Below are 121,896 nucleotides of genomic sequence, written 5' to 3'. Positions count from 1 at the left end.
TCGCCAGTTCCTTAGTGTCTTGCAGGACAATTTTATGGGTCAGATGGTAGACGCACCAACTAGAAATAAAACATTACTAGATCTACTGATTACCAACAATACAGACCTGATAACAGATGTGGAAATACGGGGCAATTTAGGTAACAGCGATCACAGGTCAATTAGTTTCAGTATAAATCACACAAATAGGAAACATGAAGGGAACACAAAGACACTGAATTTCAAAAGAGCCAACTTCCCTAAACTACAAACCTTGCTAAAAGGCATAAATTGGGATAAAAAATTAGGAACAAAGAATACGGAGGAGAGATGGGTTTGCCTTAAGAGAATATTAAATAAGGGCATTAGCCAATGTATCCCATTGGGTAATAAATTTAAAAGAGCGAACAAACACCCTGGATGGCTTAACTCCAATGTAAAAATGCATATAAAAGCAAAGGAGAAGGCCTTCAAAAAATACAAGGTTGAGGGATCATTCTCAGCATTCAGAATTTATAAAGAATGCAATAAGAAATGTAAGGGTGCAATTAGGATGGCTAAGATAGAACATGAAAGACACATAGCGGAGGAGAGCAAAAAAAATCCCAAGAAATTCTTTAAGTATGTAAACAGTAAAAAAGGGAGGACAGACCATATTGGCCCCATAAAGAATGAGGAAGGACATCTGGTTACAAAGGATGGGGAGATGGCAAAGGTATTGAATTTATTCTTCTCCTCAGTCTTCACGAGTGAATCGGGGGGCTTCAGTAACCAAAACTGCAGTGTTTATCCTCATGACACAACACAGGAAGCACCTACATGGTTAACAGAGGGCGGAATTAAAATTAGACTTGAGAAACTTAACATTAATAAATCACCGGGACCAGATGGCTTGCATCCGAGGGTACTTACAGAACTCAGTCAGGTGATTGCCAGACCGTTGTTCCTAATTTTTACAGACAGTCTATTGACTGGAATGGTACCAGCTGATTGGAGAAAAGCCAATGTAGCACCAATATTTAAAAAGGGCCCAAAAAACATCCCTGGGAATTACAGACCAGTTAGCCTAACATCAATAGTATGTAAACTCTGGGAGGGGATGATAAGGGACTATATACAAGATTTTAGTAATAAGAATGATATCATTAGCAGTAATCAGCATGGATTCATGAAGAATCGTTCTTGCCAAACCAATCTATTAACCTTCTATGAGGAGGTGAGTTGCCATCTAGATAAAGGAAGGCCCGTTGACGTGGTGTATCTGGATTTTGCAAAAGCATTTGACACAGTTCCCCATAAACGTTTACTGTACAAAATAAGGTGCGTTGGCATGGACCATAGGGTGAGTACATGGATTGAAAACTGGCTACAAGGGCGTGTTCAGAGGGTGGTGATAAATGGGGAGTACTCAGAATGGTCAGGGGTGGGTAGTGGGGTTCCCCAGGGTTCTGTGCTGGGACCATCCTATTTAATTTGTTCATAAACGACCTGGAGGATGGGATAAACAGTTCAATCTCTGTATTTGCAGACGATACTAAGCTAAGCAGGGCAATAACTTCTCCGCAGGATGTGGAAATCTTGCAAAAAGACCTAAACAAATTAATGGGGTGGGCGACTACATGGCAAATGAGGTTCAATGTAGAAAAATGTAAAATAATGCATTTGGGTGGCAAAAATATGAATGCAATCTATACACTGGGGGGATAACCTCTGGGGGAATCTAGGATGGAAAAGGACCTGGGGGTCCTAGTAGATGATAGGCTCAGCAATGGCATGCAATGCCAAGCTGCTGCTAATAAAGCAAACAGAATATTGGCATGCATTAAAAGGGGAATCAATTGCAGAGATAAAACGATAATTCTCCCGCTCTACAAGACTCTGGTCCGGCCGCACCTGGAGTATGCTGTCCAGTTCTGGGCACCAGTCCTTAGGAGGGACGTACTGGAAATGGAGCGAGTACAAAGAAGAGCAACAAAGCTAATAAAGGGTCTGGAGGATCTTAGTTATGAGGAAAGGTTGCGAGCACTGAACTTATTCTCTCTGGAGAAGAGACGCTTGAGAGGGGATATGATTTCAATTTACAAATACTGTACTGGTGACCCCACAATAGGGATAAAACTTTTTCGCAGAAGAGAGTTTAATAAGACTCGTGGCCACTCATTACAATTAGAAGAAAAGAGGTTTAACCTTAAACTACGTAGAGGGTTCTTTACTGTAAGAGCGGCAAGGATGTGGAATTCCCTTCCACAGGCGGTGGTCTCAGCGGGGAGCATTGATAGCTTCAAGAAACTATTAGATAATCACCTGAATGACTGCAATATACAGGGATATGTAATGTAATACTGACACATAATCACACACATAGGTTGGACTTGATGGACTTGTGTCTTTTTTCAACCTCACCTACTATGTAACTATGTAACTATGTAACTATGTAAGTCTACCGAGATCATCCAGTCTCCCCGTTGGACCATCTGGATGATCGTGTGTAAGGATTCCATTTTGAAAGAGTCCAACTGAATAAAACGGTTTAATCTTTTCAGATCCACTACTGGTCTCCACTCTCCACTCTTTTTGGGAATAAGAAAGAGAGGAGAATAGAATCTTGTGAATCTCTCGGATGGAGGGACAGGAATTACTGCTTGTTGAACTAGGAGCAGGTGAAGGTACTTCTGCAGAGCCTCCGCTTTTTGAGGAGAAGTTGGTTGTTTTGTTAGGATGAACGAGTCTTGTGGAGGATGATCTAGGAATGTCCAAAAATGACCAAAACGGACTGTAGATACCACCCAAGGATCTTTGCACCGGCTGGACCAGACTTCTGCAAACCTTTTCAACCTGACACCTACTGGAGGGGGTTGGAGTGGCCTCCTGTCAAAAAGATTTCGTCCCCTCCTGGGGATTGGCGAGACTCCTTTGTTTGTTTGATTTTAGAAAAGTGGCCTGAGTACTTCTCCAATTTTTTTTGTTATCTCTATTTTGCCGAAAGTGAGAGAAGTTCTTGTTCCTGGAGGATTGAAACTTAGAAGACACAACTCGAGAGCGTCTCACTCTTCTGTCTTGGGGGAGCAATCCGGATTTTCCCCCAGTCACTCTAGAGATTGCCTTTTCCAATTTATCCCCAAAGAGAGCCTTCCCGTCAAAGGGGATTTTGCACCAGTTTTGTTTTGATGCTGCGTCGGCTGCCCACGGCTTTAGCCACAGTGCTCTCTTGGCCATAATTGTGTGCAACATCGATCTGGCTGAGTACCTCACCGAATCAATGGCTGCTTCCCCTACAAAGTCCGCCGATAATTTGAGTTCCTCCAATGCTTTAATGATGTCATCTTTTGGTACATCCTCACGAATGGCTGTCTCAATATTCTCAGTCCAGACCCTGATAGCATTAGAGACTGAAGCCAATGCTACAGCCGGTCTGCAGGCTCCTCTGGCCAACTGATAGGCCTTTTTTAAGTCTGCGTCTATACGCCTATCCAAAGGGTCTTTAAAAGAGGCTGAGTCCTCCATAGGTAGGGTGATATTTTTTGCTAGGCGTACCACTGCAGCATCGACCACCGGAGGAGTGTCCAAGAGGGCAGAATCAGACTCTGTCAAAGGGTATAACTTTTGAAGCCGGTTTAAGGAGAAGAATTTGTCGGTCTTCTTCCATTCCCCCTCTATCAGATCCTTTAACTCCTCCATAAAGGGAAAAAAGGTAAGCTTCTTCTTTAAAAAAGGAAAAAATTACTTAGCCTTTTTAGGTGGTTCCTCCACCTCTTCCCAGCCGATAGCCTGCTTAACTGCAGAGACAAATGGTTGCACTAAAGACAAATTAAAGCCCGAGGGTTCCGACTCATCCGTAGAGTCCTCTGAATCACCTCTATCCCCTGTTGCCGGGAGAAGTGGCCCTGCGGTGACCCCTGCAGGGTCCGCGGCCGATGTGCCAGGAGGAGTTGTTTCTGAAGGCTGGTCTTGGACACTAGGTGTGCCCTGTTGTGAGGGAGACGAGTGTATTAACTCAGCTAAAGAGTCTTTAACCACTCTTTTTATCAAATCTGTCACTTGCTGAACCTCCGCTTTTTCTTGATCAACATAACCCTGCAAACAATCTTTGCAGATCAATTTATCTGCCAACGGGATTGCTCCACATGCCCGGCATTTTTTGGTACTTTCCCACCTAGGTGGGCTGGATGACCGATGTCTTTTAGAGGCTGACCTTCCATCGGAATGGTGGCGGGAACTAGTTGATCGGCTGTGCCCAGAACCTGGGTGGGAGTGTCCACTGTGATGACCAGAAGTCTGATTAGACATGCTTTGGCGTATAGGGCTGAAACGAGATTAACAGCATAAAGGCACTCTTTTGTTCAAAAAATAAAAGTTTTTTTTTTTTTTCATTAGGTACGTGCCCTTACCTAGGAAAGCGAGGGTCTTGGTCTGACGGCGACTGACTCATAACTGCAGGGGGCAGGCAAGGGCAGAAAACACAGCAAGATAGGATACTAGAGATAAAGAAAGCAACCAGATAAAATACATAAAAAAAAAAAAATATATACAAAAGGACCCCAGCAGGCAACCATAAAATACTTTAAAACCAGCAATAAAAGTTTAATAATTAGCAATAGAAGGACTCTCCATTTAAGCTGCACAAAAACACTACTTACAATTAAGATTATTCTGCTGCCCACAAGAGCACTCCAAAGGCAGGACCTGCTCCCTTCAGAGCCTGCTGCTAACTACACTCTGAATACCTAAATAAGGGAAGGGGGAGGCGAGTTCGCTTATTCCCCCTCCCTAATTCCGCCCCCTAGCAATAGAGAGGGAGCCAGGAGTTTAGCCCATAAACAAGATGGCGCCAATGGCTTCATCCATCAGCACCTGAGCCAAGCGGTCACGTGACCCACTCAGCCAATCAGACGCCGACCGAGGTTAGAACACCGCTCCCCCCTCGGTGCTCGCTGCCTTAAGGGAAGCATGGACAGGGGAGACAACACGCTGGATAAAGAAAACAAACAGTAAATGAGATATATAAAGAAAAAAAGGCTCAGAAGAAGAGCCCCTATCTGCCACCTGCAGAAAACTAGCTAAGCCTACAAGCAGAACTGTTGCTCCTGGTTAGGAAGCTGCTGCTGCCCCAAAAGACCTTCAGAAGGGGCTCCCTGCTTATCAGTGCTGTTAGCAACCCAAGACAGGGGACTGCATCTGGGAGAGGCCTGAACCCAGACGGAAGCTGCACAAGGCAGAGGCAAGGCACGTACTGACACTATCCATCAGGTATGAGGAAAAAAAGGAGAATGCTTTTGGGGGGTATGATTGTCACTTTTATAATGTATTAACTATCCTGAGGGGAGGACTCCGGGGCGGAGCTTATCACAGGTATGCTGCCATGGAGGCACCAGGAAAAAAGTTTTTCCTTTAGTTACACTTTAATTAAATACTTGTAGCCTTGTGTCTGGCTTTTATAACCCTGGCAGCTCTTCTGAGCAGCATAACTGGCCACATTGGGTACACTATAACAGACACTTCTTTCCACCAGCATTTTCTTTGTTGTTGTGCTATTTTATCCATTGGAAACATTGGGGTCGATTTACTAAAGGCAAATCCACTTTGCACTACAGGTGCACTCCCTTTAGATCTGAGTGGAATATCTGAAATGAGGGGAAGCTCTGCTGATTTTATCATCCAATCATGTACAAGCAAAAATGCTGTTTTTTATTTTCCTTGCATGTCCCCCTTGGATCTACAGCGACTTTACTTCCAAGTGCACTTGTAGTGCAAAGTGGATTTGCCTTTAGTAAATAGCCCCCTTAGTTTGTATACTTTGTGCCAGCTATTCTTAAAGCAGAGTTCCACCCAAAAATGGAACTTCTGCTTTAAGTGCTGGTAAACCCCCGACATGCCACATTTGGCATGTCATTTTTTGGGGGGGAGGAGCGGGTACCCTGTTTTTACAGGCACACAGCTCCCACTTCCTCCCCTGGCTCTGCGGCGGTGGAAGGAAGATCACCTCTCCCCCCTCCCTCCCTGCAATCTTCTGGGACACGTCACAGGTCCCAGAAAATTGCCCGGCCATTCACATCGCGGCCCCACGCATGCACAGTGTGCGCCCTGCTGTGAAGCCCCAGCCGGGCACCCACAGTTAGAATGCCGGCACCACAGAGAGGAGGGGGAGAAGAGCGAAGCTACCTGCACCCGCATCGCTGGGCTGTAGAACAGGTGAGTGTCTGATTATTAAAAGTCAGCAGCTACACTTTTTGTAAAATTCAAAAATTCAATTTAAAGTCTTTAAAAATGGGTGGAACTCTGCTTTAACCAAAGTTCTTTCACAGATTGTAAGTGGTTCCTTGAGCTATAACTGGTTGACCTCCCATCTGATGGGGCCTGTATAATTACAGGTCCAGCACCACTTGGCAGAGCCAATAGAATGACACCTATTATCCTTTTTAAATATCCATAAGGGTGGCATTCTGACCATCACTGTAAGGAGAATTCTTCCCTGCTCACCAATGTAAGGAGCATTGCTCCCACTGACCCACATGAATAAAGTAATGCAGGGATTCCTTGACAGTTGAATATTATTTTAAGGGTTGCTCTGGGGTAGAAATCTGGAGAAAAACTGTTCTATACAGATTGAGTTCCTGCAAAGTGGTTATGCACCATTTGTTTGCACTGTATTAATGTTTGCATTTCAGTTTCTATACTATGCTCCATGTTGTTTAAAGTAGGCAAAACATTTTTCTCATTTTCAATAGTGTAAGGAAGAATTATAATTTCCATTAGTGAGAGTTAATTTTGCTTTACTAGCCAAAACAGGAAGTACAGTCACGGCCAAAAATATCACCACCCCTCATTTCTGTCAGATAATGCACGACTTTTCCCAGAAAATTGTTGCAGTTACAAATGTTTAGCCATTCTCATGTTTATTTATTTTGTTTGTATTGGTATGACACTAAAAAAGTGGAGAAACAAAAAGCCAAATCTGACACATTCCACCCAAAACTCCAAAAATGGATTGGACAAAATTATTGGCACCTTCTGAAAATTGTAAGAAATAGTTGCATTCCAAGTTTGTGATGCTCCTGTAATTTGGAATTAAACTTACCTGTAGCGATTAACAGGTGCTGACAATATAGAAATCACACCGGCAACCAGATAAAATGGTGAAAAATGAACTCAACCTTTCTGTTGTGTGTCTCTGTGTGCCACACGGAGCATGGAGAAGAGAAAGAGCAGCAACAAATTGTCTGGGGATTTGAGAAAAAAAAAGTTGTGGATAGGAATGGACAATCTCAAGGTTACAAGTTCATCTCCAGAGATCTTAATGTTCCTGTGTCCACCGTGTGCAACATTGTCAAGAAGTTTACAGCCCATGGCACTGTATCTAATTTTTCTGGACAAGAGAGGAAAATTGATCAAAGAGTTTGCCAAAACTTGCCTGAGGAAGCCAAAATCCTTTTTTGGAGAATGTGCTGTGGACAGATGAAACAAAATTACAGCTTTTTGGTAAAGGCCATCATTCTACAATTTTCAGAAAAAGAAATAAGGCCTTTAACCACATCAATACAGGGCATTTTCACACCCTTCCTGCCCAAGCCATTTTTCTGCTTTCAGTGCTGTCACACTTTGAATGACAATTGCGCGGTCATACAACACTGTACCCAGATGAAATTGTTTTTTTCCCCCACAAATAGAGATTTCTTTTGGTGGTATTTGATCGCCTCTGCAGTTTTTATTTTTTGCGCTATAAACAAAAAAAGAGTAACAAGTTTGAAAAAAAACACAGTATTTTTTACATTTTGCTATAATAAATATTAAATTTTTTTTCCTTAAAACAAATTTTTTCCCCAGTTTAGGCCAATACGTATTTTTCTACATATTTTTGGTAAAAAAAAATCGCAATAAGCGTATAATGATTGGTTTGCGCAAAAGTTATAGCTTCTACAAAATAGGGGATGGATTTATAGCATTTTTATTATTTTTTATTTTTTTACTAGTAATAGCGGCGATCTGCGATTTTTATCATGACTGCGATATTGCGGCGGACATATCGGACACTTTTGACACATTTTTGGGACCATTCACATTTATACAGCGATCCGTGCTATAAAAATGCATTGATTACTATATAAATGTGACTGGCGGGGAAGGGGTTAACATTAGGTGGTGATCGAGAGGTTAACTGTGTTTGCTAGGGAATGTTTCTAACTGAAGGGGGTGGGGACTCACAAGGGGAGGAGACCGTTCGGTGTTCCTCTGTACTGGGAACACACCATCGGTCTCCTCTCCTCTGACAGGACTGTGGATCTGTGTGTTTACAGACACACAGATCCACAGTCCTGCTGTGTTACCGGCAATAGCGGGTGCCCGCCGAACATAGTGGCCGGGTAACCAGTGACACAGCGGGCACGCGCGATTGACGTCGGTGGCGGCGCGCGCGCGCCCCCTGGTGGGCCGGGAAAGAGAGTGCGTCATATGACGTCCTCCCGCAATGAGGGCTGCGCCGCCTGGCCATCAGTTGACAGCCAGCGGTCGGCAAGCAGTTAAAGGAAAGAATACAGTCCCTAGAGTCAAACATGGTGGAGGTTCACTGATGTTTTGGGGTTTGCTTTGCTGCTTCAGGCACTGGATGCCTTGACTGTGTGCATGGCATTATGAAGTCTGAAGAATACCAAAGAATTCTGGGGTCTAATGTAGGGCCCAGTTTCAGAAAGTTGGGTTTTCATGTCCAAAAGCACCCAGAAATGGTTTAAGACAAAACGCTGGAGAGTACTGAACTTGCCAGTGATAAGTCCAGGTCTAAATCCCATAGAGCACCTGTGGAGAGATCTCAAAACAGCAGCTGGGAAAAGAAACCATTCCAATCTGAGAGACCTGGAGCAGTTAGCAGAAGAAGAGTAGTCCAAAATTCCAGTAGCGATTGATTTCAGTTATTTTCTCCAAGGGGTGTGCTACCAATTATTAAAATGAGGGTGCTGATAATTTCGTGCAGTCCATTTTTAGAGTTTTGCGTGAAATGTATCAGATTTGGCTTTTTGTTTCCCCACTTTTTTGTGTCATACCAACACAAGAAAAATAAGTAAACATGAAAATGCCTAAACATTTGTCATTGCAACAATTTTCTGGGTGGATTATCTTACAGAAATGCAGGGGTGACAATATTTTTGGCCATGACTGTAGGAGGTAATCCCTTCAAAGTGAGGGAATGCCTTGTTGGCAACAGAATGAGTATCCCCACTGGACATTTTTCCTTGCATTCTTTTTCTGGTGACAACTCACAATTTGTGATTTTTATTTTACTTTCACTCTTGATAATAAAGGTCTTTAGCACAAATGGATAGGGTAAATCTCCTAACGCTTACCGCACATGTTACAATCTGATTGTGCAATCAAACTATGTAGTGCAAGGACCTGCCTGGTTAGACTGCCTGAATAGATAGATTAAGTAGGTCCTCATATTACATAGTTTTGGTAAATCTAAAGTTGATTGTACCAAGAATGTATGGTCAGATTGTAAAGTGTATGGTGACTCTAATGGGGACACAGACAGCAATAAAACCTGTGTTCTAATAATACTCTACTCTATCTAAAAAAAAAAAAAAAAAAAAACATGCAAAAAAATTGCCTTTAAAGCGGACCTTCAGTCATTTTTTCAACTTTCCATCTATTAAATCTTCTGCCCTTGTTGTTTTGAATTTAAAGAGTAAAACATTTTTTTTTTCTGCCAGTAAATATCTTATACAGCCCACTTCCTGTTTCTTGTCTGGTAAAAAGTATAGCAAGTAATTCTGTGCTGCCCAAAAAGGCAAATAAGCAGCTAACACGGCCAATAGGATATAAGCATATAACAGTAAGACAAAAATATGTGTAGCGCTAAAAAACTTAAAAGTTCAACATAAGGACAATGTAGTCCAACTAGTGGTGAAAAACATCTTAGAGAAACTTAGAATAAAGTCCTCCATGTTTATAAGGCTCATGAATGCTAATGGTCCATATAAATGCAGTGACTTCATGTGAGGAACAAATCAAATGCGTGACATCTGGAGTGAAGACAGAAGAAGCACACCACCACCGACAATAAGAAGGCTTACCGGATCTCGTGGACCCAAGAGGACATAAGCCCAATTGGGTCAAATCAGACTTGGGTGGTGGGTGATGGTAGATGTTCCGGAGGAGTGGTGGAGATGGAAATCCAAGAGTGAACCATGGACTGGTATGTCCCTCAGACAGATCCAATGGACCCCCAAGCAGTACTGCATTGTGGGTCAGGTAGGCTTGATATGGTGAACGGGGTGATGAAAACGCCAACTCCTGGGTGCAATCCTTCCTGGGGTGTTTTCAGGCACAAACATATGGAGAAGGAGCCCGCATAGTAAAGTACGTCTTGTTTAATTAACTAAAATCATTCTTTACAAATTTCCAATCATAAAATCAATCTTTACAAGGTTCCAAGGTGGAGGGCAAACAGATGAACATCAATTACCAGTCCATTAATCAATAGATTAATGAGCCTTATAAACATGGAGGACTTTCTTCTAAGTTTCTCTTAGATGTTTTTCACCACTAGTTGGACTACATTCTCCTTATGTTGAACCTTTAAGTTTTTTAGCGCTACACATATTTTTGTCTGGTAAAAAGCCTAGGCTTATGACATCATGCACAGCTCTCTCTCTCACTTTTGTAAGAGTTTGCCAGGAAGGGAGGGGGATGAGTCATATGAGGGCCAATAAGAGCTGCAGGGGTACAGAGCTGGAGAAGTGCCTCTGTGTGTCTGTGTAAATCCAGAAAATGAACAGCCAGCAGCTTCAGCTGACCACAGTTAAAATGGATGCAGCCAGACTTAGTGGAGGGAGATTTCTGCAGCATAGTTGGCAAGTACAGAATCACAGTATTTAAAGAATAATATGCAAAGTAGTTGGAGGGAAGCTTCAGAATGGCTAAGATGTATTTATTACAAATCATGCAAGCAGACTGTAGTTCCTCTTTAATTATACTTTAGGCTGCAAGAAGGACTGTTTTTTTGAGCACACCCTTAAAAGTGTTTTGAGCATTTTTTATGTTTCTATTGATGTTCATTAATTTTTAGTGCTCTAGAAAAAAATACTTTTGTTTCAAATTAAATAAGGTTTGTTTACCTTGAAATTGAAATGTGCTCTTTTTTATGTACTGTTACTCTTCACCATAAAAGACTAAGCTACTCCCTTCTCTCCTAACACAAATTTTCTTTACACACCCCAGAAATTCTAGTTAACTGCAAATTGAAACTAGACATTGATTAATGTACTAAACACAATTTTGTTTAATCAGCAATATTTATGGAAGCCTTTTCTAGGACATTTATTTGACCAGTGTAAAAATACGAATCTGGAAACGTCTAATAATATTTCTAGCGAGTGCATTGATTTCTTCTACTGTTTCGGGAAGTCTATTGTGTCATGTGGATGAACATATGAATAGTTTAAAAAAGAAGGAGAGAAAATCCATCTTCAAATCGATGTTTAACTTTTGTCTGTGGATATAATTCTGGTGTGCTCAATGATGCATTGCGTGGCAAGAAAGCGACAAGCACATTGCACAAATATTGCAGCTTACATGATTATGTTGTGAGGTAGGTGATGGTAAGAACTTCCACAAGTGGCTGTTCACATTTCCAGTGAAACCAGTTACATCAATAATTTATTTATCTGAACACCCACTGACCTCCAATACAATGGGGCACTTTACCAGTTACCCCCAGTGTAATAACCACAAAATGTTTTGCTAACTAGTTGGAAGAAAGGAGGTTCAGGTCCACACCCCCAGTACAATTTGTGAAAACAGGGTTCCTCAAAAATTGGGACATTAGAGGACCATGAACACTCAGAAAAATAGAAAATGTACAAAAGGAAATACAAAATTATTACATTACATTATTATCGGTAAATGACATAATACAAAAAATAGATAAAACTGAAACAAGTGATATGAGAAAGCAGTCCAAAGACAGACAGCAGGAAGAGGCCCAAATCGACTGTCGGGGAGACAGGGGAAATCCAACGCGTTTCAACAGATGAGGTAAGGGTCTTCTTCAGAGAAAAATGGGCTAAGGACATTCCAGATAAATACAAACAATCTACAATATTAATATAAATATAAACATAATTACACACAAAATATTCAAAATATTACATAATTCATAAGCTAATCATCTTTACAGTTATTTACAAAGAAAAAGCACAAAACATAGATGTAGGTATCAATACTGACCTCATGTGTTGCGTGTTTCAAACAAAAGGAGATCATAACTCAGCAAGCAAGAGGAAACTATGATGCCAAAGCAGCGTCATAAAAGCCAAAGCAAGACGGAGATAAATCATGTCCACATGAAACCCCCCCCGTGTCCGAAGAATGTCTCCCATGGCGGGGGGGGGGCCGAGCAGTCTCGAGGGACCATCCAACACTGATCTGGGTGCATACAAAAGAGGGGAGTAATAAATAAATCATGATGCAAAACATGGTGTACAGAGGTACCCCGCACTGCCTAAACTAATGGTAGCAGCTAACACAACAAACAGATATTTTTGTTTAAAATCACAAAGGTGTATACGTGTAGCACTAAAGTGTTTGGGTTGATTAACACAACCCAGCCATTGACATAGAAAAATGAATCACAAAATCTTAGTAGAACAAATTAGGTAAATCAACAAACCATAGTGACTTAAACAAATATACATGAATTATAGAAATACCACATGTGATATATATCATATAAGTGGCTGAAAGTTAAATAAAAATTGGTGCAAAATAAATATAAATAAATTAATAAGTCTGTAAAATTCTTAGAAATCCACAATGTGCAGTGAGTGATTGAAAGTCCACAGTATATAGTGAATAAATTGGAGGTCTTGATCATCGCATAGGTATCCAATATGGTGGATGAAAACTGAAAACACCAGTGTAATTAAGCCACCACCGAGGTAGATGTAGGCTTACTGGATGGCTTGAACTCAGAAGAACGTACGTTCTGTGAGTCAAACAGGCTTATGTTGTCAGCCGACAACCAGGATGGAATCTTGGGAATCCTCTGTGGTTGGAACGCAGAATATCCTGGAACCTCATGAGAAATCGGTCTCCATACAGGTGGTTGTACATCAGAAGATGGTGGTCAATTGGAGTTTGAAATTTATTGTAGGACCTTGTCCTTAACCACTTGCCGCCCGCCATATAGCAGAATGGCGTCGGCAAAGTGGTTTCAACATCCTGACTGGACGTCATATGACGTCCTCAGGATATTGAGCCGCTGCGCGCCCCCGGGGGCGCGCATCGCGGCGATCGTTGTTGCGGGGTGTCAGTTTGACACCCCGCAACACCGATCTAGGTAAAGAGTCTCTGACGGAGACTCTTTACCACGTGATCAGCCGTGTCCAATCAAATACTGATCTGTGCAAAGGCAGCTGCCAATCAATGCCCAGGCAGCTGCCAATCAGTGCCCACTCCCATGCCTACCACTGCCAGTGCCACCAGGGATGCCCATCAGTGCCGCGTATCAGTGCCATGTATCAGTGCCCATCAGTGCCACGTATCAGTGCCCATCAGTGCCGCCTATCAGTGCCCAGCAGTGCCGCCTATCAGTGCCCATCAGTGCCACCCATAAGAACCCATCTGTGCAGCCTTTCAGTGCCCATAGGTGTTGCCTAACAGTGCCCATCAGTGCCCACCAGTGCCACCCAGTGCCACCCATAAGTGCCCATCAGTGCCGCCTATCAATGCCCATCAGTGCTGCATATCAGTGCCACCCATCAGTGCCGCCTACCAGTGCCCATCAGTGCCGCATATCAGTGCCCATTGTCAGTGCCTGTCAGTGCCCGCTCATTGGTGCCACCTCATCGCTGCCGCCTTATCAGTGCCCATCAGTGAAGGAGAAAACTTACTTATTTACAAAATTTTTAAACAAAAGCAAAACTTTTATTTTTTTCAGAATTTTCGGTCTTTTTTTATCTGTTTCACAAAAAATAAAAACCGCAGAGATGATCAAATACCACCAAAAGAAAGCTCTATTTGTGGGAACAAAATGATACAAATTTAGTTTGGGTACAGTGTTGTATGACTGCGCAATTGACATTCAAACTGCGACAGCACTGAAATTGAAGTGGTTAAAGCAGACCTTCAGTCATTTTTTCAACTTTCCGTCTATTAAATCTTCTGCCCTTGGTGTTTTAACTTTGGATAGTAAAACAGTTTTATTTCTACCAGTAGTTACCTTATACAGCCCACTTCCTCTTCCTTGTCTGGTCATTAACCTAGGCTTATGACATCATGCACAGCTTTCTCTCTCACTCTTGTGAGAGTTTGCCAAGAAGGGAGTGGGGATGAGTCATAAGAGGGCCATTTCACGCTAGAGAGCTGGAGGCAGGAAGTCAACAGGCAGCAGTTTCAGCTACCCACAGTTAAAATAGTTGCATGCAGACTCAGTGGAGGGAGATTTCTGCAGTATATTTGGCAAGAACAGAATCACAGTATATATAAAATAATATGGTATAAGTGGTTGGAGGGAAGCTTCAGAATATCAAAAATGTTTTTTTTATTACAAATTATGTGAGCAGACTGCAGTTCCTCTTTAAAGTGAACCTTGGTTCACTTTTATTTTCTAAATCCCAGCTCCCCTATGAACCAATATAGCATTAAAGCGGAAGTACACTTTGCTATCTTTATTGTGTTTTTCATCTAGCTAGTTATAAGCACTTCTTTGCAATTTTTATATAGTATAATGTATGCAGTAACGATTCTAACTTACTATTTTTGTAAAGTTTGTAACAAAATTGTCTTCTGGTATAAAGCGGCGGCATCTTGGGTACTGTTTGCTGAGTCGGCTGTATACATCATTCCCGCTTTCCCCTGCTGTAATCTTGCGCGTGCAAGATAGGCTTTATAATACACCCTCTATATGAAAAAAAAAAAATCCACTTGAAATCACAAAACATCCACTGAAAATCCAGTTGATTTGTTCCTAATACATGCCATTGAAGATAGACTGAAAGCTCCAGTATAACATTGTACAATTTATACAGAAGATTCACACATTTTCCTAATGGAATTTTATAATATAAATATAGGAATCTTTTGTGAAAATTGTTTGAATTTTTAGTGAAAACTTTGTATTTTTTTTTTAAATAGACCTCTAAATGTTTTTCACTAAAAGGATTATTGCTATATGAAATTGCAAGTGACACTTTTTGAGCACTCAATTAACTTGATATACAGTTACTGGGGAGCCCTCTAGATGGGATAAAGAGAAACCTGAGAGATCTGAGATGTGAGAAAAATATTGAAATATCACACGCACAGCACACAAAGGAGAATCTAGTTTATTCATAATTTGCCAAACTCCTTTAGCTTATTAAACAGTTTTTGCCTTGCACACAATTTATGCACCACAACATCTTGCAATCTGCCAACCTCCAGTTTAAGCTAGCGTATACCCCCTTTGATTTGGAAACTAACTAAGAGATGCCATGAAGAATGCCAAAAAAAAAAAAAAGCAGCTTTACACAAACACAGTTAATAGGGGGAACTGCAAACACCCTCTATGGCTCTAATCAAAGCTTCCAACAACTGGAAACTAATAAGCCTGCTATTATCCTGACGCAAAAATTGCTCGTGGAAATTTTTCAAGAAATGAAGAAAGACACAGTAGCTTTTACAAGCAGGCATAGTGTTACAATTAAAAAAAAAAAAAAAAAAGGAGACAAAGTTGCAACGGAGCTAAAGAAATTCCTTCCAGTGTCAAATCAGTTATTAAAGTAAAACTAAAGGCATTTTGTTTTTAAATTGGATAGAGTAAAGACAGGTTATAACCCTTGTCAGTTTCTTTTTGCCATCTGTGCCCATTTGGAAGGTTTACCACCACTTAAAAAGATTAGGTCCCAACCTGGGTAAAGTAAATGGAAATAAATGCACTGTAATCATTTGGACATATGCTTTTATTGTTCCATGTCCATAGATGTGTGCAGCCTGTTGCATTAGGGTGTGCACCCCAAAGTTTACATATATACTGTAAAGGACTAGCGTCAAATGTAGAGCTTCAAGGATGCCGCCACTCACTGGTTCTTCTTTTTAAGGGCTTTGTTTGCTCATTTTTATTAAAAGCAAGTTCAGCAAACAACATAGGTTTCCCTCATAGGGGCTTTCAGCATTCCTTTTTTCATCAACAAAAAATGACATTCAGCCTAGTTGGCTCTCACTTGCAGCACTGCAGCTCTGGCCTTACACTCCAGGCCCTTGTCTGTCCCGTACAGACTGTTTCACCAACCAACCACCTTGGTGCACACAGCTAGCAGGCTCTTGCTGCACTGGCTCCCACGTGGAGCCCTCCTGACTCCTGGTACTCAGGCTTCCTATCTGCCGGGGTGGAGCCCAGAACCATGGTCAGGTTACTACTAAAAGTCCAGCACACACCTGACCAATCAGTTTGCTGGCTGTTCTCAAAATCAGGACCCAGGATTAGGGATTTCATCCCACCTGGATCTCTCTAAAATCCCGGAGCTCCAGGTCCCAAAGTGGACTTTACAAAACACTGAGGAAACTGAAAGGCCAGTTTCCTCTTCATGTTACAAGCTCCCTGGAGCCCCTCAACCCGTTTGGTTGAGAATTCTGGGTCACATCCTCCTTCTAGACCCTGGTAGGGCAACGCTCTGCCACATAACATACACACATTGACACACACACTCTTATAAATAAATGTAAACAAACATATTAAAATGTATTAAAACATAGACAATGTTAGTAAAGCAGTGGACGGTATCAGTAGGGCAGTGGACGGTGTCAGTTGTTTTTATTTTATTTTTATTTTTTACAATTTTTTCAAATCTTTTTTACAATATTATTTTTTTTTTTTTATAATTTTTTTAGGAGGGGGAACCTTGGTGAAATATCAGGGGTCTAAACAGACCCTGATTTCTCACTTTTGAGACAGAGAAAACGGCTGAGGACAGACATTCCCTAGTCCTTTTCTCTGCAGTCACAGCTGCACTGAATTGTGAATTAATGGGAAGATCTCTGTGCTGAGCAGCTTCCTGTTCCTCCACAAACACAGTTTTCAATGCTTCAGTTATGAATGGACATAGGAGTGTTTAGTGTCGATTACTCACTGTATTCACTCAGAAACTGAAAGGGCAAGTAAATGCCCTTCCTTTTTTCTTTTTCCATGGCCCTATTTTGAACTGCTGTCTTTGGATTTTCCCGGTCCGGAATTGGAGGACGTATGCAGGAGCTGTTCGACTTCCACATGTGATCATCACTTCCTTTCGGTGACCGTGGTCTAGGGGATACCATCCGGCTGGATATCACGGGAGATCATCCCCTTATGCCTATTTGACGCACTGCTATGCGGTATGTGCGTCCTACGGATCCGGTAAGGGTATCCATTTATACTCATTGGAGATCTATGTGCTGTGGTATCTGCTGTCGCCTTCCCATTTGAGTGCACACACGCCTCCCAGCATCTACTGTTACCCTCCGTTTGGAGAAGACACCTTTCTTTACCTCACATGTTATGGACTTTCACCATTTGCTGTCCTGGTTTTTATTTGGACACTCCAATTAAAGCAGGGCATTTGCCTAGCTTTTCACATTTGATGGTGTCATATGTATATGTTCAATAATTATTTTATTTGTTTTTCACATATGTGTCTAGTATATGCTGGATACTCCTAGCGCTGCACTTTGGTTTTTTGTATACTTAGTGGACTTGGTTTGTTTGTGTCTCAGCTGCTTTGGTCACTTCATTGCATTTATTATTTTATTTGGTTTAGCGCATCTCTTTCTTCATTTTTAAGTAAATGACATATGTACCAGCCCCTTCCCCCACACTCCAATCCTGACCCATTTCCCACAGCAGCTGGTTGGAGAGGAGGGAAGCCTGCAGAGCGGCACGGGGAGGGGGAGTGTTGGACATGGGGGCCAGAGCAGCAGGGGCAATCAGTACTGCACAAGGTGATTAGGGTGTGCCCAGGCACATGGCCACAAGCCTTGTGCACCCTTATGGGAACCCAATTAAGACATGATATATAAAAATCTAATGTATGTCACAAAAGTGAATACACCCCTCACATTTTTGTAAATATTTATTATCTTTTCATGTGACAACACTGAAGAAATTACACTTTGCTACAATGTAAAGTAGTGAGTGTACAGCTTGCACAACAGTGTAAATTTGCTGTCTCCTCAAAATTACTCAACACGCAGCCATTAATGTCTAAACCGCTGGTAACAAAAGTGAGTACACCCCTAAGTGAAAATGTCTAAATTGGTCCCAATTAGCCATTTTCCCTCCCCGGTATCATGTGACTTATTTGTGTTACAAGGTCTCGGATGTGAAAGGGGAGCAGGTGTGTTAAATTTGGTGCTATCACTCTCACTCTCTCATACTGGTCACTGGAAGTTCAACATGGCACCTTGTGGCAAAGAGCTCTCTGAGGATCTGAAAAAAAGAATTGTCACTCTACATAAAGATGCCTAGGCTATATGAAGATTGCCAAGACCCTGAGACTGAGCTGCAGCACAGTGGCCAAGATCATACTGCGGTTTAACAGGAGAGGTTCCACTCAGAACAGGCCTCGCCATGGTTGACCAACGAAGTTGAGTGCATGTGCTCAGAGTCATATCCAGAGGTTGTCTTTGGGAAATAGACGTATGAGTGCTGCCGACATTGCTGCAGAGGTTGAAGGGGTGGGGGGGTCAGCCTGTCAGTGCTCAGACCATATGCCACACACTGCATTAAATTGATCTGCATGGCTGTCATCCCAGAAGGAAGCCTCTTCTAAAGATGATGCACAAGAAAGCCCGCAAACAGTTTTCTGAAGACAAGCAGACTAAGGACATGGATTACTGAAACCATGTCTTGTGGTCTGATGAGACCAAGATAAACTTATTTGGTTCAGATGGTGTTAAGTGTGTGTGTGGAGGCAACCAGGTGAGGAGTACAAAGACAAGTTTTTTTTGCCGACGGTCAAGCATGGTGGTGGGAGTGTCATGATCTGGGGCTGCATGAGTGCTGCCGACACTGGGGAGCTACAGTTCATGGAGGGAACCATGAATGCCAACATGTACTGTGACATACTAAAGCAGAGCATGATCCCCTCCTTTCAGAGACTGGCCTGCAGGGCATTATTACAACATGATAACAACCCCAAACACACCTCATCTACCACTGCCTTGCTAAAGAAGCTGAGGGTAAAGGTGATGGACTGGCCAAGCATGTTTCCAGACCTAAACCCTATTAAGCATCTGTGGAGCATCCTCAAATGAAAGGTTGTGGAGCGCAAAGTCTCTAACACCCACCAGCTCCCTGATGTCATCATGGAGGAGTGGAAGAGGACACCAGTGGCAACCTGTGAAGCTCTGGTGAACTCCATGCCCAAGAGGGTTAAGGAAGTGCTGGAAAATTATGGTGGCCACACAAAATATTGACACTTTGGGCCCAATTTGGACATTTTCACTTAGGGGTGTACTCACTTTTGTTGCCTGCAGTTTAGACATTAATGGCTGTGTGTTGAGGTATTTTGAGGGGACAGAAAATTTACACTGTTATACAAGCTGTACACTCACTACTTTACATTGTAGCAAAGTGTCATTTCTTCAGTGTTGTCACATGAAAAGATAATAAAATATTTACAGAAATGTGAGGGGTCTACTCACTTTTGTGAGATACTGTATATAAAAAGTAAATGCACTTACAAATCCGTAGCTTGTATAAAGCAGTGAGAAGATACTCCACCGTGGGATCCAGCCCCCAGCGTGCACAATGATGTCACAAGATCGGCTCCACCCAATCATTTCCCCCAGTAGGGCATCTTCACGAATTTGTAAGTGCATTTACTTTTTAAATACAATTTTATCAGATTGTACTGCACTATGAGGTTCTCCTGTCTCATGTCTTAATCAACTTCCTGAATGTCAATGTGGGAGTAAAGTCTCATTCTCTATATCAGGGTGGAAGTGACAGCCCTCTGAGGCAGTTGGTTAGTGAGTTTGTACCTCTGTTAAGCTGGCCATTCACTGATGTAAATTCAGCAGGGCCCAAAAGAATCCTAGTCAGTGTGTGGCAATCTCTACTCAGCAGAAGTAGATCATCTGGAGAACTTTTCTCAACTGATGTTGGCAAACTTTTCTCGACCAGCCACTGGACAATCTATTTTGACAGGTGAGGATGCCGGAAGGTCAGAATACTATGTCCCAGCAGAGGTGATTCCTCCATCCACCTCATTTGTGTGGATGAAGGAATCTGTGTGTGGCCAGCTTTCCTCTGCTCTCTCTACTGATCAGCATGCTTTTTCCACAGCAGAACAAGGGATTGGTTATTTGTGCTGCTTCTGTCTCCCCCTGTCTGGGATCTGCCATAGAATACACGGCAAGAGCGTGATGCCAAGTCAAATTTAAGACCTTACACTGCTTGCATTAAAAAAAAATTTCTTTAATGATGTATTAAGGATTACAGAGTTGCATTTATTTTTTCTTTTAAAAAATTTATAGAGCTTAGCTTTAGGTTTATCTACAGATTTTAAATTCTCAACGCATGTACAGTACAGTATAGTCCTTGCAATTAAAAGGGAAATATGAAAACAGTTACTGCAATCACTTTTAACTTATGAATCTGAGAATTTTGGAATGTGCTAAACATGAAACTCATTACAGTAAGCTTCAAAGGTAATGCCTAGATGTTAAAATAGAGCAGAACATTTATTCTGGATTTTATTGCAAATGCCAAAGCCCAAGAAAGCAATTATTGAAGGATCTCACCATGCACCTTCTTTTCCCTGCCTTAGTACCCTTCTTGTTTTTAGCAAGGAATACATTATTAGATGGTTAAAGTAAAAGAAAATGGACATATTCAACCACCCCATCCTTTAGATCTTTTTTTTAACATTCCAAAGTAAACAGAGATTAGTGGAAAAAAAATCAAATGGGAAAACTTTTTAAAGCAGGCTTGAACAATTCTGCAAAGCAGCAACAAAAATTTGGCCCAAGGACTGTAAAGTCAAAGAAAGAGACATAATGGTTGCTGTTTTTGGTATGAATACACAGTCCAACAAAGGGGCACAGGAACACTCCGAGGATATGAGACTGTAAAGACTAGATTTTGGTGTTGCAACTATTGTAAACGTTTAACCTTAAGGGTTAACCCAGTCATATTGTAGTAGGCGATATCAGACATGTAGGGGAAGCAGGCACAGTGCCATTAAACATATTACATGCAGATTAACCACAGAACACGGAAGGATTTTTTCCCACTATCTACCCTGCAATCCTCAACAATATACCTCAGAAACATTTTTTGATACTTATATAGTACAAAGATCTTGCTCCTTAGGTAAATCTATCCTCTCCTGCATTACCAAATCCTCAGCTCACTCTGATATTCTCTCCTTCTGAGTGTTATGTAAGGTCATTTCTTCTACCTCCTGTGGCCATTATTGAACTTTGGGATGGTCAGGTGTTATCTTCTAAATTGGGTATTTTTATTGTTTTTAACAACAAAACAATCATACATAGAAAAGACATTTGCAAGGTGGGCTGATATACACAGCATGGTGAAGAATAATGCCGCGTAAACACAAGTGGACTTTACGGTAGACTTTGCTCGGCGGGCTTTTCACCGGACTTTGTCGGCTCCTTGCGCCGGACTTAAAAAGGGACGGACTTGGACACACACGATCACTGCAAAAGTCCGCTGGTTTGGAACGCAGTGACGTACAGCACGTACGACGGGACTATAAAAAGGAAGTTCAAGCCCCACCACGGCACCCTTTGGGCTCCTTCTGCTAATCTCGTGTTTATCTCGTGTTAGTAGAAGTTTGGTTAGAGACGATTCGCGCTTTCCACACTTCAGCTTATTTCGATGGTTTTCTGCGGTTCAGTTTGTGCTTGTGAGGTTTGTATCTGCTTTTCAGTGCGTGTTGGTCAGTTCGTAACCTGCCTTGCAGGCCGTTCTGGTCCGCTCGTTCCTGATATTCAGGTCATTCTTCATAGGCCTTGATGTTCTTCAGTGCGTTTGTTATAAGTTTGTTTGTTTGACCAGCCGACCGTTTTGAAGCCATGTCGCATGGACGTACTCGTTCTTGAGTTCGTGCTGCATGGGGACTTTGTGTTGGGGTTAATACTTTGACCCGAGTCCAGTCCATGAACAGGGCGAGGAGGAGTTCATGGATGAAGAATTGGTTGCGCCAGTGTGACCAATTCTCGAATATGCCTGTGCTCTGTGAGCTCCGTGAGAATAATCCTGAGGATTTCAGGAATTATCTCCGGATGACGGACCCCGTTTTTGAGCGTCTGCTGGCTATGCTGACCCCCTATATCAGCAGGCAGGATACCTGCATGAGGCAAGCCATCAGTGCGGAGCAGAGGCTAGTTGCCATGTTACGTTACTTGGCGACTGGGAGAAGTCTTCAGGACTTAAAGTTCTCGACAGGCATCTCCCCCCAGGCTCTGGGGATACTAATCCCAGAGACTTGTTCTGCCATCATTCAGGTCCTGCAGAAGGACTATATGAAGGTAAGTTTTATCCTTTAACATTACATGATATGTATTAAATGTTTGCTAATGTATAGTCTAAATGTCCTCCTTACCTAATTACAATGATTCCAATATGCTGTGAATGTCCCCTTTATCTTCATGCATGCCTGTTTTTGGACATTAATCATTTATTGCCCTACATGCATATTTACATTCAATAACCTCCCCACCATGCAATCCTGGGTCCATTTATATCTCTAGCCTATAGTCCCTTGAACAATGTATATTGTCAGCTCCATTGTACTGTTTGAACCTCCCCCACCCCTCAAATGTTTTAAAATGTCAGGTGTGTTTTTCACCCTAATTAGAACCCCTCCCCCACCCCTCAAATATTTAAAAATGTCAGGTGTGTTTTTCACCCTAATTAGAACCCCTCCCCCACCCCTTAAATGTTTAAAAATGTCAGGTGTGTTTTTCACCCTAATGAGAACCCCTCCCCCACCTCTCAAATGTTTAAAAGTGTCAGGTGTGTTTTTCACCCTAATTAGAACCCCTCCCCCACCCCTCAAATGTTTTAAAATGTCAGGTGTGTTTTTCACCCTAATTAGAACCCCTCCCCCACCCCTCAAATGTTTAAAAATGTCAGGTGTGTTTTTCACTCTAATTAGAACCCCTCCCCCACCCCTCAAATGTTTTAAAATGTCAGGTGTGTTTTTCACCCTAATTAGAACCCCTCCCCCACCCCTCAAATGTTTAAAAATGTCAGGTGTGTTTCTTAACCTAATTAGAACCCCTCCCCCACCCCTCAAATGTTTAAAAATGTCAGGTGTGTTTCTTAACCTAATTAGAACCCCTCCCCCACCCCTCAAATGTTTTAAAATGTCAGGTCTGTTTCTTAACATAATTAGAACCCCTCCCCCCACATTAAAATTGATCAATGGGCCATCAGAGGGGGTGATTAATCTTATAAGTGGGCCTTATGTTTTTTATAATTTAAATAACAAACACACATATTAATAATGTTTGACTGCTGTTGTTCACTAATGTTTTTGTGTAATCTGATATCCAAGTTATGTTTTAAATTCCTTATATTAATTTTTTTTGTTTTTTCACTCCACAGTTTCCTTCCAGTACACAGGAATGGCAGACTGTGGCCTCCCAGTTCGCTGACCGTTGGGACTTTCCCAACTGTGTCGGGGTGATGTCCGCATTGTGCCACCACCGCATTCGAGGTCTTATTTCTATAACTACAAGGGGTTCCATAGTGTAGTTTTGACGCCGGTGGTCTCAGCACATTTGGACTTTCTGTTTGTGGATGTGGGGAAGAATGGCCGGATGTCTGACGGAGGAGTTTTTGCACAGACCGAGCTGTGCCAGTGTCTCCAGACTGGTGGCCTGGGATTGCCACCTGATGACCAGAATGTGGATGGACTCCCCTCAGTTTTTATCGCTGATGAAGCGTTTGCTCTCGGTGAGCACTTGATGAGGCCGTTCCCCCAAAGAACACTCACCCCTGAGAGGAGGGTATTTAATTACCGGCTGGCCAGAGCAAGAAGAGTTGTGGAGAATGCCTTTGGGATTCTGGCCAGCCGGTTCCGTTTGTTCCTTTCAGCCATAAATCTGGTGGACTATAAAATTAATCACGTCATACTTGCTTGCTGCATACTACATAACTTTTTACGTAGACATTCTGCTACATATCAAACCTCTGTTGGGCCTGAGGCCGGACTTGTACAAGATCCAACAATGACAGGCCTGGAAATTGGCCGTATTGGCCTGGCCCCCCGAACCGCACGTCAAGTGCGTGAGCGATATGTGAATTATTTTAATGGTCAAGAAGAGCTTTAATTTAATTTAAAAAAAAAAAAAATTGAGGAAAAAATATCTTGTTTTTATTCTTGTTTGCATTTAGTTTGGTCTGTCTCCTAGTGCACTTGTGGTAGTGGCAAGTGCATTTACCTTTAGTTAATAAGGCCCTTTGTCACTGTAACCACACACAAATTTACTAAACATATGATTGAGAAATAATCAGCCACACACATTTTAGTAATAAAAACATTTTACTGTGTGCACATTGAAAGGTGCATTTTTGGAAACTTTTTTTTTTTTTGTTTTATTTATTTTATTTTTTTTAACAAAAATAATTTATTTTTTGGAAAACTTTATTAAAGGCATATTTAAACAAAAAAAAATGCAATTCCTGGAAGACCAGACAGAAGCCAGGCAATCACTTTCGACCCTTCCCCCCCCCTTCCCTCCAGGCTTCCCCCCACCCTTCCCCCCACCCTTCCCTCCAGCCTTCCCCCCCAGCCTTCCCCCCACTCTTCCCTCCAGCCTTCCATCCACCTCCACCCCAGCTGAGGAGTCCCAGGAAGAACTGAGCCTTTTCATTCCTGATGAAGTGGATGCGCCCAGCTTCAGCCAAGTATCCTTTTTTGTGGAATTTGTGATTGTGTAAATTTTATTAATGATGTTAACATATTAAATTTTGAAGTGCTTAATAAAAATGACTTCATCACAAATATTAATATGTAGACATATCACTAGACAGTAGTGGCCAAAAATATACTTTTGCAGAGGTGTGCACCCCCAAGCTCAAATACATATGCATGTGTATATGTACTGATGGTGTCAGTAGGGCAGTGGACAGTGTAATTTTGTTTATTTTCTTTGACAAAAAATAATTTTCTTTTGTAACATTTTTTTGGGGGATGAAATATCAGTGGTCTAAACAGGGGGGAATATGCACCACACAAGGCGATTAGGGTGTGCCCAGGCACACCTTTCACACCCTGTGTGCACGCCTATGTACTTCAGATATTGTTGATCACCTGAAATAATGGTGGTGTCAAATAGATAGCCTTTACTATTTGTGGAGAATTATATTTGCAAGTCATGAGCTGAAAATTGTGTGTGATTGCGTAACACAAAATTACAACTATGTACCTTTTTTTGACACAGGATGTCCTCAGCCAGGAGGAGGCCTTGACCAGTGGGAGAGAGGAGGAGGCCTTGCCCAGTGGGAGAGAGGAGGAGGCTGTGGCTGGGCCGAGTAGAAGCCACACAGAGTGTCAGGTGCCTCCCCTCCGCATTCTCACCAAAAGGCCCAGGAGAATGACCCAAACTGAGGAGGAATCCCTAGCCCTCATACGTGAAGCAAGCCAAATCCTGAGTACACCACCCAATGCAGAGGAGGTGTATGGGACATATATGGCCACCAGATTGCTGGAATTGGAAAAGGGGCAACGCCTCCTCTGTGAGGGTTTGATTTTTCAGGCCTATCAGAAGGGCTTGAGAGGGGAGCTTACTGCTACCACGTATCTGGCCGATGAAGCCACTCCTCCTCCTCCTCCTGCCCCAAGTACACCACCAGAGGCCCAGCCTCCGAGGAAGGCTGCAGAGAAGCATGGAGGGAAGGCTGCAGAGAAGCGTGCAGGGAAGGCTCCATGGAAGAGTCGAAAGTGATTGCCTGGCTTCTGTCTGGTCTGACTGTGCTCCCTGTGCTCCCTAGTCGCAAGATATCAATTTTCTTGTCCTAAAACTTGATGTGTGTCCTGGGGGACGAAAGGCTTCACAGATTCTAAAAGTGTCTCCAGTGTTGCCTTCCTAATTTTTTTTTAACAAAAATAAATGGATTTTTTGGTTACCTTACATTATTGACTATGTGTTTTGATTCCAAAACGACATTTTGTTTGGGAGTAAGCAGGTACAGGTCAAAAAGACTATGGGGTTGATTTAATAAAAGCAAATAGACTGTGCACTTTGCAGTGGGCAGTTGCCCTCTGCAAGTGCAATTGCTCCAGAGCTTAGGAAATGAGGTAAGGCTTGACTTTGCAAAGAGTACACAATCCTGTGCAAGGAAAATTCAAAAAACAGCATTTTTGCTTGCACATGATTGGATGATGGAAATCAGCAGAGCTTCTGCTCATTTACTAAGCTCTGGAGCAACTGCTGTTGCAGAGGGCAACTGCACTTTGTAAAGTGCACAGTCTTTTTCCCTTTAGTAAATCAACCCCTATGTGTGTGTTTGCCAAAAGGTTAAATCATTTCTAAAATCAAGTGAAAAGTACTAGTGAAAAGTTCACTTTAGAAATTGCACAGCAAGTGCACTTGTTGGAAGTGCAGTCGCTGTAAATCTGAGGGGAAGAGCTGAAATGAGGGGAAGCACTGCTGATTTTATCATACAATCATGTGCAAGAAAAAGGGCTTTTTTTTGGGGGGGGGGGGGTTCCTTGCATGTGCCCCTTGGATCCACAGCGAAGGCACTTCAAAATGCTCTTTCTGTGCAATTCCAAGTAGAATTTGCACTTGTAGTGAAAAATGAATTTGCCTTTGGAAATAAACCCCCCTATGTCTAATTAACAAGGGACACCAACCTCATTAAGGTTCATTAAAACAACACAAAATATTAAGGTTATTGTGGTAACTTGAAAATACAAAAATAAAATAAACCAAAAAAAATGTTTGTATAATTTAGCACACATTGTAAAATAGATAAGTGTTGAAATCAATAAAAAGTTCAAAATCTAATTTAATACTTTATTTATGGAGATCTGACTTTTTAAAAATATCATATTAGTCATGGCATGAGGATAAATCATGAAGAAAGTAGTTTGTGAGAACTCTGTGTGAATATAAAGCAGAAAAACAACTTCATTCCTCTCGCATTATAAATAAAAAAAAAAGCTCTGTATTAAAAGATCACAGAAGAGGAATGTGCTAGCTTCAATACGAAGGCTAGTTTTACCATACCGATCGCTTCCGTCTTGTAATTGCTTCAGAGCATGCGTCAGTTTGAGTTCGTCGGACTAGCACACAGACGACCGGTTTGTCCGCTAGAAAGAAGAGTCTGTTGGATAGATTTAAAACATGTTTCAAATCTAAGTCCGTCCAACATTTGAGCAAACAAAGTCCGCTGGAGCCCACACACGATCGAATTGTCCGACGAAATCCAGTACGCCGGACCAAGTCTGCTGTAAAGTCCGCTCGTGTGTACACAGCATAACATGAAAACAGTAGTCTCACATAGTTCTGCAAAGAAACAAGAGTCTCATAGTGGTCCACTACAGAGTCCTTGTAGCACAAGTTTCCACTATGAGCTGAAAGAACATCAGAGGATATACAGTGCATTTATAAAGTATTCAGACCCCCTTCACTATTTTTTAATTTTGTTATGCTGAAGCCTGATACTACAGTTGTTTAAATTCATTTTTTTCATTCATTAATCTAAACTCAGTATCCCATAATGACAAAGTGAAAACTGAATTTTAGAAATGTCTGTGAATTTATTAAAAATAAAAAACTGAAATATCAATTGTACTTACAAATTCAGACTCTTTACTCAGTACTTTGTTGAAACACCTTTGGCAGCAATTTGAGCGTTGAGTCTTTTGGGCATGATGCAACAAGCAACGCATACCTGGATTGGAGGATTTTCTACCATTCTTCTTTGCAAATCCTCTTAAGCACACTCAGGTTGGATGGGGACCGTAGGTGGACAGCCATTTGCAGGTCTCTCCAGAGCTGTTCAATAAGGTTCAAGGGTGGGCTCTGGCTGGGCGGCCACTCTAGGACATTCACAGAGTTGTCCCTAAGCCCCTCCTGTGTTGTCTCAGCTATGAGCTTAGAAACGTTGTCATGTTGTAAGGTGAACCTTTGGCCCAGTCTGAGGTCCTGAGCACTGTGGAAAGGTTTATCATTGAGGATATCTCTGTACTTTGCTCCATTCAGCTTTCCCTCAACCCTGTCCAGTCTCCCAGCCCCTGCTGCTAAAAAACACCCCCACAGCATGATGCTGCCACCACCATGTTTTACTGGTGGGATGGTATTGTGCAGGTGACGAGAGGTGCCTGGTTTCCTCCAGACATAACATTTATAATTGAGACCAAACAGTTCAATCTTGGTCCCATCAGACCAGAGAATCTTTGGGTGCTTTTTTGCGCAAAGTGGGCTTTCATGGGCTTTGCACTAAGGAGAGGGTTCCATCTAACCACTCTGTCATAAAGCCCAAATTGGTAGAGGGCTGCAGTAATGGTTGTCCCTCTGGAATTTTGTCCCATCTCAACACAAGATCTCTGGTGTTCACTCAAAGTGACCATCAGGTTCTTGGTCACCTCCCTTTCTATGGCCCTTCTCCCCCGATTGCTCAGTTTGGTCAGGTGACCAGTTCTTGGAAGAGTTCTGGTTGTGACAAACATCTTCCATTTGAGAATTATGGAAGCCACTGTGTTCTTGGGAACCTTCAGTGCAGCAGACATTTTTATAGCCTTCCCCAGATCTGTCTTGCAATAATCCTGTCTCTGAGCTCTACAAGCAATTCCTTTGACCTCATGGCTTTTGTTCTGATACAGTATGCACTGTCAGCTGTGAGGCCTTGTATAGAGAGGCACATGCCTTTCCAAATATCCAATAAATTTACATAATTTGCCACAGGTGGACTCCAATTAAGGTGTGGAAACATCTTAGCAAGGATCAAGAGAAATGGGAAGTACCAGAGCTAACTTTAAGGTGTTGATGCAAAGGTTCTGAATACTGTACTTATACCAATGTGATATTTCAGTTTTTCCTTTTTTTATACATTTGCAAACATTTCTAAAATTATATTTTCACTTTGTCATCATGGAGTACTGAGCATAGATTAATGAGAAAAAAAAATAATTTAACCAACTGTAGTATCAGCATGGTAGACAGCGATACACTATAGATTCATCTGCACACAGATATAAGGATTTGCCTGTTTCTACTACCAAGAAAGAAGAGTCATATTCCTGAGATTTGTTTCCCGATAAAAGGAATGGCTGTCAGCAAACCATTGACAATTGCATAGAGAAAACTATCACTTTAAAATAAATAGAAGATATTACTTCCACAAAAGAGAATACAGGGTCCATCGCTCTCCCTTTATTTGTGTTAAGTCAAAGAGGAGACAGCGCAGGCCGAGCTATTAAAGGGACAGTATGAATGAAGTCGCTGCTAACGGCAGGAGGAGGAGTTGCAAGGATGATCTAATAAGGCACAAGTGAACTCTTTTATAGGGCTATTATTAAGGTGAGGGGGCATTGCACTTATTCGGTGACATGGCAAATTTTGGGCACTGAAGCATGGCCATTTAAATACCTTTTGAAAGTTACTTTTATCAAAGTTACTTTTATTAACATGGAATGAATACGATTGAGCTTGGGCACCTATTTCAAGGAGTTTGTCACAGGTAGAAAGTGATTTTTGGCACCATATTATACAGCCATTTTGCACACGGGATTGTGACTTTATCAAAAGGCTGATTACTAATTGATTCTGTTATTTGTCTTATGATATCACAGTATAAGTTTTAATATCCATATATTGATTTATAAGGAGGTTATCTCATTAGGACCACTGATTTTAAAGGGACAGCGAACTATGTTTCAGTCATGGCAAAACCCAGAAATAAAAAATCTATACACTAAATCCTTTGCGCTCACCCACAATATATGATGTGATATAGACAGCTGCAGTACTCAAGTCAAAATTACTTTCTAATAAATATATAACAAAATGTGCTGCTTTTAATAAAACAAAATTAATTTGAATGAATTCCACATTGCCGAGTAATCAACAGTGATGTTTAGTTAATGTGCAGTGATACTCAAATAATATATGGTGCTATAAAAATGCTATGATTATTAAAAAAATACATACTGTATGTGCATGATGCCATGAATAAGTCTTAAATCAGTCCATAACAAAATTATGAAAGTTCTTCTTCCCAAAATGATTTTTTCTTCTTGTACAAATTTGGGGCGTGAAAAATTTAAAACATTGGCGGGTGGGGGGGGGGGAATTGGAGAAGACGGTTAGCCCAAAAGGAATCATGGTGGATTCAAGAAGCCGTAACTCTAGTACCAAAGGGATTAAATGTTAATATACAGCTCAGCCTCATTAGCGATTTATAATAGCAAACGAGACCTGTGTAGTGATAGTAGTCTGATAGGGGTAATTTCATTCATACACATTTCAAATGACACCATAATCAAATTAAATTTTGGGGTGTCAATCGTATAAAACCCGGGTGGAGAGGTTTGAATATGGTCAGGGAACTCTCCAAGAGTGAAACTCACTGGATTTATTTGATCGACACGCTCACCCCAAAAGGGTTAAATGTTGAGTTAGACATAAATTGTTTTATTAGCGACTTTTGAGGCTTGCACAGTCAGTTCATATTTCATATTTTAGATATCATTTTTATCATTAATTTTTAAACTTGATTTTAATCCTGTATTTATTGTCCTTTAAAGTAATGCACTATGAATAAGGCGACATTATTTTATGATAAATGTACTATGAATTTAATTGGCTTAATGCACTATTATGATGTAAGGATATGTGCTATTTTTGTATATGTTATGAACATTTTTTATGGTGTGGTCGATGTATTATGAATTAGTGCCTTAACTCTGTGGTCATCAACCCTGTCCCCAGGGCCCACTAACAGGCCAGGTTTTATGTATTAACTTGGGGAGATGCAGACTAGAATATTGCAATCACTGAGAAGCAAATGATATCACCTGTGATGTATTTCAGTTCTCTTGCAAACCTGGCCTGTTAGTGGGCCCTGAGGACAGGGTTGATGACCACTGCCTTAACTGATCAATGTATCATTTTAGGCAGAGGTACGTTAGTATTCTGTATTGGATGCAGACTGTCACAGATTGATTGCAGCGCAATGTATTCCAGTTCCTGTGTGGTGTATTGATGGCTGTTTGTGTGCACCTTAAGAGATTGGGACGGCTGCGCGCTGGGATGGTTAATTTGCGTTGCAGCCTGTAGACATAAATACTGGAGTGACGTGCCATAAGGCCACGCCCTCAGATGAAGTCGTGATGACAAAACATGTCAGGGCGTGACCTTATGTTGCGTAATAATGGGGTACCACATCCCTGGACCTATGCATATAAAGACTACAATGAAATGATGGACTTTATTGGTACCCCATAGACTTTCATAGATACAAAAATGCACTGAAAAATATATAGCAAACACAGTTAAAATACATTACCCCAACAACATGCCTCACTAATACAACCTAAAAGGGAATTCCCTTACTAGTTATGAGAATCCACAACACAAGGTATTATTAATGAACGGTGAGGGACTCCAGACTTTTTGTATTCCCTCAACATGTTTCACAGATAATACGATTTTTTCACAAGGATGGAGGGGTCCGTGAGTATTTTGTAGGTAAACAAAATATTTTTTATAATAAAAACATGGCAAAAACAATACTGAAAATCTATCTCATATGATTTTCTATCATAATAATCTAGTGTATGCAGGTTGGTGCCCCTATTGTAAAAGTAAAAAGCAATTATAGGTTGACTAGTCCATGTGTTCCATCATAGTTTTCTGGTTTTTATTTTTTTTTATAGCCTTGGTGCCTACCGGCCTTCTTTATATATATGCTCCCATGCTCGCTTCAGGAATGAATACACAGCGCAAGAAAAAGTAAGCCATTTCACTTCTTGATGTATTTTGTGAGTTTTTCAAATCTTTCTTTCAATCATTTGTCATTAATTAAAGTTGTCATTAAAATAAAGTATAGAAACATAAACAGGAAAGGATTGCAACGTGCAAGAGCAGTTGCTCGCAGTATAAGACCAAGTAGCATATACAGCATATACACAACCTAGAACTGGCTTGGATGAGGTTCCAGATCCATCCTCACCTGTAAATAAACATCATTAAAATAACAAGAATATTAGATAATTAGGAGCAAGGTGTAGCAATGGTGGACGTGGTGGAGCAACAAATGTTAAAGGTAAGAAAATCCCTCCTGATTGATGTCGCACCCAATATAATAAGAGGAAACTAGGCTGTCCCTGAAACAGGGGGTCCCCTGGGGTATTTATGAGATGTCCTATACTCAAGACAAAAGCCTTAAGGCTACAGAAGTGCAGAGGAAATAGTAGAGGGGAAGGAGAAAGGCATAGAGAGGAAAAAGAACAGAGGAGAAAAGTCATAGATGTCTTGTTGGAACGCTTGAACGGGCTTGGAAGCCCTACTGTGGTGTCAAGGGGATGTGTATGTAGTCAGCCCATGGTTCTGTGTCCTGTAGTATACTGATCATCTTCTCCTGGGCCATGATCCACGAGATTTTCTTTTTCGTCATGGCGAAGGAGACAAAAGGTCGCTTCCAGGCTCTAGCGAATGTCAATTTAGCCTCTAAGAATATGAAATGGATCAGTCACTTCTTAATAGTAGATGCCTTTTCTATAGGAAAGTTCAATAAAGCTATGTGAGGGGATTTGGTGACTTGGATTTCTGTAACCTTTCGTACCATGGAGAAAATTTTGTTCCACAACCCTCTTATTTTGGGGCATTCCCACCAAATATGTAGCACTGAGCCTATATGAGAGCAGTCTCTGAAGCAGAGGGGAGAGGCCAAAGGGTAGAATTTTGCAAATATTAAAGGAAACAAATACCACTGTGTCATATCCTTGAGGTTTGCTTCAATCAAAAAGAGACATTTAGGATGCCTTGATATGCCTTTGAAACTGCTCCATACCATTCCTTCAGATCCCACTCTTGGGAAAGGCCCCTTTCCCATCCTGTCATATAGCAAGGTTTAGAGTTATCTCTGGAGAGTGACTCAAAAATTTCACCAAAATCCCTCCTCTCTGCTCCATGGCCTGGCCACACCAATGTTTATAGGGTGAAATGTCAGGTGGGAAGAGTTTAGTCCCCCATAGGAGGTGTAGGAAATGTGAGATCTGGAGAAATCTGAATCTCTCTGTTGTGGGCATTTTCATTTTGCTGATGCAGTCACCAAGGGTGAGTGGACCAATGGAGTTAAAAAAGTGACCAATTCTGTACATCCCTTTGTTCAACCACCACTGAAAACCTTTAATGTTCATTCCTGGGGGGAATTGGGGATTGTGGAATAGAAGGGTAAGTGGATGAATATGAAAGATTAACTCTGTGTGGACTTTAAGGCCCTTCCACAGAGAAAATGAGGGAGAAAGTGTTGGGGCCAAAATCGCAGGGCGTTTTTTTAGCATGACACCACATGAGGTAGTCCAGGGTGAAGTGTGGCACCGCCTGACATTCCATATGCACCCAATCAGGTTTAGCTGTGCGTGAATAAAACACAAAGATCTGGGCTAACTGGGCTGCCTGGTAGTGCCATAGAAGGTTGGGTAAGCCTAAGCCCCCTTTGTTTCGGGTTCTAAAAAGGACCCCTTTACAAAATTCTGTGTCCCTTTGAACCCCAAATAAAGGCAATGATTTTTGCTTGGAATCGCCGTAAATGGTCCCTGTTCATTGGCATGGGAAGAGATTGAAAGAGGTAGAGAATTGGCAGAAGCAGAGTCATCTTGATAGAGTGAATCCGTCCCAGCCAAGAAAAGTTAAGTTCAGACCAAAGACTAAGGTCCGATTCAAATTTTTTATAAAGTGGGGGAGGTTGGATGAATATAATTGATCTACCCTTTTAGTAAGAGCAACCCCTAAGTAGGGTATAGCAGAATCAATGATTAAGGAATCTTGGATATTGATGTAAGGGCTTGGGATTTAGACATATTGACATGTAGACTGGATATATTACCAAACTCAGCTAGAAGGTGAGTTTTTAAAATTTTTGAACATTCTTATACCTTAAAAGTGCTATGTGGATGGGTGCGCTGCTCTTATTATCAGCGCACCCATCCACATAGCACTTTTAATTTTTTCTTTCGAGAATTTTTTGGATGCAGCAGCTACAGATATCACTTTTGTATTGATTGATAGGATAGGTTTTGCGCCAGTGACACCCATTTCAATTCTTATACCTTGCTGTAAAGTTTTCTGGGTACCGATAGTCCATCATTTGGTATTATCTTTATATGCATTTGTCCAGGAATTTTGTACTCTATTATTACCCTGCAGTGATCTATTCACCCACACCTTGATTTTTGAATATATGGGTGGTGGTATTTGCTTTTTAAGTGTTTATTATATTTCTGACCTTTTTTGTCACTGCAATGGTTCTGTTGCCAATACTGGTTACAACAAACATCAGTCATCCACCTAGGGGATGGGGAATGAGTGGAGTCTGGATACATTTATGCAAGGGCCATCATCTTCTTGCAGCTTCTGATTTGTTTCTCCTGTGATTTTATGTGTTTCTTGAAAGTGAAATGCTGTATAGAAATCATTATTTATAGCTTCTGACACTGAAGATATTGAATAAAACAGACATATAGAACAACATAAAATGTCATTTTGATTTTTACCACTAAAGAACACATATCTTTTAATCCCTTTGTGAGTCTTTAACACGAAAGGTATTGTAAAGCATTCTCTGCAGAAACAATATATTGTGTTTTTTCTCCTCCAAACAATGTATTAAAAAAGAAGACATATAATGGTACGCATATTTTAACAGTTTTAGGATGTATATAGAAGTTTAATCTTGAGTTCTGCGTTAGGGTCCTTTCATACCATACCGCACAAAAATGTAACAATGAAAATGTATGTAGCAATAGTTTGCATGTATTTTTACGCATGTTGCTTTGCATTTATATGTGTAGCACCCTCCTAGTTAGGTTGCTAGGATGTTAGGCAAATTTGGTTCTTTTTTGGCTCCTCTGTAGTCAGTGGAGCAGTTGTTGATTGCTTTTGGCTACCCTGGGTCTAACAGACTGTAGGTTTGATTGCTCTTCCATCTTATAGAGGCTTCTGGAAGATAGAAGGTTGGGAAAGGCAAATCTCAGCCTGCTTATTTGTTGTGCTCCAGCCAATCCCTGGGGAGGTGTACCCAGAAGGTGGCTAGGGAGGTATATAAATAGGGTGGGTTCGAGCAGCTTAGAGCAGCAAGATTCTTTCTTCTTTTTCCTGTTGGAGGGAACTCACCCATTAAAAGGGGGTGGCTACTCTCACCTGGCTCCAGCAGCCATTCATTAGGATCCCAGCTGTGGCAGAGCTGGGGTGGGCATCTACCAGCCTGGGGACCCTGTCTGGAGAGCTCACTGAAGAGTGTCTGGTGCATACTAGAAGGATGTAGCTGGTGATCCTGAGACATTGTGAGTACTGACCAAAGCCCAGGGTTGTCAGTGACTATGTACTGCATTCCTCTGGGTGGACAAACCTACAGAATTTCTGCCTGGGTTAGCTTTCAAAGAGAGGATTCCTGTACTTGAATCTGCACTCAGACTATTCACAGAGTCTGAGAAAAGTGAAGTGCCCTCATTCAAGCAAATAGGAAAGTTTGAGTCCTAAACTCCATTAAAAATCCAAAAAAAGACCAACCCTAAACTAATTATTGAACCAGAAAGAGTGAAATGTTGCTGTGTGCCTGGCTGCCTCTGCACTGACTCTAGGGAAAATCCGGTGGCATTACAACGGCTCCTGCAGGGGTAGCACTATATATGTACTGTATTAATGTGTGTTGCAGATGTGCAGAAAAAAAAGCAATGTGGAGTAGTTTCAGGAGCGTCACCCGATGCGTTTTGTCCGATTGGACATCATCATAGACTGGATGATGTCCAATCAGACGAAACACATCAGGTGACGCTCCTGAAATGACTGCACATTGCTTTTTTACAACCGTATGTTACCAGCCTTGTATGAAACTTTTTTGGATTGTCGACTTGATGTTTTTACAATAAACCCACTATATAGTGTTACACTATGTGTGGTTTTTATATTTTTATATCCACCTTCATGGATCACCAAGTTCACCTTTGATGTGGATCACTGCACCTTATGGAGCTCATTTTCTGTCGATCGATATCGGAAGTGGCCCATTCGCAGATCATCAACTGCGCATGCTGAATCCTGCTGAGGGTATTCCTCATGAATGCCTGTTTGACTCCTATGCTGTATAGTATACGAGTCCACCAAGTCTAGTAAGTGTGCCACCTTATCTTTTGTTTATACACAAGATTCAGTTTGACTTCACCAGGAGGAGTGTGGGAGACTTTTCCCTACACAAGATTCACCTTTGAGCTGTGTTATCTTGTTTGTTATCTTGTTTATTCAAGAACAAGTTTTTGATTCTTTCACTTTTGGAACATTCACCTTGAGCTCATTTTGTTCATACACAACATATATTGTTATATTCATTTATATTATATTGTTGCTTCTGATATATTTACTTCTTTTCATGTTTATATTTTTTTTCACTAACAATTTTTGTCACGATTTTGAGCGCCACATTATTTTAATTTTTATCTGTATCTACACTTTATGTCTAATGGAAATGTTGGCAGCTTAATAGAGTTATGTATAATTTTTCGATTCTTATACCATTATTGACACTACAGCCTTTGGGGTTTTTTTCTTTTTTACTGATTATTGAATCACCTCATTCATCACTTGCTGTGCTGGTGCATAGGATGCGAGGGCTTTGAATTTACATTGAGGCCTTTAGATCTGAGATATTGAAAAATATTGGTGAGAGGACACCAGAGGGTATGCTGTTCCTTCAGAGCGTGTGTGACGTTACCAACCAAGCGAATATCTCCTAAACTGTGCACGTTTAGGAGATATTCATCAACAAGTAAGCTTTACATGGCCGTGACATTCTTGCAGCTCAGCCATTAAAGTGGCCGCAGCCTGCGAACCCAGAAGGAAGACTGAGTGAAGATGGAAGCCTCTGCAGCGGTGACAGCGCACCGCTTGGAGGAGTTTGTTTCAAGGTAAGTCTTTCATAATGTGCTAGTATGTTTAAATAATTTTAATTAATGTATTAATTATAAAATTAATTTTACCAAAAATGTTGTATTTTCCCTTTGAAGACATATTTAACTCTTTATATTGGTTATTTTATGAATACATCCAAAAATGTATTAGAAAACTTCCAGTGAAATGCATTTTTGCAACGGTTTTGTCAAAGAACACTTCTTGCTGGTAAGTGTTAAACTTGATTTCTTTCATTTGCAAGGTATGCCCATATACCTTTTGTAATCTGTTCCAGGACATTGTTTTTGTGAACTGGCACCTGAATTTAAACTGCATATTCAAGATAAGGTTATTCTAATACTTTCAGTGAAATTGCTAATCCTTCTCCTCTCAACAGGAAACAAAAATTCATTAATCTTATTGTCAGTGTGAATACCAGTAAGCTATAAAATTATATCACACCTCGATTCGCTTTAGGTACTTAGTGGCGATTGCAGCATTATAGGAAGATTATAAATAAATTTTGTTCTACAATGTCACCAGCCAGATTTTTAGGAGTAAAAGCTAAAATAACATTTTATTTATTAAACATAACACACATTAAAAAACATGGTTGAAACCCCATATCCAGCAACCTAAATGCAGCTCAGTGAACCTTTATAAGTAATGAAACTGCACCAACAGCTGCCTCTCTGTTTGTTTTCAGCTTATTGGGTTATAATATATAATCTCCTTCCAGCAAATGTACTCATGGCCCCTGCTAAGAATGTGATGCTGAGTAAATAAATAGATTGATGAAATCCAGCAAGAGTGTCCCAAGCCTCCATGCGATCCTCTGTTGGGAGGCCGCCAGTGGGGGTCCCCTTTACGCCAATTATGTCTCCTCCTAGTCAGCCTTTAATGCATGCCTCCTGTATTCCATTCCTCCAACTCACAGATTCAGGCAAGCATAGTTTTAAGCTGTTATACAAGGATCAGTCAACACAGCTGACACTGAGTCAAGGCTCATTCTCACTATGTGCGGTGACTGGCATTTTTTTGCACTGGATATATAGCAGTCACTGGAAAGATATATAGGATACTATTGTTTTCACAGAGGTGAAACAAATCCTTCTACATACAATGTACCTGTTTATCTGCAGCCATCTGTCCTCTACAGCCTTCTACAACAGATTAAAAGATTTTTCTCGACAGCAGAAAGCAGAAGGTGGGGATCTGGTGTCACGCAGACTGTAGAGCTAGAGCACAGAGCTGAGTGTAATTTGAGAGTTAGGTGGTGGAAGGTGACACACCCCCTTTTCACAGGCTCAGAAAAACATAGAGCTGATGCTATGAGTCATCTGCCCTGTGCTGAAAGGGGTTAGGGCAGGCCATCTCTCCCAAAGTACTGAGGTGTTGGTATTACCTATTAGCAATGATTCATGCAGATAACAGAGAGAGAGAGAGGAGAAATTACAGAGGAATTAGACTTGGTGCTTTTTATTCAGATTAGCACACACTATAGTGGGATGTGCTGTGTTCACTTTTCACATCTGAGGTTTACAACCACTTCACAAACACCTAAGAACGCAGCTGTTTCCCATCATTACAAAGTTATGCTATCTGAGATCACATCCCTATATATAAAATACAATAATATGTGCTTAAAGTGTTACTAAACCCAGGACCCTGCATTCACTATATCTGGTCTCCCACAGTATACAGAACATGGAAATGCAATTCCATATATATAATTTCCAATTATATTTTTTGCTACCAACCTCAACAATCTGTCTTTTAAGGTTATGAAATCCTTCCCTGTTACTCTTGGCAACCAAGCCATCAGAGTAGCAACACATTAATCTGTTTATCATCAACACCAATATTCCACACTTGATACACACTTCCTCCAATGTCATCAGGATCTCTTCTCCCAGTGTTTGCTAGGACAGTGCCTGTGGCGGGACCATACATAGGCAAGCAGTTGTTCCCTACAGGACCTTTAAAACGTATGTCGCCTGTCTCCACAAACCTATAAAATGTATATGTCTACAAGAAAAGTTTTGTATGTATAGCAATTAAATTAAATTGAAAACTAATTATAAGTGGTTGTTATTGTCACTGATGAATGAACACCTATTGTTGCTTTATACCTGCAATTTTCAATGGGACTGTAGACAGCAAATGGAGCACAGAAAAAAAAACAAGAGCTAAATGATGGTCGCGGCGGCTTTATTATTGGTATACACTTTACAACATAACAAGTCAATAATAAATAACGCTGTTATAATAAAAAATAACAAGCTCACTCATAACAGATCAGAGGAAAAAACAACGCAGCCACTACGGCTCAGGTTGCCATAAATCAAACCATTTTTATTAACTGTCCCCCTTTCTAACAAATGCAAGGTGACCAAACCACATAATACTTTAGGCCACAACAGGGAGGGAGGGGAGCTCACAGGCAGGAGGTCTTGAGACTGGCAGAGTAGGACCCCCAGAGCTGCCTTATATGGGGGGGGGGGGAGAATCCCCTTCTAGAAGACTCTAATAGGTCATGTGACCAGTTCTATCCAAAATGTTCCTTGAGATCAGGTAAGCTGACCCCATTTGACCTTCCTGATAGGATTTCAAATAGAATAAATCACCTAACTCCACCCACCTGCCTAGCTGCCTAGAGGAAAAGGAGAGAGTGGAAACTGCTCAGCTGTCACAGCCCCATGAGTTTGGGGGGCCCAAAAACAAGCACACCTTACTTTCATTCTATTATAAAACAGGTGTAGGGATCTACAAACCTCTACTGTCTGTAAATGGTTCTACTGCTTAATGTTCAGAGTTTATTTATGTACATTACTTCCTGTCTCTGTATTTCTGGGTCAGAAAACCTAGAAGGAAGAAGTGGAGAGAGACACAGAGAACTGAGCCACATGACCTTATATACACAGGGGCTGCTTCTACTACTGTATTTTCATCCAGACCAGAAGCAGAGACTATATGTTCTAATAGTTTTACTGCAGCTGTCCATAGCTTCATAAGTGTGTATCTAAATCCTTGTGACAGACTTATCTCTGTTCTATTGTTATCTCACATGCACGGTGCCAAATAGCTAAGTCTGTGCTATTGTATATGTGTTGCGGTCATCTTCCAGTATATTAGATGAACCTGTTTATTGCAATAGAGTTTTTAGGTAGCTCTTGTTATTCTAGTGTAGCCAAGAGTTTGCTAATATAAGGCATTACAGTTGTTATGGTTTGCAAATGAGTTTGACTCCCTCTAGTGTCCTTTTAATGCTGTTAGGACTTTCTTTTAATTCCTGAGAAGCAGTGCTGCAAAGCATTGTGGGAAATGTAGTTTGAAAGAGGAAGTGACTCTGTTAGCTAGATCAGCCCTGAACTACAATACATACAATGCAAAGCGCGCAGCACTGCATGCTGGGAACAGTAATAAAAGGAACAGCGCGGCCATTTTTCGCTCTCTCTGGACGCCATTCAATACCTGCCAGCAGGAGGTCTGTGTGTGTGACCAGAAGACTGCGGCTTTTACGAAGTGCAGGATCGCCAGCCTCTGAGGGACTTCAGAATACAGTCCTGCCAGCTTAGCAAGCGGATTGATGTGCAGTGCCAGAACATCTAGAATTTTCCTGCATCTCAGCCACCCGGAGGAGCAGTACAGCACGGTGGCGCCATCTTTTCATCAGATTGAGACATCAGGAGGGGAGTCTGGACGGAGCCTCACAGCCTCTGAGTCTATTGTGGTGAGAGAGTACCTGCCCATTTCAGTAAAGTGCACTGTTTGCCGAGTGAGTTATTTACATACTGCTGGTGAGACTTGTAGTTCCACAAAAGTCATTCTACTTATTCACAGGCCACATACAGCTGAACTCTGGGGATTGTTATTCCCTGTGCTTTAAATTCATTACTCTATTGCACTCACACATAAGGAGAAAGTTACAAGTGTCATATGTCTTCAGTCACACAGTTATCAACATACCATTTGTTCTACAGTTTGCTTTCTTTCTTTTGCCCTGTTGGATTATAAATGCTGCAGTTTAAACTACAGGCTAGCTGAAGATATCTGGAGTCAAGGAACTTTTATCATTTTTTGCAAAGCATCACAGTTCTACTTTGTAGTTTGAACATTGAATTACAACCTAGGGGGAGCCCTTGAGTACAGGTTAAATATTGCATTGCAATTTAAGTAATATTATATTGCAATTCGGTGTGTGTATCGAGGCCTCAGTGGGAAGGTGTTTAATATAGGTTTTGGAGCATATTGAACACTTGTCCCATTGTACACCTATCTGCATACGTTTCTTATGGTGATTATTAAGTTTACAGTTTCATATTTAGGCTTGTGGTTATCAACTGTCATATATTGTTTGTGTTCATTCATATTATTCATTTGTGTTTATTAACCACTCTTTGAGTGGTTCAGTGACATTGTGTGAGTTTCTCATTGATAACATCCTATTACAGCATGGAACCCAAGGTGTCAGAGATAAGAGAGGATCTGCAGAGTTGGGGTAGCCAGTGGGGTATAGAGTCAATCAGCAGCCCTCATGGGGGTACTGCTACACTAGTTAACCCTGTCCAGGGGTGTATCATGAAATCAGTGGGCCCGTGTGGAAGATAAAAAGTGGGCCCTAACCATTGATAAAAAATAAGGCGGTGCATGCAGCGTGCTGCGGTGAGTTGTGGGCGTGGCTTAACTTGCGCTTAATATTGGGTGTGGCTTAAAGGGGTGTGGTTTCATAGAGTCTGAGATGTGCGTGCAGAATGTGGTAATGTTAAATTTGGAATGTACAGTGCAGAGTGTACGGCGGTGGGTAGTATGTGCAGGAGAGGAGTGTGGAGTGTATGGAGATGGGCGGTATGTGCAGGAGAGGGGTGTGGAGTGTATGGAGGTGGGTGGTATGTGAAGGAGAGGGGTGTGGAGTGTATGGCAGTGGGTAGTATGTGCAGGAGAATGGTTTGGAGTATATGGAGGTGGGTAGTATGTGCAGGAGAGGAGTGTGGAGTGTATGTAGGTGGGTGGTATGTGCAGGAGAGGGATGTGGATTGTACGGCAGTGGGTAGTATGTGCAGGAGAGGAGTGTGGAGTGTATGGAGGTAGGTAGGATGCTAAGGAGAGGGATGCAGAGTATATGGGGGTGGGTAGTATATGCAGGAGAGGAGTGCAGAGTGTATAGAAGTGGGTAGTATGTGCTGGAGAGAAGTGCTGAATGTATGGTGGTGGGTTTATGTGCAGGAGAGGAGTGTATAGTGTATAGAGGTGGGTAGTATGTGCAGGAGAGGAGTATGATGTGTATAGTGATGGGTATTATGTGTAGGAGAAGAGCACAGAGTGTATGAAGGTGGGTAGTATGTGCAGGAGAGGAGTGCGGAGTGTATGGAGGTGGGTAGAATGTGCAGGTAAGGAGTGCGGAGTGTACGGTTGTGGGTAGTATGTGCAGGATGGTGTCAGCAGGGCAGTGGACGGTGTCAGTAGTTCTTTATTTTTTTTAAATTTCATTTTTTATTTTTATCTCCAAATGCTTTTTGGGGGCCAGTGGATGGTGCCAGTAGGGCAGTGGACGGTGTCAGTAGAGCAATGGACAGTGCCAGAATTTTGTTTTTATTATTTTATAGAATTGAATTTAAAGCAGCCTATGGGGTGGCTCAGACAGGGGCAAGGCACAGACAGCTTGGCTCTTGACTCTGTCACGAGTGATGCGCAGTTTCATGGCCGCATTTATCAATTCTGATAATGTCTTCTCTGCTCTTTTAGATGTCTTCTAAATGTCTAATCTAATCATCAGCAAATGATATCACCTGTGATGTATTTTAGTTATCTTGCAAACCTGGCCTGTTAGTGAGCCCTGAGGACAGGGTTGATGACCACTGCTTTAACATACTCGCTATAACCGAAACCTGGCTTCAAAATTTTGATGCTTCTCCTGCTGCCCTCTCCCATGGTGGTTTCCATTGGACTCACTCCCCCAGACCCAACAGACAGAAAGGAGGTAGAGTTGGATTCCTTCTATCCCCACAAAGCACCTTCCAAGTCCTTCCTGTCCCTCCCTCTCTATCCCTCTCTTCTTTCGAGATGCACTGTATTCGTCTGTTTTCTCCCATTTCTCTGAGCACCGGTATCACGCTTATCGGCCTCCTGGACCGGTATCACGCTTTCTTGATGACTTTGTTGCCTGGCTACCCTATTTTCTCTCCTCTGAATTACCCATTGTCATTCTTGGTGACTTCAACATTCCTGTCAATGTTAACAGCCCAACTACAGCTAAACTTCTCGACTTAACCTCATCTTTTGACCTAACCCAATGGACACATACTTCCACTCACTCCAATAGTAATACCCTTGACCTTGTATTCTCCCATCTTTGCAACCCTGGCAACCTCACCAACACCCCCTTTCCTCTCTCTGATCACAACCTCATTAGTTTCACTGTATCCTTGCCTCCAACCACCCATCCCTCCAAGCAGCAAACAATTACTTGTAGAAACCTTCGCCACTTTAACCCTTCTCTTCTCTATTCTGCTACTGACCGCCTATATGGCATAATCTCTCCCTGTCCTGTCCTGACTTGGCCACCTCTGTCTACAACAGTTCATTTTCATCATCTCCTCCTCCCATGCTCATCTCCAGGATTTCTCCGGAGCCTCTCCCATCCTCTGGAACTCGCTACCTCCATCTATCCGGCTATCCCCTACTCTTGCTACCTTCAGGCAATCCCTGAAAACTCATCTCTTCAGGAAAGCCTATCACGTCTCCAACTAATCTACCACTTCCACCAGCTCATTCCCCACAGTTACAACCTTTTTTACCACCTGCCCCACCCTATTAGATTGTAAGCTCTTCTGAGCAGGGCCCTCTTAATCCTATTGTATTGTATTGTATTATAACTGTATTGTCTCCATTTTATATTGTAAAGCGCTGCGTAAACTGTTGGCACTATATAAATCCTGAATAATAATAATAATAATAATCATCACTAGATGCACTTGCTCCTCTAACCACACGCAGAATCAGGCCCCGACTGTTACAACCCTGGCAAACTGACAACACTAGAAATCTCAAAACACATTGCCGTGCTCTTGAACGACTATGGTGTAAAACCAAATACCTGCAAGACTTCACCCTATATAAATCTGCCCTTCTAAAACACAATTCCTGCCTCCATGCTGCCAAACAAGCCTACTTTGTCTCTCTTATTAATACCTTGTCAGCCAGTCCCCGTCTGCACTTCTCAACCTTTAACTCTCTGCTTCGTCCCCCACACCCTCTACCCACTAACTCACTCACTGCCCAAGAGATTGCCAATCACTTCAAAGACAAGATTGATGCAATTCGTGAGGACACCTCCACTGTGCGTACATCTTCCCCACCCAACATACCTTGCCTAACAGCACATTCAACACTCTCCTCTTTTGAATTGGCTACTACTGAAGAGGTTACAAAACTTTACTCAGATGCTCATCTAATCAATTGTCCCTTAGATCCTGTTCCCTCACAACTGCTACGGTGACCCCCTTTTTCTATCCTATCTCTCCCTCTCTAGTGGCACCTTCCCCTCCCCTCTAAAATATGCGCAGATCACTCTCATACTTAAAAAGTCCTCACTGGACCCCACCAATCTAAACAACTTAAGACCCATCTCATTGCTCAAATTCACCTCTAAACTTCTAGAACGCTTAGTCTACAACTGTCTTAGCTCCTACCTCAGTGAAAATAATCTTCTTGACCCATTACAGTCTGGCTATTGCTTGCAGCACTCCACGGAAACTGCCTTACTAAAACTCACTAACGATTTACTAACTGCTAAAACCAACAGCCAGTACTCCATACTCCTACTACTTGACCTCTCTGCAGGTACTGTTGACCACCCGCTCCTTCTCAATAAACTACATTCCCTCGGCCTCCGAGATTCTGCTCTATTCTGGTTCTCTGCCTATCTATCACAGCGCTCCTTCAGTGTCACTGACAACTCTGTCTCCTCCTCTCCATTGCCCCTTTCTGTTCGGGTCCCCCAAGGCTCTGTTCTTGGACCCGTTCTCTTCTCTATCTACACCTCCTCTCTTGGTCACCTGATAACTGCCCATGGCTTCCAATACCACTTATACGCCGATGACACCCAAATCTATCTGTCTACTCCTCACCTCACTCCTTCAATCTCCTCTCGCATTACTAACTTACTAAATGACATATCAGCATGGATGTCGCACCACTTCCTTAAACTAAATCTCTCTAAATCTGAGAATTAATATTCCAGCCTGCCGGTGCCCCCCTCCATGACTTTTCCATCAAAATCAACAATGCAACTATCAGTCCCTCCCCTCACGTCACTGTACTAGGTGTAATCCTAGACTCTAACTTGTCATTTCAGCCTCAAGTCCAATCGTTGTCAAAAGTTTGTAGAATTCACCTCTGTAACATCTCTAAAATTCGTCCCTTTTTAACTAATGAAACCACCAAGCTCCTCATTCACTCCCTCGTAATCTCTCGCCTTGACTATTGCAACTCCCTTCTCATTGGCCTGCCTCTCCATAGGCTATCCCCTCTTCAGTCTATCATGAATACTGCTGCCAGACTTATCCACCTTACCAACCGCTCAATGTCTGCCACCCCTCTCCTCCAATCCCTACACTGGCTCCCAATCACCCAGAGAATTAAATTCAAAATACTAACCACAACATACAAAGCCATTCACAACTCTGCCCCAAGCTTCATCACCAATCTTGTCTCCAAATAACATCCAAATCGTCCTCTCCGCTCTTCTCAAGACCACCTACTCTCAAGCTCCCTCGTCTCCTCCTCCCATGCTCATCTCCAGAATTTCTCCAGAGCCTCTCCCATCCTCTGGAACTCGCTACCTCCACCTGTCCGGCTATCCCCCACTCTTGCTACCTTCTGGCGATCCCTAAAAACTCATTTCTTCACGGAAGCCTATTGTGTCTCCAACAAATCTTTACCACTTCCATCAGCTCATTCCCCACAGTTACAACCTTTTGTACCACCTGCCCCACCCTATTAGATTGTAAGCTCTTCTGAGCAGGGCCCTCCTAATCCTCTTGTATTTTATTGTAATATAACTGTATTGTCTCCCATTTATATTGTAAAGCACTGCGTAAACTGTTGGCGCTATATAAATCCTGAATAATAATAATAATAATTTTTTATCATTTATTTTTGACCCGATATCACGCAACACGGAATTTTAAAGTTGCATGATATGACAAGGACAAGGAGGAGTGTAAATCCTCCAATTCAAGGGAACTGGGAATGCAAGATGGATAATCATGCCAGTGTGTGTAGCAGAGAAGGACCTGGGAATATAAAGTCTTGCAATATTTAACATCCAGGTCTGTTCCTTTCTATGGACTGTGATGGCATGTAGTGCTATTCCTTAAAAGCTGGGTTACTCACAGCCGCACTGAGAGTGCTAGGTTGGTCACACTGTGCAGTGAATCAGCTGGAGATTAAGGAGTGAAGTTCCGGCATATCATGCAACTTTAAAATTCTGTGTTGCGTGCTGTCGGGTCACTAGATATCTACTCCTTACTTTGTGTAAGATAGGATTACCCTGGACCGTTTCCTTCACAGGCCCTCATCCACGGCCTCGAGTAGCCAGGACGGCACGCAAGACCCTCTGGAAAGCTCTGAGTCCATGACAGATACTCTCTTTGATACGATCCCCGCGCCCGTACAGGGGGGACCCCCCCACTAATGGCAGAGGTTTTGGACACTAAACTACACTCCCTGCTCCAGGCCATCACCCATAACTTTGCACAAGAGGTGGGTAAACTTGCCAAGGAATTGAGATGGGAAATAGGCCAGCTGGGAGACTGCACTGATACACTGGAGTCCAAGTTCGATGAACTAGTGCAATATGTTCAGGTCTCAGAAGAAGATAATGCCACCATGTAGCACTCAGTCACCCAGCTTCAAGCACAACAAGAGGACCTTGAAAACAGGGAACTCAGAAAGAACCTGCGAATCAGAGGTGTCCCTGAAGCAATAAAGGACAGGGACCTCCGTTCATACCTCCTAAGTCTGTTCATTGTGGTAGCCCCTAATATCCCTGACATCAACTGGCGTTCAGACAGCTCTCACAGATCCCTCGCTCCTAAGCCCCCCGGCTGTAGCCAATCCGAGGGATGTGATTGTCAGATTCCACTACTACGACAGCAAAGAAGCACTTACTATTGCCACCCGCAACCAATCCAAATTGGACTTCAAGGGGTCTAGGATCCAGATTTTCAGTGACCTCTCGCCTATCACCTTAGCTAGACGGAGAAATCTACGCCCACTGACACTACACCTCCAAACCCACAAAGTCATGTATCGCTGGGGGTTCCCATTCTGCCTCTCTGCTTCCTGTGAAGGTATACAGTATTCCTGATCTCCAGGAAAGTGACAGCTTTCTACGCAACCTAGGCTTGCCGCCACTCCCAGATGAGGACCCTTTGCCGCTTCCTGCTACTCCTAAGCCACGACAGCTCCGAGTTGCATCTGGACCCCGGTGAGACAGAAGTCATCCAAAGCCAACTTCACACCTCAGAAGCGCCCCACTTTCAGGTTCCCAACCTGAAGACCTGTCATATGGATACAGCTTTAATTTCCACCTTGCGTAACCCTTTCAGATTCCTGTTTGGCCCATCTTCCTTTGATGGACCCATTCACCCCCTTGCCCATGGGGTGTGCTGCCTGTTGTTTTTACGGCACCCTGGCTCACAAGTTTGTGTGTTCTACAGTTCCTATTTTGTGACCCAGGCCTTGATACTTGGAAGGGGAAGGGGGACCGTCCACCCCCATTTTTGGTGGTCCTCATGTGCTCCTTCCCAGCCCTAGGCCTAGACCTAGGCTTCCAGGAGGCTTCCAGCCTTCCAGGCTTCTTTTTTGACACAGACAAATTTTTCTTTTTTTCTTTTTTGCCTTTTTTCAATTTTTATATTTATTTCTATTTTTAATTTTCTTTTTTGTTTTTGTTTTCTTTATTTTACTTTGCCTCAGGCCCCCTTTTTTGTCCTGGGGCTACTACACCTTTTGGACTGTATATATTTTTGTCACGATGCTACCAATGTACTAAATGTTGTTATGCTACCTCTTACCCATTATATGATCCCTACACCATGGTCTCTCCTACCTACTGTATATTATGATGCTTACCTTTTGCCTTTATATCAGATTAGACTAATAAGGCATTAAAATTTGTTACTTACAATGTAAAAGGTTTAAACTCTATTCATAAGAGATGGTTGGCTCTAAAAGAGTTTAAAGCTTCCAAAGCGGAAGTTATCTTGGTCCAGGAGACCCATTTCCGCTCTGGGGGATCCCTCAAATTTGCTAGCAAACATTTCCTGATATCCTTCATGGCCTCTGACCCATCTGGATAAGCAGGTGTTATTATCCTAGACTGTACACTCCTCACCCAATCTCTTACCATAGTGAACATTTATGCTCCTAATTCAGGTCAGGTTCAATTCCTTACCAATATGTTTGACACAATTTTTCACAACCCTTCCTAGTGATCAGCGGGGACTTTAATATGACCATGTTTCCTAGCAATGACAGACACATATTATTCCCACCTACAACATCGACATCATCTGACCGCCTTTCCAAATCCTTCTGTAAACTAATCAGGGCGAAAAACCTCCTAGACATCTGGAGGATTAAACACCCCACACACAAGCAATACACGTTTTATTCTCACCCCCATAAACTTTACTCCAGATTAGACCATTTCTTCATCTCCCCTCCCCTTCTGATTTCTGTAGCCTCCTCGTAAATCAATCCCATAACTTGGTCAGACCACTCCTCTGTGCAACTAGATATTGCCCTCTCTTCCACCTGCCCTAGAACTTGTCATTGGTGCCGTAATGAGTCCTTTCTCCACACCCCTGAAACTAGAGACCTCCTCTCAAAAAGCCTAACTGAATACTTCGAACTTAATGTAGATATGGTCTCGGGGCCCACCACCCTATGGGAGGCCCACAAGGCCGTCTTTGGAGGACATTGCATAGCCACTGGTTCTCGCTTTGAAAAAGATGCAGCATTCCAACGCTCCTCTATCCTGTCTAAACTTCGCAAAGCTGAGAAACTCTTGTTGTCTTCCCCCACGGTGGCTGGGCTCTGAGCTGTTATATTTCTACGTAATCAACTTAGATCATTAGATATGACAAAAATTGACAAGTCTCTCTTATGGTCAAAACAGAAATTCTATGAATATTCAAATAAGCACCATAGAATGCTAGTGAATAAACTAAAACCTCGTCCTTTTCTTTCGTCCCCAGATTTCCTTAGGCAAACCGACGGTACTCCCACTTACTGCCCCCTCACCATGTCCAAAGTTTTTGGAGAATTCTACCACAAATTATATAACTGTCTACAAACTGACCCTAATTACGATTTTACGCAGAAGAGATTTGACTCTTTTTTTGACTCGCTACAGTTAGCCAAACTATCCTCCGATCATCTCCTTTCTCTGAACTCAGAAATCACCCCTGAGGAATTAGCTGAAGTAGTAAAAAACTTTCCTACCCAAAAATCCCCAGCCCAGATGGCCTGCCATATTCATACTATAAAACCTTTTTACCTATTTTAACCCCACATTTGATTTCTCTCTATACATCCTTATTTCAAGGTACGGACCCCACTCCCAATGCCCACATTTCCGTGATCCTGAAACCCGGTAAAGATCCCTCCCTCCCTGACAACTACAGACCCATTGCTTTACTTAACTCTGACTACAAAATATTTACAAAAATCTTAGCTCTCTCACTTAATACCCAGACTCATAAATAAAGACCAAGTACTGTAGACTTTGTTACAGCCAGACACGCTGGAGACAACACAAGACGCACCATAGATCTCAGACTTGTTAAACAAAACACCCCGCCCAGCACTGATTATGAGCCTTGACGCATAGAAAGCCTTTGATGGCCCTTTATGTTTGCTACACTCTCCAAATATGGTTTAACGGCCCCTTTATAGCAGCACTACATACCCTATATTCCCATCCTTCCTCTCAAGTCCAGCTATCATAAATTTACATGCAAAATGTGTGATTTACTTAAGACAATCATATGTGGTGTGCAGGCTCCATTTAGTGTTCCTTTTTGGTATTGCTGCACTTCTGTTTCTTTGTTTATTTGTATGTGTAGTTGAGGAAGTTGTCAGCAAGCAGGGAAATCTGGGTAGAATCTTAACAGGAAGTCAACCATCCACCATTCTTTTCAACACATTGCAAGAAGCAAGTCATGTATTTCTCTATCTATCGCCATCACCCCTTAGAGAACTTAAAAAGTACGTTTTTATTATCTCATCTTGTACTGTATATATGGTTGTTTATGCAATGTATGCAATATTATACTTATTGAGGTCTATTTCTGTTATTTTGTAGTTTCACCTGGCTTGTCCTAATAAAACTGAGATCAAAGAAATATGGTATCTTCAGTTATTGGGATAAGTAGGTTTAGCTATCTGCTCTTTGAGACAAAACAGTGAAATTTTTAAACTGACCTCTGTAGGGAAGATAAGCCGACTTCAGAAGTCTGTACAGCCCGGGGCTACGCAGTATCCATACAGTCAGAAGCCTTAAAGAAACAGGCCTGCGGCAGGCGAAGCAAGCAGCTACGCTACACAGAGGCGCACTCTGTCAAGCAGCATCGACACTAGAATGGTCTCTATACAGCAAGACAGCTTCTTCCCCGCAGCCATGTCTCACAGTGGGACATCTTCTTACAAAACACATTCACGAGCAAGCTCATCTAAGTCATCTGTCACAAATGCAGCAGCTATCGCCTGTTCAAAAGCTGAAGCAGCAAAAGCCAGGGCCGCATTTGCAGACCAGGAGTTGCAGATGAAAAAAGAAAAGGTCCGCCTTGATGCAGAAAAGATGAGACAGGAACAAGAGAGAGAGAAGGAAAGAGTATGTTTAGAGCAAGAGAGAGAAGGAAAGACTACACTTGGAGCAAGATAGAGTACGCATGGAACAAGAGAGAGAGCAAGAAAGAGTACGCATGGAATAAGAGAGAGAGCAAGAAAGAGTACACATGGAACAAGAGAGAGAGAAGAAAAGAATACGCCTGGAAGACGAGCTAGCCCAGCAGGAAGCATCTCTGAAATTGCAGCAAGCTATCTTAGAAGCTAACATGGAGAAGCTGGCAGTAGAAAGAGACGCTGCCGCAGCCATTGCAGAGGCAGAAGCTTTAGAAACAGCCGTCTCCGATGAACCAAGACTAGGCAGCAGCATACCGGGTCTAGAGGAGGACCAGCAAGATTCTTCGCAACGCATGTCAGATTATGTCTACCAGCACTGTGACCCAAGCAGCATCCCACAACAAGAAATTAAACATGACGTCAGTAAGTCACCTCAAATAAAGCAGCAACAAGACGACCTGGGACCCCAGCGCTACAAGCAAGAAAAATCTGACAGAGTTCCAGACTTTTCAGTTCCAACCAAACCTTATACTCCACAAGGTACCCAGCCTTCATACAAGCATCAAACACCAGTCTTCACTCCAAAGGTGTATGCAACAAGCAGGTATGAACTGCCAACCTTAAGCAAGTTTGAACCCAGCGCGCCTAAAGAAGAGACTTTTACCAGGTATGCCTTTACACCGCACCACAATACACCAGCAGCCTACCCCAATGCCAATCAGACTACTGTAGACTTTGCCAAGTTCCTGGCCAAAAGAGAGTTAGTTACCCAAGGACTTGTCAAATTTAGTGATCGCCCTCAACACTACAGGGCATGGCGATCCGCTTTCCAGAGTGTCATTCAAGGTCTAGATCTATCCTGCAGGGAACAGATAGAACTCCTCGTAAAGTGGCTTGGCAATGATTCTGCTGAACATGCCAAAAGGATCAGAGACCCTGAGATAGGCCTTGCAAACATCTGGAACAGACTGGATAGATGTTATGGCTCACCAGAAGCTATAGAATGTACACTGTTTAAAAGGATAGAAGACTTTCCAAAAATACCTAGCAGAGGTTACCAAAGACTCAGAGAATTCAGTGACCTGTGTATGGAGTTACAAGTTACTAAAGCAGAAGGAGACTTACCTAGCCTTTCTTATCTTGACTGTGCTAGAGGTATTAACTCCTTAGCACAAAAACTTCCTTATGAGTTACACGAAAGATGGATTACTCATGGCTGTAACTACAAACGAAAATACAATGTGCCTTTTGCACCTTTTAGTGAGTTTGTGGACTTTGTAGACAGACAAGCAGGAATGAAAGATGACCCCAGCTTCATTTTTCCAGTGTCTTATACCACTTCTTCTGGCCCTAAACAACTCAGAGCTCCAGTAGCAGTGCACAAAACTAACATTTCTTCCCACAGATTTGTAGAGTCTCAGCCAGAGGATCAAGACAGCGACCCTACTAAGTTCTACCCTCTACATAAGATGCCACATTCTCTTCTGGAATGCAGAGCCTTCAGGACAAAGAGAACAACATCGACAGCGACCCTACTAAGTTCTACCCTCTACATAAGATGCCACATTCTCTTCTGGAATGCAGAGCCTTCAGGACAAAGAGAACAACATCTGTTACAAGTGCTGGTCTGTAAGGTCAGTGTCAAATGTACAGAATGTGACAGCACAGAGCACACCACAGCTCTACACCCAAGGCCTACTCCAAGAACTTTTCCACCTGTTCATAGGACAAGGAGCAAGGCGGGAAGACCAAAGACTCTAGCACAGATGCCATAGCAATCACTTTACAGTGTACTGAAGTTTGCAAAGGAAGTACAGGTGGCAGATCCTGCTGTGAGAGTTTATCCAAAAGGACACAGAGACAAAGCAGTCAAGCTCTACGTCATCTTGGATGATCAGAGTAACAAGTCACTAGCTAGATCTATGTTTTTTGACATTCTAAACCTTAAAGGCCCCAGCAGTCCTTACTCCCTTAAGACTTGTGCAGGTACAGTGGAAACGGTGGGGAGAAGAGCTGACGGCCTACAAATTGAATCTATGGATGGTAAGACATGCCTACCCTTACCGACCATAATAGAGTGCACCCAGATGCCAGACAACAGATCTGAGATTCCAACACCAGACGCAGCAGCTCACCAGACTCACTTGAATCACATAACACATCTCATACCAGAACTAGATGATCAGGCTCAGATAGTCTTACTCCTAAGAAGGGATATCTTGCAAGTCCACAAAGTAAGAAAACTGATCAACGGTCCTAAAAACGCCCCATATGCCCAAAAACTGGATCTTGGGTGGGTCATTATAGGTGATGTTTGCCTGGGAGGTGCACACAAACCTGCATCTGTTAATAACCTGCTCACTAGTACCCTCGAGAGTGGTCGTCCTACTCTTTTCCAACCCTGTCAAAATCACATCCTTATAAAGAAACTACCACACAACAACCCTGTACCTCTTCCCTTCCTAAGTCCCCTCTGTGACAGCAATACCTATGACGAAGACCAAAGCAACTTAGGAAGCACAGTGTTCAGGAGAACAAAGGAAGACAACCAGGTAGCAATGTCCATTGAGGATAGGCTCTTCTTAGAGGTTATGGAAAGGAGTATGGAGAAAGACGGGACTAATAGCTGAGTTGCACCTCTTCCCTTTAGACCACAAAGACAACGTTTGCCTCACAATAGAGAACTAGCATATAAATGTCTCACTTCCCTAAGACACAATCTTTAAAGCAAACCAGAGATGAAAGAACATTTCTTTTCCTTCATGGAGAAAATATTCCAGAATGGTCATGCTGAGATAGCCCCAAACCTCAAAGACTCAGAGGAATGCTGGTACTTACCTATATTTGGGGTCTATCACCCTAAGAAGCCAGGACAGATAAGAGTGGTGTTCAATTCCAGCGCCAAAAATGAGGGTGTCTCTCTAAATGATGTCCTTCTCTCTGGCCCTGATCTTAACAACAGACTATTAGGAGTACTTCTTCGCTTTCGCAAAGATTCAAATGTTCTATTGCTTTCTTGTTAAAGAAGAACACCAACACTTTCTGAGGTTTCTCTGGTTCAGGGACAACAACCCCTCTGGAGACGTTACAGAATACCGCATGAGGGTGCACGTATTTGGCAACAGTCCTTCCCCTGCAGTTGCTATATATGGCCTCAGACATTCTGCTAGAGTGGGAGAGTCGGAGTATGGGTCAGATGTCAGACAGTTTGTGGACAAGGATTTCTATGTAGATGATTGCTTGAAATCACTACCCACCAATGAAGCCGCAATCAGTCTCCTCAAAAGAACTCAGGCAAGGCTTGCGTGTTCCAACTTAAGACTCCACAGAATTGCTTCCAACAGTAGAGAAGTTTTAGAAGCCTTTCCTGTCCAAGATCATTCTAACGAGTTAAAGGGCTTAGATCTAGGCACAGACTCACTTCCCATGCAACGCAGTCTTGGTTTGCTTTGGGACTTAAGATCTGACACGTTTACCTTCCAAGTAAACACAGAAGAAAAACCCTTTACCTGTAGAGGTGTCCTGTCTACTAGGGATGAACTTCGAGTTCGAGTCGAACTCATGTTTGACTCGAACATCGGCTGTTCGCCAGTTCGCTGAACAGCGAACAATTTAAAAGTCTATGGGAGAAATCAAAAGTGCTCATTTTAAAGGCTTATATCCAAGTTATTCTCATAAAAAGTGTTTGGGGACCCGGGTCCTGCGTCAGAGGGGGCGGGGTCACCGGGTTCTTAAATCACCTCCGTTATTTAAGAACTGTCAGAAGAGGAGAAGCGTCACACAGATGGAGCCTCCCATTTCATCATGCTGGATGCTGAGCGGCCCAGAAGACGAAGGGAAGAAGACGCCGGCGCCGCGGAAGATGCCAGACGAGAACACCGGAGGAAGAACCAGAAGAACCAGAAGAAGAAGAAGATGGAGGAAGAAACCGAAGGAAGATAGAAGAAAGAAGAAGTATTTAAATAAAGGAATTGTCAAAAACTGTCTCTTGTCATTTTTAACATTTTTGACACTTTTTTTGTGAAATGGTAGGTGTACTTTTGTACCCCCTTACCATTTCACACAGGGGGAGGGCCGGGATCTGGGGGTCCCCTTGTTAAAGGGGGCTTCCAGATTCTGATAAGCCCCCCGCCCGCAGACCCCCACAACCACCGGGCAAGGGCTGTGGGGATGAGGCCCTTGTCCCCATCAACATGGGGACAAGGTGTTTTGGGGGGCTACCCCAAAGCACCCTCCCAATGTTGAGGGCATGTGGCCTGGTACGATTCAGGAGGGGGGGCGCTCTCTCATCCCCCCTCTTTTTCTGCGGCCTGCCAGGTTGCGTGCTCGGATAAGGGTCTGGTATGGATTTTTGGGGAGACCCCACGCCATTTTTTGTTAAAATTTTGGCACGGGGTTCCCCTTAAAATCCATACCAGACCTGAAGGGTCTGGTATAGATTTTAAGGGGGACCCCACGCCATTTTTTTTAAATGTTGGCCGGGGTTCCCCTTCATATCCATACCAGACCTGAAGGGCCTGGTATGGAATTTAGGGGGACCCCCACGTCATTTTTAAAAAAAATTTGGTTCGAGGTTGCCCTGTGGGGAATTCCCATGCCGTTTTTATCAATGAACTTTTATGTGTATTGTCGGACCGGCAATTCATTAATAGCCGCGAGTAGTTTTAAATGACTTTTTTTCCTTTGAAATGTTTTGCTGTCAGACTGTTCTAAACACGGGAAACATGCGCCTCTTTACAGGCATACTATAGACACCCCCCAGGTACGAAATTTAAAGGAATATTACACTTTTATTGTTTCACTTTAAGCATTATTAAAATCACTGCTCCTGAAAAAACGGCTGTTTTTAAAACTTTTTTTTGCATTGATCCATGTCCTCTGGGGCAGGACACAGGTCCCCAAACACTTTTTATGACAATAACTTGCATATAAGCCTTTAAAATTAGCACTTTTAATTATTCATGTTCGTGTCCCATAGACTTTAACAGTGTTTGCATGTTCAAACTAATTTTTTGCCTGTTCGCATGTTCTGGTGCGAACCAAACAGGGGGGTGTTCGGCTCATCCCTACTGTCTACCATAAACAGCCTGTATGATCCCTTAGGCTTTGCAGCACCTGTCACCATCCAGGGTAAGGTACTACTTAGAGACTTAACCTGTGAGTCGCTAGATTGGGACCACCCTCTCCCACCGACAAGAAGAACTTATGGCTAGAGTGGAAGGACTCACTAACAGCTCTATCCAACCTTAAAATTCCACGACCATATGCTCCTCTGTCATCTGCTGACGTTCAGATGCAAAGACTTGTGTGTTTTCAGATGCCTCTGTTAAAGCAATTGCTGCTGTAGCTTACCTGAAAACCATAGACACTAAAGGACAATGCCACATAGGGTTCATAATGGGGAAAGCAAAACTTGCACCACTTCTCGAACACACCATACCCAGGCTGGAAAAGCAAAACTGCACATGGATCTTCAACCCACCTCACTCTTCTCACATGGGAGGTGTTTGGGAGAGGATGATAGGCATAGCACGCAAAATTCTTGATTCTATCTTCCTACAAGTAGGAACTGCAAGGCTTACTCATGAATGTTTAGTGACATTTATGGCAGAGGTTACAGCTGTCATTAACACCAGACCTTTGACATCCATTTCAAGTGACTCTGAGGATCCAGTGGTCCTCACACCTGCCATGTTACTCACGTAAAAGACTAGTCTTGTCGGTGCTCCAGCTGGAAAATTTTTTGTGAGAAGGACCTTTACAAACGTCAATGGAGACAAGTACAAACCCTTGCCAATAACTTCTGGAACCGGTGGAGGGAACAATATATATCTACTCTACAAGTAAGGAGAAAGTGGCACACTGAAAAGCCTAATCTTAAACCTGGTGATGTTGTGCTCATGAAAGATTGCCAGACACTAAGGAATATGTGGCCTTTAGGTCTGATCACCAAAGTACTACCAAGCAAGGATAATCGTGTCCGTAAGGTCGAGGTTAAGATTTACTTAAGACAATCATATGTGGTGTGCAGGCTCCATCTAGTGTTCCTTTTTGGTATTGCTGCAGTTCTGTTTCTTTGTTTATTTGTATGTGTAGTTGAGGAAGTTGTCAGCAAGAAGGGAATTCTGGGTAGAATCTTAACAGGAAGTCAACCATCCACCATTCTTTTCAACACATTGCAAAAAGCAAGTCATGTATTTCTCTATCTATCACCATCACCCCTTAGAGAACTTAAAAAGTACGTTTTTATTATCTCATCTTGTACTGTATGTCGTTGTTTATGCAATGTATGCTGTATTGTATGCAATATTATACTTTTTGAGGTCTATTTCTGTTATTTTGTAGTTTCACCTGGCTTGTTCTAATAAAACTGAGATCAAAGAAATATGGTATCTACAGTTATTGGGATAAGAGGTTTAGCTATCTGCTCCTTGAGACAGAACAATCATCCTACCTATCACCTTCTTTCTCCTTGTGTAATGGAACCAGGCAGGGATGTCCGCTTTCCCCCCTACTTTTTATCCTCTGTCTAGAACCCCTAGCCACAGTCATCCGCATTCACCCTGACATTCCTGGAGTCTCATTGCGTCATAACGAGTATAAACTGGCATTGTTTGCAGACGTCATTCTACTGATCCTGACCAGACCCTACACCTCTCTCCCGAACTTACACGCCCTACTCAAAGAATTTAGCTTCCTCTCAGTATATAAAATCAACACAAGCAAAACAGAAGCTCTACCACTACATATTCCACACACAGATCTTGCCAGTCTTCAACAAAATCATTCCTATCATTGGTGTCCAAACTGTCTTAAATATTTAGGGATACATCTCACTCCATCATACCCTTCCCTCTACCAGGCCAATTTCCCACCACTCTTCCGTGACATTGACCGCCTCTTGCTACAGTGGAATACTTTTCCCATTTCTCTCTTGGGTCGCATCAATGTCCTGAAGATGTCTATTCTACTGTGACTCCTCTAGCTATTTGAAACCCTACCGATCCCTGTCCCCATGTTACAACTCAAAGCCACTCAGAGGTCATTCCTCAACTTTATCTGGCACTATAAGGCCCAACGAATAGCTAGCTCAGTAGTGTTCGATCCTAGGTCTAGAGGTGGGTTGGGAGCCCCAGACCTTATTAAATATTATTTTGCTACTCATCTCAAATCGATTATTACCTGGTCCTCCAGAATGGCATCCAGCATTTGGGCGGAGATTGAAATAAGTCTCACCAGTCCAGTTCACCCCTGCTCCATGATTTGGACAGATCTAGAGGCCTCTATAACACAACTTCGAGGCCTTTGCTTAAACCCGGTGTTATGCACCCTCTCCATATGGAAAAAATGTTCCCGCCAATTTACCCTTTCTTCGCCATGTCCACCCCTATTGAATGTATTGTTTAACCCTGACATTCCAGATAGCCTCTCTTATACCCGAATGCTCCCATGGACACAGGCTGGAATTTTTCAGCTTCAAAACCTGGTACATCCACTCACCCAACACTTTTGCCTTTCAATGAACTGCAGTGTAAATACCAGATCCCAAAACAATCATTGTATTCCTACCTCCAATTTAAACACTACTTTCTCTCCAAATCCTCTACTTTGACCTTAGATAAGTCCACCCCATTTGAACTCTTATGTTCCCAAGGTCCATACCAAACCCATCTTATCTCTGATATTTATAGATACCTACATGAAGCTCTCCCACTCACTAACATATATCATTCCTACATGCAGAAATGATCCCAGAACATTAAACAGCCTATTAAACTTCGTCAATGGCGGAAGATATGGGAGGCAGCTTCCAAGTCTTCAAGATGTGTGGAACAGAGGGAGACGACATATAATATATACTTCTCTTTTGGTATAGAACCCCAGATATTCTACACAGATATGACCTCAAAACTTCCCGGGTGTGCTGGAGGTGCTGGGAGGACATTGGTTCCCACTTTCACATTTTTTTGGGAGTGCCCATTATTCAACCTTTTTGGACTTCTATACATACCCATCTACAGAAACTCCTGGAAACCACTCTACCTCTGGACCCAATTCAGTTTCTTTTAGGCCTACCGTTCCCTGGCATCCCCAAGCACACCCAAAAATGAGTTTCCTATATTCTTGCAGCAAAAAGGGCTATACCCCGAGATGGTTGTCCACCTCTCCTCCTACCCTTGCACAGACTCTGCAAATATTGGAACACATCCACAGAATGGAACATCTAACTGCGACAGTTCACGACACACTTCCTCAATTTACAAAAATTTGGGACCTGTGGGATCACTCAGAGCTTAACCCAGGAACTGTTCTGCTACCCTCTGTTTAAGCAACACCCCTTTAAGTATGTGTGTTGAACTCTATCTTCTCCAATTTTCATTACCTGTCCCTCTTGGGATCCCATGGTGTTTTCCTTATCTCACCCCAACCCCCCTCCCTCTCAAGTGGAGTTCACCCAGAGCACCCTAATCCCCTCAGTTTGGGCGCCTTGGAGACCCCACTGACACTAGACCCAGTGGGTAACAATTTCTTTTGCGCGAAATAATATTTTTGTTTGTATATCCACTCCCTGGCCCTTTCATTCCCTCCCTTAACCCTCCCCCCCGGATTATATGTTAAACACCCTATGCTTTGTTGGACTGGTAGCACTGTGACATCATTCTTATGATTTGACGTTTGTTGTATGTGTTTCCAACTACTATTCTCTCTCTCTCCCTCTCTCTCGGATAAGGGTCTGGTATGGATTTTTGGGGAGACCCCACACCATTTTTTGTTAAAATTTTGGTGCGGGGTTCCCCTTAAAATCCACACCAGACCTGAAGGGTCTGGTATAGATTTTAAGGGGGACCCCACGCCATTTTTTTAAAAAAATGTTGGCCGGGGTTCACCTTAATATCCATACCAGACCTGAAGGGCCTGGTATGGAATTTAGGGGAACCCCCACGTCATTTTTTTTTTAATTTTGGTTCGGGGTTCCCCTGTGAGGAACTCCCATGCCGTTTTTATCAATGAACTTTTATGTGTATTGTCAGACCGGCAATTCATTAATAGCCGCGAGTAGTTTTAAATGACTTTTTTTCCTTTGAAATGTTTTGCTGTCAGACTGTTCTAAACACAGGAAACATGCGCCTCTTTACAGGCATACTATAGACACCCCCCAGGTACGAAATTTAAAGGAATACCCACTGACACTAGACCCAGTGGGTAACAATTTCTTTTGCGTGAAATAATATTTTTGTTTGTATATCCACTCCCTGGTCCTTTCATTCCCTCCCTTAACCCCCCCCCCCCCCCCCCTGGATTATATGTTAAATACCCTATGCTTTGTTGGACTGGTAGCATTGTGACATCATTCAATTTCTTATGATTTTACGTTTGTTGTATGTCTTTCCAACTACTATTCTCTCTCTCTCTCTCTATTTCTCTTTCTCTCTCTCTTTCTCTCCTAAAGCTGGAAAGTGCAAAATCAGGCTCACTTCTGCATAGAAACCAATTAGCTCCCAGGTTTTATTACCAAAGTTTAATTGAACAATCTGGGGTAAGAAGCTCATTGGTTTCTATGCAAAGTGAGCCTGATTTTGCACTTTGCACTAGTAAATAAACCCCATTGTGTACTTAAAAGTGGGGTATGCCTGTGTATATATATATATATATATATATATATATATATATATATATATATATATAAATGAATAGCAGCATTGTCATTTATTTTTAAACCTGCTTGTAATCAATATATATTTTTAATCACTCTAATATGATCCCTGTGTCACCATTAGTAACCCCTATGCTTCCCTGGTATTTCTTACTGAGGTTTTTTCATTGTAACCCTTTGCTTATAATACCTGTTTGTACATTTGATGTATGTACTATTAATACTCTTTTCCTATATAAAGCTTGTATTATTTCTATACTGGTGTGCATCTACATTATATAAACATAAAGCAACATGTAGTGTTAAATCACACACAAAAAGTTTTAAAAATGTCTTTAAGGCCCCTTTCACACGGGACGGATCCGTGTTGATCCGCCCCGTGTTTATCCTCTGCTCAGCGGGGGTCGCTCCGTTTTCCCCAGCTGAGCAGGCAGATGACAGGGCGGGACCCGCACACTGTGCAGGGACCGCCCTGTCAGATCTCCGCTCTCTCCTATGGGGGATCGGAGGAACACGGACCGTCTGTCCGTGTTCATCCGATCCGCTCTGCGGACGGATAGAAAAATAGGATTTTCTTCCGTCCGCAGAATCGGACGAGAGCGGAGCCGGACAACATCGGGTGTTAGCGGATGTACATCCGCTGACACCCGCTATCCCATAGGGATGCATGTATGTCCGTATTTCATCCGAATACGGATGGATGAAATACGGACATACGGTCCGCAGGTGTGAAAGGGGCCTAAAATCACAAATGCAACAAAATGTTATTGTTGTTGGAAAAAAGCATCAGCATTTGATAATTAAACCACTTATGGGATCTTTTTCATAAATAAATATATTATAACCAGAGCTTTACTGGCTAAGAGGCTTCAGGCGGCACACGCTTCTGGAGGTATGGTGAGGGATAGCAAACCAGGCCAGAATGTCCATACTGAACACACCAAGAACGCAGCTTGCACACAATATCTCCTCAACCAACCATATAACTAAAATGATAATGTGGCTGAATAAGATTTAGACATATAATAAGAAAAACAATCCTTGACCTTTCCCTTTAGGCTCGGTTCACACAGGGGCAACACGATTTCAGCATGACTTTGTACGGCGACTTCAACGCGGCTTCAACGCGACTTCAGCGCGACTTCAGCGCGACTTTAGCAAATTACAACGCGACTTCAAGTCGCCTCCAGGCCAGGCGACTTTGGCTGTGGCCAATCACAGGATAATCAGCTCTCTGGGAGGGAGGGGTTTGCCTGGGCAAACTAAATTTTTTCCCTGCAAAGTCGCTTGACTGTAGAGAGAGATCCGACTTGGAGGCGACTTCCATTGATTTCTATGGTACAGGTCGCCTACCAAGTCGGATCCAAGTAGTACAGGGAGTTCGCTCTGAAGTCGAAGCGACTTCAGTAGTGTCTATTAAGACGCTCCCATTCACTGTAATGTGAATCTCTTTCTGGGGCGACTTGGGGCGACTTGAGGGCTTACAAGTCGGATCCCAAGTCGTCCTAGTGTGAACCGAGCCTTACCCTGTTTTAACAAGAAAACAAACAAAAAAGATTATAAATAAAACAATATAATATACTTAAACAAGATATTATATGCAATTTTCTGCAAGGAGGACTCCAATCGCAGTAATGTTCATTTTATAGTAATAATTTCCTGTAATCTTGCCATAATGATCAACACTTTTTAATTCCTCATCTCTATGGTGTACTGTGTTCATCCCTGTTTTCCATTCCAGAGACAGAGCTGTCACTGTTCTTGTTGGAAATAATAGTGTTTTCTAAAAATGTAAAACAAAATGTGAATGCTGAAGTCCAAACAATTTACCTTCACTCCATTGTAGTGATGTTCTCAATATACTATATAAGTTAACAATGTTATTGCACTTTTGTTATAGTTTTTTTTGGATTTGACCATTATTGAGCAAGCTAGTTGTGAACTACACACAGATATATATATATATATATATATATATATATATATATATATATATATATATATATATATATATATATATATATATATATATATTGAGGGCGAAGTGCAATTCGATCCAATGTTGCAGTGCTGAGCAATCTGGCCCTTCCACAGGCCATATATAGAAAAACGAACAAATGGGATTGCTGCACTTAAAAGATTTATTGTAGAATAGACATCAATTCATATTTGTATTCAGTTTCAAATGCATGACGGTTTCAGGTTATACAGATAACGCCCTTCTTCAGAGCAGCACACATATAGCAATGGTAACCTTTACAAGTATATTAAGACTGCTTTCACACTGAGGCGCTTTACAGGCGCTACAGTGCTAAAAATAGCGCCTACATAGCACCTGTAAAGAGCCTCTCCTGTCTCTCCAGTGTGAAAGCCCAAGTGCTTTCACACTGGAGCGGTGCGCTTGCAGGGCCACTCCTAAAGCACCCCTGCCCATTGAAATCAATGGGGCAGCGCTGCAGCGGCACTTTGTGGACAGTTTAAACCCTTTTTCGGCCACTAGCAGGGTTAGAAGCTCCCCGAGTGCCTTCACACTGGAGCGGTGTGCTTGTAAGATGGTAAAAAAAGTCCTGCAAGCAGCATCTTTGCAGCACTGTAGGAGCAGTGTATACACCGCTCCCAAAGCGCTCGTGCTCATTGAAATCAATGGGCAGCGCCGCCAAATCGTTTTGCGGGCGGTTTTAACCCTTTTATCGCTTTTAATCCCCGCTAGAGGGGGTTAAAAGCGACACACTAGCGGACGAATAGTGCCGCTAAAAATAGCGCCGCTTTACCGCCGACGCCCCCAACGCCCCAGTGTGAAAGTAGCCTTATACACTTTTCTTAAGCATATGGGATCAATTAATTAGGCCCCTTTCACACCGAGGCACTTCCAAACTGCCAGTGAAACACTGAGTGCTTTTGAAGAGGTTTTAAGGTGCTTTTGAAGAGCTTTCCATTGATTTCAATGAAGAGGGGCGTTTTTTCTCCACCCTGCCACTGCACTGCCCCAGTGTGAAAGCATTCATTGATTTTAATTGAAATAGTTTTTCGTGAGCGTTTCAGACGCTGTTTTTTATTGTTAAAGCGCCTAAAAAGCGCCTCAGTGTGAAAGGGGTCTTAATCATTAAATACCAATAAAGTCAATTAACTAATGAGTGAATACATGTGGACAGATGTAGAATCATGGCTCATCAGGTGCTACTGTTTTTCTCATTACATTCGGTATGTTCTAGAGAAAAACAAACACGTTGTGAATTTGCAAATAAAACCAACTATTTAAAAAAAATAATGAATATTATTTTTCTTAGCCTAAGCAGAGAAAAATAATTAAAAGAAATAAATATAAATCAAAATCTGAGTTTAATCCATTAGGCAATAATGTATTCAAACGATGTATCCACTGGACTTCACGTTTTTTAATGGTTAATTCTCTATTTCCTCCACGTCTGTTTTTAGATATGCCATCTATAACCATACATTTTAATTGGGAAACAGTGTGTCCCTTTTCTAGAAAATGCCTGGCTAAGGGAAGCTTATCCAATTTGTCTCTAAAAGAATACTTATGCCTGGCAATCCTATCTTTAACTTTCTGAATGGTTTCTTCTACATATAATAACCCACAAGGGCATTTGATTATGTATATTACATAAGAAGATTGCCAGGTATGATGTATAATGCCTAATGGATTAAACTCAGATTTTGATTTATATTTATTTCTTTTAATTATTTTTCTCTGCTTAGGCTTATAAAATAATATATATATATATTTTTTAAATAGTTGGTTTTATATACTAATTTACGATATGTGTTTGTTTTTCTCTAGCACATACCGAATGTGATGAGAAAAACGGTAGCACCTGATGAGCCATGATTCTACATATGTCCACATGTATTCACTCATTAGTTAATTTATTGGTATTGAATGAATAATTAATTGAGCCCATATGCTTAAGAAAAGTGTGTGTATAAATATACTTGTAAAGATTACCATTGCTATATGTGTCCTGCTCTGAAGAAGGGCGTTATCTGTTTAGCCCAAAACCGTCATGCATTTGACATGGAATACAATATCAATTGATGAAATGATGTCTTTCTTACAATAAATCTTTTAAGTGCAGCTATATATATATATATATATATATATATATATATATATATATATATATAATATTGTGAGGGATTAGCGTAGTAGCGGGGTGTGCAGGACCCCCTGGATAGGTAACAGCGAAGGTAGGCACAGATAGACAGCAGGTTATTTGTGAAAACAAAACTGTGGTTTATTTATAAGTCTGTGGCTATGAAGTACAGGTTTCAAAACGGCAAATTAAAACAAAACAAAAATAAACCCTTGTCACCTTGGGGTTTAACTACAAAATACAGGACCTGTCTACTTTGTTCTGAAACAGCCTACCACTGCCCAGCCACCTGACTGTCACACAGAATGAACAAAGTATTTTAGTCACACAGACTTAACCTCACCACTCAGAGAAGATGCTGCTCCCTAGTCCTACACAGGAATCTGTTTCCAGGGTGGAGTATCTTCCCCAAGTAGCCTGGGAGTTTTATAGAGCCTAGAGTACTGAACCTGTTACACCCGAGCTCTTTAACCCTTCATTGAGCCCAAATAGGCTCACTACACAGCAAAAAGCAATCAGTGTACAGCATGAACCTGGGAATATATCTCCTATTCTGGACACAACCCATAGTTTTTCCTGGCTTCCTGTTTCATTTCCCCCCCCTCCTTGTTTTGACCCTAGGGTTGGGTCACAGGTTGCCAGGCACGCATGCACTCAGGACAAAGCATCTGCATTTCCCATTCTAACACAGGGGGCAGTGTTTTACTGTAAAACTCCTGAAGGGCCAGGAACCACCTACAGCAGGGGTGTGCAAACTACGGCCCTCCAGCTGTTGCGGAACTACACTTCCCATGAGGCATTGTAAAACTCTGACATTCACAGACATTACTAGGCATGATGGGAGTTGTAGTTCCTTAACAACTGGAGGGCCATAGTTTGGACACCACTGACCTACAGTATTCACCCTCCTATTGGTCTCTTTGTTCTGCCCCATTCACTTTAATTGAGCATGATTTGTTACAAGTTCAAATTGTCTACCCAAAAGATACCGGAGAGAATCTAAAGCTCATTTTATTGCTAAACGTTCTTTATCAATGGTGGCATCATTTTCTTTATGGGGCTTCAATTTCCAGCTGAGGTAAATTACAGGGTGCTCTTCCCCCTTGAAAACCTGAAACAACACAGCTCCTAACCCAACATTTGATGCATCAGCCTGGACCGCAAAGTCCCTTGAAAAGTCAGGTGAGAACAACACTGGCTGCTTTAAAATCGCAAAAGCTGCTTCTGATTCAGGAGTCCATTTAATTATAACACACCTTCTCTTTTGTAAAATTAGCCAGGGGAGCAGCCTGTGAGGCACAATGGGGAATAAAAGGGTGGTAATAGCCAGCAATTCTTAAAAATGCTTGAACCTTCTTCTTGTTGCTGAATAGCCTCAACTTTGTTTACCTGGGGTTTTATTAGGTCTCTCCCAATGGTATACCCCAGATACTTGGCTTCCTCTAGCCCAATGGTAAATTTTTGTGATTGGCTGTAAACTCAGCTTTCCAAATGGAATCTAACACAGCCTGAACCTTTAGTAAGTGTGAGTCCCAATCCTCACTATGGATGACTACATCATCTAGGTATGCAGCAGCATAGGCTCGATAGGGCCGAAGGGTCTTATCCATCACCCGTTGAAATGTGGCCAGAGCATTCTGTAACCCAAAAGGCCTCCTCCGATACTGGAAAGACTCATGGAGTTAATGATGTTTTTTCCTTGGCCAATTCCTGAGAGAGGAATTTGCCAATACCCTTTGGTCAGGTCCAAGGTTGTCATATACCGGGCTGTCCTTAGGCGATCAATCAGTTCATCTATGCATGGCATGGGATTATTCAAGTGCCGAAAGTCATTACAAAACCGCCAACTCCCATCTGATTTTGGCACTAATACAAAAGGACTGGACCAATCACTATTTGACTCTTTTATAACCCCCCCAGCTCAAGCATTTTTTTTTGTTTCTTGGCGAATTGCCTCTCATCTGGCTTCTGGAATTCAATAGGGTTAAAGCTTGACTCTTTCCCCTGGTGTGGTAACAATGCCATGTTCAACCCCAGACTCCTAACCCAGCAAGTCTGAAAATTTCTCTTTATTGTGGAGCACAAGCTCTTTAGCTTCCTGTTTGCTGAGTTTTAGACAGAGTCTCTGCTTTCCCAATATCAGGGATCACCAGGTTTGCGGGAAGCGGGATTGTCTTAGCGACCAAGGATCCCTTATCCTTCCATGGCTTTAGGAAATTCACATGATATACCTGCTCAGGTTTCCGTCTTCCTGGTTGGCTAATTTTATAATTCACTTTACCCATTTTTTCCAACATTTCATACAGACCCTGCCATTTGGCTAGGAATTTACTTTGGACTGTTGGGAACCAACACCCTATCACCAGGTGAAAAAGAACGGTCCTGGGCCCCCGATTATAAATCCACTGCTGAGCCAACTGAGCTTGTGCCAAATGTTCCTTCACAATAGGCATCACTTGTGCAATTCTGTCTTGCATTTGTGCCATGTTCAATCGCACTTCTATGAGGGGAACCCTCACTCTCCCATGTTTCTCTGGCAATGTCCAATAGCCACTGTGGGTGCCTCCTATACTGTAGTTCAAAAGGAGAGAACCCTGTGGACGATTGGGAAACCCCTCTGATAGCAAACATTAAATAGGAAGACAATCCCAATTCTTTCTGTCTTTATCCACCACCTTTCTCAGCATTTGTTTTAACGTTTTGTTAAAGTCTTTTAACCAGCCCACCTGTTTGTGGGTGATACACTGAAGTATGTAATTGGGTCACTTTAAGAACTTTGCAAAGCTCTTTGGTTACTCTGGACATAAACAGGGTGCCCTGGTCAGTTAGTACTTCTTTAGGAATGCCCACACGGCTGAAAAACCTGAAATAGCTCTTTAGCAATGGTTTTGGCAGAGGTGTTTCGGAGAGGAATCACTTCTGGGTAACGGGTGGCATCGTCCATTATCACCAAGATGTGCAGGTAGCCTCTAGTGGACTTTAGCAAGGGGCCAAACAAATCCATGGTGATCCTCTCAAAAGGGACCTCAACGATGGGCCGGGGTACCAAAGGACTACGGGAATTTGGCATGGGTACAGAAATCTGACACACTGGACAGAAAGAACAGTACATTTACACTTCCTTAATGATCTCAGGCCAATAGAACCTCTGTGTGATTCTTTCTTGGGTCTTTTCAGCTCCTAAATATCCCCCCAAGAATGTGCCTATGGGCTAGTCCTAAGACCGACTTGCGGAAAGGTTTGGGCAACACCAGTTGCTCAAGAGTTTCCTCTGCCCTCTGTGATACCCGGTATAATAGGTCCCTTTCCATGATGAAGTATGGAAGGGCAATCCTCTCATCAGGGTTAACTAATTACCCATCTCTTTTCACTACATTTTCCTGGGCCCTTAGTAATGTGGGGTCCCCCAAATGTTTAGTGGCAACATTTTCTCTGTGTACCTCTAGGTCATCAAACACTAAAGGTTGCTGTTCCTCTTTTTAGTTTGCAGGCTCTTCCCTAGGCCCTGATGTTTCCTCTGCTAACACTGACAAAAGAACCTTCAGGCTCTGAAGAACCACTTAATGGGGAATCTGGGCAATCGCAAAGCTCCCAGAATTTTGGGAGATCCCTTCCCACAATGGCGTCATGCGGTAGTTGGGGAACCAAACCCACCTGATGCCTCAGGGAGGGAAATTTCAAAGGACTCTGTTGTCACCGGATACTCTTGAGTATCCTCATGTACACAAATCACCACCATTTTCCTAGGGTGCAAGGTTTTCCCCACCACCAGTACTAAGTTAAACAGGCTACCTAAATCTAACAATACAACAACATTTTTACCATCTATACACATTTTGCATAAAGGTTTTTCATTTCCCTTTACCGCAGTGCATGTAACAGTTACAAATATGGACTGCCATGTCTCTATAAGAAAGTCACAGTGCATTGGTTCATCAATAGCTGGGCAAATTGCTGCTACATGTCCCTCTTCCTGACAGCGGTAACAGATTAACCTTCTAGTCACCTCCTGCGGGTTTGGCCTTCCAGGCTGCTCTCGCCATACATTAGAAGCTGTCACAAAAGTACCTTTGGTTCCACTTTTTTCACTCTCTCCATCCCCATCCCTTGGTTCAGTCTCACCCATAGCTAGGGATGGTCTGGTCTTTGGGTGGAAAGTCCATGAGTCTTTGAGAAGATGTAAGAAGTCACTAGGTACCGCTCCACAAGGTCCACAAGGTAGTAAGGAGAGCCCTCAGAAATGTATCCATGACCACCCGCTCCACAATTTTTGGTCCCAACAGGGTTTCTGGCTGAAGCCATTTCCTGGTCAAGTGAATAAGGTCATACATTTGTGACCGGGTGGCTTTCCAAGCCGATAACACCAATTGTGCACACACTGAGCATGGACAATCAGGGTTACACCCAGTCGTCCTGATATTTCAGTTTTCAAACGATCATAGTCCTTTGCTTCCACAGGCCCCAAGTCAAAATAAGCCTTTTAGGACTCTCCAGATAGTGGGGGAGGGAGCACTAGTCCAGTTCATTGTTTCTTTGGCCAACTTTCTTTTTCAGCTGTCTTTTTTAATTTTGTCCAAAACATCTCAGGGTCATCATCTGCAGTCATCTTTGGCAATAGGTGGCTTACCCGAAAATATGGTATGTTTCCGGCATCACGCACAGCCTTGGTTTGCTGCCTCTGCTGAAGCTTCTTCATTATGGCCTCAATTTGTTGTTGGTGTCTCTGTTCCTGCTGTGCCAGCAATTCTCTATGGCGGACCTCCGCCTGTTCTAGAGCTTACTGCTGGACTGCTACACTCTGTTGATAGATAAATATATGTAGTATACCCAGGACCCGACTGGCCTGCCAGGATAGCGGGAAATTTCCCTGTAGGCTGGCTGCCCTGGGGCTGCTGTCAGCTAGGAGCTGTGAACAGGAGGTGGGGCTGGCTGAGGAAATTATCTCTGGCAGTGGAGTAAAAGGGAGTACAAGGGAGAACCTGCTCCTCCTCCCTTCCATCCACAGCCAATCAGCAGGCAGCATAGCCCTCCCCCTCTCCAGCCTGCTCACATTTGACTGTAAGTGCTGGAGCAGTTCTGAATGGGGGCGCCAGGAGGGAGATACAAGAAGATATGACTACAACAATACAAGTTCTGCAGGACACACAATGAATGGAAACAACAGGATCGTCTGGAGCACAGTTACATGCTGATGGTCAGCTGCAGTGTCTTCCAGATATCTATGTGATCAGGCAGTGTGCAGGTTACCGATCATCAGCCCCCCCCCATCTTGTCTCGCTGGTTCGTGCTTAACCTGACCTGCACATTGCCTGATCACATTGATAAGATCTCTGGAAAACACTGCAGCAGCATTCTATGAGACCAGGGACACATGGCTGTTAACCATTTCAGCTTATAATTAAGCTATTTAGCCAGAGCTCTGTGTGCACAGTTTGTTTGATGTTTTTTTTTTTTTTTTTGGAGGATTTACTGCTGGATCAGGCTAAAAGCTTCACAGACCCAATTAACTGGTTACTGTCCTCCACTAATCTTGAGCAGTTAACTGTTTGTAATAAAATTAGCATTTTGGAAATTGGATGTGATGCGGTCTTCTGTCACTTGCTTGTACTTTCAAAGGAAAATGACTGACTTGATCTTGCAGAGCTGGTTTAAATAGAGTGGAGCAGCTCTGCGATACTATATACATGTACACTGAGTTCAGCCATAAATGCAGTCTCTGACCACCTCCTGAATCAACCATGTCTGCAATCCCTAACCGTCCCCTGTACTATGTCTGCAGTCTCTGACCGTCTCTTTTAGTATGTCCAAGGCACAAGGCACATTCCACATTGCCCATGGCCAAGGTACATTCCACATTGGCAATGACCAAGGCACATTCCACATTGGCAATGACCAAGGCACATTCCACATTGGCATCCCCCCTCCTCCAAAGGTAATCATTTATTGGGTGCAATATACAGTACATATAGGTGTAAGTATATACAGTGTGTATGAATATATGTTTGTGTGTTTGTGCGTGTATATATATATATATATCTATAGATATATATCTATAGATATATATCTATAGATATATTGGTTAGCATTTTATTCAATAATGCAATAAATGGCCATTCACTTCCTGGAAAGAAAGAGGGACGGAGGGAGGGGGGCAAGAAAGGAGGTGAGAGAGAGAGAGAAAAAAAACAAGGAGTAAGAAAAGGAATAAAAAGAGAGAGAAAAAGAGGGGGAAGAACAAAGAAAACGGATGAGAAAGAATAAGAGAAAGAACAAGAAAGATGGATGGAGAGAGAAATGGGGGAAAAAAAAAACAATAAATTATTTCCAGGGCTGGTTTTTCTGCCCAGTCCGGCCCTGAGTGTACCTCTCGCTAATTCCAAAAGAAAGACTGCTGCCCGAATACAGAAATATATATATATATATATATATATATATATGGAACTCTGTATTACAATCACGCAGGTAATATACAAAGACATTTAGCAATTTAATTTACATATTCAAAATTCTTCAAATTATATTATTTAAAAAGCCCCAACTTTTTAAGAAATGTACATTGGGAACACTGGCGCTGTGAAATGCAGTCTAGTCGGCGGACGTCCAGTGTAACAAAGCCCCGCCTCCTCCTCATCCTCGTCTATGACGGAACACTGATTCAGTTTCCCAGAGTCAGTGCTCCACCTATTACGGACAAGGAGAAGGCGGGGCTTTGTTACACTAGACGGACGCCGACTAGACTGCATGTCACAGTGCCGGGAGATCAGGCCCATGAGGCTGCAGATGGGCACAGTGACTCGATTATGAGCCGAGGGGGCTTTTTCAGCACAAAAAAAATGTGCTGAAAAACTTGGCTTATACTCGAGTATATATGGTATCTGTTTTTGAATGGTTCTTGTTTTTTTTTTTTTTCAAAGTTTTCTCTTTTCTTTTGTTCTCATTTGTCCTTAAAAAAAAATCTTGGAAAATATATGAGAAAATACATTTGTTATTATCATTTTGATGTACTTTTTAATTAATATTGCATTATTTTCTTTGCAATAGATTTTTATTTAAAGGTTTAACAAAGTTACAAACAGATGTGAAAAGATAAATGCACCCTCAAAGATAATCAAGGATTAGATCATTAAAAACATTGTCCAACCGAATCAGGCTACTGCTTGACCAGGGCATTAGCAAGATAGATATAATTGCTCTCATATCAAAAACAATGCATGGACATTACTTTGAAAAACAATACTGCAACAGATGGTCAAGTGTTAACACAGTAGCATGAAAAGATATGGAGCACTTATAGCCAGTGTTAATCTAGCACCTCAAAACACAGTACCTTGCACCCATATTGACATTGAAATATGAGAGACCCAAAGAACTCTTCATTTGCATCCATATATGTAAAAGCAAATCACGAGAAGAGAGATAAGAAGGATAAAGGAAAGAAGAAGAAAGAAAGAAAGAAAGAAAGAAAGAAAGAAAGAAAGAAAGAAAGAAAGAAAGAAAGAAAGAAAGAAAGAAAGAAAGAAAGAATTGGTTCCCTCGATCCATGCTTCTGACCAGAACATTCCCCAAAGCTACGGGGCTTGAAGGTATTTAATCCATGGGGTCCACACTTTTTCAAATCTGGCTTGTTTATCTCTGAGGACGCTGGTCAATTTTTCATTGACCATGATCCAGTAGCGTGTACCGTATATACTCGAGTATAGGACGACCCAAATAAGTAGAGGCACCTAATCTTACCACATAAAACTGGAAAAACTTATTGACTCAAGTATAAGACTAGGGTGGGAAATGCAGCAGCTACCGGTAAATTTAAAAAAAAAAATAGACACCAATAATGTTTTTGAATATTTAGTTCAAAGAAAAACAGTAAACTAGCTCTGTAAGTGGAAAAGAGGGTCAATGAAAACTATATGGTATCAACAATAACTTTAAAAGTACAAAAACCTTAGCTCAATCAGCAACCAAGCTTAAACACAAGAGTTAAAATCCTTCCAAACTGGATTCCCCCTCATCATCTGTATGTCCAAACAGAGCTTCAGCATTAGCTGGTGTGAGGTTATCAGCATAGACATTGTCATCATCACTGAGTTCACAGTCATCACTGTCACTGCTGTCATTCTCAAACAAAGCGCTGTCTTCACTGCCATCCATAGCATTACTAATGCCACATTTCTTGAAGGCGCGTTGCACAATGTCCTCCGGAATCTCTTCCTATGCATCACGAACCCACGTTGCTATCAATTCTATGTCGGGCTTCATCAGATTTCCACCTTTTGTCAGTCGGGCTTGACCAGAGGACATCCATTCATGCCACATCTTTCGCACACGGTCTTTGAAAGGTTTATTTAAACACACATCTAGCGGTTGCAATACAGATGTAAGCCCACCTGGAATAAAGGCCAAAGTAACTTGAGAAGATTTTGCCAATTTTTTTATGTCATCAGATGTGTGGGCTCTGAACATATCCCAAACTAGTAATGATGGTTTTTTCTTTAAGGCTGCTCCTGGTCGTCCGTTCCAAATTTCGTCCAGCCATTTTTTTGTTCCGTCTTCATCTATCCAGCCTTTAATATGTGCGCGCACTGTAATTTGTGGTGGGAATTTGACCTTTTTAGGCAAGGTCTTTCTTCTAAAAAATATTGACAGGCCGCAGCTTAGTTCCATTAGCCAAACATGACAACGACTGTGAAATGTTTTTTTTTTCCTGTGGTTCTGCGAAAGATAGTTTTGGCTCCCAAAACTTGACACAGTTCTGTTGCTTGGAAGATCAAAGGTCATAGGTGTTTCATCCATATTTCCAATATCTCCCAGGTCATAGTTATGCATCCTTCTTTGTTTTATGATGAATGAATGGAATTACATCACTTTTTCATCAAGGTCTTTTGGCAACTTCTGTGAAATCTTTGTTCTTTGCCGCAAACATAAGCCAAACCTATTCATGAAGCGGGTACACCATCCTGCTGACGCAACAACATTTTCAATGCCTGGTGCTTTTAATTTGTCATCTTTGGCCATTTGAAGGGCACGTAAGCGAATTCCCATGCGTGTTACGCGGTAACCATTTTGACAACACTCCATAACCCATTTATGCAATTCAGTCTCTAGAGCTCCATATGAAGTTGTTAAACCACGTTGAGCTTTTTATCCTTTGGAATCTTTTCCAAGTCAGCTTTCATTTTTCACCAGCCCCTCACTTGTTTTTCACCAACACAAAATTCCCTACTTGCAATACTGTTATTGCCTTCTTCTGCTCTTGACACAACCTTAAGTTTGAAACCAGCTTCGTATGACCTGCATTTTTCTTTTGGTCCAGGATTACCGGTAGAAGTATTGGGATCCATTTCTAACAGGATAAAAAAAAAGACTTGTATAGTCTGAGGCCTAATGCAGGCTGATGATATTACAGAATGTGATGACATGACTGTTTGCATAGAGCAGCCTGTGTTATGGCTCATAATATACATTCTACCAGTGCCCATGAAATGCAGCCTGCCAGTGTCCATTATATACAGCCTGCCAGTGTCCATTATATACAGCCTGCCAGTGTCCATTATATACAGCCTGCCAGTGTCCATTATATACAGCCTGCCAGTGTCCATTATATACGGCCTTCCAGTGTCCATTATACCGGTATATAGCCTGCCAATGCCCATTATATACAGCCTGCCAGTGTCCATGTACATTGTCCAAAAGTGCTAATTTTAAAGGCTTATATGCAAGTTATTGCCATAAAAAGTGTATAGGGACCCGGGTACTCCTCTAGGGGACATGTATCAATGCAAAAAAATGTTTTTAAAACAACCGCTTTTTCAGGAGCAGCGATTTTTATAATGCTTAAAGTGAAACAATAAAAATGAAATATTGATTTAAATAGTGTGCCTGGGGGTCCCCCTAGTCTGCCTGTAAAGTGGCACATCTGTGTGATGTGTATTATAGTGCCACAGCAAAATGACATTTCTAAAGGAAAAAATGTCATTTAAACTTGCTTGCGGCTATTATATATTGCCGGCTGCCGGCAATATAGATGAAAAATCAAAGGAAAAAATGGCGTGGGTTCCCCCCAGTCCATACCAGACCCTTATCCGAGCAAGCAGCTGGAAAAGCCAGGAAAGTGGGGGGACAAGCGAGCACCCCCCCTCCTGAACCATACCAGGTCTCTTGCCCTCAACATGGGGAGGGTGCTTTGGGGTCCCCCCCAAAGCACCTGGTCCCCATGTTGATGTGGACAAGGGCCTCATCCCCACAACCCTGGCCTGGTGGTTGTGGTGGTCTGCGGGTGAAGAGCTTATTGGAATCTGGAAGCCTCCTTTAACAAGCCCCCCCACCCATATACAATATACCCCTACCCATTCACCAAAAAAAGTGTCAAAAAGTAAAAACCACAATAGTTTTTGACATTTACTCTGTTAAAAAAAATAAAAAAATAAACAATTCCTTTATTAAAAAAAATAAAAAAAAAATAAAAAAGTGTCCCGCAATGTGCATCCATCGTCAATCACACAGCCTGATGGACCCGGAAAAAACTCTGCCTTGACTGCTGTCTTTCGGCTGTGACAGCTGTTATATAGGCAAGGGCGAGTCCACCTGCCGATGTAACTGGATAACCCCGCTCCCTCTGACGACACATGATGTGAAAGGGTAGGGGGTGCAATATACCCGATAACCATTCACATGGGGGGGCGGGATCTGGGGGCCCCCTTGTTAAAGGGGCTTCTAGCCTCTGATAAGCCCCCACCCGCAGACCCCCACAACCACTGGGCCAGGAGTGTGGGGATGAGGCCCTTGTCTACATCAACATGGGGACAAGGTGCTTTGGGTGGACCCCAAAGCACCCTATCCATGTTGAGGGCAAGAGGCCTGGTATGGTTCAGGAGGGGGGTGCTCGCTAGTCCCCCCTTTTCTGGCCTGCCAGGCTGCTTGCTCGGATAAGGGTCGGGTATGGATTTTGGTGGGGACCCCACGCCAATAATCTTTTTACATTTTGGCATGGAGTTCCCCTTATACATTGCCTGCACTGTATATATATTCTACACTGACTACACTATATATATATATATATATATATATATATATATATATATATATATATATATATATATATATATATATTATATATTAAACTGCCTGCACTGCACGCCACTAACTGACCTGCCTAATCTAGCTCAAGTTCTCCTCTCCACGTTATCACACTATACACAGTCGCCGTGTAAGCAGCCTTATATAGTGTGGGGCGTGGACTTAGCCCCCTGAGCCATGATTGGCCAAAGGATCATGCAGTGCATTATGGGGTGCTCCGCAGCGCTCGAATTTGCCACAAACGGCCCATATGTTTGATTTGTTTGTTCGCAAACGAACACCCGATGTACAAGTCAAACATCGGGACTGTCCCTAGCTACCACATGAGTACAAGCTGGTTAGTTTATAATAAATAAGGCACTATACAGTGCCGCAAGCAAGCATTCAATTTATCAAACCAATTGCAACTTTGAATTCTCTACAGCAACCTGCTATGTGGCCCAGTTAGACATATTAAAATATCTCTGACAATTACTGCAAAACAGATATGTAATACATGAACATGGATCAATATATTGATCACTCAATGTATTGTTAGGCAATAAAGAATGTTATTTTGTTGTTTGTTTTAGGTTTTGTGCAATATTCTGTTTTTTAACTGAAACATTAATAAAAATCAAAACAAAAACAATAATAAAACATTAAGAGCCCTTGCACACTGGGGCGGGGGGCGGCGTCGGCGGTAAAACGCCGCTATTATTAGCGGCGTTTTACCGTCGGTATGCGGCCGCTAGCGGGGCGGTTTTACCCCCCGCTAGCGGCCGAGAAAGGGTTAAATACCACCGCAAAGCGCCTCTGCAGAGGCGCATTGCCGGTGGTATAGCCGCGCCGTCCCATTGATTTCAATGGGCAGGAGCGGTATACACACCGCTCCTTCACCGCTCCGAAGATGCTGCTGGCAGGACTTTTTTTACCGTCCTGCCAGCGCATCGCTCCAGTGTGCAAGCCCTCGGGGCTTGCACACTGGGATGACAGCAGCGGCACTTTCGGGGCGGTTTGCAGGCGCTATTATTAGCGCAATAGCGCCTGCAAACCGCCCCAGTGTGCAAGGGCTCCTATGAAAGTATTCAATTCTTATTTTTACAAAACACTGCAACTGACATAATCCACAATTTAATGTGTCCATTTTTTATTGTTTATAATTTGTATGTAATGGCACAAAATATGATATATCTATTTTTCTTCCAATATTTCTATTGTTTTTAGGCCATGTCATTTTGCCAGGTTACAGCTCCATTTCCATTGAATATATATAACATTCCTTCAACACCTTGTGTTGTGGCCTTGTTAGATGGCCAAGTTCAGTTGATTTTTTATTTTTTTATTTTATGGAACAATTATGTTTTTTTAAAGACTCCACCTTCGGAAATTTTGTCATTTGTGCCGATGGCCACCATGATATACTCAGATTTTGCATTTATCAATGTCATGAACACTATGCTAAACAAACCTTTGTAACTAAAAATTATGATCCTGAGCTGAATGGCAGATTTATTGGGACATGTTTGCCATCCAGTGCTCCACCACAATTAGAGAAGTTCTACGTATCCTGAAAACATATAGATATTTGTAGCCACTCTTCTGCAGGCTGGGGAAACTGTAAAGGAAACAAAATAATATGAACAATATGGCAAACAACATATAATATTGCAGTTCATTGATAGGGCTTGGGTTGGGGGCCTACACATATACTGTACTATATAAAATTTTGCAATATATTGTTATACATTTTTGAATTAGAGCTCAATATTTCAGATTTTGTGCTTTAGCAAGAAGGCACAGAGAAAGAAAGTAGTCTTTAAATAAGCAATGATCATACCTTAATTACAGCTTTTTTCACATTTGCTCGCATATGTAGTGCACCCCATAGGAGCTGCTGTGAATACAGTCCTATTTCCCTGCTTAGAGCACACACAGCCAGGAGCACAGCATTTTCTTCATTCTTCCACTGGCTTGAAAACAGTCTAGGGCTTCTTTCTAGGGTTTTTATTGGGAACGATGAACTGGGATAGAGAGGGAGCATGGAATACCTCAAAAACTGTAGTACTGAATAACTTGCTGTTAGTGACTTGCACTCCTTCCAAAGTTAAAAAGCTGCATACAGTCACTTTTTATCAGCACTGGGGTAATCTACTCACATAGCCACAGGATCATCAGTTGTCTCCTGCCGATATCCAGCAGGCTTTTCCTAGTGAGAGAGATGTAGACTCACACCAACAAAAGACAGCTAGACTCTTTCCCACCAACTTCCTTTTGGCTTTCTCCAGTGAGCTCATCAGACCCAACTTGATCCCCAAATGTGGATTTGCAAATAGGCCCCCCAGCTAAGCCTAGCTGAGACCTCAATATTTCCTCAGGGCTTCCTCTATGATCCTGCACTGGGGGCTTCTTTTCAGGACTGGACCCAGGAATACTTGTTGCTCAGGCTATTTTTGAGCAGTATCTCTCCACCTTCTGAGCACACCTCCCCAGGGATTGTCTGGAGTCCCAAGAATATTCAGGCTGCTTGCTCTGTCCTTCCTCCTACTATACTTTAAGAATCCTCTAGAAGACAGGGGGACGTAACAGAACAGCAGCCTGTAAAACACAGGGCAGCCCTAGATAATCAAACTTTGCTTCACTTACAGCAGGAAACTTCACTCTGATTATGAAGTCACAAACAATGGTAGCAAACCCTGCAATAAAAAACGCTGCAAACTATGCAACCAGATAAATCTATCCAAAAGTGTTACACACACTAATGGGACCTTCAATATCATGGGATCTTACAGCTGTACCTCAAGTAATGTTGTGTACCTCATCCAATGCAAAAGGTGCAGCAAAGGATCTTATGTTGGTGAAACAGGACAGAAGTTGCAAGCGAGGATGAATTTGCACAGACATACCATCAAAGAACATAAAGAAGACAGTTTATGCACACCTGTGGGACATCATTTCTCACAATCGGACCACACTATAGAAGACCTCAATGTCTTAGTTCTTAAAGGGAATTTCAGAACTATCCAGGAAAGGAAAACGTTTGAACTAAGAATGATAATTCTTTTTGACACGAAGAATAATGGCCTGAATTTAGATATTGGTTTCCTTACACATTATGCTAAAGTTTTACGACCGCTCTGTGACTAGCATCCCCCTTGCATTCCCCCCTTGCTCTCCCTCTGTCTTATCTCACTAACTATTCTGCTATCTTTATTACCATTGATTTGTATGTGTTTGGTTTTCTCTTTTTTTTTTTTTTTCTTCTTTAACATTCTGCTTAAAAATTTGTGAATCAGTACTGCTTGGACCTTGAAGAAGGGGACATACCCCGAAAGCTTGTCCTGAAAAATTGTATGTTAGTGCAAATAAAAAAAGTATCACGGACAGTACTCAATTTTCTCTTCACTTACAGGGAAGCCAAACTAAATTTACTTAGCAGCCTGCTCTACACTAGGAGGGTGCTACACATACACTTATCTTTTATTCTGCTATAAGAGATTAAACTATCTCTGTGCACATCTCAGGAATCGTTTTTCCTAGAGCAAGTTGTCAAATGGCTGTGAACACTGTCTATCCTAATAAAGGGTTAAAGAACTAGAAGTTGGGCTTTTGCATTGTATGTTAACGAATGGGAAACTTTAAAATTGTTCAGAAATGCTTGCAATCTGCCATGAGGCTTTCTCCTCAAAAACATCTAAATAGTAAGATCATCAAAGAAAGGAAGAAACACTGCTCACTGACCCAGTGCATGAATATGTGGAGGAATGTGGCCTGAGCCAGTACTGCTCTAGCCATGCCCTCTCACATGTTTCGCCTCACACACCTCTATGATCAAGCCCCGGTGTGCAGCGCAAAACATGTCAGAGGGCATGAGAGCAGTACAGTACTGGCTAAGGTCACATTCCTCCACATATTCATACACTGGGTCAATGAGTGGTGTTCCTTACTTTCTCTGATGATGCTTCTACACCCCTGAATGGTGCACAGGTTCCTGCTCCATCCACTTCAAACGGCAGGGAGATCTTTGTCTGAGCTTAGAGCAGCACTGTAAGTTATATATGGATGATCTAAATGGTAAGAAATAATTTTCTTTTTTTTTTAACAGATAAGAAATATTTTTACATTTTTGTAAGTATGCTGTTTGAATAGGAACACATAACAAAAATATAGTTTGTTATGGGGCACTCTGTGTTACTTTGTATCCCAATCCCTGCACTGTGCATTCCATAACACTGACCTCTGCACTCTGCATTACTTACTCCCGATCCCTGCACTGTGTGTTACAGATTACGACTTCTGAATTCAGAGCAGCCAACCAGGCCAGAACTTGGTAATGCCTGCATGCACGGTGACGTCACGTCTTCTGGCTCAGCCCAAATGATGTCTTCAGGGCCACAGCATGAGAGCATTCCCGTGGATTCTTGGAATTGTAGTTTGATGAGCCATTTTACATGCTACGTTGTTATACATGTTTTTAACCATTTTAAATAAACAAACCTGCCAGATTGACACTATTGGGAGTTTCTTCTTGTTTCCACATGTTTTGTGCTATGATATTTGCTGGAGATGGAGCGAGAACTTTATTATCAGCTGGGGAATCCTGTACAGTGTTCCATTAAGGTTGCTACAAGCACATTCTGACATCTTTCATAAGAGTCATATTTTGTTTAGTAAGCCTCTGTGTATGTCGGTGGAGGACACGAGGCATCACACATATAGAATAACAAGTAAAGAGGATCCCAGTGCACTCACCATTAGTCCTCATGCACACGGACGTTTTTACAGCTGCTTTTTTGAGCTTTTTTGCAGCTTAAAAAGGCCTATCTATGTTAGTCTATGGCTTCATGCCCACCTAGGCATTTTTGAGCTGCAAGTGGCATAGGCGTTTTTAAGCTGTAAAAAAAACCCAGGACCAGTGGGTTCTGAAAGACGTTTTTCAGCTGTAAAAATGCTCTAACGCTGAAAAACGCTGAAAAACGCTCAAAAACGTCATTCACCAACGTTTTTTAGCGTTTTTGATCCATTGAAAAAAAAAAAAAAAATTTGAAAAAAAAAAAAAACGCTCAAAAACGCTAACGCGGAAAAACGCTAAAAAACGCTATTGCAAAAACGCTGAAAAAAGCTGAAAAAAGTTTTAAAAAATCACTACAAAGATACTGGCGTTTTCATAACGTTTTTTTAACAGCCTGTGTGCATGAAGGCTTACTACTACTACTATTGTTTGCATTTTATTTTTACTCATGGACAATATGCCACTTATGTTTTTGGACTTTTTGTTTTGATTTACCACTTAGTTAAGTGCTGCATTTATATGTGTTCGTGTAGTTCCTATGCCAGCAGCTGATTGTGAGCAGTGAGGTTGGGATTCTGACTGATATAATTGACCAAATATGGCAGGGATGCACAGCGTTGCTGGTTGCTAGGACGTTAGTGGCCATCATATCATATTTGGTCACAAAAGTCACCTAGGGATGCCCACCCGCTTGTTTACAAGCCTGCAGCCAGTGAGATAGTGGTTATTAGCATGCCGGTAGCTACTGATCTTAGCAACTATTGAAACTTTGTTGTCATTCATGCCAAGGGGATCAGTGAGAGAGGATTGTCCCTGGACATTTACTTTGTGGGACATTATTTTTTGGACATGCTGATGAATGATAATGAAACATTTTTAGACATACTTTTTTTTAAAATAAAATACTTCATTTAGGTGTGTGTGTGTGTGTGTGTGGGGGGGGGGTTGGATATCTAGGGGTTCCTTTCTTTACCCTCCCGGTGTTGAAGGCATGTGAGCTGGTATGGTTAAGGGGAGGGAGGGGGATATACACACGCTTCCCCTCTCCTTAACCATAGGATAGTGGTCTGGTATGAATTTGGTGGGATCCCTCACTGTTTTTTTCGTTTTTTTGTTTTCTTTTGCATGAAGTACCCCTTTAAAATCCACACCTGACCAAGGGTCCCTATGCCAATTTTTCTTCTTCTTTTTTTTTTTTTTTGCATAGGGACCCTAATACTAAATAAGGGTCTGGTATAGATGTTAAAGGGAATACCCAGCTTTTTTGATTACAAACAGAATGAAGAGACCAAGAATCACCATTTAAATTACTAATCAAATACCATGTTTTCTTTGTAAAGGTCACTTTTGCTTAAGTATGTTGTACAGGTGCGCCATCTCACAGGCAGGTGTAAGGCAACCCCAAGCAAGTAAATTTGATAAATTGTGCATTTTAAATTTTGGCCTTTAAGCCCTTTTAGTCCTTTTACTGCCAACATGAAGATTGTGTGTAAATTCTACAAACGGACTGTCAGCTTTCTAATGAATGATGCTTTTTAAAAAAATTAAAAATGATATATATATATATTTTTTTTTTTTTTGTACATGTTACCCATAGCAGTGTCCAGCTCATCGTGCCATTTGTTTGACAACCTCTTGCTTATTAACATTGAAAATGGCCAAAACTGATTTGCAGGATTCACCGCTCCTGTTGTCTTCAATGGGTATTGGATTAATAAACACATTTGGTGCTGAGTTTTCAAGTAAAATATTTGGGTTAGCTGAAGTTAGAAGCTGATTGGCTACTATGCATGGCTGCACCAGATTTTGCACACTCCAGTTTTAGTAAATCAACCCCATTGTGTTTTCCATTGCATGCAGCTGCCTTTATATGAAAAAAAGTGTTTGAAAGGAAAAGGCCATGTCTGACCAGCTTTGCCTGCAGTTCAAGCTCACCATAATGCGACATGTTGCATCTAGAGAAATGCAGCAAAATGCAAAACTGGTCAATTGAAGCCTTTACTGCTATGTGTACTGCCTAATTAAAGTCAATAGGAATTTGATGACCCATCTGAACAGCATGTAAGCAGGGGTTAGCACCCCTTTTAGGGAGACCCCTCCCCTGGATGCTTATGATGAATTTAGCCCAGTAATAATCTAGATCTGGAAGGGCTCAGCACAGGGTGATGGGAAAGGCTACATCTAGTATACTGCCATATAAGCTTATAGCCTTAGGAACGGAACCCTTTGGAGTAGGCCCGGGACAGGCTCTGTGGGGGAACCTACCTATGGAGACCTACTGTGAGGACAATAGAAAAGTTGGGTGGCTATTCTATGTTATTTGTGGACTACGCTATGCAGAGTTTTTGCAGTTGGCACAAAAGTGTGGTTAAGGCATGCTAAGAACTGTTCATTATGCTTTTGCTACAGTAAAGAAATATTAAAACTCTTCACGTGTAGATATTCCTAATTTCTGAAGATGGCTTTAGGCCAGGAGAGGGTGAGTGACCAAAGGTAGTTGAGTTTCTCCATGTTACAGGTGTGTGTGCCCCCATTTCTGTTCCTATGCCTCATGGTCGTTGTTGGTGGTGAATCAGGTCCCTGCTAACAAGTGCCCATCAACATGAACCCTAACTGTGCCAAACACTTTAACAAAGCTAGCTGTCCTTCTCTTTAAACTTGCTTATAAGAAAAAAAAGACATCTATTTTAGTAAATTCATGCTAATTATACATTATGACTTTATTTTGTATGCCATAATATTATTTGTGTTCCCTTAAAGCTTATCACATACCGATATAAAAATTTAAAGTGGAACTTTAGTCAGAAAATTACATCCTGCAAGACCACTTCAGGCTGGTAAAACATTAAAAATAGGTTTCCAGAGGGGGCAGGAGGCGGAGCCTAGCGGAGCAGACATGCATTGTTAGAGCTCCACACCGCTGAGGAGAGAAGAGAAGGACAAAGCGGAGCCTGCAGGCTCAAAAGGTATCCATTTGAACCTTTTTGCCCCAGGGAACAAACTGTGAAAGTTTGGGCAGGAAATATGGTACTGGGAGGAAACCGTGGCAGAAATAAAAATCACCTCACAAAGAGCTCACAGGCACTCACTGCAGCTGAAGCAGCTCCAGTCACCTCACAAGATACAGCATCAGGGCGCTCTCACAGACAGAAAATGTCACAGCAAGACTCTCCATTTGAGTCAGATACAGAACAAATCCTCTCACAAACTTCTCCACAAGCCTCCTCAGCATCCCCAGTAATATTATTACAATTTGAAAAGATGCTTCATAAGGCTTTAAAACAAAGCTCAGACCAAATAACAAAAAGCCTAACCAAAGAAATAAGAGAGCTGGGAAACCGCACCGCAGCCTTAGAAATAAAAATGGATAAAATTGAAATTACAACCCAAGAAAATATAACAGAATTGGAACAATTAAAAAAAGAGAATTTAATACTTCAAACTAAGCTCGAAGATTACGAAAATAGAGCCAGACGTTCAAACTTGCGCATAAGGGGAATACCTGAAACTGTGACAGACCTGCAATCTACTATTACTGCTCTATTACAAGAACTAAAGTCAGATATCCCTATTGAACGTTTAGAACTGGACAGAGTACACAGAGCCCTCACAGCCAAAAAGAAAGATGGACCCCCACGTGATATAATCACAAAATTTCATTATTACAGAACGAAAGAACAAATACTAATTGCTGCAAGAGAAAAAAAGGAACTTAATTTTCAAGGACACAATTATCAAATTTTTGCTGACCTATCCCAACTTACTATTACTAAAAGACGATCCATGAAACCCCAACTAATGGAACTGCAACGCCACAACATTATGTATCAATGGGGCTTCCCCTTTTCAGTCAAATTTAACTACCAAGGTACAATTTACAGAAGCAGATCAGCAGATGAACTACAACAAACTCTTTTAAAATTAAATCTGACAGAACCCACAAGCAGCAACTCTCCCACACGCAGAAGAATGGCATCATCTTCACCTTCAGGCAGCACCCAGAAAATTTCAGAACAAAATGGGAATCATCATTCTCACAAAAGAGGCCGTTATGCCACATCATCCATGGACCAAGAAGATTCAATGGACTGACATCCTAATTCCTGATATCTCTTCATTTATTATACTAAGAGATGGTTCTCTATAAAAAACCTATATTTATAACTGAATGTAACTGCATTCTGATAGTCACACACTGTATGGGATCATGTTACATTCCAGTTATATTTCTTATTACTTCTGATTCATATAGCCTTAGAATATATAAGTGAAATAAGGAAATTCTTGTTCAGTTATATATTATCAGGTAATAACAATAGATTTATTACTTTTTAGGACAAATATGTTCAATAACCCAGAAGTAATGGAAGCTTTTTCTTTCTTTTCTTAAAACAAATATATTATTACCTAACTAGTTCCTAGAATTATGTTTTTGTTTATTCTAATCTGAAGCAATACAACCTCAATTTTATGAGTTAACATATCTAAACAGTTACATATGAATAAAATATGTAATTGTTTACTCTAAAAGGGTTAAAATCCCAAAATAATTCAAACTATCTTCATCAATACCAAAGTTATTAACAGTACCTTTCTAACTGAATTATTTAGCCTAGGGCAAGACTAACCATATACAACCACCCTGGAATAAATAATTTCAACAAAAACTATATTCTGCACTCCAATTAATGAAACATCATTTTGATGTCTTTTGACATAGCACTTCTCTCCTGTAAGCGGAAGATCCGTGTACCCCCATTAGCCCTCCTCATTCTCCCAACCATATTATGTGGGAGTGTGACGAAGGCACTTATTCCCCTGAGAGAGATATTTATTCTCTTTCACGGGTAAATTGTGATTACTTGCAAAAAATAATTTATACAATGTATCATCTAATCTCATATGTTTTTTGTTTACTCTTTACTCCAGAATTCACTGGTTTCTTTTCTATCTATTCATCTCTTCAGTCCACACAGGTTGATCTGCGCAGTCAGCTCTGCATAACAAAAAGTAAGTCAAAACTATTTTATCTATTGCCATGGCACCACTGAATATACTTTCCCTGAATGTTCAGGGAATAAATGTCCCTCAAAAAAGGACCAAAGCCTTCCGTACTTTCCATAACAAGAAGGCTCACATAGTATGCCTCCAAGAAACACACTTCACCAAAGATTCTACTCCAAAATATATTTCTCCTTTTTATCAACAAATTTACACGGCTTCTGCCTGTACCAAGCAAAGGGGAACTCTAATTGCATTTCACCGATCCACACCATTCACCTTATCATCAGAAATTAAAGACCCAGAAGGTAGATACCTGATACTCATGGGTTATATAATGGATACTGCAATCACAGTGATTTCCTACTACGCTCCTAACAAACAACCTACACCATTCCTCTCACATATATTACAAGTGATTAATACACACAAAATAGGAACAGTGATAATGTGTGGGGATTCAAACCAGGTCCTCCTCCCATTTCTAGATAAATCACCTTTTACACCATCCAAAATAACCTCTAGATTACCTTTTTCTCAACTTCTTTCCAAATACAATCTGGTAGATTCGTGGAGAGAAAATAACCCAATGAAAAAGAAATTCACTTATTTCTCGCACCCTCATCAAACCTTCACCAGAATAGATCATATTTTTCTAACAATAGGAATGATACCAGAAATTATTGCATCAGATATAATTCCGATTCCGTGGTCTGACCATAATGCAGTATACACTACTATAGCCTCAGCCATACCAAAAGCGCATGACCCAACGTGGTACTTACCGGACATAATGCTCAAACACCCACTACATCAGATGGCCATTGAACAAGCTTTAAAGGAATACATATCAATTAATAATACAACAGACATCTCCCCAATAACACTGTGGGAAGCTCATAAGCCTGTCTTGCGTGGTACAATACAAAGACAAATGGCACTATTTAAACGGGAACGCAAAAATCTAGCAAAAAAACTAGAACTCAATTTTAATGCAGCCTACATATCATTTCAAGATAATCCATCTCAGAGTACAAAATCTCATCTGGAAAAATCTAGATTGGAATACGATCTATTTCAGTTGATAAATCCCTCAAACGCTCCAAACACAATTTCTACATGAATACAAACAAACCAGGTACATATTTGGCTCAGGCATTAAATTCAACTAACAAATCTTTCAAACCAATACGTTTGAAATTATCAAAAAATTTTTACACTTGTAATCCAGTTAAAATAGTCCATAAATTTCACTCACATCTCGCAACTTTATACAAGACAAACAATGAATTTAATCCTACAGAGGCTGAATCCTTCTTTTCAAAAATAACCTTACCTGAGTTATCTCAGAATCAAAAAACCAGTTTGGATGAGCCTATAACTATAGATGAAGTTGCTAACGCCATAAAAGACCTAAAACTTAACAAAAGACCAGGCCCAGATGGCTACTCGGCTTTATACTATAAAACATTCTCAGAAATACTCTCTCCCATTCTCACTGAAACTTTTAACAAACTTCTAGATGGACATTCTTTTCGGCAAGAAACACTAATGGCAATTGTTTGTATGATCCCAAAACCCCTTTCTGATGATACTTCCTGTGTGAATTGTCGGCCTATCTCTCTGTTAAACCTCGATATTAAATTATTAGCAAAAATAATAGCAAAACGCCTCAATAGCATTATAGGAAAATTAATACATAGAGATCAAGTAGGCTTCATGCCAAATAGACAGGCAGGCGATAATATACGCAGGGCAGTGTTATTGGCACATATTGCTAAAAAACAGAAAATCCCTTTATGTTTTCTATCTCTCGATATTAAGAGGGCATTTGACACAGTATCCTGGCAATATATGCAATATTCATTACAAAAATGGGGTTTTGGACCCCACTTTTTAACATGGATCAAAGCATTATATAATAAACCCAAAGCCTATATAAAATATGCTGGATACAAATCTGAAGCCTTTAATATCGAAAGAGGTACCCGACAGGGTTGCCCATTATCTCCCTTATTATTTGCCCTTATACTCGAACCCATGGCCCAATACATCAGAACAAACCAAACTATAACTGGCATTGAAGTAGGAGGTATTACACACAAATTATGTATATTTGCAGACGATATATTACTTTTTCTATCATCACCACAGGTCTCTGGTCCTAACTTAATACCAGCTCTTGATGAATTTGCAGCCCTATCCGGCCTTATGATTAATCCTAAGAAATGCCTAGTGCTTAATATTTCACTCACAAACATGGAATTGATCCCGGCTAGGGCTGCACTCCCATTCACATGGGCAGAAAAATCAATCCCATATCTTGGAATTCATTTAACAGCATCTCATTCTGACTTATTCTCAACCAATTATCCTCCTGTATTAAGACAGATCACAAATCTAATAAAACAATGGTCGCAACTTCCTTTATCCTGGATAGGGAAGATTAATGCAATCAAAATGACTATTCTACCCAAATTGCTTTATCTATTCAGAGTCCTCCCTATTCCAATTCCTTCCTATTTTTTGAGAATAGTACAAAAAAGAGCAACTTCGTTTATATGGGGCTCTTCTAAACCACGTATACCTATACACACACTACATCTTCCCAAAAATAAAGGAGGCCTGGGATACCCTAATTTTACTAACTACTACAGAGCAGCACATTTGGCCAGTCTGTCCAAATACCATGCAAAACAGGAAATCCCATTATGGGTATTTATAGAGGCTTCAGAAAATGACCCTCTATTAATATCAAATTTATTATGGCTTGATCCTAAAGACCGCTTTAAAATTCATAATCCCATAACTAAACACTTCTTATCTCTCTGGGATAAACTAAAAACCAAATATCAGTTACAATCTCCACACAATCCTCTCCTTTCTTTTATCAGAAATCCGGCCTTTTATCCGGCATGGATCTACCCAAATTCTTTTAAAGCTTGGACAACATCAGGCATTCAGACACTAAATGACTTCATAGCATCTAAATCATTCCTTTCATTCCCATCGCTTAAAGAAAAATATGATCTACCAAACTCTGAGATATTTAGATATCTCCAAATCAAAAATTTCTATACACCATTCCTAAAGGGGGATACACCATTATCCCAATTATCCATTTTTGAATCAATCTGTACAAAAGATCCATTTGCTAAAGGTACAATTTCATCACTTTATAATCAATTATATGGAGTAGCAAATCTTAATAGACCCTCTTACGTTCAGAGGTGGGAGGAGGACCTGGGACGAACTTTAGAAGACACAGACTGGTCTAACATATGACTCACATCTAAGTCATCTTCACCCAACATCTTAGCACTGGAGACAAATTATAAAGTCCTAACTCGCTGGTACCTTGTACCCGCTAGAGTGGCAAAATATTCACCTAATACCTCAGCTCTTTGTTTTCGAGGATGCCCAGAAATAGGCACATATTTACACATATGGTGGACGTGCCCAGTAATCCAAACCTTCTGGAAGGAAGTCTTCGTGATTGCATCTAAAATATTTAAAAAATAATACAACCAGATCCATATTTAACTTTACTTAATCTAAAACCGGAATGGTTAACACTCTCTCAATTCAAACTTATGATCCAAATAATAACGGCTGCAAAACAAACAGTGGCTAAGGCATGGAAATCTCCTACATTGGTACTAGCAGAAACAATTCACAGAATGAATAATACAATGTCCCATGCTAAGATGGTAGCCATCGATCAAAATCAAATTCCAAAATTTGAAAAACTTTGGCATCCTTGGATAAAACAACAGTTCCTGTCAAACTTCAATGACTCTGTCCTGTTGCCATGGTAACAGATTAAATGACTTACAGAGACACCCATTCTAAGGCTTCAAAGAGAACTAAAAAGAATAATAAACTGACGAGCGGGACAACCTTGTGGACCATACCTCTACCTTTCAACCCTTTTTCTTCTTTCTCTTTCCTTTTCTCCACCTTACGATTAAAGCTCATTATCAGAATTTATTTGACCTATATACACTCTACTTGTAAACAATATGTATAGTAGGTATAAATCATTTAAATACCTACAAAAGTAACTAAGGAAATGATATATATCTTTAATTTAGGTTTACGTGAACCCAATGTTTAATATTTGAAATTTCATGATATTTACCTATATAAACCCTACTGTAAAACAATGAGCTTACTTTATAGATCCTTGTAAACTTACTTTATGTATCTTTATAACATTGTATACTCAATAAACTTCTTTTGACAAGGAAAAATAGGCTTCCATACTGTTTAAAATCCAGTAAAACACTGTCTCACCCTGTTCTGCACACGCTCAGTTGCTCTCTATTTTTAGTCACTGTGCAAAAATTGTAGAGGCCAATCAGCGTTAAGATTTACTGCTGTTTAGGGGCTCTGGGTTTCAGCAAAATGGCAGCCTCCAGCAAGAGAAAATAGAAACAATGCTAGAGGCAATTTACAGCACACAGTAATTTTGGTAGAATAATTAGTGGGACTGCTTTAGCAGTCCCACTATTGTTATTTGATTTTATTTATTTTTAATAATTTTAATAATTTTATTCCGTACGTTTTTTGGTTCTGCGTAACTTCTGCATACTTTCAGCTATTAAAACCATTCAACTATTAAAATGTTCGTCTCTTTTAGCTGATGTGTGCTCTTTTTCAACTTTTTTTCTACCATTTATACTTTTTAAAATATTAAGCTTTTTAACACTTTTTTTTAACATTGAAGTCAATGGGAGCATGCTTGAAATCCTTAAATTCTTCTTCCGCTCCCAAAAGTTTCAGCTCCTTCATTCTTTCACCTAGAGACACCAAACAAACTTTAAAATGTTCACAAAATATTCAGCTATCTGGCTATATCTTTTCAGTTTGATATCTTTTACAGTTTTTGAGAAAAAGCTTTTTGTTTAGAGGTCATTTCAGGAAATTTTAGCCATTAATCAGAGTGTACTGTGTTTGTTTTGTTGCCATGGTTACCAAAGCTTCTGTTATACACAGGGGGGAGGTGGCTGGAGCATCTCAGCTCTGAATACAGAGCCCGGGGGAGGGGACAGACACACAATGTACTGATTTATAATAGAGGAATATGATGGGGCAGTTTTGATAGGGCAATTCTGATGGGGCAGTTTTGATGGGGCAATTATGATGGGGCAGTTTTATTGGTGGCAATTATGATGGGTCAGTTTTGATGGTGGCAATATGAGGGGGCAGTTTTGATGGGACAATTCTGATGGGGCAGTTTTGATGGTGGCAATATGATGGGCAGTTTTGATAGGGCAATTCTGATGGGGCAGTTTTGATGGTGGCAATATGATGGGGCAGTTTTGATGGGGACAATTTTAATGGAGCAGTTTTAAAGGTGGCAATATGATGGGGCAGTTTTGATGGTGGCAATATGATGGGGCAGTTTTGATGGGGCAATTCTGATGGGGCAGTTTTGATGGTGGCAATATGATGGGGCAGTTTTAATGGGGACAATTTTGATGGGGCAATTCTGATGGGGCAGTTTTGATGGTGGCAATATGATGGGGCAGATTTGATGGTGGCAATATGATGGGGCAGTTTTGATGGGGCAATTCTGATGGGGCAGTTTTGATGGGGCAATTCTGATGGGGCAGTTTTGATGGTGGCAATATGATGGGGCAGTTTTGATGGTGGCAATATGATGGGGCAGTTTTGATGGGACAATTCTGATGGGGCAGTTTTGATGGTGGTAATATGATGGGGCAGTTTTGATAGGGCAATTCTGATGGGGCAGTTTTCATGGTGGCAATATGATGAGGCAGTTTTCATGGGGCAATTCTGATTGGGCAGTTTTGATGGTGGCAATATGATGGGGCAGTTTTCATGGGGCAATTCTGATGGGGCAGTTTTGATGGGGCAATTCTGATGGGGCAGTTTTGATGGTGGCAATATGATGGGGCAGTTTTGATGGGGCAATTCTGATGGGGCAGTTTTGATGGGGCAATTCTGATGGGGCAGTTTTGATGGGGCAATTATGATGGGGCAGTTTTATTGGTGGCAATTATGATGGGTCAGTTTTGATGGTGGCAATATGAGGGGGCAGTTTTGATGGGACAATTCTGATGGGGCAGTTTTGATGGTGGCAATATGATGGGCAGTTTTGATAGGGCAATTCTGATGGGGCAGTTTTGATGGTGGCAATATGATGGGGCAGTTTTGATGGGGACAATTTTAATGGAGCAGTTTTAAAGGTGGCAATATGATGGGGCAGTTTTGATGGTGGCAATATGATGGGGCAGTTTTGATGGTGGCAATATGATGGGGCAGTTTTGATGGGGCAATTCTGATGGGGCAGTTTTGATGGTGGCAATATGATGGGGCAGTTTTAATGGGGACAATTTTGATGGGACAATTCTGATGGAGCAGTTTTGATGGCAGTATGATGGGGCAGTTTTGATGGCAGCCATTTTAGCAATTTAGCTATTCAGCATTCCCACACATTTTCCCCAGGAAATGCATTTTCTAGTTATTAATGTGGAATTCATGTTTCTTGCTAAAGAACATTATTTTATTAAGTGTTCTTGCATAGCAAGACCACTTACTGTTATCTCACATATATATTATTAGTGGGACTGCTTTAGCAGTCCCACTATTGTTATTCGTTTTTTTATTTATTTTTCTTCTTATTCCGTACGTTTTTTGGTTCTGCGTAACTTCTGCATACTTTCAGCTATTAAAACCATTCAACTATTAAAATGTTCGTCTCTTTTAGCTGATGTGTGCTCTTTTTCAACTTTTTTTCTACCATTTATACTTTTTAAAATATTAAGCTTTTTAACACTTTTTTTTAACATTGAAGTCAATGGGAGCATGCTTGAAATCCTTAAATTCTTCTTCCGCTCCCAAAAGTTTCAGCTCCTTCATTCTTTCACCTAGAGACACCAAACAAACTTTAAAATGTTCACAAAATATTCAGCTATCTGGCTATATCTTTTCAGTTTGATATCTTTTACAGTTTTTGAGAAAAAGCTTTTTGTTTAGAGGTCATTTCAGGAAATTTTAGCCATTAATCAGAGTGTACTGTGTTTGTTTTGTTGCCATGGTTACCAAAGCTTCTGTTATACACAGGGGGGGAGGTGGCTGGAGCATCTCAGCTTTGATTACAGAGCCCGGGGGAGGGGACAGACACACCATGTACTGATTTATAATAGAGGAATATGATGGGGCAGTTTTGATAGGGCAATTCTGATGGGGCAGTTTTGATGGGGCAATTATGATGGGGCAGTTTTATTGGTGGCAATTATGATGGCTCAGTTTTGATGGTGGCAATATGAGGGGGCAGTTTTGATGGGACAATTCTGATGGGGCAGTTTTGATGGTGGCAATATGATGGGCAGTTTTGATGGGGCAATTCTGATGGGGCAGTTTTGATGGGGCAATTCTGATGGGGCAGTTTTGATGGTGGCAATATGATGGGGCAGTTTTGATGGTGGCAATATGATGGGGCAGTTTTGATGGGACAATTCTGATGGGGCAGTTTTGATGGTGGTAATATGATGGGGCAGTTTTGATAGGGCAATTCTGATGGGGCAGTTTTCATGGTGGCAATATGATGGGGCAGTTTTCATGGGGCAATTCTGATGGGGCAGTTTTGATGGTGGCAATATGATGGGGCAGTTTTCATGGGGCAATTCTGATGGGGCAGTTTTCATGGGGCAATTCTGATGGGGCAGTTTTGATGGTGGCAATATGATGGGGCAGTTTTGATGGGGCAATTCTGATGGGGCAGTTTTGATGGGGCAATTCTGATGGGGCAGTTTTGATGGGGCAATTATGATGGGGCAGTTTTATTGGTGGCAATTATGATGGGTCAGTTTTGATTGTGGCAATATGAGGGGGCAGTTTTGATGGGACAATTCTGATGGGGAAGTTTTGATGGTGGCAATATGATGGGCAGTTTTGATAGGGCAATTCTGATGGGGCAGTTTTGATGGTGGCAATATGATGGGGCAGTTTTGATGGGGACAATTTTAATGGAGCAGTTTTAAAGGTGGCAATATGATGGGGCAGTTTTGATGGTGGCAATATGATGGGGCAGTTTTGATGGTGGCAATATGATGGGGCAGTTTTGATGGGGCAATTCTGATGGGGCAGTTTTGATGGTGGCAATATGATGGGGCAGTTTTAATGGGGACAATTTTGATGGGGCAATTCTGATGGGGCAGTTTTGATGGCAGTATGATGGGGCAGTTTTGATGGCTTTTTTTGCCATTTTAGCAATTTAGCTATTCAGCATTCCCACACATTTTCCCCAGGAAATGCATTTTCTAGTTATTAATGTGGAATTCATGTTTCTTGCTAAAGAACATTATTTTAGTAAGTGTTCTTGCATAGCAAGACCACTTACTGTTATCTCACATATATATTATTAGTGGGAATGCTTTAGCAGTCCCACTATTGTTACTCGTTTTTTTATTTATTTTTCTTCTTATTCCGTACGTTTTTTGGTTCTGCGTAACTTCTGCATACTTTCAGCTATTAAAACCATTCAACTATTAAAATGTTCGTCTCTTTTAGCTGAGGTGTGCTCTTTTTCAACTTTTTTTCTACCATTTATACTTTTTAAAATATTAAGCTTTTTAACACTTTTTTTTAACATTGAAGTCAATGGGAGCATGCTTGAAATCCTTAAATTCTTCTTCCGCTCCCAAAAGTTTCAGCTCCTTCATACTTTCACCTAGAGACACCAAACAAACTTTAAAATGTTCACAAAATATTCAGCTATCTGGCTATATCTTTTCAGTTTGATATCTTTTACAGTTTTTGAGAAAAAGATTTTTGTTTAGAGGTCATTTCAGGAAATTTTAGCCATTAATCAGAGTGTACTGTGTTTGTTTTGTTGCCATGGTTACCAAAGCTTCTGTTATACACAGGGGGGGAGGTGGCTGGAGCATCTCAGCTTTGATTACAGAGCCCGGGGGAGGGGACAGACACACCATGTACTGATTTATAATAGAGGAATATGATGGGGCAGTTTTGATAGGGCAATTCTGATGGGGCAGTTTTGATGGGGCAATTATGATGGGGCAGTTTTGATGGTGGCAATATGATGGGGCAGTTTTGATGGGACAATTCTGATGGGGCAGTTTTGATGGTGGCAATATGATGGGGTAGTTTTGATAGGGCAATTCTGATGGGGCAGTTTCATGGTGGCAATATGATGGGGCAGTTTTGATGGGGCAATTCTGATGGGGCAGTTTTGATGGTGGCAATATGATGGGGCAGTTTTGATGGGGCAATTCTGATGGGGCAGTTTTGATGGTGGCAATATGATGGGGCAGTTTTGATGAGGGCAGTTTTGATGGTGGCAATATGATGGGGCAGTTTTAATGGGGACAATTTTGATGGGGCAGTTTTGATGGCAGTATGATGGGGCAGTTTTGATGGCGGTCGTTTTAGCAATTTAGCTATTCAGCAATTATTTTTGAAAAAAAAATATATTTTTGAAAAAAAAATATGTATATTTTTGAAAAAAAATATATATATATTTTTGAAAAAAAAAAATTTTTGAAAAAAAAAAAATTATTTTTGAAAAAATTATTTTTGAAAAAAAAAAAATCATTTTTGAAAAAAAAAAATATTTTTGAAAAAAAAAAATTATTTTTGAAAAAAAAAAAAATCATTTTTGAAAAAAAAAATTTTTTTGAAAAAAAAAATATATATTTTTGAAAAAAAAAAATTATTTTTGAAAAAAAAAAAATATTTTTGAAAAAAAAAATAATAATTTTTGAAAAAAAAAATTATTTTTGAAAAAAAAAATTATTTTTGAAAAAAAAAATTATTTTTGAAAAAAAAAAAAATCATTTTTGAAAAAAAAAAATATTTTTGAAAAAAAAAAAATTATTTTTGAAAAAAAAAAAATATTTTTGAAAAAAAAATTCATTTTTGAAAAAAAAATTCATTTTTGAAAAAAAAATTCATTTTTGAAAAAAAAAATTACTTTTGAAAAAAAAAATTACTTTTAGTTTTGATGGGGCAATTCTGATGGGGCAGTTTTGATGGGGACAATTTTGATGGGGCAATTCTAATGGGGCAGTTTTGATGGCAATATGATGGGGGCAGTTTTGATGGTGGCAATATGATGGGGCAGTTTTGATGGTGGTAATATGATGGGGCAATTCTGATGGGGCAGTTTTGATGGTGGCAATATGATGGGGCAGTTTTGATGGGGCAATTCTGATGGTGGCAATATGATGGGACAATTTTGATGGAGCAATTCTGATGGGGCAGTTTTGATGGTGGCAATATGATGGGGCAGTTTTAATGGGGACAATTTTGATGGGGCAGTTTTGATGGGGCAATTCTGATGGGGCAGTTTTGAAGGTGGCAATATGATGGGGCAGTTTTAATGGGGACAATTTTGATGGGGCAATTCTGATGGGGCAGTTTTGATGGCAGTATGATGGGGCAGTTTTGATGGCAGTATGATGGGGCAGCATTGAAACTACACTCTAGCCCCCTCCAAATTTGAAGGGCAATTTCTAAACTGCGACTGTGCCTTCATTTTTAATATTTCAGAGACATACTACACATCAAAATCTAGGTCTGGGTCTTGTGATTCTCACAATATAAAGATCTTCCCTGTAGGATTTATAGTTTTTGAGAAAAAGCTTTTTGTTTAGAGGTCATTTCAGGAAATTTTAGCCATTAATCAGAGTGTACTGTGTTTGTTTTGTTGCCATGGTTACCAAAGCTTCTGTTATACACAGGGGGGGAGGTGGCTGGAGCATCTCAGCTCTGATTACAGAGCCCGGGGGAGGGGACAGACACACCATGTACTGATTTATAATAGGGGAATATGATGGGGCAGTTTTGATGGGGCAATTCTGATGGGGCAGTTTTGATGGTGGCAATATGATGGGGCAGTTTTGATGGGGACAATTTTTATGGAGCAGTTTTAAAGGTGGCAATATGATGGGGCAGTTTTGATGGGGGCAGTTTTGATGGTGGCAATATGATGGGGCAGTTTTAATGGGGACAATTTTGATGGGGCAGTTTTGATGGCAGTATGATGGGGCAGTTTTGATGGCGGTCGTTTTAGCAATTTAGCTATTCAGCAATTATTTTTGAAAAAAAAAAATATTTTTGAAAAAAATATATATATATTTTTGAAAAAAAAAATATATATATTTTTGAAAAAAAAAATTTTTGAAAAAAAAAATTATTTTTGAAAAAAAAAATTATTTTTGAAAAAAAAAAAAATCATTTTTGAAAAAAAAAAATATTTTTGAAAAAAAAATTATTTTTGAAAAAAAAAAAAAATCATTTTTGAAAAAAAAATTTTTTTTGAAAAAAAAATATATATTTTTGAAAAAAAAAATTATTTTTGAAAAAAAAAAAATATTTTTGAAAAAAAAAATAATAATTTTTGAAAAAAAAATATATATATATTTTTGAAAAAAAAAAATATTTTTGAAAAAAAAAAAAATATTTTTGAAAAAAAAAATTATTTTTGAAAAAAAAAATCATTTTTGAAAAAAAAAAAAATATTTTTGAAAAAAAAAAAATTATTTTTGAAAAAAAAAAATATTTTTGAAAAAAAAATTCATTTTTGAAAAAAAAATTCATTTTTGAAAAAAAAAATTACTTTTGAAAAAAAAAATTACTTTTAGTTTTGATGGGGCAATTCTGATGGGGCAGTTTTGATGGGGACAATTTTGATGGGGCAATTCTAATGGGGCAGTTTTGATGGCAATATGATGGGGGCAGTTTTGATGGTGGCAATATGATGGGGCAGTTTTGATGGTGGTAATATGATGGGGCAATTCTGATGGGGCAGTTTTGATGGTGGCAATATGATGGGGCAGTTTTGATGGGGCAATTCTGATGGTGGCAATATGATGGGACAATTTTGATGGAGCAATTCTGATGGGGCAGTTTTGATGGTGGCAATATGATGGGGCAGTTTTAATGGGGACAATTTTGATGGGGCAATTCTGATGGGGCAGTTTTGATGGCAGTATGATGGGGCAGTTTTGATGGCGGCCATTTTAGCAATTTAGCTATTCAGCATTCCCACGCATTTTCCCCAGGAAATGCATTTTCTAGTTCTTATTAAGTGTTCTAGCATAGCAAGACCACTTACTGTTATCTCACATATATATTATTATTATTATTATAGCCAAATTTACCACCCTAACTCCTCCCACAGTTTTTACACTACATAGACAAGTAATATACCGAAACGTGCGGATTGTTCCCGAATGGTGTGCTATTACTTTGTGGAACGTTTCGCCGAATGGTTCACGAAATATCGTAGTTTTTGCGGCGAAATTGGTCCATAGGAATGAATGGGGAAACTAGAGTGGGAGATGGCAAAAGCTGGAAAATCAGAACATGATTTCTAAACTTCCGCCACTCCCTCATTTTCAAGCCCACCTACACAAATCTTATATCAAAACGTTCAGCTATCCCTGCTGCCACTAAACATGTCCACGGCTAAGCCATAGTCCTGATAGTTTTCACAATATGACCATTTGTTTGTAACTCATGCCGTCCATTGACATTCATTGAAACTACACTCTAGCCCCTTCAAATTTGAAGGGCAATTTCTAAACTGCGACCGTGCCTTCATTTTTAATATTTCAGAGACATACTATGTATCAAAATCTAGGTCTGAGTCTTGTGATTCTCACAATATAAAGATCTTCGCTGTAGGATGTATAGTTTTTAAAATACGGCCATTTGTTTAGAGGTCATTTCAGGAAATTTTAGCCATTAATCAGCGTGTACTGTTTGTTTTGTTGCCATGGTTACCAAAGCTTCTGTTATACACAGGGGGGAGGTGGCTGGAGCATCTCAGCTCTGATTACAGAGCCCGGGGGAGGGGACAGACACACCATGTACTGATTTATAATAGAGGAATATGATGGGGCAGTTTTGATAGGGCAATTATGATGGGGCAGTTTTGATGGTGGCAATATGATGGGGCAGTTTTGGTGGGGCAATTATGATGGGGCAGTTTTGATGGTGGCAATATGATGGGGCAGTTTTGATGGGGCAATTCTGATGGGGCAGTTTTGATGGGGCAATTCTGATGGGGCAGTTTTGATGGTGGCAATATTATGGGGCAGTTTTGATGGCAATATGATGGGGCAGTTTTGCTGGGGGCCATTTTAGCAATTCAGCATTCCCACGCATTTTCCCCAGGAAATTCATTTTCTAGTTAAGTGTTCTTGCATAGCAAGACCACTTACTGTTATCTCACATATATATTATTCTTATTAAGTGTTCTTGCATAGCAAGACCACTTACTGTTATCTCACATATATATTATTATTCTTATTAGTGGGACTGCTTTAGCAGTCCCACTATTGTTATTCAATTTTATTTATTTTTAATTTTAATTTTAATTTTATTCCGTACGTTTTTTGGTTCTGCGTAACTTCTGCATACCTTCAGCTATTAAAACCATTCAACTATTAAAATGTTCGTCTCTCTTAGCTGAGGTGTGCTCTTTTTCAACTTTTTTTCTACCATTTATACTTTTTAAAATATTAAGCTTTTTAACACTTTTTTTTAACATTGAAGTCAATGGGAGCATGCTTGAAATCCTTAAATTCTTCTTCCAATCCCAAAAGTTTCAGCTCCTTCATACTTTCACCTAGAGACACCAAACAAACTTTAAAATGTTCACAAAATATTCAGCTATCTGGCTATATCTTTTCAGTTTGATATCTTTTACAGTTTTTGAGAAAAAGCTTTTTGTTTAGAGGTCATTTCAGGAAATTTTAGCCATTAATCAGTGTACTGTGTTTGTTTTGTTGCCATGGTTACCAAAGCTTCTGTTATACACAGGGGGGAGGTGGCTGGAGCATCTCAGCTCTGATTACAGAGCCCGGGGGAGGGGACAGACACACCATGTACTGATTTATAATAGGGGAATATGATGGGGCAGTTTTGATGGGGCAATTCTGATGGGGCAGTTTTGATGGTGGCAATATGATGGGGCAGTTTTGATGGGGACAATTTTTATGGAGCAGTTTTAAAGGTGGCAATATGATGGGGCAGTTTTGATGGTGGCAATATGATGGGGCAGTTTTAATGGGGACAATTTTGATGGGGCAGTTTTGATGGCAGTATGATGGGGCAGTTTTGATGGCGGTCGTTTTAGCAATTTAGCTATTCAGCAATTATTTTTGAAAAAAAATGTATATTTTTGAAAAAAATATATATATATTTTTGAAAAAAATATATATATATTTTTGAAAAAAAAATATATATATTTTTGAAAAAAAAAAAATTATTTTTGAAAAAAAAAAAATATTTTTGAAAAAAAAAATCATTTTTGAAAAAAAAAAATATTTTTGAAAAAAAAAAAAAATTATTTTTGAAAAAAAAAAAAATCATTTTTGAAAAAAAAATTTTTTTTGAAAAAAAAAATATATATATTTTTTAAAAAAAAAAAAATTATTTTTGAAAAAAAAAAAAATTTTGAATAAAAGAAAATAATAATTTTTGAAAAAAAAAATATATATATTTTTGAAAAAAAAAAATATTTTTGAAAAAAAAAAAAATATTTTTGAAAAAAAAAATCATTTTTGAAAAAAAAAAATATTTTTGAAAAAAAAAAAATTATTTTTGAAAAAAAAAATATTTTTGAAAAAAAAATTCATTTTTGAAAAAAAAATTCATTTTTGAAAAAAAAAATTACTTTTGAAAAAAAAAATTACTTTTAGTTTTGATGGGGCAATTCTGATGGGGCAGTTTTGATGGGGACAATTTTGATTGGGCAATTCTAATGGGGCAGTTTTGATGGCAATATGATGGGGGCAGTTTTGATGGTGGCAATATGATGGGGCAGTTTTGATGGTGGTAATATGATGGGGCAATTCTGATGGGGCAGTTTTGATGGTGGCAATATGATGGGGCAGTTTTGATGGGGCAATTCTGATGGTGGCAATATGATGGGACAATTTTGATGGAGCAATTCTGATGGGGCAGTTTTGATGGTGGCAATATGATGGGGCAGTTTTAATGGGGACAATTTTGATGGGGCAGTTTTGATGGGGCAATTCTGATGGGGCAGTTTTGAAGGTGGCAATATGATGGGGCAGTTTTAATGGGGACAATTTTGATGGGGCAATTCTGATGGGGCAGTTTTGATGGCAGTATGATGGGGCAGTTTTGATGGCAGTATGATGGGGCAGTTTTGATGGCGGCCATTTTAGCAATTTAGCTATTCAGCATTCCCACGCATTTTCCCCAGGAAATGCATTTTCTAGTTCTTATTAAGTGTTCTTGCATAGCAAGACCACTTACTGTTATCTCACATATATATTATTATTATTATTATAGCCAAATTTACCACCCTAACTCCTCCCACAGTTTTTACACTACATAGACAAGTAATATACCGAAACGTGCGGATTGTTCCCGAATGGTGTGCTATTATTTTGTGGAATGTTTCGCCGAATGGTTCACGAAATATCGTAGTTTTTGCGGCAAAATTGGTCCCGTAGGAATGAATGGGGAAACTAGAGTGGGAGATGGCAAAAGCTGGAAAATCAGAACATGATTTCTAAACTGCCGCCACTCCCTCATTTTCAAGCCCACCTACACAAATCTTATATCAAAACGTTCAGCTATCCCTGCTGCCACTAAACATGTCCACGGATAAGCCATAGTCCTGATAGTTTTCACAATATGACCATTTGTTTGCAACTCACGCCGTCCATTGACATTCATTGAAACTACACTCTAGCCCCTTCAAATTTGAAGGGCAATTTCTAAACTGCGACCGTGCCTTCATTTTTAATATTTCAGAGACATACTATACATCAAAATCTAGGTCTGGGTCTTGTGATTCTCACAATATAAAGATCTTCGCTGTAGGATGTATAGTTTTTAAAATACGGCCATTTGTTTAGAGGTCATTTCAGGAAATTTTAGCCATTAATCAGAGTGTACTGTTAGTGTTTGTTTTGTTGCCATGGTTACCAAAGCTTCTGTTATACACAGGGGGGAAGGTGGCTGGAGCATCTCAGCTGATTACAGAGCCCGGGGGAGGGGACAGACACACCATGTACAGATTTATAATAGAGGAATATGATGGTGCAGTTTTGATGGGGTAATTCTGATGGGGCAGTTTTGATGAAGCAGTATTTGGGAAGCATAAACAGGGCATGAGCGTTGCTAGGAAACAGTGGTTGTAAACACAAGATGCTGAGACACTCCAAATGCATGTGACTTCATCTGCTAGACTTGATAATGCTTGTAGACTCCTCCCACAGTTTTCACACTACAGAGACAAATAATATACCGAAACGAGCGGATTGTTCCCGATTGGTGTGTTATTACTTTGTGGAATGTTTTGCCGAATGGTCCACGAAATGACGTTTTTGCGGCGAAATTGGTCCCATAGGAATGAATGGCGAAATGTTCAAAACTAGAGTGGGAAGTGACAAAAGCTGACAACCCCATGATCAGCCAAAACATTATGACCACCCCATGATCAGCCAAAACATTATGACCGCCCCATGTAAAAAAAAAAATATTTTTGAAAAAAAAAAAAAATTTTTGAAAAAAGTAAAAAAATAATTTTTGAAAAAAAAAAAATAATTTTTGAAAAAAAAAATATATTTTTGAAAAAAAAAATATATTTTTGAAAAAAAAAATTATTTTTGAAAAAAAAAAAATATTTTTGAAAAAAAAATTACTTTTAAAAAAAAAATTATTTTTGAAAAAAAAATATATTTGAAAAAAAAAAATATTTTTGAAAAAAAAAAAATTATTTTTGAAAAAAAAATTACTTTAAAAAAAATAATAATTTCGAAAAAAAAATTATTTTTCAAATAAAAAAATTCATTTTTGAAAAAAAAAATTACCTTTGAAAAAAAAAATTACTTTTGAAAAAAAAAATCATTTTTGAAGAAAAAAAAATCATTTTTGATTAAAAAAAATTCATTTTTGAAAAAAAAAATTACTTTTGAAAAAAATGTTCAGCTCTTTCAGCGAATGATGGAACTTTTTTACTACTATTTATACTTTTTAAAATATTAAGCTTTTTAACACTTTTCACAGTTACTCAAGCCACTCCACCCCACCCAGTTACTCCGCCCACTCCAGTTGTAGAGGCAAGAACACTTTCACAATTTCCCCAGAAATTGTACCTTTTCTAGTTATTCTTATTATTATTATAGCCAAATTTACCACCCTAACTCCTCCCACAATTTTTACACTACATAGACAAGTAATATACCGAAACGTGCGGATTGTTCCCGAATGGTGTGCTATTACTTTGTGGAACGTTTTGCCAAATGGTTCATGAAATATCGTCATTTTTGCGGTGAAATTGGTCCCATAGGAATGAATGGGGAAACTAGAGTGGGAGGTGACAAAAGCTGAAAAATCAGAACATGATTTCTAAACTGCCACCACTCCCTCATTTTCAAGCCCACCTACACAAATCTTATATCAAAACGTTCAGCTATCCCTGCTGCCACTAAACATGTCCACGGCTAAGCCATAGTCCTGTTAGTTTTCACAATATGACCATTTGTTTGCAACTCACACCGTCCATTGACATTCATTGAAGCTACACTCTAGCCCCTTCAAATTTGAAGGGCAATTTCTAAACTGTGACCGTGCCTTCAATTTTAATATTTCAGAGACATACTTACTATGTATCAAAATCTAGGTCTGGGTCTTGTGATTCTCACAATATAAAGATCTTCGCTGTAGGATTTATAGTTTTTAAAATACGGCCATTTGAATTAGTGCACAGTTACTACATCTATCATGGTCCTGTGTTCTGTGTATTGAGCAGTATTTGTGAAGCATAAACAGGGCATGAGCGTTGCTAGGAAACAGTGGTTGTAAACACAAGATGCTGAGACACCCCAAATGCATGTGGTCATACCTTCCTCTGCGAGGCTTGATAATGCTTGTAGACTCCTCCCACAGTTTTTACACTACAGAGACAAGTAATATACCGAAACGTGCGGATTGTTCCCGATTGGTGTGCTATTACTTTGTGGAATGTTTTGCCGAATGGTTAACGAAATATCGTAGTTTTTGCGGCGAAATTGGTCCCATAGGAATGAATGGCAAAATGTTCAATGTCATTTAATTGGTGTGCTATTACCTTGTGGAACTTTGTGAAAAGCTGAAATATACCAGTGTGAATCCGGAATCAATGTCATTTAATTGGTGTGCTATTACTTTGTGGAACGTTTCGCCGAATGGTTCACGAAATATCGTCGTTTTTGCGATGAAATTGGTCCCATAGGAATGAATGGCGAAATGTTCAAAACTAGAGTGGGAGGTGACAAAAGCTGAAGACCCCATGATCAGCCAAAACATTATGACCGCCCCATGAAAAAAAAATATTTTTGAAAAAAAAAAAAATTCATTTTTGAAAAAAAAAAAATTCATTTTTGAAAAAAAAAATTCATTTTTGAAAAAAAATATATATTATTGGGAAAAAATTATTTTTGAAAAAAAAAAATTTTTTTGAAAAAAAAAATTATTTTTGAAAAAAAAATATTTTTGAAAAAAAAAAATTATTTTTGAAAAAAAAAAATTTTTTTTTAAAAAAAATATTATTGAGAAAAAAAAATTTGTTTTTGAAAAAAATATATATTTTTGAAAAAATAAAAAAAAACATTTTTGAAAAAAAAAACATTTTTGAAAAAAAAATCATTTAAAAAATAAATCATTTTTGAAAAAAAAATAATTTTTGCAAAAAAAAAAAATTTTGAAAAAAAATTCATTTTTGAAAAAAAAAATTCATTTTTGAAAAAAAAAAAATTTTTGAAAAAAATGTTCAGCTCTTTCAGCTAATGATGGGACTTCAACTGTTTTACTACTATTTATACTTTTTAAAATATTAAGCTTTTTAACACTTTTCACAGTTACTCAAGCCACTCCACTCCACCCAGTTACTCGGCCCACTCCAGTTGTAGAGGCAAGAACACTTTTCACAATTTCCCCAGAAATTGTAGCTTTTCTAGTTAAGTGTTCTTGCATAGCAAGACCACTTACTGTTATCTCACATATATATTATTAAGTGTTCTTGCATAGCAAGACCACTTACTGTTATCTCACATATATATTATTCTTATTATTATAGCCAAATTTACCACCCTAACTCCTCCCACAGTTTTTACACTACATAGACAAGTAATATACCGAAACGTGCGGATTGTTCCCGAATGGTGTGCTATTATTTTGTGGAACGTTTCGCCGAATGGTTCACGAAATATCGTCGTTTTTGCGGCAAAATTGGTCCCATAGGAATGAATGGGGAAACTAGAGTGGGAGATGACAAAAGCTGAAAAATCAGAACATGATTTCTAAACTGCTGCCACTCCCTCATTTTCAAGCCCACCTACACAAATCTTATATCAAAACGTTCAGCTATCCCTGCTGCCACTAAACATGTCCACGGCTAAGCCATAGTCCTGATAGTTTTCACAATATGACCATTTGTTTGCAACTCACGCCGTCCATTGACATTCATTGAAACTACACTCTAGCCCCCTCCAAATTTGAAGGGCAATTTCTAAACTGCAACTGTGCCTTCATTTTTAATATTTCAGAGACATACTATACATCAAAATCTAGGTCTGGGTCTTGTGATTCTCACAATATAAAGATCTTCGCTGTAGGATGTATAGTTTTTAAAATACGGCCATTTGTTTAGAGGTCATTTCAGGAAATTTTAGCCATTAATCAGAGTGTACTGTTAGTGTTTGTTTTGTTGCCATGGTTACCAAAGCTTCTGTTATACACAGGGGGGAAGGTGGCTGGAGCATCTCAGCTGATTACAGAGCCCGGGGGAGGGGACAGACACACCATGTACTGATTTATAATAGAGGAATATGATGGGGCAGTTTTGATGGGGTAATTCTGATGGGGCAGTTTTGATGAAGCAGTATTTGGGAAGCATAAACAGGGCATGAGCGTTGCTAGGAAACAGTGGTTGTAAACACAAGATGCTGAGACACTCCAAATGCATGTGACTTCATCTGCTAGACTTGATAATGCTTATAGACTCCTCCCACAGTTTTCACACTACAGAGACAAATAATATACCGAAACGAGCGGGTTGTTCCCGATTGGCGTGTTATTACTTTGTGGAATGTTTTGCCGAATGGTCCACGAAATGACGTTTTTGCGGAGAAATTGGTCCCATAGGAATGAATGGCGAAATGTTCAAAACTAGAGTGGGAAGTGACAAAAGCTGACAACCCCATGATCAGCCAAAACATTATGACCACCCCATGATCAGCCAAAACATTATGACCGCCCCATGTAAAAAAAAAATATTTTTGAAAAAAAAAAATAATTTTTGAAAAAAGTAAAAAAATAATTTTTGAAGAAAAAAAAATCATTTTTGAAAAAAAAAAAAAATATTTTTGAAAAAAAAAATATTTTTGAAAAAAAAAAATATTTTTGAAAAAAAAATTACTTTAAAAAAAAAAAATATTTTTGAAAAAAAAAAATATATTTGAAAAAAAAAATATTTTTGAAAAAAAAAAATTATTTTTGAAAAAAAATTACTTTAAAAAAAAATAATTTCGAAAAAAAAATTATTTTTGAAATAAAAAAATTCATTTTTGAAAAAAAAAATTACCTTTGAAAAAAAAATCATTTTTGAAGAAAAAAAAATCATTTTTGATTAAAAAAAATTCATTTTTGAAAAAAAAAATTACTTTTGAAAAAAATGTTCAGCTCTTTCAGCGAATGATGGAACTTTTTTACTACTATTTATACTTTTTAAAATATTAAGCTTTTTAACACTTTTCACAGTTACTCAAGCCACTCCACCCAGTTACTCCGCCCACTCCAGTTGTAGAGGCAAGAACACTTTCACAATTTCCCCAGAAATTGTACCTTTTCTAGTTCTTATTATTATAGCCAAATTTACCACCCTATCTCCTCCCACAGTTTTTACACTACATAGACAAGTAATATACCGAAACGTGTGGATTGTTCCCGAATGGTGTGCTATTACTTTGTGGAACGTTTCGCCGAATGGTTCACAAAATATCGTCATTTTTGCGGCGAAATTGGTCCCATAGGAATGAATGGGGAAACTAGAGTGGGAGGTGACAAAAGCTGGAAAATCAGAACATGATTTCTAAACTGCCACCACTCCCTCATTTTCAAGCCCACCTACACAAATCTTATATCAAAACGTTCAGCTATCCCTGCTGCCACTAAACATGTCCACGGCTAAGCCATAGTCCTGATAGTTTTCACAATATGACCATTTGTTTGTAACTCACGCCATCCATTGACATTCATTGAAACTACACTCTAGCCCCTTCAAATTTGAAGGGCAATTTCTAAACTGCGACTGTGCCTTCATTTTTAATTTTTTACAGACATACTATACATCAAAATCTAGGTCTGGGTCTTGTGATTCTCACAATATAAAGATCTTCGCTGTAGGATGTATAGTTTTTAAAATACGGCCATTTGTTTAGAGGTCATTTCAGGAAATTTTAGCCATTAATCAGAGTGTACTGTTAGTGTTTGTTTTTGTTGCCATGGTTACCAAAGCTTCTGTTATACACAGGGGGGAGGTGGCTGGAGCATCTCAGCTCTGATTACAGAGCCCGGGGGAGGGGACAGACACACCATGTACTGATTTATAATAGAGGAACATGATGGGGCAGTTTTGATGGGGTAATTCTGATGGGGCAGTTTTGATGAAGTAGTATTTGGGAAGCATAAACAGGGCATGAGCGTTGCTAGGAAACAGTGGTTGTAAACACAAGATGCTGAGACACCCCAAATGCATGTGACTTCATCTGCTAGACTTGATAATGCTTGTAGACTCCTCCCACAGTTTTCACACTACAGAGACAAATAATATACCGAAATGAGCGGATTGTTCCCGATTGGTGTGTTATTACTTTGTGGAATGTTTTGCCGAATGGTCCACGAAATGACGTTTTTGCGGCGAAATTGGTCCCATAGGAATGAATGGCGAAATGTTCAAAACTAGAGTGGGAAGTGACAAAAGCTGACAACCCCATGATCAGCCAAAACATTATGACCACCCCATGATCAGCCAAAACATTATGACCGCCCCATGTAAAAAAAAAAATATTTTTGAAAAAAAAAAAATATTTTTGAAAAAAGTAAAAAAATAATTTTTGAAAAAAAAAATCATTTTTGAAAAAAAAAAAAAATATTTTTGAAAAAAAAAATATTTTTGAAAAAAAAAAATATTTTTGAAAAAAAATTTCTTTTAAAAAAAAAATTATTTTTGAAAAAAAAATATATTTGAAAAAAAAAAATATTTTTGAAAAAAAAAATTATTTTTGAAAAAAAAATTACTTAAAAAAAAATAATAATTTCGAAAAAAAAATTATTTTTGAAATAAAAAAATTCATTTTTGAAAAAAAAAATTACCTTTGAAAAAAAAAATTACCTTTGAAAAAAAAATTACTTTTGAAAAAAAAAATCATTTTTGAAGAAAAAAAAAATCATTTTTGATTAAAAAAAATTCATTTTTGAAAAAAAAAATTACTTTTGAAAAAAATGTTCAGCTCTTTCAGCGAATGATGGAACTTTTTTACTACTATTTATACTTTTTAAAATATTAAGCTTTTTAACACTTTTCACAGTTACTCAAGCCACTCCACCCCACCCAGTTACTCCGCCCACTCCAGTTGTAGAGGCAAGAACACTTTCACAATTTCCCCAGAAATTGTATCTTTTCTAGTTAAGTGTTCTTGCATAGCAAGACCACTTACTGTTATCTCACATATATATTATTCTTATTATTATAGCCAAATTTACCACCCTAACTCCTCCCACAGTTTTTACACTACATAGACAAGTAATATACCGAAACGTGCGGATTGTTCCCGAATGGTGTGCTATTACTTTGTGGAACGTTTCGCCAAAAGGTTCACAAAATATCGTCGTTTTTGCGGCGAAATTGGTCCCATAGGAATGAATGGGGAAACTAGAGTGGGAGATGACAAAAGCTGAAAAATCAGAACATGATTTCTAAACTGCCGCCACTCCCTCATTTTCAAGCCCACCTACACAAATCTTATATCAAAACGTTCAGCTATCCCTGCTGCCACTAAACATGTCCACGGCTAAGCCATAGTCCTGATAGTTTTCACAATATGACCATTTGTTTGTAACTCACGCCGTCCATTGACATTCATTGAAACTACACTCTAGCCCCCTCCAAATTTGAAGGGCAATTTCTAAACTGCGACCGTGCCTTCATTTTTAATATTTCACAGACATACTATGTATCAAAATCTAGGTCTGGGTCTTGTGATTCTCACAATATAAAGATCTTCGCTGTAGGATGTATAGTTTTTAAAATACGGCCATTTGTTTAGAGGTCATTTCAGGAAATTTTAGCCATTAATCAGAGTGTACTGTTAGTGTTTGTTTTGTTGCCATGGTTACCAAAGCTTCTGTTATACACAGGGGGGGAAGGTGGCTGGAGCATCTCAGCTGATTACAGAGCCCGGGGGAGGGGACAGACACACCATGTACTGATTTATAATAGAGGAATATGATGGGGCAGTTTTGATGGGGTAATTCTGATGGGGCAGTTTTGATGAAGTAGTATTTGGGAAGCATAAACAGGGCATGAGCGTTGCTAGGAAACAGTGGTTGTAAACACAAGATGCTGAGACACCCCAAATGCATGTGACTTCATCTGCTAGACTTGATAATGCTTGTAGACTCCTCCCACAGTTTTTACACTACAGAGACAAGTAATATACCGAAACGAGCGGATTGTTCCCGATTGGTGTGTTATTACTTTGTGGAATGTTTTGCCGAATGGTCCACGAAATGACGTTTTTGCGGCGAAATTGGTCCCATAGGAATGAATGGCGAAATGTTCAAAACTAGAGTGGGAAGTGACAAAAGCTGACAACCCCATGATCAGCCAAAACATTATGACCACCCCATGATCAGCCAAAACATTATGACCGCCCCATGTAAAAAAAAAAATATTTTTGAAAAAAAAAAAAAATTTTTGAAAAAAGTAAAAAAATAATTTTTGAAAAAAAAAAAATAATTTTTGAAAAAAAAAAATATATATTTTTGAAAAAAAAAATATTTTTGAAAAAAAAAAAATATTTTTGAAAAAAAAAAATATTTTTGAAAAAAAAATTTCTTTAAAAAAAAAAATTATTTTTGAAAAAAAAATATATTTGAAAAAAAAAAATATTTTTGAAAAAAAAAAATTATTTTTGAAAAAAAAATTACTTTAAAAAAAATAATAATTTCGAAAAAAAAATTATTTTTGAAATAAAAAAATTCATTTTTGAAAAAAAAAATTACCTTTGAAAAAAAAAATTACTTTTGAAAAAAAAAATCATTTTTGAAGAAAAAAAAATCATTTTTGATTAAAAAAAATTCATTTTTGAAAAAAAAAATTACTTTTGAAAAAAATGTTCAGCTCTTTCAGCGAATAATGGAACTTTTTTACTACTATTTATACTTTTTAAAATATTAAGCTTTTTAACACTTTTCACAGTTACTCAAGCCACTCCACCCCACCCAGTTACTCCGCCGACTCCAGTTGTAGAGGCAAGAACACTTTCACAATTTCCCCAGAAATTGTACCTTTTCTAGTTCTTATTATTCTTATTATAGCCAAATTTACCACCCTAACTCCTCCCACAATTTTTACACTACATAGACAAGTAATATACCGAAACGTGCGGATTGTTCCCGAATGGTGTGCTATTATTTTGTGGAACGTTTCGCCGAATGGTTCACGAAATATCGTCGTTTTTGCGGCAAAATTGGTCCCATAGGAATGAATGGGGAAGCTAGAGTGGGAGGTGACAAAAGCTGACAACCCCATGATCAGTCAAAACATTATGACCACCCCATGATCAGAAAAAACATGACCGCCTAATAAAAAAAATATATATCTTTGAAAAAAAAAAAAAAAATCATTTTTGAAAAAAAAAAAAAAAATCATTTTTGAAAAAAAAAAAAATCATTTTTGAAAAAATAAAATTCATTTTTGAAAAAAAAAAATAAAATTCATTTAAAAAAAAAAAAAAAATTTGAAAAAAAAATCATTTAAAAAAAAAAATTTGGAAAAAAAAAATCATTTTTGAAAAAAAAAATCATTTTTGAAAAAAAAATAAAATTCATTTTTGAAAAAAATGTTCAGCTCTTTCAGCTAATTATGGGACTTCTTCAACATTTTTACTACTATTGATACTTTTTAAAATAGTTACTCAAGCCACTCCACCCAGTTACTCCGCCCACTCCAGTTGTAGAGGCAAGAACACTTTTCACAATTTCCCCAGAAATTGTAGCTTTTCTAGTTATTATTATTATTATTATAGCCAAATTTACCACCCTACCTCCTCCCACAATTTTTACACTACATAGACAAGTAATATACCGAAACGTGCGGATTGTTCCCGAATGGTGTGCTATTATTTTGTGGAACGTTTCGCCGAATGGTTCACGAAATATCGTCGTTTTTGCGGCGAAATTGGTCCCATAGGAATGAATGGGGAAGCTAGAGTGGGAGGTGACAAAAGCTGAAAAATCAGAACATGATTTCTAAACTGCCACCACTCCCTCATTTTCAAGCCCACCTACACAAATCTTATTTCAAAACGTTCAGCTATCCCTGCTGCCACTAAACATGTCCACGGCTAAGCCATAGTCCTGATAGTTTTCACAATATGACCATTTGTTTGCAACTCACGCCGTCCATTGACATTCATTGAAACTACACTCTAGCCCCTTCAAATTTGAAGGGCAATTTCTAAACTGCTAACCGTGCCTCTATTTTTAATATTTCAGAGACATACTATACATCAAAATCTAGGTCTGTGTCTTGTGATTCTCACAATATAAAGATCTTCGCTGTAGGATTTATAGTTTTTGGGAAAAAGCTTTTTGTTTAGAGGTCATTTCAGGAAATTTTAGCCATTAATCAGAGTGTACTGTGTTTGTTTTGTTGCCATGGTTACCAAAGCTTCTGTTATAAACAGGGGGGGAGGTGGCTGGAGCATCTCAGCTCTGATTACAGAGCCCGGGGGAGGGGACAGACACACCATGTACTGATTTATAATAGAGGAATATGATGGGGCAGTTTTGATAGGGCAATTATGATGGGGCAGTTTTGATGGTGGCAATATGATGGGGCAGTTTTGATAGGGCAATTCTGATGGGGCAGTTTTGATGGTGGCAATATGGTGGGGCAATTCTGATGGGGCAGTTTTGATGGTGGCAATATGATGGGGCTGTTTTGATAGGGCAATTCTGATGGGGCAGTTTTGATGGTGGCAATATGGCTGGGCAGTTTTGATGGGGCAATTCTGATGGGGCAGTTTTGATGGGGCAATTCTGATGGGGCAGTTTTGATGGTGGCAATATGATGGGGTAGTTTTAATGGGACAATTCTGATGGGGCAGTTTTGATGGCAGTTTTTGAAAAAAAAATTATTTTTGAAAAAAAAATTTCGTTTAAAAAAAAAATTCATTTTTGAAAAAAAATAATTCATTTTTGAAAAAAAAAATCATTTTTGAAAAAAAATCATTTTTGAAAAAAAAAATTCATTTTTGAAAAAAAATAATTCATTTTTGAAAAAAAAAAAACTTTTGAAAAAAATGTTCAGCTCTTTCAGCTAATGATGGGACTTCAACTTTTTTACTACTATTTATACTTTTTAAAATATTAAGCTTTTTAACACTTTTCACAGTTACTCAAGCCACTCCATCCAGTTACTCCGCCCACTCCAGTTGTAGAGGCAAGAACACTTTCACAATTTCCCCAGAAATTGTACCTTTTCTAGTTAGTGGGAATGCTTTAGCAGTCCCACTATTGTTATTCAATTTTATTTATTTTTAATTTTAATTTTAATTTTATTCCGTACGTTTTTTGGTTCTGCGTAACTTCTGCATACTTTCAGCTATTAAAACAATTCAACTATCAAAATGTTTGTCTCTTTTAGCTGAGGTGTGCTCTTTTTCAACTTTTTTTCTACCATTTATACTTTTTAAAATATTAAGCTTTTTATCACTTTTTTTTTAACATTGAAGTCAATGGGAGCATGCTTGAAATCCTTAAATTCTTCTTCCGCTCCCAAAAGTTTCAGCTCCTTCATACTTTCACCTAGAGACACCAAACAAACTTTAAAATGTTCACAAAATATTCAGCTATCTGGCTATATCTTTTCAGTTTGATATCTTTTACAGTTTTTGAGAAAAAGCTTTTTGTTTAGAGGTCATTTCAGGAAATTTTAGCCATTAATCAGAGTGTACTGTGTTTGTTTTGTTGCCATGGTTACCAAAGCTTCTGTTATACACAGGGGGAGAGGTGGCTGGAGCATCTCAGCTCTGATTACAGAGCCCGGGGGAGGGGACAGACACACCATGTACTGATTTATAATAGAGGAATATGATGGGGCAGTTTTGATAGGGCAATTCTGATGGGGCAGTTTTGATGGGGCAATTATGATGGGGCAGTTTTATTGGTGGCAATTATGATGGGTCAGTTTTGATGGTGGCAATATGATGGGGCAGTTTTGATGGGACAATTCTGATGGGGCTGTTTTGATGGTGGCAATATGATGGGCAGTTTTGATAGGGCAATTCTGATGGGGCAGTTTTGATGGTGGCAATATGATGGGGCAGTTTTGATGGGGACAATTTTAATGGAGCAGTTTTAAAGGTGGCAATATGATGGGGCAGTTTTGATGGGGGCAGTTTTGATGGTGGCAATATGATGGGGCAGTTTTGATGGGGCAATTCTGATGGGGCAGTTTTGATGGTGGCAATATGATGGGGCAGTTTTAATGGGGACAATTTTGATGGGGCAATTCTGATGGGGCAGTTTTGATGGCAGTATGATGGGGCAGTTTTGATGGCAGTATGATGGGGCAGTTTTGATGGCGGCCATTTTAGCAATTTAGCTATTCAGCATTCCCACGCATTTTCCCCAGGAAATGCATTTTCTAGTTCCGTACGTTTTTTGGTTCTGCGTAACTTCTGCATACTTTCAGCTATTAAAACCATTCAACTATTAAAATGTTCGTCTCTTTTAGCTGATGTGTGCTCTTTTTCAACTTTTTTTCTACCATTTATACTTTTTAAAATATTAAGCTTTTTAACACTTTTTTAACATTGAAGTCAATGGGAGCATGCTTGAAATCCTTAAATTCTTCTTCCGCTCCCAAAAGTTTCAGCTTCTTCATACTTTTACCTAGAGACACCAAACAAACTTTAAAATGTTCACAAAATATTCAGCTATCTGGCTATATCTTTTCAGTTTGATATCTTTTACAGTTTTTGAGAAAAAGCTTTTTGTTTAGAGGTCATTTCAGGAAATTTTAGCCATTAATCAGAGTGTACTGTGTTTGTTTTGTTGCCATGGTTACCAAAGCTTCTGTTATACACAGGGGGGAGGTGGCTGGAGCATCTCAGCTCTGATTACAGAGCCCGGGGGAGGGGACAGACACACCATGTACTGATTTATAATAGAGGAATATGATGGGGCAGTTTTGATAGGGCAATTCTGATGGGGCAGTTTTGATGGGGCAGTTTTGATGGTGGCAATATGATGAGGCAGTTTTGATGGCAATATGATGGGGCAGTTTTGATAGGGCAATTCTGATGGGGCAGTTTTGATGGGGCAATTCTGATGGGGCAGTTTTGATGGGGCAATTCTGATGGGGCAGTTTTGATGGGGGCAATATGATGGGGCAGTTTTGATGGCAATATGATGGGGGCAATTTTGCTGGGGGCCGTTTTAGCAATTCAGCATTCCCACGTATTTTCCCCAGGAAATGCATTTTCTAGTTATTAAGTGTTCTTGCATAGCAAGACCACTTACTGTTATCTCACATATATATTATTCTTATTATTATAGCCAAATTTACCACCCTAACTCCTCCCACAGTTTTTACACTACATAGACAAGTAATATACCGAAACGTGCGGATTGTTCCCGAATGGTGTGCTATTACTTTGTGGAACGTTTCGCCGAATGGTTCACGAAATATCGTCGTTTTTGCGGAGAAATTGGTCCCATAGGAATGAATGGGGAAACTAGAGTGGGAGATGACAAAAGCTGGAAAATCAGAACATGATTTCTAAACTGCCGCCACTCCCTCATTTTCAAGCCCACCTACACAAATCTTATATCAAAACGTTCAGCTATCCCTGCTGCCACTAAACATGTCCACGGCTAAGCCATAGTCCTGATAGTTTTCACAATATGACCATTTGTTTGCAACTCACGCCGTCCATTGACATTCATTGAAACTACACTCTAGCCCCCTCCAAATTTGAAGGGCAATTTCTAAACTGCGACTGTGCCTTCATTTTTAATATTTCAGAGACATACTATACATCAAAATCTAGGTCTGGGTCTTGTGATTCTCACAATATAAAGATCTTCGCTGTAGGATGTATAGTTTTTAAAATACGGCCATTTGTTTAGAGGTCATTTCAGGAAATTTTAGCCATTAATCAGAGTGTACTGTTAGTGTTTGTTTTGTTGCCATGGTTACCAAAGCTTCTGTTATACACAGGGGGGGAAGGTGGCTGGAGCATCTCAGCTGATTACAGAGCCCGGGGGAGGGGACAGACACACCATGTACTGATTTATAATAGAGGAATATGATGGGGCAGTTTTGATGGGGTAATTCTGATGGGGCAGTTTTGATGAAGCAGTATTTGGGAAGCATAAACAGGGCATGAGCGTTGCTAGGAAACAGTGGTTGTAAACACAAGATGCTGAGACACTCCAAATGCACGTGACTTCATCTGCTAGACTTGATAATGCTTGTAGACTCCTCCCACAGTTTTCACACTACAGAGACAAATAATATACCGAAACGAGCGGATTGTTCCCGATTGGTGTGTTATTACTTTGTGGAATGTTTTGCCGAATGGTCCACGAAATGACGTTTTTGCGGCGAAATTGCTCCCATAGGAATGAATGGCGAAATGTTCAAAACTAGAGTGGGAAGTGACAAAAGCTGACAACCCCATGATCAGCCAAAACATTATGACCACCCCATGATCAGCCAAAACATTATGACCGCCCCATGTAAAAAAAAAAATATTTTTGAAAAAAAAAAAAAATTTTTGAAAAAAGTAAAAAAATAATATTTGAAAAAAAAAATATTTTTGAAAAAAAAAAATTATTTTTGAAAAAAAAAAATATTTTTGAAAAAAAAATTTCTTTTAAAAAAAAAATTATTTTTGAAAAAAAATATATATTTGAAAAAAAAAAAATATTTTTGAAAAAAAAAAATTATTTTTGAAAAAAAAAATTACTTTAAAAAAAATAATAATTTCGAAAAAAAAATTATTTTTGAAATAAAAAAAATTACCTTTGAAAAAAAAATTACTTTTGAAAAAAAAAATCATTTTTGAAGAAAAAAAATTCATTTTTGATTAAAAAAAATTCATTTTTGAAAAAAAAAATTACTTTTGAAAAAAATGTTCAGCTCTTTCAGCGAATGATGGAACTTTTTTACTACTATTTATACTTTTTAAAATATTAAGCTTTTTAACACTTTTCACAGTTACTCAAGCCACTCCACCCCACCCAGTTACTCCGCCCACTCCAGTTGTAGAGGCAAGAACACTTTCACAATTTCCCCAGAAATTGTACCTTTTCTAGTTATTATTATTATAGCCAAATTTACCACCCTAACTCCTCCCACAGTTTTTACACTACATAGACAAGTAATATACCGAAACGTGCGGATTGTTCCCGAATGGTGTGCTATTATTTTGTGGAATGTTTCGCCGAATGGTTCACGAAATATTGTCGTTTTTGCGGCAAAATTGGTCCCATAGGAATGAATGGGGAAACTAGAGTGGGAGGTGACAAAAACTGAAAAATCAGAACATGATTTCTAAACTGCCGCCACTCCCTCATTTTCAAGCCCACCTACACAAATCTTATATCAAAACATTCAGCTATCCCTGCTGCCACTAAACATGTCCACGGATAAGCCATAGTCCTGATAGTTTTCACAATATGACCATTTGTTTGCAACTCACGCCGTCCATTGACATTCATTGAAACTACACTCTAGCCCCCTCCAAATTTGAAGGGCAATTTCTAAACTGCGACTGTGCCTTCATTTTTAATATTTCAGAGACATACTATACATCAAAATCTAGGTCTGGGTCTTGTGATTCTCACAATATAAAGATCTTCCCTGTAGGATTTATAGTTTTTGAGAAAAAGCTTTTTGTTTAGAGGTCATTTCAGGAAATTTTAGCCATTAATCAGAGTGTACTGTGTTTGTTTTGTTGCCATGGTTACCAAAGCTTCTGTTATACACAGGGGGGGAGGTGGCTGGAGCATCTCAGCTCTGATTACAGAGCCCGGCGGAGGGGACAGACACACCATGTACTGATTTATAATAGAGGAATATGATGGGGCAGTTTTGATAGGGCAATTATGATGGGGCAGTTTTGATGGTGGCAATATGATGGGGCAGTTTTGGTGGGGCAATTATGATGGGGCAGTTTTGATGGTGGCAATATGATGGGGCAATTATGATGGGGCAGTTTTGATGGTGGCAATATGATGGGGCAGATTTGATGGTGGCAATATGATGGGGCTGTTTTGATAGGGCAATTCTGATGGGGCAGTTTTGATGGTGGCAATATGATGGGGCAGTTTTGATGGTGGCAATATGATGGGGCAGTTTTGATGGGGCAATTCTGATGGGGCAGGTTTGATGGGGCAATTCTGATGGGGCAGTTTTGATGGTGGCAATATGATGGGGCAGTTTTGATGGGACAATTCTGATGGGGCAGTTTTGATGGCAGTTTTTGAAAAAAAAATTATTTTTGAAAAAAAAAATTTCGTTTAAAAAAAAAAAATCATTTTTGAAAAAAAATAATTCATTTTTGAAAAAAAAAAACTTTTGAAAAAAATGTTCAGCTCTTTCAGCTAATGATGGGACTTCAACTTTTTTACTACTATTTATACTTTTTAAAATATTAAGCTTTTTAACACTTTTCACAGTTACTCAAGCCACTCCATCCAGTTACTCCGCCCACTCCAGTTGTAGAGGCAAGAACACTTTTCACAATTTCCCCAGAAATTGTACCTTTTCTAGTTCAAGTTGTTATGGACAATATTGCACTTCAATATACTGCAGCTTACAATTTCTTAGATGAGGTTCCTTAATTAGTATTTCTTGGTATTCCTGTGAATGACACAATTACTGTCTCCTGGCTACACTTACTTTTCTGCTGTATCTATAGAGGCAGGCTAGACTTCAATCATGTCTGCTCTTCTCTATACATCGTGGATGAAAAAATTAGCAGTTTATAGAAGGAAAATAACATTGTTTGTGCTGTCAGTTGTGCTTACATGAAGTGATAAGGGCATAACATTTCTGCAAAGATTACAAGGTATTTTCTCTGCTCGTTGAAAATGTTTTTAACTTGAAAAAATATGCAACCACCATATCTATGTACTAGTGAGCTCCAATATTTTACAGTTTTGATCTTTGGTTTAGTTTTCCTTTACAAACCCTGTAAATATAGTTTCAATTATAGAAGTTAAACTTAAATGTCTTTAGTTTTGAGAACTTTCATCCCTTTTTAAACATAGGAACCATTTGCTTTATACCAACGCATTGGAAACGTGCCAATCAAAAGAGAGTCTCTAAAATTAGAAACAGCAGCTAAGAAACAACTCCTCAGCTCTTTGGGCACTAGTGGGAGTAAGCCATCTGGTCCTGGAGCTTTATTTACATTAATTTTCGGTAATTGTTTCTGAGCCATATCAATGTTAAACAAATACCTAACTCTTTATTCAAAGGTTTAGGCTTTTCCACATATCTTTCAGTATGTTAGAGCTGATTAGTTTTGTAAAAGTGAGCAGGTTACAACTGAGAATGTTACCACAGTGTGACCCCATGAAGGCAAGCTCAAGGGCAGCACTAATGAATAAGTGATGATGAACTCTTTAGGTCTTTAGACGTTACATAGTTAAATAGTTAGTCTGGTTGAAAAAAGACACAAGTCCATCCAGTTTAACCAATAAAAGAAAAAAAGAAAAAATAAACGCAATCCTATACCCACAGTTGACCCAGGGGAAGGCAAAAAAAAAAAACGGCAAAGCATGATCCAATTTGCTCAAGCAGGGGAAAAAACATCCTTCCTGATCCCCCAAAGATCAGTGTCACTGAGCTTACAGAGCTCTTTACTGTCACCTCTGGCTGCTTCCTGTATGTGCGCCCCTCGTGTTTGCTTTGCTGCCTGTTGTATTTTCACAGGGACATGTGGAAACAGGACTTGGGAGAAGGAAGACCACCTTACAAGTGAAGGGAGGAGGCTGTTTGTGTATAGGGGGCAGAGCTGTGTGTGTGTGGACCTGACATATATACCAATGAGGGGGGCAGCTGAGTGCATACAGGTATGATCAGTGAAGGGGGGTGCCAGATATAGAAAAGATCATATCATCTGTCCTGTTCTATTTTAAAGCTATATACACCCATCTTCCTTCCTGTATTCCTCCATCATCACGACTGCAGATATATATCATCTGTCCTGTATATATATATATAGCTGTATACAGGACAGATGATAATTATCTGCAGTCAGTGATGATGGAGGAAGGTCTCTATATACAGGTATATACCCACCTTCCTTCCTGTATATAGAGACCTTCCTCCATCATCACTGACTGCAGATATACATCTGTCCTGTATACAGCTATATACACCCACCTTCCTTCCTGTATATACCGTACTGTACAGGCCATATTTGATGGGCACAATGAGGCTGCAATTGATGGGCACATGCCTGCGCTTTATGTGATAATGACTGAGCCCCTCTACCTTATTGTCAAAAAGGGGCGGAGCATGGGTGACCTAAAAAGATGCCCCCTCCTGAAAAAAGTTCTGCGGATGCCCATGCCTGGAGGGAATTTATTCCACATTTTCACAGCTCTTACTGTGAAGAAGCCTTTCTGTTTTTTTTAGATTAAATCTCTTTTCCTCTAGACGTAAAGAGTGCCCCCTTGTCCTCTGTGATGACCTTATAGTGAATAATTAACCGCTAAGTTCACTATATGGACCAGTTATGTATTTATACATGTTGATCATATCCCACCTTAATCTCCTCTTCTTAAGAGAGGAGAAATTCAGTTCCTCTAATCTTTCCTCAGAGCTGAGCTACTCCATGCCTCTTATCAGTTTTGGTTGCTCTTTGCTGCATTTTCTCCAGTTCCCCAGTTTCCTTTTTGAGAACTGGTGTCCAAAACTGAACTGCATATTCCAGGAGAGGTCTTACTAATGATTTTTACAGGGTCAAAATGATCTCTCTCTCTGGAGTCCATACCTCTCTTAATTTTGCTTGCTTTGGAATTTGCTGCTTGGCATTGCATGCTATGATTAAGCTTATTATCTACCAGCACACCCAGATCCTTCTCCACCATTGATTCCCCCAGTTGTTCTCCCTCTAGTATGTATGCTGTATGCATATTCTTAGCCCCCAAGTGCATAACTTTATATTTATTAAAATTAAACCTAATTTCCCATATAGTCGCCGAATTAACCACTTGCAGACCGTGCTATAGCCAAATGACGGCTACAGCGTAGCCGACCAATTCTGGGAAGCCATCATAGGATGTCCTCCTTTGATCGTGATCGCTGTGGTATGCAGGCGGTGCGCTCTGTGATCGCAGTGTCCTCCAATCAGTGGCTCTTTACCACGTGATCAGCTGTGTCAAATCACAGCTGATCATGATGTAAACAGAAGCCCGTTATCGCCATTCCTTTCCTAAAGCTAAAAGAGTGAGGAAGTGAGAAGAAAGCCAATGACCGGCTTCTGTAAAAGACATATGTACACTGATAAACAGGGCACTGATTATCAGTGTCCTGATTATCAGTGCAGTCCCAACAGTGCTCGCCAATGCTGCCAATCTGTACCCACCAATACTGCCAATCAGTACCCACCAGTGCTGCCAATCAATACCCATCTGTGCCTCCTCTTCAGTGTCACATATCAATGCCGCCTACCAGTGCCCATCAGTGACTCCTACCAGTGCCCATCAGTGTTTCCTATCAGTGCTACCTATCAGTGGGCATCAGTGCTGTCTATCAGTGCCCATCAGTGCCACCCATCAGTGCAGCCTCATCAGAGCCTTCTCATCAGTGCCCATCAATGCAGCCTATCAGTGCTCATCAATGCCCATCAGTGCTGCCTCATCAGTGTCCATCAGTGGAGCCTATCACTGCCCATCAGTGAAGGAGAAAAATTACCTGTTAGCACAAAGTTATAAGAAATTATGAAAAGGTTGGTTTTTTTTTTGGGGTCTTTTTTCATTTATTTAGCAAAATATAAAAACCCAGTGGTGATTAAATATTACCAAAAGAAAGCTCTATTTGTATGAGAAAAATTATAAAAATGTTGTTTGGGTACAGCTCTGAATGACTACGGAAATTGTCATTCAAAATGCGACAGTGCTGAAAGCTGAAAATTGGCCTGGGCAGGAAGAGGGTAAATGTGCCCAGTAGGCAAGTGGTTAAACAGTGAGGTGATAAGGGCGCTCTGGTGGAGGTGGGTAGCTGGTCAGAGGGATGATAGTGATGAGATGGCACTTCTGGCAGCACTTTGGTTAGAGGAGAAGCAACTCTGAAGATATAAAAAAGGAGTGTTGAAAAGAGGAGGCAGCAGGGAAGCCTGTATTCACTGCGGGACACACAAGGCTGATGGTGTCAGTGTAGAGAAGGGGGTGGTAACGCGTTTCGGAGCATGTGCGGCTCCTTCGTCAGACCTTCTGTGCTGAGGATGGACACATGCCACAGATGAGGACTCCTGATTTTATCATGTCTTTTAACTCAACAATCTTGTAAGTGCTTTTAACCCTTTGTGCACTCTATTAAATTTTACATACTGCACTTAGAGGCGCCTTTCTTTTCCTTTTTTATATCTTCAAAGTGGTTAAACAGTGCATTGAGGTTAGTTTGTAAGTTAGAGACATCCTGTAAGAATGCTATTCCATGGCATAGCTTGGTGTCATCTGCAAACACTGAAATTGTACTTTTAATCCTAGACTATATCATTTATAAATATATTTTTTAAAATGATAAAATTTATAAATTTTAAAATTAAGGGTCCCAACACTGAACCTTGGGTCACACCACTAACAACCTTCGATTAAGAATCATTAACCACTACTCTCTGAATTCTTTTTTTAGTCAGTTTTCTATCCATTTACAAACTGATTTTTCCAGGCCTGTAGACTTTACCTTACACATTAGCCGCGTGGGGAACTGTGTCAAACGTTTTTGTGAAATCCAAGTATACCAC

General features: G+C 40.2%; 1 long non-coding RNA gene across 1 annotated transcript; it reads left to right on the top strand.

The window, feature by feature from the left end:
- The first annotated feature begins 3,803 nt into the window (after window positions 1-3,803).
- On the top strand, window positions 3,804-80,463 carry LOC141141482 (uncharacterized). The gene is made up of 3 exons (XR_012244096.1): window positions 3,804-5,226; window positions 31,842-31,917; window positions 80,094-80,463. It is a non-coding gene; the product is annotated as an uncharacterized lncRNA (long non-coding RNA).
- The last annotated feature ends 41,433 nt before the right edge of the window (window positions 80,464-121,896 follow it).

The sequence above is a fragment of the Aquarana catesbeiana genome, linkage group LG04 (assembly GCF_042186555.1).
Source record: "Aquarana catesbeiana isolate 2022-GZ linkage group LG04, ASM4218655v1, whole genome shotgun sequence".
NCBI lineage: Eukaryota > Metazoa > Chordata > Amphibia > Anura > Ranidae > Aquarana > Aquarana catesbeiana.
The sequence above is the reverse complement of the archived record's forward strand: the minus strand, read 5'-3'. Positions and strand labels throughout refer to the sequence as shown.